This window comes from Schistocerca serialis, chromosome 2 (genome assembly GCF_023864345.2).
Source record: "Schistocerca serialis cubense isolate TAMUIC-IGC-003099 chromosome 2, iqSchSeri2.2, whole genome shotgun sequence".
Lineage (NCBI taxonomy): Eukaryota > Metazoa > Arthropoda > Insecta > Orthoptera > Acrididae > Schistocerca > Schistocerca serialis.
The window spans coordinates 127,438,376-127,582,554 of NC_064639.1; the positions used below are offsets into that span (position 1 = coordinate 127,438,376).

Consider the following 144,179-nt stretch of genomic DNA (forward strand, 5'->3'; position numbering starts at 1 on the left):
TCTCTGCTGGAAATATCACTTTGCCACGAAGAAAAATGATCCTAATCCTACTACTAATGATCCAACTCCCCAAGACACTATCCAAATTGAACCCTGCCTGGAACAGTTCCGTCATTCGTCACAGCGAGACCCACCTCATCTTCCTCAAAATCACCCTCTCCAAACCTACCAGGAATTTCTGACTTCCAGCCTTGCCTCTCAATCCTTCTTAAAAAATCGTAATCCTACTCCCAACATCACCACTGCTGAAGCCCAGGCTATCCGTGATCTGAAGGCTGACCGATCCATTGTCATTCTTCCGGCGGACAAGGGTTCTACGACCGTGGTACTTGATTGTCGGGAGTATGTGGCTGAGGGACTGCGTCGGCTTTCAGACAACACCACACACAAAGTTTGCCAAGGTAATCCCATTCCTGATGTCCAGGCAGAGCTTCAAGGAATCCTCAGAACCTTAGGCCCCCTACAAAACCTTTCACCTGACCCCACTGACACCCAGCACACCTACCTTCTACCTTCTTCTTAAAATTCACAAACCCAATCATCCCGGCCGCCCCATTGTAGCTGGTTACCAAGCCCCCACAGAATGTATCTCTGCCTACGTAGATCAACACCTTCAACCCATTACATGCAGTCTCCCATCCTTCATCAAAGACACCAACCACTTTCTCGAACGCCTGGAATCCTTACCCAATCTGTTACCCCCAGAAACCATCCTTGTAACCATTGATGCCACTTCCTTATACACAAATATTCCGCACGTCCAGGGCTTCGCTGCGATGGAGCACTTCCTTTCACGCCGATCACCTGCCACCCTACCTAAAACCTCTTTCCTCATTACCTTAGCCAGCTTCATCCTGACCCACAACTTCTTCACTTTTGAAGGCCAGACATACCAACAATTAAAGGGAACAGCCATGGGTACCAGGATGGCACCCTCGTATGCCAACCTATTCATGGGTCGCTTAGAGGAAGCCTTCTTGGTTACACAGGCCTGCCAACCCAAAGTTTGGTACAGATTTATTGATGACATCTTCATGATCTGAACTCACAGTGAAGAAGAACTCCAGAATTTCCTCTCCAACCTCAACTCCTTTGGTTCCATCAGATTCATCTGGTCCTACTCCAAATCCCATGCCACTTTCCTTGACGTTGACCTCCATCTGTCCAATGGCCAGCTTCACATGTCCATCCACATCAAACCCACCAACAAGCAACAGTACCTCCATTATGACAGCTGCCACCCATTCCACCCACATCAAACGGCCCCTCCCTACAGCCTAGGTCTTCGTGGCAAACGAATCTGCTCCAGTCCGGAATCCCTGAACCATTACACCAACAACCTGACAACAGCTTTCGCATCCCGCAACTACCCTCCTGACCTGGTACAGAAGCAAATAACCAGAGCCACTTCCTCATCCTCTCAAACCCAGAACCTCCCACAGAAGAACCACAAAAGTGCCCCACTTGTGACAGGATACTTTCCAGGACTGGATCAGACTCTGAATGTGGCTCTCCAGCAGGGATACGACTTCCTCAAATCCTACCCTGAAATGAGATCCATCCTTCATGAAATCCTCCCCACTGCACCAAGAGCGTCTTTCCGCCATCCACCTAACCTTCGTAACCTCTTAGTTCATCCCTATGAAATCCCCAGACCACCTTCCCTACCCTCTGACTCCTACCCCTGTAACTGCCCCCCAGTGTAAAACCTGTCCAATGCACCCTCCCACCACCACCTACTTTTGTACACGATCAAAGGCAGAGCCACGTGTGAAAGCACCCACGTGATTTACCAACTGACGTGCCTACACTGTGACGCATTCTATGTGGGAATAACCAGCAACAAACTGTCCATTCACATGAATGGACACAGGCAGACAGTGTTTGTTGGTAATGAGGATCACCCTGTGGCTAAACATGCCTTGGTGCACGGCCAGCACATCTTGGCACAGTGTTACACTGTCCGGGTTATCTGGATACTTCCCACTAACACCAACCTATCCGAACTCCGGAGATGGGAACTTGCTCTTCAGTATATCCTCTCTTCCCATTATCCACCAGGCCTCAATCTCCGCTAATTTCAAGTTGCCGCCACTCATACCTCACCTGTCATTCAACATCATCTTTGCCTCTGCGCTTCCGCCTCGACTGACATCTCTGCCCAAACCCTTTTTGACTTTGAATATGTCTGCTTGTGTCTGTATATGTGTGGATGGATGTGTGTGTGTGTGCGCGAGTGTATACCCCTTCTTTTTTCCCCCTAAGGTAAGTCTTTCTGCTCCCGGGATTGGAATGACTCCTTACCCTCTCCCTTAAAACCCACATCCTTATTTCTTTCCCTCTCCTTCCCTCTTTCCTGACGAAGCAACCGTTGGTTGCGAAAGCTAGAATTTTGTGTGTATGTGTTTGTTTGAGTGTCTGTCGACGTGCCAGCACTTTCGTTTGGTAAGTCACATCATCTTTGTTTTTAGATATATTTTTCCCATGTGGTATGTTTCCCTCTATTATATTCAAATCTCAATTTAGTTTTATCTACACAAATCCCAATTTAAAGGTAAGAGATGAATTAATATTATAATATCCTTTTGGAGACTCCTCACACTTGTTCATAAGCAAAACAGTCATGCCATCAGCACTCCTCTTCATGAGATGTAAACAGTATAAGTAGTACAAGTGTTGATTGTACAGTTTGCATAAGGTATAGTGTTTTCTTTGTGTTGCTAACAATAGATGTGGGACAAGAAGAGGAGAAAGACCCATCACTGGCTTCTGTTTCTATGGAGAAGTACTAAGAAGGTGATTATGCTTTCCTCTAACCAACAGACAAACCACTATGTACAGTTTAATATGAATTCATTCTATTAGTGCAGATCTGCTTGGAATTTATCTCAAAAGATTGGGGACTATCTAGCTATTAGTAAATCCATGTCCCCATTTCTCTCTTTCGAGGTTCCTGGGACCATCAAAATTATTTCACCTACCAGACTGAAATCACATTAGACCTGAGACTAGTCCAGGATTGGTAGCCAGGACACAAATCTACCCTTTGGTGGGGACTGTCCCTTGATCAGTTGGAATATCTTACTGCTTATTGCAATTATCTGTACCAAGCACCTGATCTGTCTACTACAGTGCCACCTCTTGTTGTGTGGGTAATGAATATATGTCAGTGGCAACAGCATCTCCAGAAGAGGCATCTTGACATTGTGAGGGATGGGTTGGATGCAGAACTGTGTATACAGGCACTTTCAAGGTAACCATGTACCTTAAGGGAGGATGTAATGGAAAATGTAAACATTTATTTAAAAAATCATTACAGCCATATTTATTAATGTACAAATCTAAAATTTTGCACACATAAAGCAAAAGAGTTGTGTTTTAACGGAATAATATAATAAAATATGCAGGATTAATATTTTGCCAGAAATTCGAATTTTTAATTTTTTTATTGTCTTTTTTATAAAAACCCATAACTCTAATTCTAATCATGCAATTAATCTGAAAATATTATTGTAGTGTCCTGAGAAGATTAAGACCACTAAACTACACTTATTAATTTATGGTACAAATTGTATCATTAACAGAGTTTTTAATTCTGCACATTGAAAATTAATTTTTTTCTACAAGATCAGAATGTAATTGCAGGATCTCATATTTTTTACTTCCAGGGAGCCAGTAACCCTTTGCAAACATTTCCTGAAAATTTCATAGCATTAGCACAGATACTTTGAGAAAAGGCTTCTAAAAACGAAAAAAAATGTAGAATAGAGAAAATGAGGTTCAAAGATTTTCTTCTCATACTTCTACAGGTAATAAGCTTAACTCAATTTTAAAATCCTCCATACCGATACTCCTCATCCTAGAGGTTTCTCTCATCCCCTCTTCGAATCTGCCTGGTCTGTATTTGCAGGTAAGACACTGATCTGTTAGCTTTCTTGACCCTGCTCTTGTCGATGGAGTAAAATGCTTTTGTTGTAAACAAACCAGGATCTATACCAACTCTCCTCAGCACTTAGATTCTGCCATTATTTCCATTACTGTATCATAAAACTGTGTCACAGGCACCTATTTTGAATACTTCAAGTCCACAGAATGTCCTTTTTGAGCATCTAGCGCAAATTAAGTTATTGAGGCTTTAATTTTCAGTTTGTGTCTTTCCATGAAGACACTTCCTCAATAAATCAGGATTTCCAAGAAACCTGAATGTGGACTTAATTGCATTCATAACAGGTCCTGGTAATGAGTGTTTATGTGAATACATCTCATTTACGTAGTTGAACTCGCACCAGTCGTCTTTCGGACACAGATTGTGCATTGGCGTTTGATCAGTGTATAGTTTGTGTGTGTGTGTGTGTGTGTGTGTGTGTGTGCGTGTGTGTGTGTGTGTGTGTGCGCGTGTGTGTGTGTGTGGGGGGGGGGGGGGAGGGGGGGGGACACGCCCACAGAGCACAGACAATTTCTTTCAGAGTAAGCATGCCTTTTCCTCCTAGTGGTTTTCCATCCTCAAGTACTTCACCTTTCTTCTCTTTCGGCAAGCAATGAAGTCTTGTATGGATTTTGATCTGTTACAGCTTTGAACAGCCATACAGGTCCTCAGATCTGGAGAACATCCTCGTAACTGCAGCAGCCTCCTTGCTACCACTTCAGCCACAGTAATTTTTAAAGAGCATGCTACTGCGTATTTTTCTTTCCACAGTTTCTCACTGTCTCCATTGTTGGACATTTTCCTTGTTGCACACTGGTGGCAGTATTTAGGCACAATTTCTACATCTAAAACTTTACCTGAGCCAGTACCAATAACGGATGCAAGTCCATACAGAGATGTGTGACCCCTTTTCATCTAGGTCCCATCTACAGGTGCACACAGGTCAGTAACATTTGTAGGAGATTCACTGCCAAGAATATCTACACCAGGATCTATTTCTTTTTGGTTTATTTCCATGAATTCCTCCAGTGCTTTCTTGATAGAAACTTTGGCAGTATCACATACAGCATCAGACATTTCTTTCTCTCTTTTTTCAAACCTTGCACAAGGTGGAGGCATGTTCAGAAAACCACACAATAAATTACCTCCTTCGCTGCCCTGTCCAAGGCATCTCGGAGAGTATGCTAACCTAAAATTGCTACCATAGGCACCAGCATCAGCTTTTCTTTTTTTTTTTTTTTTTTTTTTTTTTTTTTTTTTGAAGAGGAAAGTAAAAATTCATAGCCACACGAATTACAAATTAAGTTAAAATCACAAGCTATTCCCACTCTTCTTTCTTCAACAACAATCATGCATTCTGTATTTTTACAGCTAACACATGAACAACTTTATAGCCTGGCAGAGGAGCTCTAAATCAATAAGTCTGAATCCAGTGGAATCCATATCAACATCATTCACGCATCTGTAGAATTTTCCTGTCTCAAGTTTCAATGCTGAAGCTGCTTCCTCTTTATTCTTGGTAAACCGATTTCCATGAAACCTCCTTTTCCTAAACACAGTTTTTCCACCACCCATTACGCACAAATCTTGACTTCCACATAAAGGTTTGCGAGTTCAACCTTTCACATACTAATATGTGTTAGTACTGTCAAAATGTATGAATAAATAAACCACATACAAGAAAGTTTTCAGGCAAAGATACAAATGTCAGCCAGAGATACAGATGTCAGCCAGAGATACAGATGTCAGCCAGAGCTACAGATGTCAGCCAGAGCTACAGATGTCAGCCAGAGCTACAGATGACAGCCAAAGATATCGAAAGAAAATAGCCTTAACACTGACAAATATTCCGTTGAAGCAAGCAGTTTCACAAATTAATTTTCTAATTGTTGGACTGCTTTCCCCAGTACCAGTGACAGATCAATTTATTTCAATTTATCTCAGACATTTGCTTCTGACCCTCAGTGTGTGTTCTAATCTCCATGCAATTGAAAACAACAGGACTGAAGTGCATACTAGAGGGCGACCACATAGCACCAAATTCATAGATACACTATTTGATCAAAAGAATCTGGACACCTTGCTGAAAATGACTTACAAGTTCATGGTGCCCTCCATCGGCAATGCTGGAATTCAGTATGGTGTTGGCCCACATACTTTCACTGTACGAAGTGTATAAAAATAAATGCAAAGATGGCACAAAGCAGTATGACATGTACTACTATAAAGCTTACCTGAAAAAAAAAAAATTACAAAGCCACACTTAAACTTGTCAAGCAAGGTGCCTACGAAAATTACAGAGAAGAAGTTCCCAACAAATGCAAGGCTGCTTGGGATATTATAACACAAGAACTCACTTCTTCCCAAACTCAAGATGTTCCCCCCAGGCCAGAAGAGCTCAGTAAATACTTAACTATTACTGTAAATGAACTGAGAACAAAAATTAATCAGTCAAACATATCTGCAATGCAACTGATATATTTCATGATCAGCTTCCTACAGGGCATGAATTCCATTGGGATCTTGTCATACTCACAGATATAATAAATGCTGTTTCTAAATTTTCACACTCAAAATGTATGGACTGCTACTGGCTATCTAAATACGGCACACAATAAAAAGGACAATACAGCTTATTTGCAGCTTTGTTTTCATTACGAATAAATGCCTAGAATTTGAAGTCTTTCCTGATAAGCTCAGAGTTTCTGAAGTTATACCTGTATAAAAAAGGGACAAAAGGATCTACCTGGTAACAATAGACCAGTGTCTATTGTTACAATCTTTTCCAAAATATTTGAGACAATTTTTCACAGCTTAGTAACTATTTTGAAAAACATGACCTCTTTGTAGTGGACAGCATGGTTTTTGACAAGGAAAAAAATACCACTTCTGCAATCCATGAAATTGTTAAACATTAACTGCAATTATAAATGTGTTCTCTCGAGCTATGCAATTTGAGTAAGGCATTTGACAGTATACTCTTGTTAATCAAACATTACTGCAATTAAAATATGTTTTCTCTTGAGCTATGCGACTTGAATAAGGCATTTGACAGTACCGCTTTGACATCTTACTTGCTGAACTACCGTATTATGGAGTAAATAGCAATAACTAATTCTTATGTAAATAACAGAAGACAATCTGTGTCAATTCAAATAGGCATTCTTCCTTTAAGAAAGTCATGTCTGGTATGCCTCATAGCTCTGTCTTTCGACCATTCTTCTTCACTGGTGCAACTATCTGCCACATTGCATTGGGTTTTGGTAAGTTATCTGCTATGCAGATGATACAACTTTAATCACCACAAATCAAGATGTGTGAAGGTGACACCAGAAATCACAAGATGCTATCTCCTCAACACTGAAACAGTTCTCATCTAACAAACAAATCCAGAGAAAACTCAGCATCTGCAGCTTGGACTAGCTAAAGTTGTAGAATCAAAATCTGTGTAAATGCTTGGAATACATGTGATTCCAACTAAACTGACATCATATCTGCAAGGGTGACCTATCTCATACGAGAATTAGCTGATCTAGTTAGTAATAAGTATCTTAGAACAGATTACTTTGGACTTTTTCAGTCTCATATTTTACAGGCTATTTAATGGGGTTACACATATCATGTCAGTCACATACTACCGATTCAGAAATAGGTGCTATGAATAATGTGTAAGGTTGGTACAAGGAAACACTGTCATCCTTTACTCACAAAGATCAGAATATTGACAGCGGCAGATCTTTGTATCTATATATCACCAATACATGCCAAAAACAAGATATCTGAGTTTAACACGAGAGACAATATACACTGTCACGATGCCAGAAACAAATAGTACTGACATTCCTAGGCATAGGCTGACAAAAAAAAAAAAAAAAAAAAAAAAAAAAGAAACACTTGCACAGTGAACCGTGTGAAATTATTTAATAAACAGCCACATTCTGCACTCAATGCATCTCTCAACATTTTTAAAAGTCATATAAAATGGCTCTGAGCACTATGGGACTTAACTTCTGAGGTCATCAGTCACCTAGAACTACATCACACACATCCATGCCCAAGGCAGGATTCGAACCTGTGACTGTAGCAGCCGCTCGGCTCCAGACTGTAGCGCCTAGAACCGCACGGCCACTCCAGCCGGCTAAAAGTCATATAAAGGCTGATACAGAATCCATTCTGCAATTTAAGAGAATTCTTGCATACTTACAGTATAGAAATAGAGTTTTAAAATTATTATTGTAATTCTGTGCAACTGGTTAATGTAAGATAAATAATTTATACAAGTAATACAAAAATTAATTAATACAGTGAATGCTGTTGGTCATGTCATCAGAGTCAAGCCTATTACACTACAGGTGGTTGGCGGCAAACAAGAATCTAAATGTGAAATAGTGAAGTATGGAGGAGGAGGGGGTAGTGGTGTTACAATTTGGGTGTGGTTGGCTGGTTGGAGAAAGGACCAAACGAAGCAGTCATCAGTCGCTCCAACCTTAGATTAACTAAAACCGATAAAATCCCACATTAAAATAGGGAACTACAATATCCATAAAATGATAAACTATTGACAGGGAAGGAAGGAAAAGGACAGAAGAGGTGAGGGAAAGAAAGTGACTAATGACAGGGGTGTGAAGGAAGAAACACAGGAGGCAAGAGAGATGCTCAAGACATAACAGACCCCATAAGGAAAGGAGTGGGAAGGCAGAGTGCCGGGGTGAACCACCAAGCCCAGTTGAAGCCAATCCAGTCAGGCCGAAGGGGGGAACAAGAGGGCCTGCCATCCTCTCCACTCATCGATAAGGTGGAAGGTCCCTCCCTTAAATAAAGCGGTAAAAACCTCCAACATGAATAAAACGTAAAACGAGATCCCGCATTGAGGCATTGTCACCCAACACCAGGGGTAGCGAGTCTGGAAAGCTAAAAGTCCGTCGCAGGGTGGCTAAGTAGGGGCAGTCCAGTAAGATGTGAGCTGCAGTCAACATCGATTCACAACGACAGAGAGGTGGGTCCTCATGACGGAGGAGATAACCATGAGTCAACCAAGTACGGCTGATTCGGAGCCGGCATAGGATGACAGAGGCCTTACAAAAGGCCCAGGAGGAGGACTGCCACGGAGTTGTAGAATCCTTAATCGCCTTGAGCTTGTTCGGCGAAGAAAGAATGTGCCATTCTGCATCCGAAAGGCCAAAAACCTGACAACGTAATGCCGAGCGAAGGTCTATTTCTGGAATGCCTATAGCAAGTGATGGTCTGGTAGTAGCTAACTTAGCTAGTCGATCAGCAAGTTCATTGCCAGGAATCCCAACATGACCTGGGGTCCAAATGGAAACCACCGAGCATCCACATTGAGCAAGGAGAGAAAGGGAGTCCTGGATAGCGATGAACAACCGGTGGCAAGGGAAGCACTGGCCGATAGTGTGCAAACCACTCAATGAGTCACTACAGATAGTGAAGAATAGTCCTGAGCAGGAGCGGATATGGTCTAGTGCACGCAAGATGCTACCAATTCTGCAATAAAAACTCTACAGCCATTGGCCAAGGAACGAAGTTCTGTGCATCGCGCAGAGGTGTAAGCGGAACCAGTGCGGCCAGCAACCATGGAGTCATCAGTATAAATCACTTCTGAACCCTGGAATGAACTGAGGAGACAGTAGAATTGGTGGCGAAGAGCCAGAATCAATTGAGAGATCAAGACAGAGCTGTGGCCGAGAGACGCACCAAGGAGGGGTACATCCGTGAGCAGAGAAGGGAGGCGGTAAAGGAAATTGCTGGAGCTCAGAAAAGAGCAACTGAATGCGGACAGCCATGGTAAGCCCACATCGTGACCGCCGCTGCGAGAGGGTGATCTCCGTGTCTGGATGAAGGAGACCATAATTAGGGTGCTTTTGGGTTCAGCAAATGCAGAGTGCATAAGATATCAGCTGTTGTTGGCGCAAAACTTGCAGTAGTGGAATCCCTGCCTCTGCAAGAAGGCTAAGTACGGGGCTAGTTCGGAAGGCACCAGTCGCAAGTGAAACCCTACAGTGGTGGATGGGGTCTAGGATCTGCAGCATTGAAGGCAACGCAGAACAATAGACAGGACTTCCATAGTCTAAACGAGACTGGACCAACGCTTGATACAGTCTCAGGAGAACAGAGCGGCCTGTACCCCAGGCAGTATTGCACAGACACCTACGAACATTGAGATGGGACCAACACGACCTCTTCAGCTGGCAAGGATGAGGGAGCCATGTCAACCGGGCATCGAAGACCAGACCCAAGAAGCGATGGGTGTCCACTACCTCAAGGGGCTGGCCATCGAGAAACAGGTCCGGATGGGGATGGACTGTATGGCGACAGCAGAAATGCATGACACACGTCTCAGCCGCCAAAAACTGAAAGCAATGGGAGAGAGCCCATGAGTGGGCCCGACAGATTTCCCCCTGTAGACAGCGTTCTGCAGCACCCATTACGGAGGAGGTGAGGTAGATACAAAAATCGTCAGCATACAAAGAAGGGGGCACTGTCGGCCCAACAGCTGTCACCAGACCATTGATGGCTATGAGGGGATGCTCAGCACGGGACCCAGTGGAACCCCATTTTCTTGCCGATGGGGAGTGCTATAGGAGCAGCCAACTTGGACTCGGAAAGAGCGACAAGAAAGGAAGTTATGGATAAAAATGGGCACAGCCCCACGAAAGCCCCATTCGTGAAGTATGGTGAGAATGTGGTGGCACAAGGTGGTGTCATAGGCATTATGAAAATCAAAGAAGACTGCAAAGAGACGTTGCCAATGGGCGAAAGCCAAACGGATAGCAGACTCCAGGCGCACCAAGTTATCCACCATAGAGCGGCCACAGCGAAAACCACTTTGAGTCGAAGACAAAAAGGTCACGGGATTCAAGGATCCAAAGTAGCCGCTGTCTCACCATGCGTTCAAGGAGCTTGGAGAGGATGTTACTAAGGCTAATTGGATAGTAGCTATCCAACTGAAGAGGCGGCTTCCCTGGCTTCAACACCAGAACAACAATGCTTTCCTGCCACTGGGTAGGAATGACTCTGAGTGCTCTTTCAGGAGAAGGAATGTGGGAGGATACCGAGTCGATGCCGAAGCTTAAGCAAAGTGTAGAGCAAAATTTTCTGCTAAAAAGTCTGGATTGGTAAGGACAACACAATGCACAGAAATTCCTGCAACCCTGGTGGGAGGACAGTGGCCAAAAATTCACATGAGTTTTGCCCAGACTTGTGAAGAGGGGGTGTGTGGTCCTATGGCAGCTACATATCATTCCCAGCAAATCCGTTTCTGAAATTTGATTAGGTAGCGGGCCCGGGTGCGGAATCATTTAAACACCAAAAGAAGAGCAGTAGAAGGGTGCCGCTTAAAGTGTTGAATAGCACAGCAGCGGTCTTTTATGGTTGCAGCAATTTCCGGAGTCCACCAAGGGACCATCTTCCAGCTTGGGGAACCTGCAGAAGAAGGGATTGCTGAAATAGCTGCTGAAAGGATGGCAGCAGTCACAGTCTGAGTAGATTCATCAACAGTGCCGATGGCAATACAGGAGGGATGGGAGCAGAGGAGAAAGCACCCCAATCCGCCTTAGATATGGCCCACCTGGGAGGGTGATGGAGCGAGAGACACTGAAGGAAGGTCACTGTTACGTAAGTCATCGTGGACTCCCCACTGAATGTAGAGAAGGAGGCCGGGACTGCAGATGGAGAGGTCAATGGTACAGAAAGTGCTGCGCACCACACTTAAGTGTGTGGGAGCACCTATGTTTAGTAAACAGAAGTCAAGCCCTGCCAGATCAGCTTCAACTGTCCTGCCCAGGGCAGTAGTCGTATGAATACCCCAAAGAGTGCTGTGGGCATTTAAGTCCTCTAATAGCAGGAAGGGAGAAGGGAGTTGTTGAAGAAGGGTGGCGAGGGCATGGAATGTGGGCGGCCTGTCAGGTGGGAGGTAGAGATTACAGATTGTGTTTGGAGTGGCCAGATGGACCCTGACAGCAATGACTTCCAGAGTGGTATGGAGCGGAACCCATTTACTAAAAATGTCATTGCGGACCAATGGGCAAACACCACCAGAAGCCCACAAAGGGCCAATTTGGTTCCAACAGAAAGCATGGAACCCACAAAGGGCGGGTGAGTAAGAATTGACAAAATGGGTCTCCTGGAGAGCAATACAAGTGGCAGAGTAGAAGGAAAGAAGGGGCTCCAACTCTGGAAGGTGACACAAATACCCATTACAATTCCACTGGAGGATTCTCAAGCTGGAGTCCATAGGGGAAGCGAAGGGACCGGAGTCAGTCACACTGCCGAGTCGCAATCCATCACCGATAAGGATGGGGTAATATCCATATAGGTGGGGTCAGACACTGTTGGTTCATTGACTGGAGGAGGGGAAGGCTGCACCTCAGGGGGTACTGGAGGGGCCTTGCCCTTGTTCTTGCGTTTCTGCTTCTTCTCTTGGGAAGGAAGAGAAGGGCAGACATCAGCAAGGGCGGGCGTGGAATTACACCGGGCAATCTTGGTGCCCACTGGCCGTGGATCGCGCTGCCGATGTGGAGCCTTAGATCGCCTTTCAGGGGGGTGCCGGGAAGAGGAGTCCCAGGAGGGAGCTCCAGCACCAGTGGCCGCCAAAGGAGGGGAGCACTTCTCCAGCGGGGGAGGGGGAGCAGTGCCTGAAGGGTAGGATATGGGTACTGATAGCGAGGGGGAGTGGGAGAGGGAGGAGGAGGCTGAAGGCATCTACATCTACATCCATACTCCGCAAGCCACCTGACGGTGTCTGGCGAAGGGTACCTTGAGTACCTCTAACGGTTCTCCCTTCTGTTCCAGTCTCGTATTGTTCGTGGAAAGAAGGATCGTCTGTATGCCTCTGTGTGGGCTCTAATCTCTCTGATTTTATCCTCATGGTCTCTTCGCGAGATATACGTAGGAGGGAGCAATATATTGCTTGAATCCTCAGCGAAGGTATGTTCTCGAAACTTCAACAAAAGCCCGTACCGAGCTACTGAGCGTCTCTCCTGCAGTCTTCCACTGGAGTTTACCTATCATCTCCATAACGCTTTCACGATTACTAAATGACCCTGTAATGAAGTGCGCTGCTCTCCGTTGGATCTTCTCTATCTCTTCTACCAACCCTATCGGGTATGGATCCCACACTGGTGAGCAGTATTCAAGCAGTGGGCGAACAAGTGTACTGTAACCTACTTCCTTTGTTTTCAGATTGCATTTCCTTAGGATTCTTCCAATGAATCTCAGTCTGGCATCTGCTTTACCGACGATCAACTTTATATGATCATTCCATTTTAAATCACTCCTGATGCGTACTCCCAGATAATTAATGGAATTAACTGCTTCCAGTTGCTGACCTGCTATACTGTAGCTAAATGATAAGGGATCTTTCTTTCTATGTATTCGCAGCACATTACACTTGTCGACATTGAGATTCAATTGCCATTCCCTTCACCATGTGTCAATTCGCTGCACATCCTCCTGAATTTCAGTACAATTTTCCATTGTTGCAAGCTCTTGATATACCACAGCATCATCCGCAGAAAGCCTAAGTGAACTTCCGATGTTATCCACAAGGTCATTTATGTATATTATGAATAGCAACGGTCCTACGACACTCCCCTGCAGCACACCTGAAATTACTCTTACTTCGGAAGACTTCTCTCCATTGAGAATGACATGCTGCGTTCTGTTATCTAGGAACTCTTCAATCCAATCACACAATTGGTCTGATAGTCCATATGCTCTTACGTTGTTCATTAAATGACTGTGGGGAACTGTATTGAACGCCTTGCAAAAGTCAAAGAAACATGGCGTCTACCTGGGAACCTGTGTCTGTGGCCCTCTGAGTCTCGTGGACGAATAGCCCGAACTGAGTTTCACACAATCGTCTTTTTCGAAACACATGCTGATTCCTAAAGAGTAGATTTCTAGTCTCCAGAAAAGTCATTATACTCTAACATAATACCTGTTCCAAAATTCTACAACTGATTGACGTTAGAGATATAGGTCTATAGTTCTGCACATCTGTTCGACATCCCTTCTTGAAAATGGGGATGACCTGTGACCTTTTCCAATCCTTTGGAACGCTACACTCTTCTAGAGAGCTACGGTACACCACTGCAAGAAGTTGGGCAAGTTCCTTCACGTACTCTGTGTAAAATCGAACTGGTATCCCATCAGGTCCAGTGGCCTTTCCTCTTTTGAGCGATTTTAATTGTTTCTCTATCCCTCTGTCGTCTATTTCGATATCTACCATTTTGTCATCTACGCAACAATCTAGAGAAGGAACTACAGTGCAGTCTTGCTCTGTGAAACACCTTTGGAAAAAGACATTTTGTATTTCGGCCTTTACTCTGTCATCCTCTTGTTTCAGTACCATTTTGGTCACAGAATGTCTGGACATTTTGTTTTGATCTACCTACCACTTTGACATAATTGAACGCCTCTCGCATAGCCCTCCTCACACTACATTTCGCTTCGCGTAATTTTTGTTTGTCTGCAAGGCTTTATTTGGCTATATTTATGTTTGCTGTGAAGTTCCCTTTGCTTCTGCAGCAGTTTTCTAACTCAGTTGTTGTACCAAGGTGGCTCCTTTCCATCTCTTACGATCTTGCTTGGCACATACTCATCTAATGCATATTGTATGATGGTTTTGAACTTTGACTACTGATCCTCAACACTATCTGTACTTGAGACAAAACTTGTGTTGAGCCGTCAAGTACTCTGAAATCTGCTTTTTGTCACTTTTGCTAAACAGAAAAATCTTCCGACCTTTTTTAATTTTTCTATTTACGGCTGAAATCATCAATGCAGTAACCGCTTTATGATCACTGATTCCCTCTTCTGCCTTAATTGTTTCAAATAGTTCGGGTCTGTTTGTCACCAGAAGGTCATGAAGGCCATGAGTCGGTTGTCTGTTTAACTGCTGAAGGTAGTTTTCAGATAAAAAACTTAAAAAACTGGATTCTTGGTCCCTGCCACCCATTATAAATGTTTGAGCCTCCCAGTCTATATCCGGCAAATTAAAATCTCCACCCAGAACTATAACATGGTGGGGAAATCTACTCTAAATATTTTCCAAATTTTCCTTCAGGTGGTCTGCCACAACAGCTGCTGAGCAAGGGGCCTATAGAGACATCCAGTTACCATGTTTGAGCCTGCTTTAACCGTGACCTTTACCCAAATTATTTCACATTTCCGATCTCCGTCAATTTCCTTCGATACTATTGCACTTCTTATCGCTACAAACACGCCTCCCCCTTCACTGTCCAGCTTGTCTCTGCGGTATACATTCCAATCTGAGTTTAGAATTTCATTACTGTTTACATCTGGTTTGAGCCAACTTTCTGTCCCTAGTACTATGTGGGCATTGTGACCATTTATTAACGAGAGCAGTTCTGGGACCTTTCTATAGACACTCCTGCAGTTTACTATTGCCACATTAATATTGTTATTCCCTGTTGCGTTTTGCCTATTACTACTTTGCTGCGTCTCAGGAGGTGTCATGTTGGGCCTTGAGAGGGAATTCTCTAACCTAAAAAAACCCACATGTGCACTGCACACATACTCCGCTACCCTTGTAGCCGCTTCCTGCGTGTAATGCACACCTGACCTATTCAGGGGCACCCTACATTTCTCCACCCGATAGCGGAGGTCGAGAAATTTGCACCCCAGATCTCCGCATGGGGCGAATGGGGTGGGGCTGGCAAGAGGAGGGGATAGGAGGGGGAATGGACGTAATGGAAGCGAAAGTAGAAGACATAGACACAGGATGGAGCCGGTCATACTTTTGATGAGCCTCAGTGTAGGTGAGCCAATCTAAGGTTTTGTACTCTTGAGTCCTTCTTTCTTTCACAAACACTGGGCATACAGGCGAGCGTGGAGAATGCTGTCCATGACAATTTACACACAGTGGTGGGGGAGCACAGGCACACCCCTCATGGGGAGGGGGGGGGGGGGGAGCACAGGCACTCCCCCCATGGAGGGGGCACCCACAGTCACCGTAGAAGGGATCAGTGGTGCAGCGGGAAGACATATGTCCAAACCATAAGCATTTAAAGCATCTCATCGGTGGTGGAATATAAGGTTTTATATCACACTGATACACCATTACCTTGACCTCCTCTGAGAGGACATCCCCGTCGAAGGCCAGGATAAAGGCGCCCGTAATGGTGCGATTGTTTGGAGGGCCTCGCTGCACACGGCAGGTAAAACAAACCCCACGCCGCTCGAGGTTAGCATGGAGCTCCTCGTCAGTTTGGAGAAGAAGATCTCAGTGGAAAATAATGCCCTGTACCGAGTTCAAAGACTGGTGGAGTGTGACAGAGGCTGGGACGTAACCGAGACGGTCACAAGCACGCAGGGCGTCAGATTGGGCAGCAGAAGATGTCTTTATTAGCAAAGCACCAGACTGCATTTTACTCATCGATTCCACTTCGCCCTACTTATCTTCAATCATCTCCACAAAAAACAAGGGCTTGGTCGTGGCAAAATTTCCCCCATCCATCCTGATGCAAACCAGATACCGAGGGAAAGGTTTCAACCCAAGCCAGCCAGCTTGACCCTCCTCCCACGGGGTGGCCAGGGAGGGTAGGCCGAAGGATCAGAAGGAGCAGTGTCACATCAGTTACCACTCTTAGAAACGGCCACAGAATGGCCAGGATGGTGAAACGTTTGTTGCTTCATGCGCAAGGCTGCATAACAACCCTGGGTTCAGTATGGGGCAGCGGTGGGGTGGGTAGACTGCTGTGGCCTGTTGTGGGTTTGTGGACTACTGCGCTCTATAGCGAGATGATGGCCTAATTTTCAGCCGTCCTGCGCATTCCCCTCCACTAGCCACTGGCACCCAATAATAATCATTCTCTTAATGAGCGGCTAGCAGCGAGTTACAGCTAGACAGCAAGAATCTCACTCCTAGATGCTGCACTGTTGCCGTACTTCATGACATCCAAATTATTCATTCAACAGTCACTGTGAATGTTTAAGCGCGATTTTAAAAGCCAGATGACGGCAACAAAGTGAAATGCTTCACAACCAGGCCAGGGGTATTATTTACCGCATTTATAACTTTTTCAAACGCAGGCCTCCTACCGTTGACATTTGAAGACACAAGAACAGACTCCAGAACCGTGTGGTGTCAGCAAGAGAACTGTAAAGAGTATTGCAAGGGAAAGTGTCAGAGCTGTAGGAACCGTAGAAAAAGTTGGTTTCATATTGCCTAGAAAGCATCAAAATTGTAAGGAACCTGTAACACAAATGGATGGTTTTAACAACAATGTTTCAAAGTACTCCATGTTAATTATGAATGCCCAACATCACAAGAACATGTTACAGTTAGGCAGGAGAAAACCGGCTTCAATGGTAAGTGCTTCGTCAATGCAAAGAGTTTTAAGACATTTGTTCCAGATGTGTTAAGAAGAGAATTTTTAGACCAAAGAAGTGATAGAGATGCAGCACTACCTACATCCCATACAAAGATTCACGATACACGAGAAGGGGGTAGTCCAACAGTTTATTACCTTGATGAAACAAGGGTCAATAAGAATCATTCCAGGAAATCTGCTGGAAAATGAATGATGGGACTGGTGGTTTAAAAGTTTTCATAGGAATAGGTTCTCAGATAATTATTCAGCATGCTGACTCTTCTTCTGGGTCTGTTTACTCTCAGATACTTGTAATTACGTGTAACAAAAAAAGCAGCGACTACCATTCGGAAATGAACGCTGTCAGTCTCATGACGTTATTCACAATTCTTGGCATTTGCTTCAAAGTCGGTCATTGTCAGTTATATTTCAACTGTTACAGACAAAACATCAAGTACAAACACCAGAAAAATGGATATTTTTCCCTGGCTTAAAAATATTAAGCACAGTATAAATCAGATTTGTGTCAATCTCCTGCAGCTCCTTCATTTATACAAGTCACGTGGCAGAACATACAAACTTGACTTCCTTTAACGTGAATGGGGTCTCTCAGTTATGTGTCACTGTCAGTGTAGCCCTATGGAATTAATTTGAGCAAAGGATATGGCTATATGGGATTAAAAAACCATTCAAGATAACATTCACTGAATCACTTGTGCATGAGGCAATAGATAACATCCCATCTGAAGCATGGGCACAGTCTGTGTGGCAAGCTGAAAAGCTTCAGAAACAATAATTCGACAACAGGGAAGTGATGATGGATATTAGCCTTAAACCTATCATCGTAAATATACAATCAGATTGTTCGGAAACAGACTCAAATAGAAATGACAATGGTATTATTATGTAGACTTTGAAACAAAGTATTAATAATATTTCTTAGTTTTAAAGACCTTCATGGCAGTTTTGATTAGGACTTTGTATCCTTTGAATTATGCAGACTATAATGTTCAACATATTGCCCAAGGAAAAGTTAAGCTTCTCCCACCATGTTGTATGCTCTAGTACGTGAGAATGCAGCTGCATAAATTTGTCAAAAGTCTGATATTTCCACTTGTACATCCCTGTTATTTTCAAGTTACAAACTGGATAAGGCCATAAAATGACTGCAACTGTTACTTGATGAGATATCAGTGGTTTTCGATTTATTTGTCATCATTCCCTGCAGTTATTCACAGATGATGGTTAATTGTTTGCTTGTTCAATGGATTATAAATGCAGTCTCTCACTGTAATGTCGAACGATTTAGTTTACATCATAATGCCCATTAACAGCGAAAAATATGACAATGTCCTAACCATTTTTACAATAGTCTTTTCATTAGTCTTTTCTACCACTAATTCTTTTTTATGCGCAGTGATTGCACTTAATTACAATCAAACACATCAACACATACATATTCTTAAAAATCCTATTGAGTGGAAGCAGTTGTCAAGCAAATATAATGATTTCGGTTTTTGCTTGAAGTTAATTTTCTCATTTATTAAATTTTTACTTTTAATACAGTTCAAATCGCAATAAGTGATAATTACTACAAGCAGTTTCAATGATCTTGTCATTAGACAATTGTCATTTTGAGAAAAATTGTACTTCACGTCTTCGCAAAGCTGTGTCAGCTGTTCCCACAGCCCACAGTAAATCTGTGGACACGTCATCAAGACGTTTTTTAAATTTCTCTCATGACGACTGACCGAAATTGGTTTTAATATTTACTATTCCCCTCATAGATTTGAACGTATAATACAATGTACCTTAGGCAAATGAACCCAGCTGTTGTCCGCAGCAACGCAGTTCGGCAATGTGGACTTCCTTTGCCACACACTGATGCCGCACATGCGCAGTTCTCATCCCTCCACTGCTCCGCCTCTACGTGCGGAAGCGCTGTCTTAAGTGACGTGAGCTATAGATGAGCGTAACTATTAACTCTCTCACAACAAAAGTCTAGAAATAATACAATATTGTTGTGATTTAATATGCAAAGCTTCAAGCTATTATACTCTACAGTATTTTCAAGCTAGTAAGTTAAGACCAAACTGCTGTTGTAATGTGAAACAAAAAAATCTTTCAACTAAAAGCAATGGGAAAGGCACACACACTTCTGGGCTGCACTTTTTTAACATACTAATTTAAAATAAGTTATCAAAGATCCACTTTCATCTGCGTACAAATTTTGCACAGTGTTCAAATGGTTCACATGGCTCTAAGCACTATGGGACTTAACATCTGAGGTCATCAGTCCCCTAGACTTAGAAACTACTTAAACCTAACTAACCTAAGGACATCACACACATCCATGCCCAAGGCAGGATTCAAACCTGCGACCGTAGCAGCAGCGTGGTTCCGGACTGAAGCACCTAGAACTGCTCAGCCACAGTGGCCAGCTTTCACAGTGTGTGTCTATCAGATGAGATAATTAAATAATGCTAAAAAACTTCATAATAGACTGAAACTGCAAAATTTGGATTGGGGAATCGGGAAATCCACTGACATAAGAAACTTTGGCAAAGGATAGATTCTTATGCTCCATACAGCATCTCGAAAACTGAGACCTGGTCAACCGTTGAGTGCTACTGTCATCAACATCTACGGAAAGTTGTTGCAACCATGGGTAGGAAACAAAGTGTTTGTAATCCACATCTCATCGCGGAATGTGGAGGTCTAAGGTTTGCCCACTATGTAAGGCAGGACATACAGAGATCAGTGGCAGATCAGCAGGTGCAGGAGCAAGTGTTTCAAAGCACATCATTCTGTGCAGGTTGCTGAACTTCGCACACCACAGCAGATGACTCCTGTGTGTTATCATGAAAACCCCACAACACTGTTAGTTAAGGCTGAAGTGAGTGTAAGCTCTTCAAGTCTAGACTATGGATTAATGGAAATGTGACACGTGGTTGGATGGCTCACATCTCTTCTTACACCAGATCAGTGATTGTGTCCACACAAGCTATCATCCAGGCAGCAGCTGCTCCAATCCCGTACAGTGCCATGGACACAGGATGCTGGGTACAGTATTACACTGCGCAGAACATTCAACCGAGCTTCCATGGGACCTGTGGTAGCAATTAAGGGCACCATGACAGCTATAGATTACATGAATATTATTTTGGTCGAGCTACATCCCTTCACACTTGTTGTCTTCATCTTTCAGCAGGATAATTGACCATGTCACAAGGCAAGAATAGGCTATATCTCTGTGTTAAAATTATGGTTCGGAAGGTTGTTATTCTGAATGATTATAACATTTGGATTGCATTTCTGATCAATATTCACACAAAACAACTTATTTTTCTGTAATTAAAGCTTAAAAATCGTTTAATAAGTCATTAAATTTTAAGATTTTGTCATGTGACAAAGCACTGCTATTGGCTGCAGCTCTGTTGATGTCACAGTCCAGGGGTAAGATGAAGCTATCATGTGCTAGTTACTAGTTTTTTTACATAGTTTTTCTCAAACGGTTTTGTTATTTGGTGTTGGAAAATGTATTTACAACTGCAACCATGGAAAGGAATTTTGTGAAGGCTGTAGTGGAAACCTTCCAGAGTTTATGCATTTACTGTCCTTTCATTCTTCAAAAAAAAAAAAAAAAAGATTTTTTTATACTCTGAAAATAAGAAATGTGAAAACAGCATTGCATGGTGACTGGGATGGGGGTACTGTGATGCAGTAATAAGCTGCAGAATTGTCTTAAAACTGCATGAATCTGGAACTGAATTATTTGTTCCCGCTATACTGAAAAGATTTTCCCGGGCAAATTGTGCACAATAAAGCACAGTGTAAACTTTTTCATTCAGAAGATAATTCTGATTGCCAGAACAACTACTGTTTTCCAGGTACCTCTTGCCTCAAATTTTAAATTTTGAGACTATGTAATAACAATCATGTGAGATGCTAGAGCATCACTGCATTTGCCTTCAACAGCTTTACATATTGTAGTTTCTCTGTTTCTCCTGGTCATTAATTTAAACTGCCAGAAAATTATGTTTATAAAATATGCAGTTGATGCAGCAGAATTTTAAAGTATATGTTGTTCTAATGCACACTGAACTGCTGCTGAAACTATTATTTAAAAGTGTTTAAGCAGAACTAACTTTCATTTTATCACAATGCCCTGGGATTATAACATTTCATTGTAGGTTCCAAGCGATGTTCAATTTCTCTCTCTCTCTCATAATCATATCATATTCATAGACTTGTTTGGGAAGAATAAGGTGGATGGAAATTGTTAAATGAATTCTCAGATTCTTCAAAATAAGAGATACATCAGGCATGAAAAACACTTTCTCAACACCATCCTTGTGATTCATCTGAATTTGGCCAGGCACAAAATGAAGCTAACAAACGAAAATAGATATAAAAATGGAATATGATATAGAATTTAAAAATGTAATATGATATAGAATTTAAAGCTCTGACATAACTGCACTATGAATAAAGTACACATAAGACAATAGTAATACTAAGTGAAGGAAAACAGGATCGCTCCTCACAAGGATAGATCTTGCAAACATTGAATTACACTACAAGGGACAACGTGTTCCTATGGAGTTTTTATCTACATCAAAATGATCCCCACAGACACACACTTTGTGACTGTCACCTGTTTTGGATCTCTACTGGCAAGTTGTAACCTCTTTTTATGCATCTTCTCGTTCTTTGGAACACCCAAAAACAATTTTTCAGGATTTTTTATAGGCGTATTTGTACAATATGGCACTACATGTTACTTGTAACCGATTTTTCGAAACATAAATACCAAAACAAGATACCACTGTGAATGAGCAGCATGCTAGCCAGTGATGTCACAGGCATCATGACTCAAATTGAGCATTTTAGTAGAATTTCAAATTGTTTGAACTAAAAATTCAGATTTCTTTCGTTTTTCTAAATAAAAATACTGAAATTCATGAGGAGGAAAAAGTCATGTTATGTGCATAAAATGACATAATTAACCATTTATGACGATTTCCAGAAAACAGTCAAATACCTTATTATGTTACAGTGGTTTGAGGAGCATGATAGTGAACTCGCATTGATAGCTTGGCTAGTCAGTTCACCCAATTTCAGCAAATGGGACACATCTGGGATGCTATCAAGTGCGAGCTTCACAACAACAAACCATCAGCTTGTAATTTATGGGAACTGCATGATCTGTCGGTAGATATCTGATACTGAATACTTACAGAAACCTTCTACTGACTCATGCAATCCACGCCACACAAAACTGCTACCTTATGTTCTGAAGGTAGAGCAACACACTGTTAAGCACATGGTCATAATGTGTGGCTCATCAGTGTATCTCTTATTTGGATAAAAAATTATAAACTAAAATTGGTATATTCATAAAATTAGTCATGATCATGAATTATTGTTAATTAACAATTTGGTGGGAACATTATCCATTCCCAGAGATGCAAAAGTTTATAGTGGAATACAAAGGGTGTTTCAAAATGGATATAGATGCTTTAACACTTTGTAGCGTTTATTACATTCAATTTATAATTATCAATAATACAGCAAATGAAGGAGCTTCTCAAACAGATGTTCTTGCAAGTTTTCAATGCAAGCACCATTCGTCACAGGGTAGACATCAAGTTGATTGACAAGTTCTTCCCAAACCTTGATCAGTGTGTCTGGAGCAGTTCTTGCAAAAACTGCTTCAATCCTTTTGAGTAGATCCTTTACAAATCCAAAGATAAAAATCACATGGCATCAGATCGGGTGAACATGAATGCAAAACAAGCTCTGTCATGCAGCTCCTTGCAGTCAATCCAGTGGTCAGAAGCAACATTGTCTAATCAGTCATGTAGCCATCAAGGTGGCACATAATCTTACTGCCAAATAAAGTTCTGTGGTTAAGCTTCTTCCAAATGTAGAAAGAGCCATAGTTCTAGAGCATCCAGATAACACCAGTTACAGTTGCTTGACCAAAAAAGAAAGGCCCATAAACTTTCTGCCAGCATATGGCACAAAGCACATTCAATTTAGAGGAGTCCCACTGCAACTGCATGTGAACTGTAGTCTGTAGTAACAACTGCAAATGGTAAGGATATAGCTGTAAGTGTCCCATACTGTTTCCTTTCCAAAGACAGGCAGCACCTTCAAACTGATAACATATTCAGATGCTGTTATCGCTGGGAGGATGCCAACAGAACTTAATACAGAATGCATATTGCACTGTAACAACAGACTCAGTCCTTGCAAACTGTAAAACACAAAAAGCTTTCTGTTCACTAGTCACCATATTTGCGACAAGTGCTTTCTAATAGTACACACAGCACACAGTACATGTACATGTACATATCAAAACTGTTTAAATTATTGTATCATTTCATGTATTATTTATAATAGTAAGTTGAATGTGATAAATGCTAAATGCCTTCAAACCCCAATATTCATTTTGGAACACTTGATATAATTATTAAATATCATTAGCATCTGTGTGTCATAGAGCAATGAGACAATGTATTGCGAGAAAAAGGAGAATATGATATTATGCACTATACAGTTGGGAGGGAGGGAGAGGACAGTGTTTTAGGTGTATTAATAATAATATTAGTAAATGATCTGAATGATTGTATGGTCTTTCAACATTTTTTTCCGACAGGGTTGGGGGAGAGGGGGGATAACTTTCTTCTAAAGTAAGTTTGAACCTTCCATACGATAATATTCTGCACATCCCACAAAAAGAATAAACTCTTCAGGTTCATGATATCTCCAAAACAGCAATAATTATTTAGTCTTGCACAGTTTTCACCAACCCCATAACCAAAAGTTGCTCTCTGCTACTTACATTCCCATGATAAAAACTATGTCCTCAACAGGAACTGATAATGCAATACAAATGTCATTTATCAAAAGATGTAATGTATTCATTAAATTTAATTTCTACACATCTTGACAGACAATACAGACAATACACTTTACATCACCTTATTTACAAAAACACAAAAATAAACTCTCATCCTCCATATCTTACAAAACGTGAATCCAAATTTCAATTCCCAACACTAGCCACACACAACTACAATGCTGGAAACAGATAAATATTTTATGAAAAAATGTTGCATGATTGAACATTATGAACTTTGCTGTTTAATTGCAGACCATACTTATGAGAAGCAATAATCTCAATAATTGTAGTGTACCTAGTGGAAATCATTCAAAACAGGTCTAAACTATAGAGATGTTATGAATGTGTGATAAATATATGTACATAAATAATTTATCACTAAGAAATAATTTAATGTTTTCAATCAGACTACACTGAAGCAAGAAAGTTGCACAATTAATATTTAGACTGTTTTTGTTTGAGGACAGCCTGGACACATTTCGCCATAGTTGGTGATGCTCTGCTTATGGTATCAGTCATGAAGAAATCTTCAAGTTCTTTCTGCTTCACATCAAGAGGTAAGCTATCTAGCTGGGTCTTCACATTCTGAAAACAAAATACAAAGAATTTACATAAATTAGACAAGACTGACATAAATGTTATTTGAGAAACACGAAGAGTAACTTCATCAGATGCTGAAATAGGGAACTACAGGAACAGAGTAAAGAAATACAAATTAAATAAAGGTACTGCATGGTTTTCAAGCATTTCCTTTTCAAGGAAAATGTAAAAAGGTAAAAGAAATATCTGAACTGGGTAGAAAGAAGAATGATTCCAAAGACCCAAGTAGGATGGACAGAGCACATGAAAGAGATGTAGTAAAATGATATACCTTATTTACCGAAGTATATGGCGACAGTGAAAATAAGATGATGACCCCCCCCTCCCCTCCCCTCCCTCTTCTTCAGAGGATCCTTGAGAAAATTTTATTTTTGATGTCCTCTGATTAATAAACATTACAAATTTTTTTTTAATTGGGATTAAATACCTGCCTGAATGCACAAGTATTTTGTAAACAGTTCCCTTTTGAGATCTCTCTTTAACTTTTTTTTTTTTCCAGCATGCCATTTTACAAAGCTGAAAAACTTTTCTTTTCAGTTTGAGTTTACCATTTTTAAGGCTGCACTATCTGATCTCAAAATTTAAGTCTCCGTAGTAATCCCATACTAGTGGCACTGTTGTATGGAGTGTTCCTCAACTCTAATTTCCATCTGCAAACTTAGCACATTAATAATTTCAAAGACTTTCTCTTTATCATGCACTGAAAAAGACATGTCACTTCAAATACAATGCATCTGTTTGAAAACTTGCAAAATTCTTTCAACAATTACCTACCAAATACATTTTGAGTATTACCAAAGTAAACTGCAAATACTGCAGAGACATCTTATTGGCTTGTACTAAACAACCAAGCTGCCTTTCTTATGGCATCAATAATCCTGGTCAATCAGAAGACCTGATACCTGGCTGCCAGGAGAGGCAGGTCTTGTCACTCATATTCCTCCTAGTGTTTGACAAAGCTGGTGCCACTGATCCCCTCCAACCCCTCCAAATTAAATCTGCTCATAAACTCAACTTCCAAAGTAAATGTAAGACTATTCTTACATTAATCTATCAGACGACATAAGAATGTTGACCTAAGAACCATCAGTTTAATCTGCATATTTAAGGCAACTCTGTATTTTTCAAATTACGAATTTGGGACAAAACCTCATCTGATAATCAAGTAAATATGTTAACTAGGAACTAGATAATCATCCTCTTCTATCGCAAATAATGATAGTATCAAACACTATTCATTGTTGTAATTTGTTTGCAAAATGCAAAATAATGTTTTTGAGAAATTGCAACATACTCATTACATATTAATAATTTAAAAAATCAAGCTCCAAAACACACATCCATTCTTCACAAAGTATGCAACAAAGAAAAACTAAGGACTTTGTGCATTGAATGCACAAGTGAAAGTATACTGAAATGCTTTTAGGAATGTCACACAACATGTACCATGTACTTGTCAGTTGCTAAAAACATAGATGCTGTAATGCATCATTCAACTTTTATTTCTCTTTCAATCATACTTGGACCCTACGATAGCCTAGTAAATATTAATGTAATCACAACAATAAAGGCCACTTATATAAGCGTGCATTGGTTTGATGAAACCAAATGATTGTCAAGGGCTATGCTCTCAATGAGCTCCCAGAAAACCTGTGTTTCCCTTCACAGGAGCAAATTCTGGTGGCACTACCTAGCACATTGAATCTTTACTGTTCAGAGAGACTAAAGACTGGAGGTATACCCAGATAGTTGCAGTCCAGTTCTATGTAAGCCAGTCTAACCCTGTCCACCTCAATTTTTTCATTTTTGGGAATTTCCATGAATTCCAGCAACAAGTGTCACACATTCAGTTATCAGTTTACAAGGGAATTTCAGCTCCAATTACTGAACCATTTAAATGTCCATTACCATAGCTGTGTATTTCAGTCTTAACACTCACTAATACTCTGGATCTGGATTCCATTTCTCCTGCTGGAGACACGCCATACACTGATGAGCCGAACATTATGACCACCTGCTTAATAGTGTGTTGGTCCACCTTCGGAACACAATTCAGTAGTGTTTCTGCATGGTATCGACAATTATGGAGGTGAGTAGCACCACATTTCTATGCAAAGGTCGTGCAATTCCAGTAAATTATGGGCCAACAATTGTGGAAGTGGAGCTGGCACCCGGTAGGGTCCCAGATGTGTTCCTTCAAGAGCAGATCAGCCGAACTGGATGGCCAATTCTGCATATAATGCTGGTGGACTTTACCTTGTCCAATCCACAAAACTTTCTGTAACGTTGTCTGTGCAGGATAGAGCTAATTCCCTCAACCTCCTGCACCCTTTATGAGAGTGGCAAGAAAAAAATGCACAGGCATACAGGTTTCGGGACAAAGTCAAATTTGATGCCATTCAAAACAGGCTGTTGACAGTCTTCTCTTTATAGAAATAGTAACTTAACTCTATGAATGTAGAACTTAGCTGCATCAATAAGTCATTTTATATGAATAAACCTCATCTTCAAGGTGCTTAGGAGTTTGTGATTAGAATGCATATCATCTCTCTGAATTTTCTAAAGAAATATTTGCAAGATATAAGGAAAAAGAGTACCGCAAAATAAACACTATACTGTACACTTGTTGTAGTATGCACATTTGAGTCTCAATAAAGTATACTTATTGTGAATGCCCCATAGATAATACAAGCTACTTAATCAACATAACCACAACAACAACAATAATAGTAGACTACTACTACTACTACTACTACTTCTTCTTCTTCTTCCCTTGGATCTAAAGTAGTGTGAAATTTAAGAAGATAATCTGGGACACAAAATCAAATTGTGAAAGTGCATTCTTCTTGTGGATGTGGGACAGCAACTGACAATATAAGTAATGGAAATTGAATACCATATTTTCAGAGTATTTGTTATCCAGACAGCTAGTTCCAATGCTCATCTGCATCATCTTCAGGTCCCCTTTATCAAAAACCAACATATATAATTACAATCCTGGTGGCTAGCAACTTAATTAATGGAAGAAAGTAAGATACCACAACTCTTTTAACATCATTTCAGGAACAAAACACAACCACAGCACCCTCTAAGAGTTCACATCTTGGAAAAGCTTTGTAGATATATAATCCCCCCCACCCCCCCAACCGATTTTGGGCCTACCATTCTACATACACTGTTTGTCGTGGATTGTCACAATGTATCATATTATGGGTTCCAATATTTACATAGGTAATTCCTTAGAAACATTGATTAACTAAATGCTATGACTTTTTTTTTTTTTTTTTTTTTTTTTTTTTGGGTGGAGGGGGGGGGGGGGGGGGGGGGGGGAAGGTTCTAGTTAAGCATTAGCTTCTCTCTTCTTCCAGAACAGGCTCATACAATTCCTAAGTTGATGGAATTCAGTAATGTTCTAGTTGCACCAATTTCTCAATTATACCAAAGTATTCTTTTATGTGGAACTTCCAAAATTCTTTTCATTTTATTGTCCTGTACACCTTTCTTGGAGAATATGCTGTTTTACCTATGACTTATCATTTTGGTGTCTGCTATGAATGGTAAGAATTTAATGGGGTATCAGATAGTGTTCCATACTTGCTCCCAACTTTGATGTGACATTAGCTATAGGCAGCCAGACATAATGGTATCACACTGTCCTAGTACTGCTGCAGGTACACTGACCATGACAGTGTTCAACTAATTTACATAGGATGATTCTTTTTAAATGAGTATTAGATACCAAAGGATGGTTTTTGGCCGTTTATTTTTATTTTAGTTTTGTTACTATTAATAAGTTTTTTTTGTTTTTTACATACAGATAAGATTGTGCACAACACCTAAGGTTTCAGCATTCACAAATATTTCCACGTCCTTTACATCAACCAAGCCCTTCAGATCACACTGTTACTTCTGTTCCTTGGAGGTCATCTATCCTAAATATTGTATTTACATATGTTGTTATGCTTGTACACTTTGCTTGCAGCTGAACTGCAATATGTGGGTTCCTTGCTGCCGTTTCATACCTTACACCACTTCTACAACCTTCTGCATATCATGTTTTTTGTACATCACTGTATATTTATCAGTTGTATCATGTTTAATATTTTGCCCTTTTCCAAAATTTACAATAGTTGGAGACTATCCATGTACTCATGTGCAAACTCCAAGTGTACTTTGGTTGTATTTTGTTCCTTTTATGATGTTAAAGCAGTTGTGGTATTTTATTTTTCACATTAATTAAGTTATTAGACACAGGCATTGTAACTATATAAGTTGTTTTTCCATAGACAGTATCTGAAGATTATGCAAATGTAGCACTGAAACTAGTTGTCTGAATCATAAATATTTTGAACATATGGCTGTGTATTCCATTTCTTTTTCTTTTTACAAAATCAGAGGTCTGAAATAGCAGAATGCACGGTCAAAAATGGAATTTAACAATACTGATATACCTAATGATATGGCTGTGACAAATACAGCTATATCCTCTTCCCAAAAAAATCTTCAAAGCAGAAATCTGATCTGTAACTAAATACAATTTCTGATCTGTGTCTACTCAATGTGTGTGTGTGTGTGTGTGTGTGTGTGTGTGTGTGTGTGTGTGTGTGTGTGTGTGTGAGAGAGAGAGAGAGAGAGAGAGAGAGAGAGAGAGAGAGAGAGAGAGAGACCATACCTTTGCCAGTTCTGTAGCTTGGACAAAGAAGTTTGCTTCTTCCACGTTGCCATACCGAACCAGATTTGGTGAAACCTCCTCCAGTCGATGCCTGATTTCATTCAGATTATCATACGGTAGAGTTTTGCCAATTATCTGAAAAGTACACAAAAGCCATTTACATTATAGCTGTCAAAATCCATTACTTATGTCCAAAAAGCCACACAGGTATTGCCATTATTTCTTCATATATATGAACAAACAAATAACTGAAGTCTACACAGTCAGGACCAGCACAGTTTTAATTTGATTACTACCTTCAGAGCAAATCCTAGAAGAATATTATGTCAAACACTGCGTACAATGAGTAATGGAAAATCTTGACGGAATATATATAATTTAAGGAGCAAAGACAACAACTAACTGAACAGTACAGACATTGATTTGCCGAAAGGCCCATAAACAATACAGAGAACTTTGCTAACTTTCAGGTGAATCCTTTTTCTGAGCTGTAGAGTTAGAAAGTAAAATGAGGTAAACAGAATTACTCAGATAGTAATGGAAGTTTCAAGTTTAATTGTCGTGGGAACTGAAGCTGGATAGCAGGGAAAGGAAGAGAGGGGAAAATTTTAGGTGAACATGTACTATGGGGACAGAGTGAAAGGCAAAGCCACCTGGAAGAATTTTGCTCAGAGCACAATTTAATCACTGAAGAGACTTCGTTTAAGAAACGAATAAGAATTATATTGACAAAAGCAGAAAAAAAGTGCAACAAACTAGTGTGTGTGTGTGTGTGTGTGTGTGTGTGTGTGTGTGTGTGTGTGTGTGTGTGGAGATCCAATGGGCGCCCAATGGCGAGGCCGTCATCGCCGTTACGGTTATACAAACAAACAAATGTGGAGATGAACTAAAAGTGTTGTACATGCATGGACTTGAAATTACTGAACGGTCACTGTGTATCACATGCACTCTCATGTGCACTAAAACCAAATAGGAGGGAAGAGAGTTAAGCAAGAATTTAAAACACAGAGAAAACAAAAGACAGAAGAAATAAATTGCAGGGAAATTTGACTGGCTGACCCCTTCCAAAAATCTACGGTAAGCAGGCCACCCTTTTACACATTAAGAACATCTCCCTAAAATCTTGTTAAAAATGTTGGACAATTCACAAAACTTTAAAACCCTAACCACATTCATTTGAGCATTACATAAAATAGATAGCAGATCCGCCGCAGTCCGGTGGTCAGCAAATAAAATGCAGTCTAATAAAATGTGGCGCACCGTGATCTGCACGCCACAAGCACTACAGATTGGAGGGTCCTCTCGCGAGAATAAGAATCCATGTGTCATAGGGCTGTGGCCTATGCAACGACGAGTAAGAAGGACCTCGTCCTGCAGACGTGACTTGAAGGAAGTACTCCATGGGTGAGCTGTGGGCTTGTTGATACAGAGCTTGTTATCGGTCACTGCCAGCCGCTCGTCTTCCCACTGAAACAGGACTCTGTACCTCAACAGCAAGGTGACAGCATGCAGGGAGATAGCACACCAAAATACCAGAGGATCATGACATGTCTGCTTGCTTGGCTGCTCAATCCGCCCTTTCATTCCCCGCAATTCCAATGTGCCCAGGTACCCAGCAGAAAGACACCTCCTTTCCAATCATCGTGGTTGTAGGAGGGCATCCTGGATATTCTGCGTTACTGTATCTGCTGGGTACAAACATTGGAGAGAGTAATGGGTGCTCAGAGAGTCTGAGCAGACAAGAAATCTAACACCGGGAGAATGTCTCATCTGCTTCAGTGCTCGGAAGATCGCATATAATTCTGCATTGAAGATGGTAAATTCTGGAGGCAGTCTGACCTCGAGGACATGATCCGGGAAAACGACAGAGCATATAACAGAGTCCCCCAGCTTAGACCCACCTGTAAAAACAGCTACTTGGTCATGGTATTCAGATAAAATATCAGAGAACATTGCATTAAAAACTGAAGCAGGAGTGCTATCTCTTCTGTACCGCACCAAATCTAAAATCACTCTGGGTCTCTCCACTAACCAGGGCAGCACGCGTTTAAAACCCTGGATTTGGGGTCTTATAGGTTCCACACTGAGTGACTCCAGCACACAATGCACGCGGATCCTAAATAGCATCATGGCTCGTGGATCATTGGAAAATCAGCACAGATGCTAGGTATGGGACTGGTCCGATAAGCATCCGTGGCCAGCCGAATCCTCATGATGGACGGTATCAATGATATGCAAGTAAGAGGGCCTCACTGATCCGTACGCTGTGCAACCACAGTCCAACCCTGAATGCACGAAAGACCGATACAACTGAAGGAGACGCGCCCTGTCCACTCCCCAAGACCTGTGGCTAATGCACTTCCTAATGTTCAGTGCCTTCCGGTTTCTGGCTTACAGGTCTCACAGGTGTGGTAACCAAGACAATGGGGAGTCAAAAATAAGGGCCCAGAAACCACACTGTGTCTGTAAAATGTGGGGTGGTGTTCCCCATAATCAAGGCAGGCAAATTAAAAAGAAGATGAGAAATATTAAAATGCGTGCGCAAACACACACACACACACACACACACACACACACACACACACACACACACTTATCTGCAGAAAACTGAAAACCTGTCTTTGTAGCCCACTCCTCTAACTGCTGCACTGCAAGATGTAACTGATGGCTCGCCATTGCAACACTGGAGGACCAGAAAACAGCAAAATCGTCTACATATAAGGAGCACTGTGCAGGACTCCTTACCATAGATGTGATACTGTTGATGGCTATGGCAAAGGGGGTAACATTTAAAACACTGCCCTGAGAAACACACTTCTTCTGCTCAAATCATACAGACATCACCAACTCAGGTCCTAAAAAACCGCTGAGACAAGAAAGACCGAATGAAGATATAGATGCAGTTGTGAGAGAATACTGTGTGTCCACATAGTATCATACGCCTTACTTATATCAAAGAATATGCTGATACAGTGATGCTTATGGAGGAAAGCCTGCTAAATAGCCACCTCTAGGAGGATCAGGCTGTCGAAAGTGGACCGAAATCTTCAGAATCCACACTGAGAGCAGCTAAGGAGTTGCCTGGTCTCTAACAACCAGACCAGATGATGGTTAACCATTCGCTCCAGACTCTTCCTACACAGCTCATTAAGGCAATACTCCGATAAAACTACTTGGGCATATGCAGTCTTTTCCTGGTTTGATGAGAAGGATCAGAATTGCCTCCCTTCACGAGCTGGGGAAGAGCCTGTCTGCCATATTAGATTAAAACATTCGAGGAGGATTTCCTTTGACACCACTGACAAATGTTGAAGCATGCAGTACCGGATTTGGTCATGATCGGTTGCAGTGTCATGAATCTCAGTCAGTGCCGATTCAAGCTCCCACATGAAGAAAGGGCAATTGTTGGCCTCAGAACTGCTGGACCTGAAGTCCAACTTTTCCCTCTCTACAGTCGCATGATAGTGACAAAATGCCAGATCCCGGCTTGCATTGGAAGCAGTTTGTGCAAAATGTTGTTTGGAGGCCCCCTGGTTCAGCACTGCTGCTATCAGTAAATGGCTGCACTTACCGGAAATCCTCCGGATGGCTTCCCATACTTTTATAGAAGAAGTGGAACGATTGATGGAGTCCAAGAATGTTTGCCATGAACTTTTCTTACTATCCCTAATGACGTGTAGAGCCTTGGCTCTCATGACTCAAAAGGCCCTAAGGTTGTCTGCTGTTGGTCAGCATTTAAAATGTCGAAGAGTCGCACACCTTTCCCAGATTGCGGAATGGCACTCATCTGTCTACCAAAGTACTGGTTACCTCCTAAGATGACCTGAGGGCTACGGGTTGGAAAAGTCAGCACACCACTAGTGATGTGGTCAACCCATCCTTGCACACTGCTACAGTGTTTGAACACAGCCAGCTGGCTGAAACGTGTCCAGTTAGCCCTGCTGACTACCCTTTTGGGGGCTTAACTTCAGCTGGTGAGCCATTTAGTAGGTGAAGGCAGATTGGGAAGTGGTCACCAGAATGAAGGTCGTCAATGACCTTCCACTGAACAGAGTTTGCAAGGGCGGGAGAACAGAAAGAGAAGTCGATGGCTGAGAATGACCCCGTAGCAGTAGAGAAATGTGTGTGAGTACCCGTGTTGAGGATGCACAGCTCGTGAGATGTTAAGAGGCTCTCCAAAACCCAACCATGAAGGCAAGTACTGGTCGAGCCCCACAGGACATGATGGGCATTGAAGGCTCCCAGGAGGAGGAACGGTCACGGGAGTTGTGCGATAAGATCTGTGAGAGCCTCAGAGTCTAGTGCATCTTGGGGTAAATACAGTGAGCAAAGAATGATCCTTCAAAATACATTAATTTGAACTGCAACTGCTTGCAGGTCAGTAGCCAGAGGAGAACAGAGGAGTGATGCGTATTAATGTCAAACACTGAGACACCTCCCTTGGCCCTTTCCCCCAATAAGTCATCCTCGTGATACAGCATATATCCCTGTAGCCCAGGGACATCTGTATCTTTAAAATACGATCTTGTAAACAAAAGTGCAAGGGATGTGCCTGGGCTAGGAGTTTCAATTCCTCCACATGAGTCCTGCACCCATTTATGTTACACTATAGTATGGGAGCCATGTCACTGGTGCAGTTTTAATTTTCCACTATCTTTGCACCAGGATGGTGAAGCACTTGAAGAGCGAGGGGGTGGAGGGGCTGTCTGGATCCAAGGTATCTAACTCCATGATATCCTCCTCATCAGTCAGACAAGAAAGAATGATGTCTGACGGTGCTTGGGAACGTCATGAACCTTCCACTGCATCCTGTCCCTTCGAGGATAACGGGGAAAGGGGTGTTGAGAGGCACACTACTTTTCTTTTACCTTCTGGATCCTCGGTGCAGAATTGTTGTTGGTCTTTGATGGTGCATGCAACGGCTTTGCCACAGTGGATACACCGGTTCCCGTGAGATCACCGTTAAGCGCTGTCGGGCGTGGCCGGCACTTGGATGGGTGACCATCCAGCCGCCATGTGCTGTTGCCATTTTTCGAGGTGCACCCAGCCTCATGATGCCAATTGAGGAGCTACTCGACCGAATAGTGGCAGCTCCGGTCACAGAAAACCATCATGACGACCGGGAGAGCGGTGTGCTGACCACACGCCCCTCCTATCCGCATCCTCAGTGAGGATGATACGGCGGTCGGATGGTCCCGATGGGCCACTTGTGGCCTGACGACGGAGTGCTTTTTGCTTTTTTGATGGTGCAGCTGCCTGGATTACTTTGTCCTTACTCTTTTTCCCTTGACATGTACATGTGCAAGTACAGGTGCTTGTGGTGGATACAGGCGCACTAGGCATCGTCTGTGTCTCACCGTCCACCTTGGGAATAGGTTTCTGCAACATGGAAGAATATGACGTGGCAAAGACAAGGGGTTTTGTCGCCTTATATTCTTTTTTTGCTTCAGCACAGTGGATCTGCTTGGTCACTTATCTCCTGTATTTTGCGTTCTTTGGGGTGGGAGTGAGGGGGGGGGAGGGGGGGGGGGGGGGGGGGAAGCAACAACCCAGGGCAGTCTCCGCTCCAGTCTGTGTGGTTCCCACCAGAGCAGTTGATGCACATTGCCCAAGACAGGCTGTCAGTCCCAGCGTCATGAGCGGCTTTTCCGCAGTTCCCACAGATCGCTTCACCTCCACAATTCATGGTTGTATGGCCGAAATGCTGGCATTTATAGCACCACATAGGGTTTTGAACATAAGACCGAACATTAAGTCGAAGGAACCCCGCCATAAGATGATCAGGCGGTGTCGGAGAATTAAATGTGACAAAGAAAGTAGCAGTCTTTTCAGTTGCTCCATTGCTCCTGCGTGTTCGTTGTTCCACGTCTACTACTCCCTGGGATGCCCATTCCTGCTTCAGTTCTGCTACGTCCATGTCCATGATATCTCGGCACGTGACAACATCCTTACTGAAGTTGAGAGGGGGTGTGCATCTCAACAATATCATAGTCACACAGTTTCTGCAATTTCTTATGAAGGTCTACCTGCTTTGACCTGTTAGTTTCAACCAACAATGAGCCATTACGCAATCATCTTATAGATTCTAATGTTCCGGCAATGTCTCCCAAACCCTTACGGATATAAAATGGGGACACTTTCTCAATGTCCCCTCCTCCCTCTTTATCACCCGAAAGACATTGTTATTCCTGACTCCATGAGCCCTGTTACTGCAGTCCAAACTATTCTTATTATCAGGAGGACTACCCTCCCCCATTCTTTTGGATGAATGAGTGTGAATACTCCCAGGTGGTACACCCTTCCCACTGGTAGGTGAAGATGATAATTTCAAGGGTTTCATCTTGGTCCCATGAGCAGCTAGGGAAATAATTGTCCACTCAGAGCCCTGCCTGCCTGAGTAAGCCTTATACAATTGAGGTGGGGAAGGTTCCCCAGAGGTTGCCTGCTAACGACTGTTCCACCTAAACAACCATGCATCCCATTAGCGCGGGAGGTTTATCCCGTCCTCACGATCTGGGAGGTCAAGCCAAGATCCCCATTCCCTGAGACATACAAAATTCCACTGCCACGCCGTGCGGTGGTCACTGAAGCATGCACAGAGCTTACGGTGATGGGACTGATGGTGCTTACCAGTCCCCAGCTCAGGAACCCGGGGTCGCCAAGCATGTACCCAGCAAATCAATGCTGAGCCCCAAAAGGCTGCAGCAAATGAAGCAGGCAAAATGGATTATGTATTTCTAAAAAGTGGGACTGGCAAGGTGTGGAAAATGGCTAAGCAGGAATGGCTAGACAAGAAATGCAAGACTGTAGACCACGGATGTCTAGCAGAAAGATTTTCTGAGAAAGGAGAAGCAGCTGTACGAATATAGACAGCTCAAATGAAAAACAACCGAAACTTGGAAGGAATATATAGAAGGGCTATATAAGAGTAATGAACTTCAAAGACAATATTACAGAAAAAAGAGAATGCACTTCAAAATAAGACTGGAGAACTGAAAGGTCTAAATTGAAACAAAGTCACCATTGTAGGTGAGTCTCCTTCAAAATTATCAAGATTTCTTCAGAGAGCCAACCATGACAAAACTGTTCCACCTGGTGTGCAAGACATACGAGACTGAAAAATATCCTCAAATTTCAAGAAAAACGTAATTCTTTCAATTCCAAAGAAGGCAGGTGCTGAGAGATGTGAATATTACCAAACCATCAGTTCAATAAGTTCATGGACTGTAAACTACTGACATCAGTTACTGACGGAAGAATGTAAAAGCTTAGGAGCTGAACTCAGGGAAGGTCAGTTCATGTTCTGAAATGTAGTAACAAGCATGGGAATAATTACTCTGTGACCCATCTTAGAAGTTAGGGTGAAGAAACATAAATCTACATTTATGAAAAGTATAGTTGCTCTTCAGCATATAGCGGAGATGCTGAGTTGCAGATAGGCACAACAAAAAGACTGTCAGAAAATGAGCTTTCAGCCAAAAATACCTACACACACACACACACACACACACACACACACACACCAAACTGCAGCCTCTCTACTTATCTGCAACTCGGAATCTCCACTATATGACGAGTAGCAACTATACTTTTTATAATATTTTCCATTGTCGGAATCTACACTTAGAGAATTTGTAGATTCTGCAAAAGCTTTTGACAATGGTGACTGGACTACATTTTTTGAAATTCTGAAGGCATCAACAGGGAGCAAAAGGTTATACGTAACTTGTACAGAAACCAGACTGCAGGTATAAGAGTCCAAGGACATGAAAGGTATCAGTGGTTGAGAAGGAAGTGAGAAAGGGTTGAACACGCAGTAAAGGATACCAAGAAGAAATTTAGGAAGGGAATTAAAGTTCTGGATAAAGAAATAACTTTGTGGTTTACCAATGACATTGTAATTTTAATAGATATGGCAAAGGACTTGGAAGAGCAGCTGGACAGGAACAGTAATGTCTTGAAAGGAGTTCACAAGATTAACATGAACAAAAGTAAAACAGCGGTAGTGAAATGTAGCCAAATTAAATCAGGTGATGCTAAGGATATTAGATTAGGAAACTAGACACTAAAAGCAGTGACGAGTTTTGCTACTTATGCCACAAAATAACTGATGATGCTCAAAGTAGGGAGGATATAAAATGCAGACTGTCAATACCATGGAAAACCACTTGTGAAACAGAGAAATTTTTTATCATTACATAAATTTAAATGTTTGGAAGTATTTGCTGAAGGTATTTGACTGGAGTTTAGCATCGTACAGAAGTGATGTGGACAAAAACAAGTTCAGACATGAGAATAGAACCTTTCAACATGTGGCACTACAAAAGAATGTTGAGGAATATATATTATATTATATATAAATCTATACGTAAACAGAACAACATTCATTGTTAACCCATCAGTCATTGTACTTGTGTGTAACAATCATTTACAATGTATGCGAATCTACCAGCAATACCATGGGTCTGCAGTTATACTTGTGTACTCGCTCTCCTTTCTATGTAGGTAGCGTCCATTTTTACCCAACATCAGACTCAAGTGACAAAATTTTAGTTAATTGGATAGCAGTGGAGATTGATGAGCCTAGGCTCCAATCTTACAGAGATGGCGAGTTCTGAGATGATGTCTTAGGACCTGCTAGCGAGTTTGAAGTAAGTATCTATATTACCAGGTAACTATCCCACAACCAGTGACCAGTTGCAGGTTGCCCATATAATGGCTTCCATGGGTTACAAAAATTTGATTTTCAACATTTCACATGATTACTGATCGAATTTAAGCATTTAAAATGCTGTCGTAATCTACTGATTAAGAGGTACAATCTTATATTTAACTTTTAACACAAAAAAGACAAGTACTACAGATAGAAACTGTGTGTTCATCTTGAGATAGTGCAACTGGACTTCATTCATCTAGTACTTGAGAATAAGGGGACTTAGCGACTTCCAACAAACTTCACACACAATTTCAGCCTTTAAGTAACTTTATGTCACTGACACCCCCATAAAATGGTAAAAGGCAAACAGTTTATTGCTTACTACTGTACATTTTCACTGTTCATGCAGTAAAACTTCAGCTTTAGACATGACATGTTCATTTATTACTTCTTTACTTAGCAACTCTATTTGCCACACAGTTTGCTGACAACGTACACATATAGCCAGGATATATTTATCCAGTGTTTCACAATACAAGCACTTGGTGACCCCCAATGACCTTTAAGCATAATTTCAAACCATTTCTAAGCTTTTTCCCACTTACATACTTCATGTCAAATATTTAAAACATTAAATATATCTAAAAACAAAGATGATGTGACCTACCAAACGAAAGCGCTGGCACGTCGATAGACACACAAACAAACACAAACATAAAATTCTAGCTTTCGCAACCAACGGTTGCTTCATCAGGAAAGAGGGAAGGAGAGGGAAAGACGAAAGGATGTGGGTTTTAAGGGAGAGGGTAAGGAGTCATTCCAATCCCGGGAGCGGAAAGACTTACCTTAGGGGGAAAAAAGGACGGGTATACACTCGCACACACACACATATCCATCCACACATATACAGACAAAGGCAGACATGTTTGTTTGTGTGTCTATCGACGTGCCAGCACTTTCGTTTGGTAAGTCACATCATCTTTGTTTTTAGATATATTTTTCCCACGTGGAGTGTTTCCCTCTATTATATTTAAAACATTAACTCATTTATAGATCACCAGATGTTTGAAAATGTTTTATAAATGGATGTTTGATTCTTTAAAAAATCAAGGGTTTACAGTACAAAACTGATTCTAATCTCTGGTGTAGACCTGAATATATGATGATCATATCTAACTTCTTACAAAGATGATTTAAAACTATAGCAGGTACACAGTCACTTTGACTAGTTCTGATTATTTCAGGTCAACTATCATATGGTGTGATTTCTCCCACATTATTTGAAAACTTTTTAATGCTTATTATTCAGGGAAAATGTTATACTTGACTGTAGAACATCTTACCTCAGACAGAGCTCGTATAATTTTCCAGTCTTCTCTTGCAAGACCAGGTGGAGTAACAGCAACCAGTGTCTGCTGAGCTCGGCCTTCTGTGTTCACATAAGATGCCTGCTTTTCAGTGTAAGCAGCACCAGGGAAAATAGCATCAGCCATTGACGCCCCAACATCGCCGTGGTGGCCTGGAAAGAAAGAAAACTAGCTCTTTTCCTTGTGTGAAATTAAGACTACCTATCTGCTTGTCATGGGTCATATCAGCATGCTAATCCACAATGTACAAACATCAAAATGACAAGAACAACAGTGTCAAATTATTCAGAACATTAAGCGTATGAGACTGAAAAACAGTGAAAATTCAAGTTAACAATGGGAAAACCAGTATAATTGTAGACATGCCAGCCCGCCATTGGCCCTAAAGACAAAGTAGTGAATGAAGGGACATGTTTAACCCAATTCTTTTGTAATTCACATTCTTCTCTAAAAACAAATATATAAAAATATATTTGAGGACACGCTATCAATACACAAAAGCCACTCTAGCTCCATTACATAGCATCAACATTTAAATTTACATTATTTATAAGAAAGTATTCTTCAATGTAGCTGCCTACAGCAAAATGAATAAACAAAGTGCTAGGTAATTATACTTGCCTTGATAAATTACAAATGCGTCAGCAGGTAAATCTGATCGAGATATAGTGCCTTCATCTGCACCTAACAAGAACAGGACTTTCGGTGGATTGTTTCGAATTTCTTCAACACCAGCCTTGTATCCAATGTCAAGAGCAGCTACCTGAGATGCTACACGGTGCAGTACATTCAGAATCTTCCAATCAGCTGGTGCCTGTTAATTCGACATGAACCACATGTTAATCACTATAGCTACAAAAACTTTTCCTCTATTCATAAAATATTATGGTGTCATATAACGTTTAAAGTTTCTAGCAAATCACCTTTTATTCGTGATATTTATTACACATGCTTAGTGACAGTGGACACACTGTATTACAATCAGTCTGTCAATGTGTAAAATGAAGAGGGAGAGGGAGAGAGACGGGGAGAGGGGGGGAGAGGGGGGGGGGAGAGAGAGAGAGAGAGAGAGAGAGAGAACTGATGAAACATTACACAGCTGGAGAACATTTTAAAATTCAGCTTTTACGCTCAGTAAAAACAAAACATGGTGTGTTAACAGACATCAGAAAAGCGAAGACCTGAAAGTAGAAGCAGCTGTTATCAAAAAAATTTCTTCTGTTATTATGAGGTCTTTGAGAAAAGAGAAGATTATACAGAAAAATACACAATCTCCAACATGAAAGAACTGAATGGAAGTTTTGCAAATGTTAAAGTACTATTTAAACATATCCACTAAGGGTAAAAATCTATATAATTGTCTTTAGGTTGGCAACAATCAAGATCATACCATCGAAGAATGATGTACAGGACATATTAGTGACAGATATTAGGATGGATGAATGGATGAATTAAATTAAGAATGAATAAGTGACTGAGGATGGGATACATAACTGAATGTATGAATGAGGTTGATTGGACATAAAAATATAAACAACAGCACAAAAAGAAAGAAAGAAGGGGGGCGAGAGGTAACCTAATATTGCCATTATTGACGTGTGTATATCTTGCAGTGTACTCATCCCGTCAGTAGACACACTCATAAAAGTCAGCACTGGGATAACATGGATGTCAATGAAGGCACCATTGTGCAGTCACTGTTCCTATGACTACATGTGGTAGGTAACAGTGACGTGAAATAGAAAGAAGACAAGGACTTCTGGTCAGATGAGTATAGGGTAATATTAACAGCAGTGGAAAATGGTGTAATGGGAGTACGATTCGTTATGAATATAAAGGTTGGGCCAAGAGTGTGTTACAGTGACAGTTGTTGATAGGGTTATTTTTGTCAGACTCGACAGCAAACCAACATTGAAAGCAATAGTTCAGGTATACATGACAATGTCACAAGTTGAAGATGAAAAGACAGAGAAGGAGTACAAGTATATTGAAAGTGTAATACAGTACATGAAGGGAGATGAAAATCTAATAGTCATGGGGGACTGGGATGCAGTTGTAGGGGAAGGAGTAGAAGAAGAGGTTACAGGGGAATATGGACCTGGGACAAGGAATGAGAGAGGAGAAAGACTTATTGAGTTCTGTAATAAATTTCAGCTGGTGATAGTGAATACTCTCTTCAAGAGTCACAAGAGGAGGAGATATACTTGGAAAAGATCAGCTGGTACAGGAAGAGTTCAGTTAGATTACATCATGGCCAGACAGAGATTCCGAAATCAGCTACTGGATTATAAGACACAGATATAGACTCAGATCACAATGTAGTAATGATGAAGAGTAAGCTGAAGTTCAAGAGATTATCCAGGAAAAATCCTGGAAGAATCAATATGTAAAGAAGTGGGATACAGATGTACCAAGGGATGAAGAGATATGCTTGGGTTTCTCTAAGGCTATAGATACAGCAATAAGGAATAGCTCAGTAGGCAGTCCAGTTGAAGAGGAAAGGATATCTCTAAAAAGGGCAACACAGAAGTTGGAAAGAAAAACATTGGAACAAAGAGGGTAACTGCGAAGAAACCCTGGGTAACAGAAGAAATACTTCAGTTGATTGATGAAAGAAAGAAGTACAAAAAAGTTCTGGGAAATTCAGGAACACAGAAATACAAGTCACTGAGGAACGAAATGAACAGGATGTGTAGGGAAGCTAAGAAGAAATTGTTGCATGAAAAATGTGAAGAAGAAGAAGAAAAAAGAAGAAGAAGAAGAAGAAGATTGTCGGACGGACTGATTCAGCATACCGGAAACTCAAAACAACCTTCGGTGATATTAAAAGCAAAAGTGGGAACATTAAGAGTGCAATAGGAATTCCATTGTTATATGCAGAGGAGAGAGCAGATAGGTGGAAAGAGTACATTGAAGGCTTCTATGAGAGGGAATATTTGCCTGATGTGGTAGGAGAAGAAACAGGAGTCGATTTAGAAGATGCAGGGGATCCAGTATTAGAATCAGTATTTAAGAGAGCTTTGGAGGACTTGAGATCAAATAGGGCAGGAGGGATAGATAACATTCCAGCACAATTTCTGAAATTGTTAGGGAAGTGACAAAAAAAATGAGTATTCAAGTTGATGTGTAGAATGGCGACATACCATCTGACTTTTGAAAAAATATCACCCACACAATTCTGAAGACTGCAAGAGCTGATGTGCAAGAATTATCGCACAATCAGCTTAACAGCTCATGCATCCAAGTTGCTAACAAGAATGATATACAGAAGAATGGAAAAGAAAACTGAGAATGTGATATATGATCATCATTTTGACTTTAGAATAGTTACAGAAAACAGAGAGGCAATTCTGACATTGCAGTTGATAACGGAAGCAAGACTACAGAAAAATAAACACACATTCATAAGATTTGTCGACCTGGAAAAAGCGTTCAACAATGTAAAATGGCGCAAGATGTTCAAAATTCTGAAAAAACTATGGGTAAGCTATAGGGAGAGACGGGTCATATAAAATATGTACAACAGCCAAGAGGGAATAATAAGAGTGGATGACCAACAACGAAGTGCTCATATTAAAAAGGGTGTAAGAGAAGGAAGTAGGTTTTAGGCCCTACTGCTCAATCTGTACATCGAGGAAGCAATGATGGAAATAAAAGTAAGGTTCGGGAGTGGAATTAAAATTCAAGGTGAAAGGTTATCGATGATACGATTCGCTGATGACATTGCTATCCTGAGTCAAAGTGAAGAAGAAAACACGATCTGCTGAACAGAATGAACAGTCTAATGAGTACAGAGTATGGGTTGAGAGTAAATCGAAGAAAGATGAAGGTAATGAGAAGTAGTAGAAATGAGAACAGCGAGAAACTTAACATCAGGATTGATGGTCATGGAGTAGTACTACCTAGGCAGTAAGATAACGAACAATGGATGAAGCAAAAGGGACATCAAAAGCAGACTAGCACTGGCAAAAAGGGCATTCCTGGCCAAGAAAAGTCAACTAGTATCAAACATTAGGCCTTAATTTGAGGAAGAAATTTCTGAGAATGTATGTTTGGAGCACAGCATTGTGTGGTAGTGAAACATGGACTGTGGGAAAACCAGAACAGAAGAGAATCGAAGCATCTGAAATGTGGTGCTACCGGCAAATGACAAAATTAAGTGGACTGAAAAGTTAAGGAATTAGGAGGTTCTCGCAGAGGAAAGTAATATGTGGAAAACACTGACAAGGAGAAGGAACAGGATGATAGGACATCTGGTAAGACATCAGGGAATTACTTCCACAGTACTAGAGGAAGCTGTAGAGGGCAAAAATTGTACAGGAAAACAGAGATTGGAATACATCCAGCAAATAATTGAGGACGTAGGTTGCAAGTGCTACTCTGAGATGAAGAGGTTGGCACAGGACAGGAATTTGTGGCAGGTCACATCAAACCAGTCAGAAGAGTGATGACCCAAAAAAAATGGATTAAATGTTAATCAGTAAGTCACTGGAAGCAGCTGCACTATTACTGCACAGTTTAAAATTGAACCACTCATTACTACAGATAAACAAAGCAATGCCTGGTACTATATGAGGTCACAAACTGTTGTAACCTGTTGTGACCATTACCGGAATGGTCGCGGGGTGGCCGAGAAAGCGCAGCGGGACCAAACGGAAAGTGGCCTGTGCACAAACAAACGAACGGAAAGGACAGACACGAAACAACGATGGTCGATGGTGAAAGACCTTACGACGACAACACACAAAATGCAATGGTGTGACAGAGACAACCAAACAAATCCAAGACGTCCACAATTAACGAGATCAAAGTACGATAAGCACGCTGTCTTGTCGAGGCAATGTGTTGAGACACACACAATGATTAGACTCGCTAGCAGAGTGAGATGCCGGCGCTTAAATACTCTATCGAGGGCGCCACTATTGGCTGCTGGAACCACGTGTTCCACTGTGGCACCCTCACACTACATGCAGGCCAGTACGCGCACGCCACCACAGCTTACGGCGCGATGATGCAGAGACCTCTAGGGGTCTTCAACATCCACGACGTCTGGCAGGGATTGAAATTCCACCGCGCATGGTACCAGACAAACTATAAAAAGTTTTGAGACGAGCTAATGGGTGATTATGTAATGACAGTGCCCAGCATGTTCCACTAGAAACTCAAAATTCCATTGTAATTACTGTGTTTACCCAACTATAATAAGTTTTTTCACAAATTCATCATTGAAAAATACAGGGTCATCTTGCACTCGCAGATTAAACTACTGCTACCGAGGTCAATATTTTTATATTGTATAATAAATTAACATAGCAGTCATCTTACATTTACAGACACGGCTTTGGCAATTGAGGTCATGCGCAGATTTAATTTGAAGAATTAGGAAGGGATGGAGGGGCAGTAGTAACACCAGTTTGGATGCGCACTAGGATGAATGTGGAGGGGATTGGTGTGCAGACAGCAAATTTCATCACACTGCCATCCATGGGGAAATATGACACATACCTTGAACTTTTTATGAACATGTCCCATGTTTAAACTGCAATTTACCTGAACCAAATTCTAGTAGTAAGTGACTTAACTATAAACTGGACAGATATGGACAATGTATAAATTTCTAGAGGAGACAAATTAATGTTAATAAAAATATGTTTGCAAGGAACACTCGAAACACAGCACAAAACATTAAATATGAGCTTCAACAATGGCACTCATGCTGCTACTACTCTACAGCACAGTTGATTTTCAAGTTCTGTTGCAGTGTTAATCCGAAGTGGTATGATTTGTGTAAAACAATCAGCTGTAGAGAGCCGCCACGACAACATAGTGTTGTCATTCAGTTTGCAGATACTGGCAGGGCTGTAAGAATTGTAAATTGTAGCAATAGATAAAAGGTGTAAATTAAAGCTATTACTCTGTTGAGAAGCCCAGATGTACGAGTTGACAGTTTGTAAGTGGTTCACACAGACAATATGACACTAATTTTAAGTTAATGGTGAGTGGTGAAATGAAGGCCACAAAAAACTTTGCAGGAGGCAGAAGAAAACTGGTGTCACAGGAGTGGATGTTAGTAGATCAGATAAAGAAAAAAATTAAAGAAATTCTGTTCAACATGTCAAACTTTCATTGAATCGATGCAGGGAAGATTTCATGAATTGGAGCAACAAATTGTTCAGTAGGTGCAAGAGAAATCGAAATGTAGATGCTGCGAATAGGGAATTTTCCAACTGCATGCATCACGGAATTCAAAACAAGTACTGGCTGATGTATGAGGATGATGAAGAGCATGGGCTTACACTATGGTACAATGCTAGCAGAGTGACTTCCCATAGCATTTTACAAAAACTACTTGCATATCAGTGTCATAAAATCAATATAAGGAAATAGTACAACTGTTTGCTAGGCTATATGGGCAACACAAATGAGATGCTGGTTTATTTTGATATGCTATCAAATATTACTTTCATCATGAGGGGGCATTAAAAGTGGTTCTGTAAGAAGTTTTGGCTAGTAAAAGTAACTGGGTGCACTAGCAGATGGAAGGAAGTTCCACCCCTACATGATTCCTCATAGGAAAATGGTACCAAAAGAAAAACTGCCTGCAGAACATATTGTAAAACAGGGGGGAGGGGAGGAGAGAGATGGATGACAAATGAGCTGATGCTGGATTGGTTGAAGGTACTTTGATATCTAATAATAGGATGTTAGTTTAACACAAGCAAAATTTTGGATTCTCTATTCACTCAGGGGACAGCTCACACAGGGAGTTAAGAAACTGATAGTAACGAACAACACAGACCTGGTATGTAGTAATTCCTAAGGGTATGACATCACAGCTAGGAAGTAATGGCTGTTGTTGTGAATAAACCTTTTAAGGTACACTTGTGACAGCTTTACAGTTAGTGGCTCCTTCAGGGAGACCATGCCTTCACTCCAGGGGGAAGTTAAAGAAACCCTAATATCCCTTCTGGGCCAGTGGATCCTTACTGTCTGGGGCAGAATTTCAAGTGAACCTATTATGAAAGGATTCAAAAACTCCTACATATACAATGCCATGGATGACTCAGAAGGAAACATACTATGGAAGGAATGTCAAGAAGGAAGGAATTCCAATTGGCTTACAGATAAAGGAAATGATACAACTGATTATTAGTAAGCAAAAATGATTAGGGAAGATAAAAATTGATGTAACCCATTCCTTTTTGTTTCTTTATTTCTCTTGGTATTATCAATAAATGACCTAATTTAAGAATATGTATAGTGTTATCATTTTTAGGCACTTACTTTATATCAATAAAACAGTTGGTAATTTTGATTAGTCAGAATATGTTAAAAATAAGAATTTATGAGGCAACCTCTGAAAAAAAAGAAAGAAAGAAAGAAAAGGGAGGGGGGGGGGAGGTGTCATCTTATAGTCCCTTAAATATGGTAGTTACCTGCCTTTTCCACATAAGTTTGTCTACGTCTGTAGCCAGTCTATTCCCATTAGTGTGATGTGCGATGTTTTTGTAAGTTGCATTGATGCATGCCTGTATTCGTTGTGGCATACTATCCACAAGTTCATCAAGGCACTGTTGGTCCAGATTGACCCACTCCTCAATGGCAATTCGGCGTAGAACCCTCAGAGTGGTTGGTGGGTCATGTCAACCATAAACGGCCCCTTTCAACCTATCTCAAGCATGTTCAATAGGGTTCACGTCTGGAGAACATGCTGGCCACTCTAGTCAAGCGATGTCGTTATCCTGAAAGAAGTCATTCACAAGATATGCACAATGGGGACGCGAATTGTCGTCCATGAAGGTGAATGACTCGCCAATATGCTGCCGATATGGTTGCACTATCGGCCGGAGGATGGCATTCACGTATTGTACAGCCATTAAGGCACCTATCATAATCACCAGCGGTGTACATCAGCTCCATATAATGCCACCCCAGAACAGCAGGAAACCTCCACCTTGCTGCACTCACTGGAAAATGTGTCTAAGGCGTTCAGACTGACTGGGTTGCCTCCTAACACGTCTCTGACGATTGTCTGGTTGAAGGCATATGCGACATTCATTGGTGAAGAGAACGTGATGCCAATCCTGAGCGGTCCATTTGGCATGTTGTTGGGCCCATCTATACCGCGCTGCATGTTGTCATTGCTGCAAAGATGGACCTCGCCATGGATGTCGGGAGTGAAGTTGCGCATCATGCAGCCTATTGCACATCCGTATGCAGCAGTCATCCACTGCAATAATAGCCCTTGGGCGGCCTGAGCGAGGCATGTCATCGACAGTTCCTGTCTGTGTCTCCTCCATGTCCGAACATCACTACTTTGGTTCACTCCGAGATGTCTGGACACTTCCCTTGTTGAGTGAGAGCCCTTCCTGGCACAGAGTAACAATGGGGACGCGATCAAACCACAGTATTGACCGTCTACTCATGGTTGAACTACAGACAACATGAGCTGTGTTACTCCTCCCTGGTGGAATGACTGGAACTCATTGGCTGTGAGACCCCCTCTGGCTAATAGGTGCTGCTCATGCATGGTTGTTTACATCTTTGAGCAGGTTTAGTGACATCTCTGAACAGTGAAAGGGACTGTATCTGTGATACAATATCCACAGTCAACATCTATCTTCAGGCATTCTGGGAACAGAAGTGATGCAAAATTTTTTTTTGATGTATCTTAATTTCATTTCAAATGTGAACATTTCAGACTGTATCTGAGAGTAAGATATGGATATGAATGAAATACATGAATATTTTTATCCTATCACTTTTATCCACAATACCGGAACATATTCTGGAATATTTTATCTTTATCATCTAGCAATTCTAACTGATGTTAGTAAATCATAAACAATGACTTTCTGTGAGCAAGTTGTGAAACTCCTTTCAGCAATCACAGGCTAGTTTTCAATATTGTATATACTTTATAGGCTTCATCATACCTTACATTTAATTTCAGTTGATTCAGGGTGGTTTTCAAGATATTGATATCACTTAACTTTCACAAAAATTTATTGGCCAAAGGTATTTGAGGATATGAAACTTTTCAGTCAAAAGTAGTCAAAAGTTTTTTGGAAAAAAAATTCATTTCACTGATAAAGGGAAAAATATAGTACTAATTTTGAATACAAATGAGCAATCTTTACTGGCACAAGATCTGATTATTTGTTGTCCATGAAAATAATTAAGAACTTAAAAATGTAAATTATTATAAAAGAGAATTTATTAATAAATATACATTCCATTATTTTTCTGAGGTATTCCGCGTGGGCTCCTTGCTGTCCCAACAGTATTAAAGCTGCATTTGATGTCATAACATGCAAAGTAATTGAAAGCAGCAAAAAGTCTTCTGCGAAAACCATGGGGTCACAAAGAATACCAACAACCAGAAGATTATCACAATAATATACATACTTGTATAAAAACTCTTGTTTCTTTTTCAGAAATTTGGAGTTTGTTCAACTGTGTTGTTACTAGATCATTAACCTCTGATCATATTTTGTAATTAAATATAGAATAAAAGCTTTCCTGTAAAACAGAGTAAATGAGTCCTAGTTTTGGTAGAAGTTGAGTTTTTCTACAGACAAAAGAAGAATTACCCACAAGTGCGGGGTTCGCAGACTTCTTGGAGCTGAAGACCAGTGACGACATAATTTATAAATTAATTGAACCCTCACAGTATCCAGAAATTAGAAAATAAAAATACACAAAAAAAGAAAATAAATGCAGTACATACATACCACAAGATTCAAAATCATGTCCGCTTGTCCACAGAATGTGATATTACTAAGTTCACAAACTAACGCAGTAAACAATGCCCATTACATTAGTATAGTGTCCAGAAAAACTGCTGTACCTTTACGGTAGTAGCTGTATTCCGTGCGAGCTGTTGTGCTAGTGCCAGTATGGTCGCACCATCTGGCCTCTGCAACTGATCTGCACCAAGTATAATTATTGGCCTCTTGGAGCACGACAAAACTTTGCTGTAAGGATGCTGTCCTGACACCAACTGTTTCAACACATCAGCACTGTCACCTAAATGCTGTAGCAGAAGTAATTGTCATTTACCTCTTCTAGAGAAAGCTGTTAATGAAATAAATACAATAAAATAAATACAGCTGAATTATTCCTGGAATATGGTAGTACTTCTGGATGAGATTTACTTTACGAAACTGCAAGGGTAAAAAGAAAAAAAAAAAAATTCTTAACAACTTTCTACTGAAAACTAGCTTTACCTAGCGTCATTTCAGCTGCATCTAGCACATCCAAAAACTATCAAAAAGCCTAACTATTTTTCTAATTGTGTTGAAGTCACTCAAATTTTTAGTATTTGGGAAGAGAGAAGAAAACAGAGAGAGGAATGGTTTTGTGTGTGTGTGTGTGTGTGTGGGGGGGGGGGGGGGGGGGGGGGGGGGGTAACACAGAAAATGTATTGCTAAGTGAAATTTTCTTAAGTACCTCATGCAACATCATAATCATTCAAAGGATACTCCATCATAAAAGTGCAAAAATTTGTTGGCAATAGATATTACTGAATGTCAACTACAAATAAGTAAATAAAACATTTGTGTAGCACCTTTGCTTTATGGTCAGAATAATACACTTTTCTGCGCATGCCAGCATAAAAAAAAGCAAGTTTAATATTGAACAATATGGAACTATGCAGTCAGTAACAGAAAGGTCTAGAACACAAAAATGTGGTTATTCAAAAGAGAGCAAGCCAATGGCAATGGCAATTAATGTAAAGTAAGAAACATGAAAATGTTTAACCAAATATAAACTGAGCACCTATCATTTCACAAAAATCTGATTTGGAAAATTCACCACATTTAACTTGCTTTTCACTTTTTGCCAACAAATCTCTAACCCTTTTACATGTACACTCCATACATACCCTTAAATATACAGCTTGCAACAAGTGCATTTTCTGTGGAGAATTGCTGAAATGATCACACTTCCGCAACATATTATATCTGTGAATTGTGTGACATGTTACGTAATGTCTCTGTGATATAGACACACACTATGGAAATAAAATTACTTTTGTTTGATATTCAAAATTCACATTTTAATTGTTCCACAACATTTTTGGTGCCAAAACCCAGGAGGCAGTAATACAGATGGGAACTCTCAGAATCACAGGGATGCCAATGACACATCGAGTCTGCACACACTAATTCCGAGCACCTATGTGATAGCTACAGGGCAGGATCTCTCTGTGTGTAATGCAAAATGCACACCTCCATCTGTCACTCAAACATTGGGGCTTTCTGTTTATCTGTATTCATCACTGAAACATATTATGTTACTGACCACATACTAGTAACTGAAGTAACAGCTGAGAAGAACATAAGAGGACAACTGAATGTGTAACAAACCTAGTTGATCCCTAGTGAGAATGTCAATATGGAATCTTGCAGAGAACTGTCACGGATCATGGCCTCTTTTACTTCTACTAAAACGTAGACGAATAACATGGCACACCAATGTTACTCACTTTGTCAGCCAAATAAATTTGCTTAACAACTCCAAGCCCAAAAATGGGGTGGAGCATGTTTGTAGTCATCTGCAGGAAACTTTAGTTAATTTGATAACCTCGGATAACACTATTCAAGACTTACTCGACAACAGTGTATGAAGCCGATGTCTCAGCAAGTGAAGAATACACAGACGTGGTGAAACGAGTGATCCTGAAGGCAAAACATAGTATGAGGGAAGAATTTCACTTGTCACAGCGGTCGGAACACAGTCATGTAGCAATATTCAACAACCACAGATTACGCTAGAGTTATTCTCCAGTAACAATTAACACTTGTCTCACTTCTGTGAACAGTAGGAGTCTGCTTCAAAAGAAGATTCATAATTGTCAATAAACACGTGTTTCTTAGATGCTATCTTGAGGGGGAAAAGGAATTGCTGTAACTGCAACTTCCGATGAGCACACTAAAGAGATTTTGTGTATGCATTATGATGAAAAGGTAGTATTATTCAGGCACATCTTTATTACCTGGAAGCCATCATGCATGTATCAGCTGACTCCCCAGAACCTTTCAACTTGAGATTTATTGAATGCAACAAGTGCATCCAAGCTCTACAGGCACTGAGAGAGAACATACAGTCTTATGTTGAAGTGTTAATTCCTAAAATACTTCATGCTTTTCCAGGGGACACATGTCAGTGCTGGACAATCCACACCAAAAGGGTACTATTGTCAGAAGGGAACATTCTGAAACTAAAGGAATTCTTGTCAGAAGAAGTAGACTCACAGCATCAAGCATATGGGGGGAGGGAGGATCTCATAGGTTAACTAGCATTGTACAATCTACGACAGCCCTCAATGTTCATCCTAAGCCGAGATATACAGTACGTAGGTCAGTATGGAAGGTACAAGCCTACTGTGTGCTTTGACAGCAGCATGGTCACTGGGTACAAGATTGCGAGACAGTAAAGAATGTTCATGACTGCCTCAAGATTTTGAGTTCTAATAACAGGTGCTTCCTCTGCCTTAATCAGTGCCACACAGCAAAAGACTAACCGGTAGAAAGGGAAAGTGTTTTGTCTCACCACAAGTCAGTCAGTAAAATCTGGCACATTCTACTTCATCAGCATCTCTTGTTGATTACAGTTCTGTCAACAATGTGAACACTGGGTATCTACGATACACATGCTTTCAGACAGCCTATGTGTACGTAATAGGACCCACCACAGTAAGCAGACTCACACGTTGCATTGGGGTGGCAGCCAGTCTAGTTTTGTCAGTAGATTGCTGATCGATGACTTAAATCTAGAAGTCATTAAAAAATCTATGCATTCGAGTTTTCATTCGCTACAACACCATCTTGATGTCTGGTCAGACTGACACTGATAAGCACGTAGAGCCATGCTCACATTAAGGTTACTGTATTTGAAAGTTTTCATTCCTTTTCAAGACATCTACTGGTACCACAAGCACTCAAAATGAAACACAGTACTGATACTGATACTGAACTGGCCGATCCAGCAGAAGGATACAATGATTTTCCCATAAAGTTACAAATCGGAGCAGAGCATTATTGGAGCCTGCAGCACCAAAACATGTCTCTCAATCACTGGCCTTATTGCCTTCAAAATTCAGATGGATCCTTAGTGGAAGCTGCGTAAGTTTTTCTGCAGACCGAACTGTCATCAACATCATCAACCTGCCATGCAATCACACATCTGACAGTACAGTCAGAAGTTTTGGAGATTTAGAGGCAGTTGGGATATGCACCGATCAAGAGTGTGCAATGAGTGCAAAAGATTCAAAACTTCAAGGAATTTCACACTTCTGATTCTGTCAAGGATCAACAAAGAGTAGTCCATCTTCCATGGAAATCTGAAGTCATATTCCGTATAACCTCAGTATTGCTGAAAAATATTTCCTTACATTACAGAGATGTCTGGAGAAGAGTGACGCCCTTTGTGCTGTATATGAGACTCAGAAACGAACAAGTCGAACTGGCCCCACACCAGAATTCAACCCATGCCTTTTATTTGTCCCACCAAATAGTAAGGAGGGAGAAACATGGAAGCACAAAATGGTGAATTGTATTCGACGCATCTTCACAGAAAAGGACTCTCCTTCGCTTTACGTTGTCTTAGAAGTCCTGAAGTAACTGCTATGCACTATCAAACGTGATGTTTTGCCATTGTTTCAAGTATTACCCAAGAACTCTTACAGTTCGTCCTCCATCCGGACAACAGAGACCTGGTTAGACTCTTGTGGTACAGTAACAATAATAACAGCCTAAATGAAGCAAATTTAAAAGACTTCCCATTCAGTCTTAAATGTAGTTTGTTCTTACTTTCAGCAGGTCTGAGAGAATTGTCAAGCAAGTACTCATTGCAATTTCTTACTGCAAGTTCCTTGTTGGACCACAACACCCATATGGACACCTTTACAGGAGGCGCTGCAGACAAGAATGGCTGCATTCATGAGTCAAATTAAACTGCGTATGCTAAAGTGGGCAACAAACTCTCAGCAGCTAGTTACAATATGGAAATCAGAAGGACAAGAGCTCAGAAAAACTTTGCACATGTTGCAAGTTCACTGAAACACAATAGATGACACATTTTGTATCAACCAACAGCAAGTTATCGACAACATATCTTAGTCTGCGGCCACCAAAAGGAACTTACCACAAGCAACCATTAACTTATATGACCCTTTAGGTTTGGTAACTCCAGTATCGACAACAGGAAAGATTTTATTTCAAGATATTTGGATACTTGGGCCAGGATGGGATGAACCTTTGCCTGAACATCTTGCTGTTCGATGGCATACTTGGATCTCAACTCTTCCAAAAACTATCACACTCTTATGTAAGAAAGTGGATACAAGACTTCGGGACCACATCACCCATGTCTTTCGTGATGCTTCAGAGACAGCATAAGGCACAACCTTGTATATTAGGTCAACCACTACTAACAAGTTCCATTTGGTATCCCATGGAACCACTGTCGAGGAAAAGGCAACCCTGTGGATCACCTTTCTACAGAACCCTTGCCTCAGATGCCACATACAATGCACATATGGTGGCATAGCCCACCTCAGATATCACAACAACGCAGCCTCAGGGCAAATGAATATCTTGCACCAGGCACTTTTCCAGAAACTACTGACATTCACCTGGATCCACAGGTCTTCCCTGCAGTAATGCCCCAACCACTAATAGATGTTTAACAATTTAATTCTTACTGGAAACTGCAATATATCACAGCCCATGGTTTTAGATTTAAAAGAAGACTGATTGGCAAAGTGAACTTGCAGAGGGAATTTATCGTGGAAGAAACCACATTCACTCAACATTACACAACACCACTGTTGTTTTCTTTTATTTTCTCTTTTTCTTTTTTTTTTTTTTTTTTCTCTACAAGAAATTCAAGCTCATAAGGAAACTGCACCACTACCCACAGGATCAAAAATAAAAGGTCTCAACTCATGTTACATCTAAGTGATCGTTTACAACACCCCAAGTTAACCACAGAAAAATGACACTCATTTATTGTAGATGGAAATCATCATTTCTCAAAGCTTTCAATCTTGCATACACACACATGCTTGCACCATCTTTGAATCATAATTGTACTTTCGGAGCTTCGCAGTTCCTCACGTGAATCAGCACGCAGTGTCACTGGTTGAGAAACAGAAGCTCCAATGCCAGTCGACCATGAAACAATGCACAGACTCTTCGAAGTAACCTCTGTTTATTTTGCAGAACCACTATATGCCAAAGTAGGAAATACGAGCACTAAATTCTATGTTGCACTATTTACCTGCACTGTGTTAAGAGATTTTTCACCTAGAGCTAGACTGTATGCAGAGCATCAACTGACCGATTATTATTGGCACTACAAAGATTTATTGGTCAACGCAGCATTCCACATGCCACCTATAGTGACATGCAGTTAACAAAGAAACAATGGAATTGTGGTCAAGAATATCTGTTGATAAGACTCACCAATACTTCACTCAACAAGGCTTAACTTTGAAATTTATAGCTCTGTGTATGGCTTAGTGGGGTAGATTCTGGGAAATAATTGTCAACTCAACAAAAAGATGTCTCAGGAAAATACTCACACACTCGACTACAGATAAGGAGGGCTACACACTGTGCTCGTAAATACTCAAGCCGCCCTGAACTGAACTGAACTGAAGACCCATTTCCCAAATTGAGGACAAAGTACTCACTCCAACCCACTTCATCATGGGAAAGAAACTTACAGCATTGCCAACTGGACCTGAACCACTGACCACAGTGGACTCAACGAAAGAGTTCAAATTCCATCAGAAAACAGTAGCAGATTACTTAACTTCCAACAAGTTAAATGCCCAAACAGAGTAATGATGAGAATCCGAGTAGGTGACACTGTACTTCTACAAGCAGTTCTTCCACAGCACCTGTGGAAGAGGGCAAGAGCACAGGAGCTGAAAGAAGGCAGTGATGGAATGTGACACACAGCCATCCTTGTGACTGCTGAAGGCTGGTACATCACTAGACCTGTCCAGCTGGCCATACCTCTGGAGATAGATCAAGGAGGGGAGGATACGAAGAATCACTGAAACAACATTTCCTCCGTGCAGTATAAATGAACTGTCAATGATGTGTTACGTAATCTCTCTCTGATATAGACGCACTGTAAAATAAACTGAATTGTGTTTGACATTCAAAATTCACATTGTAACTGCCCCCAACATTTACAATTTAAATTAAGAGTTCCTTCTTAGCCTACTATTAGGTCAGTATTAACACCAGTATTAAGATGCCAGGATATAAGCATAATGGGAAATGATAAACATTTTCTGCAAAGTTAAGAAAGCAACTGATTAGAACAGTGGAAATATACACCCTGAAAATGACACCTGCGAAATAAATGATAAAACAGAATGCTATATAAGAGTCAGCCTAATCAGAATCGAGGAGTGTGACAACCAGATGTGTGTGGAAACAGAAAAACAAAAAACTGGAATTTTAGGTTACGTAAGAAAGTGATCACTCTTATCTCACTTATGGGCTAAACTTCATAGGTGACAAATGGTCTAACAAACTGCATATAGGAAATAAACTGACAGATGTGTTGCCAGATATATGCTGTCTGACAACAAAAGAGAAGTGCGGAAAAAGTGGGGAGGAAACAAAACGGAAATTCACGGGTTGAGAGGGTCTGTGATGATATTTCAGTGCTTATAAAATAAAGTCAAATTTACAAACAAATTGGAAATATGAGCCCATTTATCGGTATGACATAGCGCCCCCTCTGGCTGACATGCCTGCAGGTCCAGTCACTGATATCCTGGACACCGAAATGGAGTTGACTACCGAGCTTGTTCCACAAATGTTCTATCAGAGACAGATCTGAGGATCTTGCTGGTCATAGGTACATCTCAACACATACAGTCCGTAGAGACATGTGCCATATGTGAACGAGCATTGTTCTGTCGAAAAATGACACCACAATATTGTTCTTTGAGAAGTTAAACATGAGGGCGCGGGATGTCAGCGATGAACTATTGTGCCATCAGGGTTCCTTCAATCACTACCAGTCATGCCACAGTTATGCTACTGTGCCCCTCTAATCATTGGAAGAATGGAAACTTGCCCCAGGTCGCCATCATATGCACAAACAAAAGTCAGTAAAAATGTGTAGAACTACAATTTATTGTGTCCCACAATGTGACGCCATTCATCAGCAGTCCGGCTTCCCAGTCATTGAGAACACTGAAATTACCGTCTCGTGTGTAGACTGCCGTTAATACTACACCACAAATGACTGCCTTGTGAAACTCCAGCTGTTGTTAGTCCCTGAACAATAGTGCAGGATGTCACAAAATGTTGCTGGGAGTCCAATACTTTTTCTCGGATCACAGTCACAGATACGAAGAGGTCATGACGTGCTTCATGCACAATATGGCGATCCTCCCTTGTGGTGGTCAGATGTGGTTGTCCAGAAGACTAATGATGATTATGAATGCCCTAAGGTTCCCCCGCTGTCCAACGTCAGGCTACTGTCACATCCTGATGCCCAACAACTCTGGATATTGCACATTTCGACCAACTGGAAAAACTAAGACTCGTAATGAGGTCCCTTCAAACTCTGTCAGTTGCTAATAATGCCTCCCACCTGAGCATGAAGCATCTCTGTGTCCTTCACAGTGATAACATCTGATGCTGTTCACACCCCTTATACAAGGTATGTTCAAAAACTTCAGGAACATTCATAATTTTGCACCAATGGTGAGTTGCAGAGAAATTTGGTTGGCATCCCTACACACACCACTGTTTAATGAGTAACTGTTGAAAGTTTCATTGTTGTATGTCTGTTAGTTATTGTTCAGTGCTGTATCGAGTAGAACACTGTGTCATACAGTTTGTGAATTTCAATATGGCAGAGTTAGAGGAACAATGCATCTGCATTAAATTTTGTGTGAAACTCAAGAAAATCTTTACAGACACATACCAAATGATGCAGAAAGCTTATGGTGATGAATACTTAAGCCCTACTCGGTGTTACGAATGGTTCACAAGGTTTAAAAACAGCCAAACAGAAGTTAAAGATGAACCTTGTTCAGGATGTCCTTCGATGTCTACCAAAGACCCTCGTCTCATGAACGTCAACTAAATTGTGCAAGTCAATCGAAGACTGATTATAAGAGAGATTGCAGATGAATGTAACATTTCAGTTGGATCATGTCATGACATCCTTACACAGAATCTTCAAATGGATCATGCTGCCGCTAAGTTCGTCCCACCCACAGCTCTTGAGTCATGACCAGAAAGGCCTTCGCCTCACTATTTGTGAAGAGCTATTGGATGGTGCAAATGAGAACAAGATGTTCCTTAAGAGAATCTAACTGGTTATAATATGCGGGTCTACAATTATGATGTTGAGACCAAGGTTCAACCTTCACAATGGGTCGGGAAATGTACTAAATGGTTCAAATGGCTCTGAGCACTATGAGACTTAACTTCTGAGGTCATCAGTCCCCTAGAACTTAGAACTACTTAAACCTAACTAACCTAAGGACATCACACACATCCACGCCCGAGGCAGGATTCGAGCCTGCGACCATACCGGTCGCGCGGCTCCAGACTGTAGTGCCACAGGGACAAACTGTTAATCGATGGTACTATTGGGGCATATTATGACACCTGTGAGAAAATGTGAGAAGGAAACGGCCTGAAATGTGGCGAGATAGTTCATGCCTCTTACCTCATGATAACACACCTGTACAATCATCCCATTAGTGTGTGACTATTACACAAAAAATTAAATCACTTGCTGCCTCATCTTCCACACTCCAGACCTGGCCCCTGCAGACTTTTATTTCCAATGTTGAAAATTCCGCGAAAAGGATGAAGATTTGCAATGATTGATGAAACAAAAGAAAATTTGCAGATGGTGTTTCATGCGATCCAGCAAGAGTTGTATCAAGACTGCTTCCGGGATTGGAAATGGAGTTGGGAGCAGTGTTCCAATTGTGGAGGAGAGTATTCCGGAGGAGACCATGCACAATAAGTAAAAGGTAAGCGCAGAAATATTTTGTAGACAAAGTTCTGAAATGTTTTGAACAGACCTCGTAATGCAAACAATGCTAATACACTCTGGTGGCTGTTCTTCCTGTCACAGATAATTTCAACTCTTACATAACTGCTGATAATGTGTATATGTATGAAGATGCATTGACATCCGTCTATGTCTTCTGAGTGTTTCATTTATTTGTCAGGCAGTGTACTCTAGTGTATCACTAAAATCAAAAATTTGATGGTGAAAGGAAAATGAAATCATTCATGAACAGGAAAAATAGGAGTAGGGGTAAATAAGAGCATGACCAAAAGATGATGAAATATCAACACTGAGGAATAAATCCAGCATTACTAACCCAATCAACCAAAGATTACTGATGCCAGATAATGTTACAGCTTCACAACAGACAGTTACCATCTTGAGTAAGCCGGTTCCATAATATAGAATGACAATCAATTTTTAACCTAAGATTTTTTTTTTTTTATCTTGTCCAACACTGTTTTTAAGAACAAGCTGCTTACCTCATACTCATATGTTAAATTCACTTTAGGCCCAATAAGAGCTATTTCACTCTCCTTGTGTAGATATGCCTTTCGTATCCTAGCATTCAAGATAGGTGCTTCAAACCTAGGATTGGTACCAATCAACAGGATACGATCTGCTTCCTCAACCCCTGAAACAGTTCCAGATAAAATTAGTGCTGAAAGGGGGGTGGTGTAGGACAGGAGAAAAAAATGAAACATGTAACTACCTCAATATAAAAGATGGTAGTAATTTTTGTTTACAGTGACCATTTGTTGGGGTGTACAATATGTAACAAAAATTGAGCATCAGCAACTGAACAACTGAATTCCGAAGATAATCTATTCATTTCAAGTTTTGATACTGTTACGCATAAGTTACAAAATGCCACACTGACAGCAAAAATCCACATAGCATCAACAAAAAATATGAATACCACACATCCACAAATCTGAATTTCGGTTCATTAACTCAAATTTACTATAAAATCAGCTACTCTCAGACATAACTGTGTGTGTGTGTGTGTGTGTGTGTGTGAGACAAATGTATATGCTATGAGTGGCAGACATAAAAAACTATAGACATCATCATTAACCTGAAACTAAGTATGAACAACAAATAGTCATCAAACCACAATTTCAAGTTTAATCTGATGCAATATTTCATTTGCTCACTAAGCATTTGTATTTTACTTTTTAATCTGACTAAGATTCATGAGAAACTTGCAGTTATCCCTCTGAAACACCTGAATCTGAAGGACAGTCACTAAATTTCTTTCTGAATGGAAATATTTACCTGCTATCCTGCTGTTCAGAATATAATTCGATCTCAGATCTGTTCCAGAACCATCTTGAGGGAAAGTGTATTCTGTGCACAAAGCTTCTGATCCCAATCTGTTCAGCAAATCTTTCAGCGCAACAAGGGCCTGAAAATGGCATTAGAACAATCAGTGTTTACAAATAAGCTCTGTGAAGATTGTGAAACATAAGATTTCAAATAATAAAATAATCAATGAGTCAATTACAAAACTAATCAAATTTTACTTATAAATATGATAAGGGAAGTTCTGGAAGAATGCAAATAATTTATGAGTAAAGGAGATACTGAAAAGTAAAAACGTTGAGTCACTGAAAAAAATAGAGAATTGAGCTAGCTTTTGGACTATTTCTTTAACAATTGTAAGTACCCTAGAGAGAGAGAGAGAGAGAGAGAGAGAGAGAGAGAGAGACTTGACATGTCACAAATCAGGCAGTGAAAATTTTGCATAATTTATAACATGACAAATAAGGCCAAACTGGCAGTTTTAGCCAATATAATGCAAAACTTGCATCTTTTTTAGAAAAGAGTCACAAAATTCTGCATTTCCCTCCCCCTGTGAAAAAAATGTAAATCTGAAGGCAGTATTTTACTAACGTCAGTAACTCACTGTCATTTAATGCTGAAAATGGATCTTGACTTTTTTCGAAGACTTAAGTACATATATAATCTTAAAAAGAACTGATGTCCTCGATGTCACTTCAGCCGAAAACAGCTTTATCCACCACTCTCACACATTCTCAGTGTTCTGTTCTGTTGCATAAACAGCTACACGTTCTCTCTCTCTCTCTCTCTCTCTCTCTCTCTCTCTCTCTCTCTTCAGCTCATTAAAAGATTCACCCAAAAACTAGAGAAGTCTACCTTCTTTTTTTTTTTTTTTTTTTTTTTGTCAACTCAATGCTTCTACTACTTGGTCAGTTGTCTCCCATACTGCTAAATTACATTCTGCTAGAGCTTCCGTTACAATATTTAAAGTGCCATATTTGGTAGTTTTCATGTTTATATTTGCATACTAAAAAAATACACAGTTTAACTGATGCACAACATTAAAGCTCTCTCCAAACTATCTCTCTTCGGTGTGATTTGTTCTATGTTAGTGTCAGGAAACGTGATATATGATGAAACTGTTATCCCTATTCCATGCTAAAATTGTTCGAAGAACGATTTTTTAATTGTGGAAAGTGGAATTTTTTGTGATGAAGCTAGTAAGATTTCGAAAAACAGGAAGAGACAAATACATCAGACAACGGTAAAGAAAACAAACACAGCGGATTGCAGTTTCAAGTTAGGTTGCTAATTCTTATAGCCATAGAGCCATGCAAATCTGTGATGTCAATGAACATAATGCAACTGACAGGAAAACAAAAAATAACACAAAATTAACAAAGATGCTCAAAAAACAAGCCATTACAAAATAACACTGAAATTGGGAAAAGTAACAGCGAAATTATCCATCAAATAAAAACTTTTTCCTGTCACTAGTCAAGGACTTCACAGATATCTAACAAGAACAGTGTACGGAGTTCAAATTTCACTATACTCATAGTTACTTTATTTGAAGCAAGGTTCCTGTTTCAATTCAAGCATATTTGTATCTGATGACTTAAAACTACTCTGAGAGTCTACACATGGAGTGCTCTGGAGAATTCAAATGTGTCATTATGCTAATTTTAATAACAACCAAAGAATTAACACTAGTGATATAAAATGAAGGTTTGTTTGAACACCACATGTTCAATTTGGCAGGGAGCATTTCCTTGTCTTCCTCTGTCCATAAAAACAAACTCAGGAAACCAGTTGAGGAAAAACAAGCACGCTCAGTAATTACCTCTGCATCTACCAGCCCACCAGCAATGGCAGCCACAGAGCTGCCTGCTGCTTTAATTGCCTTGCTTGCTGATATGAGAGCATCTTCCCATTCAACTGCTATCAGCTCACCAGATGCATTTTTCAGCATGGGGGTCACTAACCTCTGTCGTTTAAGTCCATCGCAGGCAAAGCGTGATTTATCTGATAGCCATTCTTCATTTATTTCCTAGTAACAGAAATTTGGTTGTAAATTATTTTACAAAAAAGTCATTTTGATTATGTTGCATTTACTCTAACCCAATATCAAATCATGCTGGTATGTAAATAGTGAAGCAGTAATTAAATTAATAATGAACATTGAAGCTAAGAAGAAACTCAAATGACAGGAGACTACCACACTAACAATAAGAATGTGTCAAAATTTTATTACAATAATGACAGATATAAGCCACTACTATTTACTTTATGGTGAAATGTGTGAACCACAGAGTTTTCTTTTGCCTTTCACCTGTTGTACTTCTATGCACACAATTATACAGTGCTAATAACATAAGTTTAATGTATTTGCTTTTGCTTTATTTACTGTTGTATTTTCAAGGAGCCCCTATTGGAAATTTGTGGCAGAAGTCATCTTCAGCTGTCACTATGTTGATATAGGGGTTTCTTCTGACAAATGTGAGGAAGAAATGCATTTACATGTAGGTGCAATATCAGAAATGATGATGAACTTTGTATTTATTTGTTGATCATTTTTGGCTTCAAGTACAGTGTGATACAGACACTGGATAAATCAGGATCATCTGATTATGTACACACTCAACATATGTACAATCACACTTTCTACAAGGTTACATATGAAATATAGCACTTAAAAGAATTATACTTCAAATATAAACTGCAGCTTATATATTTGAATAACTTAATATTCAACTAACAGCCACAGAATACAGAAATGTTGAAAAAGGGCACAAGAGTAGAATTATTGGGTTTTATTGGTAGCCTACGTGCTTATGCTGCTAACACACTACTTTGCCGCCTACATTCTACCTCGGTCCCACACGCACTGCAGCCAAGGAGCAGTCCATTTGCAAATTTGTATTACAAAAAGTGTAGTGATGATTTCAGCACAAATGAGTCATCATCAACAAAAGTTCACCCTTTACAGCCCACTTATCTCCAGCACAGTAATTACAATTTCTGAAATCTGTTTTTGGATGTTGTAATAAAACAATGAGAAAAAGGAAGAAATCCAGCAGGAAATAGATATTAATAGATAATAATCAATAACAGTAATGATAGATAATAATAGATGATGATAATAATAATAAATAACAACACACAATAAATAATATACCATACACAAGAGTATTTACAAAAATACAGTTGAGATTTCCCAAAAATTTGCTTGGACAAGCACATTTCCTCAAAATATTTCTGTGTATGGCACATCTTATGAAACCAAAATATAAAATGGAGGAACACAGTTCTAAAATTTCAACAAGTTGTGACAGGCTCATGTTCATGATATGATGGAGCAAGAAGAGGAGTTTGAAGCTTCGATTCAGTTATTGTGAAATGGATAATAGCAGCTAGAACTTGGGCAATGAATAAAAAGTGTTTTGCGACTGTTAGCAGACTATTCATTTCTGTTCTCTTTCCATAAAACAATATGCAAGAAAACAATTGTTACATCATTAGGGCATTAATAGAGAAAGTAATATAGGCAAAAACCGTAAGACAAGAATAAAACTGTTGAGACTTGTGGATACTTCACTGGATAGTGACACTAAAACTTGATCGTTGGTGGAAGGCCCCAACTGGCACAGAACGGCCAATTTTTCCTTTGCCTGCTGTTCTGCTTAGATACAGTTGTAATATTTTATTTGCATAATTGTTTTGGCTTCTGTAACCAGAGTAAGTTAACATAAAAGTTTTCTGGGTATGGTACCATGTCATATTGTAAAAAACGCATTACTATTTACATTCATTACTCAACGTTAAGGTTTTCTTTAGCACAGAAACAGGTGCACAACACTGCAACAAAATTTTTTGACCATTTACCCAGTGATATAAAATGTCTAAAAGACAGCAAGATAAAACTTGAAGATAAATTGGAAAAGTTTCTCCTTGACAACTCCTCCTACTCCGTAGAAGAATTGCTATGTTTGTAATGTGCAAAACGTCGTGGGTAGGAATTGCTAACTCAATCTGTATATCTTTTTTTCATTTTGGGGAAAAAATTATATGGTGATGTTAAGAGTACAAATAGATGTACAAATTAATTTGCAATATGAATGTAAAATGACTCCTTCCACATCATGACAATTTATCGTGCAAAATGATCCATGGAACATGAAACTAACTAACTAACTAACTAACTAACTAGACTAACTGGTGAAACAGCATTCTGGCCATGGTCACAGTGGTTCTCTTCTGTGTCCACTGATGTATTTTTGCACTCTAGAGTCACTTATATTTTGTCATGACTGCATCCTTGATTAAGGACTGCAACTTTTGAATACGTTGGCTGTAGGGTCCGCCTGTAGTTCACTGTAAATAGGGTCATTTCATAACTCTTTCATCTTTTCTTCGTGCTGCACTGTGTCCTAGATGACAGTAGCATTGCCTTTACGTGCTTGTAGTAATACCACAGTACTGTTGTTGTTCTTTAGTTCTGGGATAGCTGCCCTTTCCTCATAGCTATGATTGTGCTTTGTTGGCTTGGCACATAGCAGAATGATTTTCTCAGCTTCTGTTGGAGTGTCAGAAAGCTGCTTCCGTGCACTTGATGAATTTTTCTGTAGGGATTCACTCAAGTGTGAAATCAATGTTTAGTTCCTTAGCCAGTGCTTCTATGGCCTTACGGGAGATAGAATGAGATGAGAGATGAGATATATATCACTCTATGAAATGCACCCAGCTATGGCTTAGTGTTGTGTGTTGTCTTTGCTAGTTGCTCTCATTCTTCTTCTGGTGACTGGCGACAGTTTCATTAGTTGCACACAACTGCAGGTGAGTGATTCTGTTGACATTATCCCAGTAAGTTGACGACACTATCTGATATCAGAAGACATATTTGTAACAGTCTTCTTTTGTGGAAATAAAGTTCTCTTCACACAGGCTGAATGTACCCCTTCAGAAGATATTTATTGGCTCGCCTGTAGATGGTTCTTGCTTTGTAGGTGTTGATGTTCAGTTTAAAATGCAGGAATTTAGGTGTGATATGATCCCACCAAACCAAGTAGAGTAGATCATTGAGAACTTTCCCTATCTTCTTCCTAAATATTTACAACTTGTGAACTTTGCTGCAGGATTCCTGCTCATACAGGTTGCTAATACAGTAATGTAGGCTTCTGCGGCCAGAGGCTTTATTGTAATAGTTACAATAGTTACAGAAGAAGTGAGGATTTGCTGTTTGCCTCTTGCAGTTGTGTCCTCATTGGTGACTGGTAGTCACCAGTGAAGGAGATGTGATTTCCTCCTGCTGAATGTAGCTGTGCAGTGGCAGTTATTAGCCAGTAACACTCAGTGTCTTGTTGTTAGTGCATCCCTTTGTACTCTGACAGCTGACAGCCACAGTACAAGTAGCAACATGCATATGGGAACACAAGCGCTGCATTCAACTTATCTGCAGTGGTCAAACACCATTAAGACTGTGGAAAGGAAACAAAAAAATTAACGAAACCTGCGCACATGCCAAGCATCCAGAAATCGTGGAATTCAGGATCACAGAGGCCATCAAATTGTTAAAATACCCGAATGACATGAATAGAGAGGAAGGACTCAGGCTTGCCCCATCCTGGCTGTCAGTCATCAGACCCCAACAGGCTGCACTAACAACATGAGACATTAGCATTATTGTCTAGTCACTGCTGCCATGCAGCATGTGTCCAGGAGGAAGAAAGCAAGAGTCCACACTTCATCTACTGATGACTGCCAATCATGGCACACATTGCAAGAAGCGATAGACAACTGCAGATCCCAACTCCCTCCACCACAGTAACATATTACAATAAAGTTTCCCACTTCTTCCACCTCAGGTAACCAATTACATCAACTTTTTTTAATTATGACATAATGCAATGCTATTTACAATGAACTACAGGTGGACCCTACAGCCAACGTATTCAAAAGTTGCACTCCTTAAAGATGCAAGAATTAATGCTGACACAGCCAAGGGACTCATTCCAGGAATCCCACTACCACCTAGAAGTGCCAAAAATACACAAGAAAGACCATCTTTTAAGGCCGACTGTGATTGGGATCACCCCACCTACGAACATTTTGGCAAAGTAATTAGTCCGCAAATTAAGACCTCTAGTTCACAAAACAGACTCTTATGTGAAGAATTTTAAGCATTTTACAGAATACATAGAGGGATGAACTATTTTACCCACGGATATCATTGTCAGCTTGGATGTAAAGTCACTACTAACAAACATGCCAGTAGACAAAACTGTTCATATCTTACATGAGCATGTCACTCCGGGCATGTGTGTCCTGGTTGACCTATGTTTTCCATTAACATACTTCAAATGCCAAGGAGAATACTACAAGCAAATTGACAGTATGGAAATGAGTTCTCCCCTATCCCCATTAGCAGCCAGCACGTTCATGAAGGCCTTTGAAGCCACCACACTTCGTTCTGCTCCGTACGCCCACGCTGCTGGTTCAGATACATAGACAACACATTCAGCATAAGGTCCCACAGTGAGACAAAGCTACATGTTTCACAAATATTTGAAAAAAATGTATGGAAAGATCTAGTTCATGCTTGAAGCAGAGAAGAATGGTGCAATTCCATTCCTAGGTGTGGACAATGGCTGGTACACTGGGGCACAGCATATACCTGAAACTGGCACAAAACGACATGCACACTGCCAGAAGAAAAAATTCGTACAGGCTTTTAGAGGTTTCCAGTTCACTCAAGATTTATTGTTGCAACAGTGCATATGGAGTACATAAAATGATTACATTTACAAATCAATGGCACAGGCAGTTCTGAGCTGCCAGGCATCGACCCATGCTAAAACACCTATATTAGTATGTAGTGTAGCCTCCACGGACGGCAATGCAGGTGCTGGTGCTGGCACTGGCTCTGACATTCAGTTGATCATACAGATGGCAAATATTGTCCAGGGTTATGTTATGCCACACCTGCTCAACATGTTCACATAGTTCTGTAGGAGTCTTTCGCTGATTGAGTCGCACAACTCACTTCCCGTCCCATCGTTTCCCCCATGTACTTGATTGGAGACAAGTCCGGAGATCATGCTGGCCAGGTAAGTTCCTACACATCTTGCACAGCACATTGAGTTTTACCGGCAGTTTGTGGATGAGCATTATCCTGTTGGAACAACACATCACCTTCCTGTTGCAAGCACAGCAAAAGAATGTGTCCAACAACATTCTGCACATCCCGAGTGCTACTTAGCATCCCCTTCACAAACACGAAAGGTGAAAGAGTTTTAGCTTATCCCACCCTAGACCATAAGGCCTGATGAGGGTCCAGAGCATCTCTGACAAATGCACTCAATGATACAGCACTCACCGGTCTGTGTCGTATGCGCAAATGGCCATCACTTGTATGCAGGCAGAATCTGCTTTCATCGCTGAAAACCACAGTGCATCAGTCCATCTTCCAAGTGATCATCTTACAGCACCAGTCACCCCTGTGCTCATCAGTGTTGTGGCTCGAGTGGAAGATGGGCTAGAGGTGCAAGTGCCCTTGGTCCCACTACTAATAACTAGTCCACAACAGTTAATGTTAACACATCTGGGCTCACAAGGCCTCTTATCTGTGCTGTATTAGCCATACGATCTGCCACTACTGCCCGTACAGTACAATGATCCTAGCAGGCATCTGTGCTGCGTGGACGTCCGGAATGTCTTCTATTTGTGTGGAAATGTTCACCTGACCACTGATATCAGCACTGTTGCACAACTAATGCAGCACATCTAACTTGTGTGACAATTCTCCGAAAGGACTATCCCACCACTTTGAAGGCCATAATTTGACCCCTTTCAAACTCATTCAGTTGACTGTAGGAAGCTTAAGTGTGCTGTGACATGGTTGCGTGATTGCTTCACACATTTGCACCACAGTGAGCTTTCTGGCTGTGAGCATTCCCTAATAAAGGCCTTGTTGCCCAAAAGCTCACTTTCTGACCATCTTTTTATTGTGCCTATCTGTGACTCAGCATCTCTGCTATATGGTAAGTACTAACTATCCTTTTCATAACACTGTTACATTCCATCCTGGGTTTTCATTATTTGAGTTATCCTATTAAAGGGTAGACACAGACAGTGCACTGGTAGCTATCCTGAGTCCAGCCTGTCTTCTACAACAACCACAAGATCGAGGATGTGCTATGCACAAGATAGATGCTCTGTACACTAAGTCTGCATAAGGTGGAAACTGAGTGTGGAGAAACACACACTGGTGAGACCAGCCAGAAAGTAGCAATGTGCATAAGGGAGCACGAGTGTTACAGTCAATTTGGGCTGTACAACAAATCTGCAGGAAGACTGTGGCAAGGAAATAAAATTTAATGAGTGGACCGTTAAACACAAGAGGCCATCAAAATATCGAAACACCTCAGCAACACGAATAGAGGGGATGGACTCGGGCCTGCCCCACTATAGCTGTCAGCCATCACAGCACAACAGGCCACACTAACAATATGAGACACAAGTGTTAGCAGCAAGCAACTTCTGCCACACAACCTGCGTCCAGCAGGATGAAATCAGAAGTTCAAACCTGATGACTACCATTCATGGTACATATTGCAAGAAACAACAGACAACAATAGATCTTCACTCCCTCAAGCACAATAGCCTACTGTAGTAAAGTTCCCACTACTTCTGCCTCATGTGACCAATTACATCATTTTTATTTAATTATGACATAATGTCACGCTCAGTGAGTAGTCATAAGAAAATCTAATTGACTCTTGACAGCAAAAGTACACTAGTGGACCCAGAAGAAGGCCACTGTAACAGTGATATCACCAGTAATACTTTTTTATAATATAACGTGGTACCATACACAGAAAACTTTTGTCGTTTTATTTGTAATCCTTAATCAGTACCTAAAGATTTGTTACATTTTTTTTATATTTATACTCAGAAAACAAACCTATTTCAAAGTATCTCAGATAAAATAGTAGCCTGGATTTTGGTTTGAAACGGCATTTATCAGGTAATTTCACATTTTAGCATTATGTGGGAGAATTTACACCTATTGCCGGATTTATCCAAAGTGTGAATTTTTCACATTCCTAATCATAGCAGACAATAATTTTTTTGTGAACACATGTTAATAAATTGAGATTTAAGATCTTGTTTATGTTGAAATGGCAGTTCGTTATCTTCAATACTCACTCTCCATGAAGGCCCAGTGGTCCTGATCGGCCACCGTGTCATTCTCAGCTCATAGGCATCACCTGGATGCAGATATGGAGGGGCATGTGGTCAGCACACCGCTCTCCCAGCCATATGCCAGTTTCCGAGACTGGAGCCGCTACTTCTCAATCTAGTAGCTCCTCAGTTTGCCTCACAAGGGCTGAGTACACCCCGCTTGGCAGACTGAATGGTCACCCATCCAAGTGCTAGCCCAACCCGACAGCGCATAACTTCGGTGATCTGACAGGAACTGGTGTTACCACTGTGGCAAGATCACTCACACATTATAGAAATTAGCAAAATACTACTCCTGGGAAGCAATAATAAACAGAAGTAAAGGTGGTCTGTTTCATTATCTTCAGGTACAAGATGTTGACTGCTGTAAGAGTTTGAGACAATTTTTCTGCTTACGAGACATTTATTTATTGTCTTATTTTTGCTGCCTATCCAAAATTTTTGGGACTAGTGCTGCCATCTGTTGACAGCCTTACCTTTAGACTAATGGTCACCATCACCCTCGAAGTAGTTCCCATCCTCACGTACACATCGAACCCAGCACTTGCTTCTGCCACTGGTCAAATGTTTTCTGGAAGTCCTGTTCTTTGAGGGTGTTTATCACCACCAGCAATGCTTCTTGAATCCCTTCCGGAGTGTCGAACCGATGGCCCTTCAACTTGAGTTTCAGTTTTGGGAATAGCATGATGTCGCAAGGTGCCAAATCTGGGAAGTACGTTGGGTGGGGTACGACTGCGATGTAGCTTTTTGCCAGAAAGGTCCTGGTAAGCAAGGATGTGTGACAGGGTGCGTTGTCGTGATGCAGCAGCCAGTTCCCTTGACAATTCACTGTTTGGTTGGGTGGGACAAATTCTTTGTGCACAATTCCCTTGGTACCAGAGGAACTGATAATCATGCTCTTCACCTGTCTCGCTTTTTTGGGTCTTTGAGAGCCCGGACTCTTCCACTGGGATGATTGTTGCTTTGTCTCTGGGTCATAACCATAAATCCAGCTCTCATCGCCGGTGATAACCCGTGATAAGAAGGTTGGATCATCAGATGTGTTCTGATGAAGATCCGTGCACACTTCAACCACACACCAAACGCAGAGTATTACGGAAATCACTGTGGACATGCAACACGTCCTCCCAGCTGAATGCCACTCCGCACACTGACTCGTCAGATACGCAGCTCTCGCCACCTAGTGGTGCAAATATCTACTACTCCTCCTTTCCAGATGGCAGCACCAGTCCTGAAAATTTTGGATTCCACCTCATATAAAAATGTAGCCAGTTTTGTTTACTGGTACTACAGAGCCCGTGGCAAAGCCCAATTGGGGAAGCTAATGTACACAACAATGTGTTTGCAAAATAAAAAGGGCATCTATGTGTCAACACAATGACATACCCGTGTCATTGTGCCTGTAAGCTCTGCTCCCATGCCACTGGTCAATTGTAGGCAGTTGAATACCTGTATAATATATATGCCACATGCAGCAATGTAGGATGCAGCTGTAGGACCTAGCATCTTGTTACAACAAGGAAACACGTACGTTTGTGTGCCAGCTGAAGTCAAATGTTGGTAAATGTAGACACTTTAACATGACAGGTTTAAGTGGTGCATATTTTAAACTATGGTTGTGTAAGATATCACTAGAGGCTGTGCTTGATGTACCTTGTTTACAACACTCCCAACATCAGCAGGTAGTTGTGGGATACCGAGTGCTTTGTGCACTCGGCTTTGCTGTGTGTTGCTCGTTTTCTTAGTTTGGAGTGAGTGAAGAAACTAATCCTGGTCCATCACAGAGTTCTATTATGACACACACACACACACACACACACACACACACACACACAAACATCAGCACAGATCCCTATAGCCATGATCATTGCACAGAAACATAGAATGCTAGTCCTACAAGAAGGCGAGGGCTTATTTTCTTGCACCAGTCCTCTTCCCACAGACGGTCTAAGTTGTCATCTGTCTATGCTCATGACCAACTGCCATTGTATAGTGCTTGCAATCCGTACTAGAGCAACCGTAAAACAAAACCAGTCAATGTATTTTGACCAAGCTGAGAGACTTCCCACAATGTGCAAACAGAATTTTTTTTCAGATCTACTTCCACTCAATTTACCTTGTCTGTTCTATCTGCAGTGTGGCGAAGTATGGATTGCATGGCTACAAATGCCCATGAAAGGGCTTTGCTGTATGCTAATCAGGGCTTATGTGCTACCAGTTCGGAATCAATATTCGGCAGATTTTGTAATTAACAAGTTGGGTGGTGGAAAGAACTATAATGATGTGAAACACCATAAATCGCAGAAGCACTAATCACTGATGGAATAATGCTACTGCTTGTCAACAGAAACCATCTTTTGTTGAAAACTAAAACAGAGCCATGAGAAGGAAAGAAGCAAAAATTATTCAGAAAAGAACTGTTGAAGCTTTTGCAAACGCAAACGTTCCAGTCAAAAAGCTCTAATAGTGGAGAAGGTAAACTATTAATCGGTTATATTATTATTTTTTCCTCCAATCTTGAATTTTTTGTAACAACAATTTAAAAGCACTAAGGTTCTGTCTTCAGGCCTGAAGTGTGGCAATGTTTTAATTTTTACATTTAACCATCTTTAACAAAAAATAAATAAAAGGTAAGCCAATTTCGACAAAAAATAGGTGCTAATTACTCTAAGAATAGAAGCTGCATTTTCAGGTCCCTCGTTATGATGAAACTGTGATATTCTTACTAAATAATTCTATGCGTTCCCTCAACCTACCTCATTTTCTCGTGGAAGTATCCTGAGGACCTCGCCTGTTCGTGTTGTAACCACAATGTTGCTTCCCACAGCATCCAGAACATCAACACTTTCAGTTTTCCTTGTTTCCCAAGGTCGAGCAGTGAAGGAGTATGGCTTTGATGTTAAAGCACCCACTGGGCATAGATCAATCACATTTCCAGAAAGTTCAGATAGGAAAAACTTCTGCACATATGTTCCAACCTGGAAAACAATTTACATTAAATGTTGTACAAACTAGCTAAGGTAGAGGAGCACTTGCAGTTAGGCCTACCAATGACAAAAGAGGTACACAATACTAAATACACAGGTTTTCATACACGAAAAAGGAACATCTTTGTACACTAAACATTTACAACCAAACAAACTCCAACCCTTTGAATTTTCATTTCTTTTTGTTTGTTTGTCAAAGTAACATGTATTACTAACAGTTTCATACTACACAATAATCCTCAGAATAATGGGTGACCAATGAAACGCATCATCAGCTTCTGAAAAGCAATTCTTAAAACAGTTAAGTTACCTTAATCTAACAATATAATTAAAAAAAAGTTCTTCAAAATGCAGTAAAATTAAAAGATTCTAACAACTTGTGTAATACTACCCAACTCTCATCAATGAAAAATGGATTACCTTCTATTGGATTTTCATTTCAGATGGAGGAAAGAGACCGCAATAACAGCATGAGGAGAAGGGGTGGGGGTGGGGGGGGGGGGGTGGGGGGGGGGGGGATAGCAGTACACAGTAACTTTACATTTAGCAGAAACTTCCTTTGTGGTGAATGATATTCCCCACCTCATTTTTCCCTTCATTTTTCAAAAAATCTCAGAAAAAAGGCAAGTTTGATAAATCTTAACAACTCACTGACATAAAGATAACAACAGATCAAGAAGAATAGATGGAAAACAGGGTGCTGGAGGGGGAAGGTGGGGGGGGGGGGGGGGTAGCAATCGCTTTGTTAGATGAGCTATGTTATTATTCTCTTTGAGAGATTTCTGGTAAATTGATGGGCTTGTGACGAAGCAAGCTGGGCTAATTTTACTTCCCCTCTTGTTTTGCTATCAGCCTACTTCAATTTGCCTTTTTTTTTTTTAATTTTAACTAATTACCCTTAACATATGTGAAAATAATATATTGTGGGGCGGCGGGTGGAATAATTGAATAAATGTTTTGTATTTATGCTGTTTGCCGTTCTCAACACTGGCTCTCTAACTACAATATTGGCAACCAGAAAGTGATTAGCAAAATGCGAAGCCTGTAATTAGAATTCCTAGTGCCCACTTCATCTGAGAAATACATTTATAGCTACAGCTTACAGCTCTGAGGAATTAGGAGATTGTCTGGGATTCATAATCAAAAACCATTCTCTCTAAAATGTTCACTATATTCTGAAAGTCACAGACCAAAAAGAATCCACACAATCCAACTACCAGAGCAGTTCAGAGTCTAATGTGCTGATGCCACTATAACTGTTCAAATTAAATGTTTAAGTGAATGCTCGCCATAATTTGATGATATAAGTGAATGCTCGCCATAATTTGATGATAATGTTCATCAAACGCCGCGCTAATAATGGTAGACTGTCTGCCCTGCGGCGGCACGTGAAAATATGACATACGCAAACTAAAGATAGATCATTAACGTCATCCCAAAATTAACACTTCACTTGAAAACGATTTCATGGTTACGCATATCCCGAGTAACTTATTACTGCATCCGAGGCTGTTTATATCAACAATACCGACGCGACGCAACTCCCGGCACAGGTGATGCGCTAATCAGCGTCTGGAGAGAACTGGGGCCTTCTTCTCTCGCGCAGCGTTCTTACATATAAAGCCGCGGTGCGGACGGCTAAGGGAAAGCCTGATCAAATCTGCTCTCCCGGCTAGCCGCTGGGCTAGTAATGCACCATTTTAAGTTATCGAATAAATCATTGCTTCCTTTGCTGATGGCCGATGAAGCTCTCAATTTAAATGTGCAATCAGCACACAGGTAAGTAATCATTATGAAAGTCTGACGTGGCTAAGTCAAATATTTTGGGCGAGATAATTAATTTAATTACACTACACGCAGTAGACGAGCTCTGAACTTGCCCTTTGGAGATACGCTATCACTATAGTTTTATAGTTATTCAGTTGAAACTTCTCACATCTTTATTATTATAGCGGATCTCCCTTCTACTTAAATTTAAACATCCTAGCTTTATTGATTCGCCTACTTAACCTATCTTGTTTCCTTAATTTTTAAGATAAAAACCAGAAAATCATGAATTTCAACTAAAATTTTAATTTGTGAGATCCAGAATACTATTTCTACTAAATTATTATGCAAAAGGAATGTAAATATAAATTTTTAAGTTTCTAGCTCTGTTCTGTTGCGCCAATGATTTTTACAGAAAAACGTCCAAATTTCGAAAATGGTTAGAGTTACTGAACTGATCTTCAACACATATTGATTTAGTATTACTCCTAACATGCTAGAAATGTTTCAGGTTATTTACTTGATTTTTAAAGTATTGGGCAACATTTATGACATCAAAACTAGTTACAGCGGACTGGCTGGCGCACAATGGAAAGACTGATGTGAATTTTATAAGGCGTGAGTAGGCTGCTTCCCTACAATGTATTCTCATAATAGAGAAAGAATGACCCTCAGTTTTAAAGAATATAACACCAGATCTAATTTTGTGCTTAGTTTTATGTATGTAATTGATTTTTCTAATTTATTTTGACTATTCCTAGTTAGTATCTTTCATTATAGGGTGAAATCAGAAATTGCTTCGTAACTTAAATTCTATTGTTGACATATAAACAAATATAAATTCTGTACTAATTATAAACATTTGGAGGAACAAATACTAGTAATCTTAAAGTATCTATTTGGCTCTATTCAAAAACATGTTAGCAAAGCCAGCCCTTCATTAATTCCAAAGTAATTAACAGTTTTGTCAAATGTATTGTTTACGTAACGGTGTATGTTAATTTCATCATTTAAGCAAATAATTCAGGCTAACCCTTGTAGTAGAAGAAACTGTTAAAAAGACAGAATTTTTCCAATGCATTCAGTTAATTCATTATATTAAGTTTTAATTGCAATTTCTGTAAATTTAACTTCAATGTGTAGTTTCACGGCCTATTATTGTGATGATATATAGGGCCCAATATTTGGTTACGAGACGGTCAGTCCACGGCCGAGTTTCAGACGAGGAACCTGTGTTGGTTAGAACAACAATGCTTCAAGTTAATTGTGAACTAAGTGTTACACAATTAGGCCATGTGTTAAAACAATGACAGTGTCTGCTCCATACATACCTTTCTATTCTTCAAGAACTGTGAACTTTGTGGTTAGGTTTTTACTGCTGGCAGATGTTCAATAGTGAACTACTGCAGCAGTATATGGAGGTTCACTTGTACACTATTGATGAGGCTTATCGTAAGTTAAACAATAGTGCACTGCCCATATAACTGTTTATTATTAGGGGGCTGTGAACACTGAAATTAAATTACTGTGAAACACAACTGTGCACCTGTCTGCTACATTATTTGCAGTAGTCAGTGTCAGAATTCACAACCCATTTTTCAGCCAGTGCAGCGATGCAGTACGTTGACACCAAGGACAATCAAAACAAAATGAATAATTTATGCAGGCAGAACCGCTACAGGCTGATGAGGATTCAAGTCCTACTCTTCCCAAATACAGGTCCAATACTTTGGCTTGACTATGTTTCCTTAAAAGCTACGAGACTTTTTGAAGCCATATGTATGACATACTAACTGTAAGAAACTTTCGGTAATGTGGTTGGTAGCAATGGCTGAAATGACAGTACATAAATGACGCTGATTGGTACTGCACGTTTTCTAAGAATCAGCCCTGTTTTTAATTTGAGTTGGATACCAATAAATAAAACTTCTTCCATCTACAGTCAATAAAATTCTTGAGGGTAAGTGACTGCATTGTCAATGTGTAAAATTCTCAGACGTTTCGGGCACTGTTGCAAATGACCTTTCTCGGGTGTTTATTGCCAACTGTTGAATGAGAAAAACATTAGTTCTTATATACTGGCAAAAGAGGCAGTTATCGTAAGCTGATAGGGTACTGAGGATAAGGAGGAGGGACGTTAGATGTCCTTTATTGGTGTTTGCATTATTTCTTGTCACTGGTGGAAATAAATGTTCCTGACTGTTGTTCACTTAACTGCTTGCCGCTGGTGGAAACAGGGGAATGAGACAGAGGCAGCAGTTTTAATGTAGGCTCCTCCCCTCACCCTCAATACCCTTCTAGATTACGAATACACTCTTTTCCATCAGTAGTTACACTCTCTAATAGCATGTGGGAAAAATGAACACCTAAATCTTTCCATGTGATTTCTAATATCTCTTTACCCAGGTAGCAAATATCTTGTCTAAATCATTTTGTGACTCATTTGATCTTCTACTGGCTTTATTAGATGGTAAACAACAGTGTCACCCACGAAAATTTTAAGACAATTGATCCTCTGCAAGGAAATTCTAGTCACAATTACAGATAGTAAATAATAACAGACAGGAACACTAGCATGTGTCCCATTTATGAATGAAAGTCACTTTGATTTAGATACATGTTCTACAATGTCTACACCGGTATTTTCTCACCTATTTTCAAACCAACACTTAGAACGGTTTTAAGAAAAGTAGAGTAAAGTAAATGCACACTAAAAAGTCTTGTTCATGAGCAGAGGAATGTAAATGTGTGGTCTGATGAGAAAAATCACATTTCTGCCTGTACATGTGAATGATGCACAGTGTCATGTTGATTATAAACCTCAGAAACCATTCTAAGAAGACAGTACTCAAGCTGAGTTTTAGGCTTCATGAATTTGGAGACGCTATTAACACACAGAAGTAGACCTTTTCGAAGTGGCAAGCACTTTTGATCACAAAGGATACATCTATAGGGTTTCCAAGAAGATCCCTCTTGATTTTGTACAGTTCAAAAATAAAGAGTTCTTCTATTGGTATCCACTTGCAAAAGAACAACTGGACTTCAAGTAGTGTGATCAATAATACAAACCAAAACATCATATTAAGGAAGAGGAATTGTGTGTTAGATCTCTTCATGGGAACAGCCGCAAAGAAAGTACTTCAAATACAGCAGACATTCAGCAGAGTATCACAAATCAATGTAACACAGGAAAACTACATAATCTTCAAGAAGTGTATGTGTAAGAGCTCTATTTTTTAATATGGGAGGTACGAAGTTTTAGAAACCATCTCCACGGGGAAGTTAGCTGGTACAGAGGTGAAATACTATATGTAAGAGTAATGAACACACAGGTGCTGAAAAGGTAAGTAAAATTATTTTTCATATTCTCTATATGTTGCTCCCATTGCTAAGTACTGCCCTAACAGCGGAAATTACAAGCTGCCTGGCAAATAATGTATCTGCTTCCACACTAGCTAACCTTTGAAATTATTACGGTACCAAGTAGCACCCTTAGCTTGTTGACACTTTATTTTTCAATTTCTTATTTTTGTGACACAAGTTCATGTATAAGTTACAGTTCATTCATTCACACATCCTGCTCCACCAATCCTATCATTAACAAGAGTCTTCAGGGATCTGGAACGAGTCAAGAACTGCACTAACTGGTAGAAGCAACCACTACTGGCTACTTCGGTAAAGAAAACTAACAACAACTAGCACTAATATATGATAATTATGGGTATTACTTCTAGATTTCACAGTATCATCATCTACATCTATTTTATTTTGATAAGTAACACATTTAATAGTAATTATATCTGAATGTCAGTTTTAATCTTGGTACAGAGCACGAAACATGGATCTAATATCTTTTGATGGAAACATGAGCATGGCACGCCAGCAACATCTGTGTTAAGCAAGTACAGCAAAGCCCTACTTCTCCACTTTTCAACGAATTTTAAGAAAATGATGTAAAATGTAGGAAAACATGAAAGGTGTGAAACTACTTTATAAAGTGGCAAAAGTTATGCACAGAAACACCCTCACCTTGCATTTTCATTGTGTGTGTGTGTGTGTGTGTGTGTGTGTGTGTGTGTGAGTGTGTGAGATATAGGTACACACAATATGTGTCAAAAAACTGACACTTTTTTACTACCCCATAAAGCTTCTTGGAATTTGGCACTATGTTTAGCTGTCAGCATGATATTTCCTGACACTTTAGCACAACAAATCTCACTCAAAATGACAAATTCTCTGTTCCGGCATTAAGTCAAGCACCGGCACGCCAGTCAGGAATGTTAGAGCAGAGCTGGCTGTGAAGAAGACATTAGCCAATTGCACCCTGACTGACCCCTCTCCTGGATGACAACACAACGGCAGCGTCCTCTATGCGAAGAGACCGTAAGCGCCGCGCCATCTGGTCATGGCCAGTTCTGCGAGTTCTACAGCAGAGAATTCAATAATAGTAACACGACTAGTCATTTCGCTTCATCTATGTAGCATTGTCTATACTCCTTGTTTGTCTGTCACCCTCTGCTTGTGACGCACCTGTGTTTTTCAAAGTTAAGAACTGTCATTTATTTTCTGTAAATAAAATTCATTAATACAATTTGCTTGAATTGTTGTCTAGCGATCCGAGAAAGCAAGTTTCCTACGCACTCCAGGTTTGATGAGTAGGCAGGATACAACATTTTGGAGAGGGGCATGACAGTAGCAAACTGAGGAGCTGCTATGTCAGTTTCAGTGTTTGTGAAGCTATTGACTTCCCTGCCTGTGCACAGGTACCACTAAGTGCTTACGGCCAGACAACTTGTTTAGTGTAGCACTCAGAAATTATATATACAAGCCTTCCTCATGAATCAGTCTTCCTTTTAGTGAAAACTATCAACATCACTACACTGGCTCCTGAGAGTAGCCTTGTCCTGTTAAAATGTTCAGAAAAGTGACTAAGCGTAATACCCTGAATTTATCCAACTGCTTTAAGATTGTTATAAATATTGCAAAGTGCGTTAAATAGGGCACATGAACTTAAGAGATCAGGATACACTACAGATCAATCTGTCATCATTGGCCTTTATTTCACATCCACAATTGTTGGCTCCACCAACCTGCAACTGAAGTCACCTTCAAATCTAGCCAAAACCTTGGGTTACATTCCAGATTAGACTGTCACCTCACTCAGGCTTTCAGACAAGAGGATGGAGGGTATATCATATCGCACTTTAGCCTTTTAAGCACACATATTAACATATCATTTTATTTATTATCTGGCCTTTAGTTTGGATGGTCTTAGATAAATGTGACATAATGCACAAATAGGTCCAGTAGTTCCTACTTCTATCAAAAAAACTGAAAACTGTGGGTTGTTTTAAATTGTTTGCCAATTTTTTAATTTTTTCCCAATTGAAGCTTTGATACCTACCTCTGCAGCAGAAATATATACTTTTTATTGTCTTCACTGCAGCATTTATATTGGCAGAAGAATAAAACCCTACTGCCACCGCCTCTATCACCTCCCGCACTTTCATTGTTTCCTGTATATGAAAGATCATATTTTCAACAAATATAATTTCAATACTGACAACATTATCGTAAACGTGTAGGAAATTTTGCACTCGATGCTCAACTGCAGTTTTTCCCGCGATGAACCAATCAGATTTTCATTGTCATCATTATTACTCAGATCTGGTACGTTAGATCCATTTCCTCCATTTGCCTGAACAACAACATTTTTCAAAAGCAGTTTGAGATGGTGGACTCGTTAACCTCTGTCAATGCCTTGGTAATGTAGAGCAAAACACACAAAATCAGCACTATAAAGGAGACTGGGTCTTCTCCAACTTCCATCAAACTTAAAGCTTTATGCACAATGACTTTCCGTAATAAGTTCTGAACACATGGATGATAACTAAATCCAAGGGTTGCACTTTGCTTGTGTTACCTGGTGGCAGGAACTGCAATTGCACATTGTGTAAATTTAATTTTCTGTGTGTGTGTGGGGGGGGGGGGGGGGGGGGGCGGACGCGTGCGCACGTGCAGAACAACAATTCTTTCATCAGACTATGTAACTTCTCAAGTAGTTCAAATGTCTTCCACACCTTGTTATTAGCACAGCAGTTCATGAGAATGGTTTCACATTTTTAAAAGATTGTGGTTTTTATGATCTGTGAGTCACAAACAGTAATTTTTTCGGAGCAATCATTGAGGCGCCTAGCATTACTGTAAGATGAAATTTAATTTGTCTCTCTCCATGACAATGTTCACCTTTAAAGGTAAATGTTCCAATTGGAAGGATGCTGAAAGAGAGAGCAAATGTTTCGTTTGGAAGGATGCTGAAAGAGACAGGCCAGTTTTATCTATGTTGAAGATGTTCTTCAGTTTATGCCACTTTATAAGTTTTTGTAATCTATCGCTCTGTCAGTCACTGACAGTTCTTATGCTTACAATGTTTCCTTTGCGACATACAGTTTTGTATGCCACTTCTTCAACCTATTAATCCATCTGTTAGATGTGAAGTCGTCCTCAATTCCATTTTTAGAGTTACTGGCATAGTGCATCTGTTTTTAATTTAGACCACTGTTACTCGCACTTTTGACAATTCTGCTCCGCAAACACACGAGTACCTCTAAACTCTGCTCTAATGCAAACATTTTCTGCAACTATCTTCAGTTCTTTTGAGAATTGTTACTTTCTGTTCCATCAAAAGATTTTTCTTATCTCTTTTCGTAATGTTTTCCACCTTAAAACTGCAACAGTGAACACTAAAATTCTACCTGAAAGGTACAGTAAATAAAACAACACTTCTATCAAATATATAATGCTAACAACAATGCTACATGGTAGACACAATTTACTCTTGGAAAGATGGTTGACAGTAGTAATTGTGTTGAATAAAACTGACACTCCTCAGTCTGTAGCAATGACTCTGTCGGTGCTAATTTAATCAAATTTATCTACCAGACAACAATCTGTTCAGTGCATACCTGAACTATAAACAAAGCTATATTACTAGTTACAAATACTGGGAAGGTGATGTCGTCTGGGCATGGTCATAATCACAGGGTAAAGTTTCCACTGAAACAAAATGGCTACAACAACATCCGTAAATTACCTTTTGTATAGCACGCAGTACTGAAAGCTAAGGTTGGCAGTGATAAGAAACAGGTGAATGTTAAGTCTCAAGTCCCACCTTCTTCCAATTTCTACCAAAACAGTTACTACAATCAGCCACCAAGCCAAATTGAGCTTTGCACCAGCACCATGAACTGCTCCAATTTTTACTGGTTCATGTCTATTGAGCACAGTACCCAGGGCACAAGAAAGTTAACTGCATAACCTTTGTAAATACCACCTGTAGACCAACACCATGCCAGCATTATTTTATGTCAATTACATCTATTTTTTCTCCATAAACACGGAGCATACATCGTGGGAAAATTACACATACGTTAACAGAGAAACAGGTGCAAATTAACTTTGTGATCATAGGAATTTTAATGTGAATGTTAAAAAATGTTGCAAATAGCAGGAAAATGTTAACTCTGAGAACATAAAATTGAGGTTATCCTGTAATTGTGATATAAATCAGGTCAGTGATAAGAATCTACTTTGTAATTTTTTATTCTACTTGAACAGCAGCAACAATATAAATGATGCTGTAACAATATAATAGCATGCATTTATTAATCATGAGCCACAGAAAAGGCTACTCATTGTCAGTTAAGGAATTAAAATATATCTCTACCTGCATATCACTGCCACGGCCAGTGGTACCCAGGTCATCAACACCTGCTACTTCTGATGCAAATCGAATGCATCTTGTACAGTGAATACATCTTGTCATTATGGTCTTAATTAAAGGACCAACATCCTTGTCTTCAACTGCCCTGCAGAAATCAAACACAGACACTAAGTTATGTGCTACAGAATATTTATTTAAAATGTACAATAATTCAAAACTAGAGTTTCAAACAAATACCTGCAAGGTATTCACATTGGTTAGTAAACTAATTTTTCCAGTACAAATCAGCAACATAAGCAGTTCTTTTGGGGTTCACTGTATTTAAATTTCTGTCTCATTGCTTTGGACAATTTGCTAAAACTTCTTAGAGATGCAAATGTTTATTGTATGTACAGTAGCCACACTGATCATTTTTAGATGCATCAACCACATTACATTTATTCAATAATTCAGCTCTTTTCTTCCACAATAATTTCCACGAGTTGTTTAATCAGCCAACGGCTGAGGTACAGATGTTGCCCTGCAACGTTCACTACGTATGCTACTTAACTGTAACATCGTAGACTGTTACACATATGCAAACTGTACCACTGGAAACACACTAAAAATGAGACACTCCTGCACGTATCCACAACGGTCAGCAGTTGCCTCCGTAGGTTTCTGTTATTTTTTTTTCACCCTGTGTATGTATCTGCAAGTGGTGGTTTGGTAGCAATTCAACATCAAAAAATACTACATGATGTCCAAGATGTAAATAGTTAAATAATGTAAAAATATTATAATGAAAAAAGTGGGACCAGACACTTACATACAGAGGCAAACTGCAACTAAGCATGTGACCCATACTATAGAGAAATTCATGGATTTTGATTATGACAAGGACACAGGTGTGTGTATGTGTGTGTGTGTGCGTGTGTGTGTGTGTGGGCTTCGTCACGCGTCGTAAATGCTTGCACATATCTTTTTTCAGTGCTTCATATGCTATAACACATTTGGTAAATCACAACTGTGAAAGTGTGGACATCAACAGTGGCAGCAGTAGTAAGAAGTAAGATGATACTGCCTAGCATGTTCACGAAACACATCTCTCTGTAAAGATAAAAATCTTTTAATTCTCAGTGTAGCTGCCTTTCTTCTAACATGTGGTTGATCCATGTAATTATTAGAATCTAAAGAAAGAATTAAATGCCGGTTTTCTCATGAATTTTACATTGTAGACTTACACTCACAATCACTCAAGCAAAGTGAACTGATAAGTTTTGTGCAGGCTGCCATAAATGTGTGTGCCTCTTGTAAACCTGGCAGTGCATGCAGTAATTAGCCAGTCCTGCAGTGGAGTCTATGTCACTGACATAAATACTGCAATGAGCAGATCTACCCAAAGTACTGACAGTACCATGGGAGAGAAGTTTTTGCATTCACTACAGACGGATGGATAGAAAAGTAAGTCCATGTGACATCAGATTATCGAGATTATTCATTACACTAATAAACTGAAATTGCAACGTCTGATAATTTTCACTACAAAATTTCCAAGAGATGAAACTCATACTGGTAAGAATATCTGTAGCACGAAAATAATCAATTATTGATAATATAATGTAAATGGACAGGTAAAAAATCTACTGCCACTGCCACTTAGTGAGTAGATGTTTTATCTATCCATTTACATGCTAAGAATATCTGTAACACAATAACTAGTAGAGTTGCACGGCAAATCATTGATACTGATTTATGAAAACTGTCCTGTCATCATACACAAGGTAAAATGGCTCCAGATGATTTCATCAGATCATCATGCTTCATGTGCTACCTATCCACTGTCCTTTATTTTACATCTCACTGTAATTAACAGGAGAAGGATGTCAAAGATCCAACAGTGTGTCATGTTTTGTATGACACTATTACAGGATACAAGAAGGGTGAACTGAATAGGTCTGAACTTCGTATCTGAAAGCAGTACATAAGGGCAAATATTTTCTTTGATCTTTATTCTTATAGTTACTTTCTTAACATATATGAATTTAGTGGGTTACAGGCTTATTTAAAATTAAAATGCTCAATTTCATTTCTTAATTCAATTTTCTCCAATGAACCATTATCTGTTCACTTTTAAGTGACACACTACTTACAAAAACACAGCTTATTGCTGTTGTAAGTTGTGTCAATGTAACAAAACAAATTGCCTTACTTAATAAAGATTGCAGCCAATCATCAACCAAATTGTACATGCTCTTGTCTACTTCACCCTCAAGGTGAAGACCAATTTGACACTTCCTTGCTCGTAACCAAGTGTACTGATGCGAGTAAAAACACTAGTAGAGACACTGCACAAAGAGCCACAAACACTGCATAAGCCAGCACTGTGCACGACCATGCTGCAATGGTTCTTTGCTTTACCCTTGAGGAACAAGAAGTAGACACAGAATACCAGGTCAAGCGATTAGCATAGGTGAAGCAGCATGTGTTCTCTTTTCAAAAGGTAAACAGTTGTTGGTACTATGTCAGCTGGTTAATTGCTATGGTACAAAACAAGATTGTCTTTATTGGGGTAGCGACTTTCAAAATTCATGAGGTAATAACAGGAGACAAGTAGAGTATTACTGTAACTCTTCATGTTTTTGCAGTACAGTGACTAAGCCATTAAATAAAGGGTGTGCAGCCACACGTATGCCTTTTTTTTCCTCCCCTAGTGTTTCAGCCATCTTCAGCGTGAGCTGACAGACTGGAGTTATTGCACTTGTTCCATCCTTTTAAACCTGTAAACGATGCCACTGCACATGCAGCCACAGATACACCAGCACTAGAGACAACCAGTAGCAAAGAAGTGCACTTAAATTGTATCTGCGGCTACAAAGTTGATCCGCGCTGGGCTACCTATGTATCGTTGTTAGCTACACTTCAGCAACACCTTTGGGAGTTTATTATAGAAACTGCTGAATACCGTGCTTTGTCCACACTGACACCACTATCTCTATTGAATAAAATTCTTTGCCAAAAAAATTTCAACTTTTTCTTTCACTATAGAGTCCCAAAAATATTAAGTCAATGCTAAAATTTTCACATTTTCATACTCCTTAGTGAGACCAATATCAATGCAGTGCTCTGCCATGGCAGACTTATTGGACCGTACGAGCCAACTGTACCTACAGTCTCCTGTGCACTTTTCATGGACTGGACAGGCCGTCTGTCCAATGTACAAAAGGTCACATTCCCAGAGCTTCTGGTGAACACCAAAATAGCTTTGCTGGGCACCAAGTCACCTCTGACAGAATTCAAAAGTGCTGCTGTCTTTGGTGGAGGGTGAAAAATCACTTTAATTTTGTGTTTGATGAGGTTTCAATCTATTTTTGATGACAAGCTTACCACATATGGCAGGAACACCACAGATTTAAATCCCTCTATGTCCCCTTTCTCATTCCTTATGTTGACCTTATGTTTTACCTGCAGCACCTTACGTACCTGTTGTGGAGAATACCATCTGCTTCAAAAACTTCCATTAGGTGTAAAATCTCATCCTGCAGACTACTCTCATCAGCAATGCTAAGTGATCTACGAACCGAAGTTCTGTGCACACTCGTTGTCTAGGAGGGGTGGTGGCAGATATTTGCAAGTAAATATATGTCTGTAAGAGTTGACTTTTAATAAACTGCATGTTCCAAGATGCCCTCAAATCTTTGCGACAAACCGAAACATCCAAAAATGGAATGCATCCATCCTTTTCAATTTCCACTGTAAACCAAATTTGAACTTAGAAGGTCAAAAAATTCCAGCAGTTTATCTGCACCATGGGGCCCCATCACAAATGTGCCATCAACATACATCTGAAATACAGTGCATTTCGAACTAGCAGACTCCAGCACATTTTTCTCAAAGCCCTCCACTAACAGACTGTCCACCATGGGTGACAAAGACTACACATGGCAACACCATCAGTCTGTTCATAAAATTCATTATTAAATAAAAAGCAAATCCAGCCTAGAATGTGTATGAACATAAGTGAAACCCCTTCCTCAAAACTTTTGCCAACAAGTAGTAAAGATTCTGAAATGGTAGCCTTGGTGAGTAAGGAAGCCACGTCAAAGTTGAACTGTTCAGTCTGAGTGATTAAAGATCATCAATGAAGTCCACAGAGTTGCATATGTGATGAGTACGTTTTCCTACAAAAGGACTTAATAACAAGTCTTAGTGTACGGCAAAATCTTAATTTAGAAAGCCAATGTTACTTACTACTGCTTGCAACTTTCTTATGGATATTTTTCTCTTTGTTTCGTTGGATGGGGATTAAGGAACTAAACTGTGGGGTCAGCAGTATCCTGGTCACAAGTTAGTTCACCTAAGGTTATGACGTCTGCCAGAAATGTGATCAGATGATGAAAGAAGATAGGAGTGGTAACATCGAGCTACTGAGGTAATACTGATGCCAGAGCAGAGAAATAATTTCTGGAGGAGTAAAAGTATACAGATGAAATGGTACTAGGTCAAAGCAGACTAGTGGAGCGTAATCTAAAAAAGTGAGGCGGAGGTCCACACAGAATGCCTCGAGGTGCTTTCCAAATGGTAACCCCACCAGAGAGCAGGTGTCACGAGGTCATTGCACCTCTGATAAACTGGATGATTAGAAAATTGTTGAATGGGGTGATTATATAAGTGAGCCAGTGTTAATATCATCAAAACTGAAGAGGGAAAATCTCTGCTTCAGCAAGGAGATTGTTATGAGACTAGTCGGGAACGTACCAGTTGCAAGTCTTATTCTACAATGATGGACTGGGTCCAACAATTGCCAACAAGCCATACACCTGGCAACCACAGTCCAATCGAGATGACAACAGGGCCCAGTAAATATGGAGGAGAGCAGCACAATCTGCACCCAAAGAGGTATGAGCAAGGAAGCAAAGAGCATTAAGCTCCCACATCCAGATAGTATTTATTTGACAAATCTGGGGTAGCCAAGTCAGCTTTTCGTCAAAGAGAATTCCCACAAATTGAGGGTGCCCAAGTAGAGTTCTGGGTCAGGATAGACTGTGGTACAATGACAGACATCCATGACTAACATTTTCCAGGAGAAAACTAGAAATCATGAAAAATGGTCTAAGAGGAAGCCCTTCAGATGGCACATTGGAGCCGGAGTTCAGCCAACACGACAGAGCGGGACCTGGGACCTAGACCAATGCAAAAGTCATCAACATACAGTCCAGGGATGAACAGTGGTCTAACTGAGGACACTAGCCCACTGATGGTGATGAGGAAGAGCTTACCACTAAAACAGAAACCTGCAGGACATCATCATCCTGGATCTTTGGGAAACTGAGTGATGTATGTAATGGCGCCAAACAGTGTCAAAAGCCTTAAGTATGTCAAAAAATGACAAACTATGTGTCGGCATTTCAAAAAAGCCAGTTGGATTACAGATTCCATTCTAACTAGATGGTTGATTACGGATCGTCCCTCCCCGAAAATACACTAATAGGTGGAAAAAGGACCTGAGATTTAAGAAACTATCACAATCAGCAGGTAACCATCCTATCAAGCAGTTTGCAAAGCATGATGGTGAGGCTAATTGGGTGGTAGTGGTCACTGGGCATAGGGTTTTTGCCTAGTTTAAGGATTGGGGCAATGTTACTATCCCACCACTGCAAATAGAAGACATCTCTCAGGAACATGCCAGTCTCTCTTTTGGCAAAATGCATCAGTTACTCTCTAAGTATCATTGGAGACGTTCTCATGTTATTTCTGCTTACGTTGAGTTCTACCGCTGTCAAAAGCGGCCACAAAAGCCATATACAGCTTGGGTGTAGTAGCCATTGTTACCGATTTGTTACAGAGGTCCATCAGGACTCATATGCCGATTTGCTGGTTTGTGATGCTATAATACTCCTGGCCCCCAATAAAGGAGTTCGTGAATGTGCTTTACAATGTGAAATCCCCTCTCACAGATGCTCTGAACATTGCTCAGTCTTTTGAAGTATCTAGGGCAGCAAGAGATCAGATAGAAGCTTGGTGTGAAGTAGGTGCTATTGCTTTTTCTCCTCCCTGGCCGCTGTTGGTTAGTTCATGGGGGTAAAAACGACGACTTAGCCACGAAACCGCCATCTCCACACCACAACGGACAGCGCAGTACTAAGCGCAGCAGCAGCTGCCAACATCACAAAAGCGGCCACATGCTACTCATCCCAAGTGTCCTCACGGGTTTTTTTTTTCCCCCAACATGAATGGCTCACATGCCGAAAGTGGTGGGTGGCATGCAACCTTTAGATAGTGATAGAGAGAGAAATGAAAATAGGAACATAATGCGCCTGTGTGCAACTCCCAACCTCCTTTACCATACATGGATGTGAACAGTGTTTCACTCTACGTCGACTTTGAAAGTGGATCTGGGAGAAGCAGTGACTTTCTTAAATTCTCAAATCTATGTGGATCTTGAATCACCGTCATGGTCTCATCTCTCCTCAGTTGATGAGTTACAACAAATATCAATATTGGGACAGTTTTCCACTTCCGTGTGTACAAAGCACTTTTTCAGCCTTTGACCTTTCTCATAGTGGATTATGCTAACATCGAAAACTTACTTGGGTTACATGCCTTCAAAATTTATTGGTTCTTAATTTCTGACATCTGGTAACGGATCAAGTTCCGTACCAACAACTGGATGCGCTCTGCTCAGAATATTCCTCCCTGTTTTCGGAAGGTTTAGGGTGGGCTAGTGATTTCAAGGCTCAAATCACAATGAAACCGATGGTGCACCTCCGTTTTTTTTTCTGTGTGTGCCCAGTCCCAATGGCTTTACAGGAGCAAGTCAAATTGCAACTGTCTCCTCTAGCGAATGGTTGCTTCACTGGTAATTGTAAAAAACCTAATGGCAATCTCCAGCTCTGTGGTGATTTTAAAGTGTGTGTAAATTTACAGTTTATTATTGATACCTAACCCTTACTCCCTCCGGATAACTCTTGGCTCAGCTTTCTGGGGGCCAATGTGTTTCCCAAAGAGACTTGTCATAAGCCTACTTACAACTGCCTCTAGGTGATGATACCAAATGTGTCCTCATTATGAATACCCCTCCTCTTCTGGTCATATCAAGACCAGTGCCTTGCCATTTTTCAATGATTTTCAGAGCAACTCAAGGCCTTCGTGCCGCAGTGCATTAACTTCCTGGACGATACTATGAACTCAGGTTCTGCAACAGATGAATATTTGCACAACCTTCATGCTTTGTTCACGGTGCTGCAGGCCGCCAGTTTGAAATGCAACTTTGACAAGCCACAACTTTTTGGTCGTCTATCATCTCAGTTTTTAAGTCCTGCATGCCGACTCCAAGCCAGCTAGCATGTCGAGGCCATTACAGTCTTGCCACGTCCTGCCAATGTCAAAGAGTTGCAAACCTTCATCAGAAAGACTGTGTGTTACCATAAATTTCCTCCTGGTGCAGTCACATTGGCCCGGCCACTTCATGTTCTCGTATGTGCAGATGTTACTTTTCACTAGTCATTCACCTGTGGCTGTGTTTGCACCCTATTATGGTCAAAATTACACTTTGCACCATGCTTGGTTACCTTCCATCTAGGCCAACACCCTGTTTTGCCTCCCAGTATGACACCGAGTCATTCTCACACACAAATATGTGGATGGTTCTGAATGCCCCATTGTGTACATTGCCAAAACTTTGAATCAAGTGCAGTAGTGCTACTCTCAGCTAGAAAAAGAAGCCCTTGCTATTGTGTACACACTTCAAAAATTTCATAATATCCTATACAGTTCTAAGATTCATTTGATTACTGATTATAAACCCCTGGCTTCTCTTTACAATCCTTCGCCATCTTTACCAGACAAAGCAACCCATCACCTGCAATGTTGGGCTCTGTTTTTGTCATGCTGTAACTACAAAATTAATTTACAACCCACGGTACAACATACTGATGTGAATGCTCTTTGTCGATTGCCTATTTGCTCTGATCCAGTATCTGATAAGGATGACTATTGTGTTTCCATTTAGAAGTCCAAGCCCAAATCACAGTGGACGGTTTCCCATTAACCGCTCTCTGACTTTGGCAGCTGTTACAGCAGGTACTGTCTTATGTCAGGTTGTTCCATTTGCCCACCACTGCTGGCCAGACAAACCACCAGGCTGTGCATTGGATCTTTTGCATAGTTATTATGTTCTCCACCACCACCTCTTAGTTAGCTACTGAAGAGCCGGCACGTAGGGTTGTGATCCTATTCGCATTGCAGTGGGAGATCATGCACCTTCGCCACCTGGACCTTTTGGGTGTTTTGGCCAGATACTGACAATGAGATCATGCACACTGTGACAGCCTGTCCACAATGCACCACCCACCAAGCACCATCACAGGCCTCTCTCTTGCCGTGCCCGCCCCCCCCCCCCCCCCCCAATGAACCTGGGAGCATATACATGCCGATTTTCTGGGTCCATTCCATAACTCCTTTAGGCTTGTAGTAGCTGATCCTTTCTCAAAATTTCCTTCTGTGGTTCGTTGCCCATCCATGTCCATAGCAGCTATGCTCTCAAAGATTTTTTCCTTACAAGGATTGCCATATATGCTTGTGATGGGCAATGACCTACAGTTTGTGTCTCAAGATTTTGAAGATTTTTATAGGAACAGTGGCATCCAGTATGTTACGGCTCCTTCATTTCACCTGCAGTCCTATGGAGAAGCTTTCAACCCACATGAGAAAAATAGATCATTCAATGTACTCCAGAGGATATCCTCGATAGGTTCTTGAGTTCATATAGGTTCACTCCAGTTGGCAACTGTAGCCCGGCAGAGCTGCTTCAGGGGAACCAGCCTCTTACACTGTGTCATGTGCTCCGACTGACACCTGGCCACTGCCAGCATTCAGCTCGCAGCAATTCCATTCGGCTCCACTGTCTGGGCCTGCGGATTTGGTCAGAATCATAACTGCATACCAACAGTCATCCATCACCACCAAGGTTGCTGTCTCTCTGTCGTGGACAGCATCGTAAGTGCATGCAAACAGTCGACCATCACTGCCAAGGTCACTGTCCCTATGGGAGGCACCACCTTGGACACGGAAAGTACATAGCAATAGGAAATTTTTGATAAAAATCGGGAGTGGGCCTAAGAAATGCCACTCACTCATATAATGTGGCAAGGATATGATGTCGCCAGGTCGTGTTGTAAGGCTCTTCATAAATCAATAAAGACAGCAACAAGGTGTTGGCGTCTGGAAAAGGCTGTTCGGATGGCAGACTCAAGGGAAATTATATTATCAATGGTAGTGCGGCGCCGGCGGAAACCACCCTCGCATGGAGCCAGTAGGCCAACTGACTCCATGACCCAACACAACCGTCCACTTACCATATGTTCTAACAGCTTAGAAAGAATGTTGCTGAGGCTGATAGCTATCCACATCAAGCAGGTTTTCACCAGGTTTGAGCACTGCAATGATGGTGCTCTCCCGCCACAGAGATGGAAAGATGCCATCACACTACATCCAGTGGAAGATGAGGAGATGTCACTTGTAGTTGGACGAGAGACATTTTATCATCTGACTGTGGATCCGATCTGGCCCAGGAGTTGTGTCGGGGAAATGTGCAAGGACACTGAGAAGCTCCCACTCTGTAAATTGAGCATTATAGGGTTCACTGTGACGTTCGGTGAACGAGAGGGCTTTCCTTTCCATCTGCTGTTTGAGGGTATGAAGTACTGGGGGATAATTTTCTGACACGGAGGCTTGAGCATAGTGCTCAGTAAAGTGCTCGGCAATTGCGTTTGCGTCGGTAGATAGCACACCATTGATGTTAATGCCAGTAACACCTGTCGGGGTCTGGCACCCAAAGACTCGTCTGATCTTCATTCAGCCTTGGGAATATGATGTATGGCACGCAATGGTCGAGACGTACCTCTCCCAACATGCCTGTTTCAGTCTTTTTATATGCTGACGAACGCGGTCATGAAGCCATTTAAAGGCTATCAGGTGCTCTAGGGAAAGGTGATGCTTATGGCGCTGTAGAGCTCACCGACACTCTTTAATGGCCTCAGCGATTTTGCCAGGGGCACCCTAAAGAACAAGGGATTGTGTTTTCTGCTGCAGAAACAATCATTTTAGTGACCTGCTCAACTACCACATTGATGGTACCATGTGGGGGAGATTCAACGGTGACAGCAGAGGTGAAAGCTTCCCAGTCTGCCTTGTTTAAAGCCCATCTTGGAGTATGTCGAGGAGAATGGTGCTGGGGGAGTGACCGAAGACAGGAAAGTGGTCACTACCACACAAGTCATCATGGGCTCTCCAGTGGACAGATGGGAGAAGTCCTGGGCTGCAGAGGGATAAATCAATGGCCAAGTAAGTGCCATAAGCCACACTGAAATGTGTGGGGGCCCCAGTATTTAAGAGGCAAAGGTCGAGTTGAGACAGGAAAGTTTCGACATCTCTACCTTGGCCAGTAAGCACACTGCCACCCCACAAGGGTTTATGGGCATTAAAGTCTCCCAAAAGTAGGAAAGGTTTAGGGAGTTGATGAATCACTGCAGCCAATACGTTCAGGGGTACTGCACCATCTGGAGGAAGATATACGGCGCAGACAGTTATTTCCTGCGTCGTCCTTATCCTGACAGCTACAGCTTCAAGAGTGGTTTGAAAGGGCACAGGTTCACTTCATACTGAGTTCAGGACATAGACACAAACTCCACCTGACACACTATTATAACCGCTATGGTTCTTGTAATACCGCCTATAGCCGCGATGGGCAGGGGTCCGCATTGCTGAGAACCAGGTTTCCTGGAGGGCAATGCAGAAAGCAGGTGTAAAGCTTAACAGTTGCTGTAGCTCAGCCACATGGTGGAAAAAACCGCACCAATTCCACTGAAGGATGATGTTATCGTAACGCTGGGAAGGCATGAAGCATGCAAGGAGGCAGGTTACACCTCAGGGTCACCCGCTGCCACTGATTGAGTATTTGTATCCATTCCTATTGTGGATGAGGCATCAGTGAGATCCAGGACCTCAGGGGACGCCGATATCTCCACCTCATCCGCAGGTGCAGAATTGTTAGGGCGGGCCTTTTTCTTGGCAGACTTCTTTGTTTGCTTGCCTTCTCACTTCTCTTTAGGGGCTTGCTGGGATGACTTCTCCGAAGTAGCTTCAGGCATTGAGAAAGACCATGAAGCTCTTCGTCCAGCAGCTTTTGGTTCCTTTAGCCACTGGCTAGTGGCTGCTATGGCATTGGTGGTGACCTTGGAAGAGAGAGGAGCTGGAGGAGGCTGTTGCTTCTCTGGCTGGGGGGAGCGGACCAATGTCCCCTGCGTTTGGGGGGAGGGGGCTTGCTCCTGAAGTAGGTACTTTGGGAGCAATGGAAGAAGATTTTCTCCCTACCACCAAGGGGACAGATGTATTCCGGAGGGCCCTCTGCTCTTGGCACAAAGTATGGTACGACAGCTGCTTGTGATGGCAATGGTAATGTAGCTACAGCATATGTGGACATCAACCGAATGGGGTGTAATCGTTCAAATTTACGTTTAGCCTCTTGATAAGTAAACTGGTCCAGGGTCTTGTACTCCATGATCTTCCACTCCGTTTGGAGTACTGTGCAATCTGGCGAGCAGGAGGAGTGCTGCTCTCCGCAGTTGATACAAGTGGGAGGAGGCACACGGAGTATCTGGATGCAGTGGACATCTGCAGTCTTGACATGTGGCATTGAAAGTGCAGTGGGAAGACATGTACCCGAATTTCCAGCACTTAAGGCACCGCATACGAGGAGGGACGTATGGTTTAATGTCACAGCAGTAAACCAACACCTTGACCTTTTCGGCAATGAATCGCCCTCAAAGGCCAAGATGAAGGCACCCATACCAACCCTGTTGTCTCTGGGTCCCCTGTAAATGCGCCAGATGAAATGAAAACCCCGCCGCTCCAGATTGGCGTGGAGCTAGTAGTCAGACTGTAACAGGAGGTCGCATACCGAGGCGAATATGGCTCTCTTCTTTCTGTAGCCCTACGTTCCTCCCATGGTGCAGTGAGGGAGAGAAACAATTTAGGGTCGTATCTGTCATCATTGTACTCGATCTTGCCCTTCTTAGAAACTGCTGGCACCGTACGGTCACCAGCAAGAGATGACTTAATCCGCTTCATTGTGGGTCATCTGCCTTGATGCCACCCATTCCAATCAGGTGCTCCGCACACGGGCGCCACCCAGCCTCAGCAAAGGCCACCTGGCATGATGGCCATTGCCGGGAGTCCTGATGCCCCAGGAAGACAGGCCTCTACTCCTTGGCATATGTAGGGAGTTTACAGCTTGGGCACCAGCAGTGCGAACCCTGTGTGGCCCGGGGACGAGCACCAAATGAGTACATGACGGCCCCACCACAACAGACTGGCTACCATGCTGGATATTGCGTGCAGAGAAATCAATTCTGTCATGGGAGCAATAGAGGACAGGAGACAATGGAAGAAGATGGCATACCCCGGAAAGTGTCCTCACCCAAATAGTTGAATTGCAGCTGGAGATGTAAAACCATGACAAGAGGTTCAGGAGATCGAATCTAAGGGCACTATGGAGAAGGTGTCTATCCCCATATAGCCTGCACCTCTGTAAAATTTGGATAGTGGCAGGTCAAATCATAAAATGGGACCTGAATTTATAGGGCCGAAAAGCGAGAGACTCTTTTTAGTCACCTCTTACAACAAGCATGGATACCTCGGGCCTATTCTAACCCACAGACCCGCAGAGAGGGGGGTGGGGGGCTGGCTTTGACACTGTCTTCACTCTGGGTTCACCGCCACCAGGTGGAGTAGTCAGTGTCAGGCTGCCTCCATCTCCACAGCCCCTGTCACTGCACAGCCATCTTCTCTGCTGCCTCCACTGCTGAGTGCCTGCCCGGATGTGCGTACGGATACACCACCACCACCACCACCACCACCGCCGCCGCCGCCGCCGCCGCCGCCGCCGCCAGTGTTCCCTTATGGCCTCTCACCTCTCATGGCCTGCCCGCCCTTGCAGCATTTCAGACCGGATTTTCCTGTGACAGCACAATAACTGCTCCAGCAGTTGTCAACTACCGATGAAGACATGGACATCTCCGCAGTGGACACTTTTCCCCATGAGAGAAGGAGAGTTGTGACTTTATAGCATGGCAAGCACACGGAACCAAACAGCGAGTGATGCAAGTGCCTCCATGGCTAGCCTACAGAGTTCACCTCTCAACAAAGCCAGACAAGCAACAAGCACTGCGCCATGTGCACAACAACCCAATATAAGGCCGGCGTGCCGGGCCCTCAGCCTCTTTTACGTTTATTAATTATTGTTTGCTCACCTACAAAACTGTATATTGATGTGTTCTATAGTTTTGAGACTTTCTATTGCTCAGTGTTGTTGTGGATCTCTTCATGTGGAAGTAGAATAAAATTAGGAATGTTACATCTGATACTGTATCCGTACAACATTACAACAGTAGGAAAACCATATATGGGTGTCACATAACATCTGTGTACTGGCTATAGGTTGAATGATCAATCATTTATCAAAAAATGGCCCTTGTTCTCCTTCCCTCTACATTGCAAATCTCCTTCCTCAAAATAATGTCTTACCAGTTTTAAACATGCCATTCCCAATCATAAGGAATAAATCAGAAGGAGACAACAGTATATCGACCTCTACATTTCATAATACAGATTCAATGGAGTTGTTGGGCTGCCAGCAAAGAGAACAACTTAAATTAACAATATGTTAACACACACAGTTGGCGCAGAACAATACATAATTTGCTTACAAGTCACAGAACTGGAAATCGGTGAAGAGCAGCACTCAACTCAAATGTTAGTTTGATCACAACAGTAGTTTCATAGGCCTCTGCCTTCCTCTGGTCTATGAGAACAGTCACCCCCTCAACGTTAAGGGATACTTACATTTTGATGTTGAATATGAACTGTGGTACGACCTCAAAGTTTTAAAGACACCACTGACAATCGTAAAACTCTTATTAAATGTGTAGAAAAATTTCCAAGAGCACCAGAAGCCTAAATCCCAAACTTTTGGAATTATAACTTGATATACAGGGTGTCCCATTTATCTTGACCACCCTAAATAACTGTTTGTCCAAATGCAAATTACGAAAGTTCTTTAGCCGTCAGGGGGATATCAATCAGCATGATTGCGTTCATTGTAGCTTTTTTTTTTTTTTTTTTACAAAGATATGAACAGCGGTATGACTTTTTAAAAAGGCACCCTATATTTTTTATTCGGTAATTCATTTCCTCTCCTAAAGACCTATTCAAAAATGTATCACAGTGTACCATTCACTGAAACACAATGTTATTAATTACATAACACAACATTGATGTTGACGCACCCAGCGTTTAGTGCAGGTAGTCGGGTAATGAAACAATCCCACATGCTGATGTTGACAGAGGACAAATGTAAACATAAGTAGAATGTAAACCCATCATTCTGACAACCATCGTCAGCTGAACAGTTGTCTGAGCAGAAAGTACACCAACGAAGAGAAAGTAGAAATGCTACTCATCTATGGGGAATGTAAGTTAGCAGAACAGTAATTCCAATACTGTTTACTTCTGTACAGGTACATTTAGTACAGTAGTTTAGTCCTTTTAAATACTGTTGTGTATAGTAGGTGTACAGTAAAGGCTGTCCTTCCTACAAACTGCATTGACATTACCTTTCGTTTATTATTGTTGTTGAAGGTACACGAAATGCTACGCAGGCAGCAAAACTGTACAGAGAGCGACATCCTGACAAGAACCCACCTTTCCGACAGACATTTTCTCGTCTTCTTGTGACGTTTCAGGAAACGGGAGGGTTCAATCCACGACAACGCAATTGTTGTAGCACTCGCACAGATGAAGCTATCTAAGTTACTGTTCTTGCTACCGTTGCTATGAATGCACATGTGAGCACACGACAGCTTGAACACGAGACTGGTATTCCTAAAACCAGTATAAATCGTATTCTTACATGCCACTGGTTCCATCCTTACCATGTACACCTACATCAAGAATTGCATGGGAATGATTTCCAGAGTTGTGTACAGTTCGGTCAGTGGGCACAGCCAACCAGAACTATTTCTCCAACGTTCTATTTACCGACACATGTTCCTTCCCAAACAAAGGAAAGGTAAATACAAGGAATATGCATTATTGGTCCAGCGACAACCCACGATGGCTTAGACAGGTGGAACATCAGCATCAATGGAGAGTTAACGTCTAGTATGGGATGCTTGGTACTACAATTATCGGCCCTTATTTCATCAATGGTAATCTAAACAGCAGAGCATATGCCAACTTCCTCAGACGAATTCTTCCTCCTCTTCTGGATGAAGTGCCACTAAGAACCAGAAGGCTTACGTGGTATCAACACAATGGATGTTCAGCACATAATGCCTTGCGTGCAAGTCATGTTCTGTACTGAAGGTATCCTGCCAGATGGATTGGTCAAGGAGGAACAGTTACTTGGACTGCTAGGTCTCCTGATTTAAATCCTCTGGACTTTTTTCTTTGGGTGTGCATTAAAGATGCTGTCTATCACGGTGGTGGTGGTTAGTGTTTAACGTCCCGTCGACAACGAGGTCATTAGAGACGGAGCGCAAGCTCGGGTTAGGGAAGGATTGGGAAGGAAATCGGCCGTGCCCTTTCAAAGGAACCATCCCGGTATTTGCCTGAAACTATTTAGGGAAATCACGGAAAACCTAAAGCAGGATGGCCGGAGACGGGAGTGAACCGTCGTCCTCCCGAATGCGAGTCCAGTTGTCTATCACGATATTACAACAACTCCAGAGGACATGCAGGAACATATCATATTTGCTTGTAATTCTCTTCAGCAGGCAAAATATCAACTAGTGCACCAGTGTATCAGTGTCCAGGGCACATCTGAATGTTCTACTCCTGGGCAATGGTACAGGAGAGTCAAAGTCAATTTTGTGTTATGTTTTTACTTGATTTTCATTTGTTTTCTGACAACTTCAGCAAGTGGAAGAGTTTGTGATCCCGGGCTCAAAGTCAATGTTGTGTTATGTAATTAATAATGTTGTGTTTCAGTCAATGGTACACTGTGATACATTTTTGAATATGTCTTTCGGAGAGGAAATGAATTACCGGATAAAAAATACAGTGTGCCATTTAAAATAAGTCATATCGCTGTTCATCTCTCTGTAAAAGACAAAGCTACAACGAAGGCAATCATGCTGATTGATGGCCCCCTGACAGCTAAAGAACATTTGCTTGAAACATTTTGTAATTTGCATCTGGACAGTTATTTTGGGTGGTCAAGATAAATGGATATCTTGTATATTCAGATACTTACAAAGCTCTATTGAAATAAATGCAACAAGCACAAACGTCCTGAAAAATTTGTGCAACGGGCAGGGGACAGAGACAGAGGGGGGGGGGGGGAGGACAGAGACAGAGAGATGGGGGCGAGAGGGGGGCGAGAGGGGGGCGAGAGGGGGGCGAGAGGGGGGCGAGAGGGGGGCGAGAGGGGGGCGAGAGGGGGGCGAGAGGGAGGATGGGGGGCGAGAGGGAGGAGGGGGCGAGAGGGAGGAGGGGGGCGAGAGGGTGGAGGGGGGGCGAGAGGGAGGAGGGGGGCGAGAGGGAGGAGGGGGGGCGAGAGGGGGGCGAGAGGGGGGCGAGAGGGGGGCGAGAGGGGGGCGAGAGGGGGGCGAGAGGGGGGAGAGAGGGGGATGGGGGGCGAGAGGGGGGAGAGAGGGGGCGAGAGGGAGGATGGGGGCGAGAGGGAGGAGGGGGGGCGAGAGGGGGGAGAGAGGGGGGAGAGAGGGGGGAGAGAGGGGGGAGAGAGGGGGGAGAGAGGGGGGAGAGAGGGGGGAGAGAGGGGGAGAGGGGGGGAGAGGGGGGGGAGAGAGGGGGAGAGAAGGGGGAGAGGGGGGAGAGGGGGGAGAGGGGGGGAGAGGGGGGGCGAGGGGGGAGAGAGGGGGGGAGAGAGGGGGGGCGAGGGGGGAGGGAGGGGGGCGAGAGGGGGGAGAGGGGGGGCGAGAGGGGGGAGAGGGGGGCGAGAGGGGGGAGAGGGGGGCGAGAGGGGGGAGAGGGGGGCGAGGGGGAGAGGGGGGCGAGAGGGAGGAGGGGGGCGAGAGGGAGGAGGGGGGCGAGAGGGAGGAGGGGGGCGAGAGGGAGGAGGGGGAGCGGGAGGGAGGAGGGGGAGCGGGAGGGAGGAGGGGGAGCGGGAGGGAGGAGGGGGAGCGGGAGGGAGGAGGGGGAGCGGGAGGGAGGAGGGGGAGCGGGAGGGAGGAGGGGGAGCGGGAGGGAGGAGGGGGAGCGGGAGGGAGGAGGGGGAGCGGGAGGGAGGAGGGGGAGCGGGAGGGAGGAGGGGGAGCGGGAGGGAGGAGGGGGAGCGGGAGGGAGGAGGGGAGCGGGAGGGAGGAGGGGAGCGGGAGGGAGGGGGAGAGAGGGGGATGGGGAGGGAGGGGGAGAGAGGGGGAGGGGAGAGGGGGAAGGGGGAGAGAGGGGGAGGGGGAGAGGGGAGAGAGGGGGAGGGGGAGAGGGGAGAGAGGGGGAGGGGGAGAGGGGTAGAGGGGGAGGGGGAGAGAGGGGTGGAAGGGGGAGGGGGTGAGGGAGTAGGGGGAGGGGGAGAGATAGGGGAGGGGGCGAGAGGGGGGAGGGGAGGGAGAGAATTGGGGGGGGGGCGAGAGGGGGGAGGGGAGGGAGAGAATTGGGGGGGGGCATCTAACTGAATGGGGAGGGGGGAGGTGGGGTGGGAAGGCTGTAGTGTGAATGCCAGCAAATTTTTCTGAACTGTTGTGTGTTTACGCAAGATCCATCAATTAACTGTATATGAGTAGCGACCTTTCCTCACTCTGATTTGTTGTTTCCATTGTCACACATTATTACAATATATATATGACAATTATATAAAATTAATGCAATACTTACCTCTTTCCTGAGAAGTTTATGTCGACAAATCGACTCCTATCACTTCCAAACGCCATGCTCTGATCTTGCAAATCACATTCACCACCCTGGTCGCAGATGGGGCAGTCCAGAGGGTGATTCACCAGCAGGAATTCCATGACACCCTCTCGAGCCTTGCGGGTCATTTCAGAGTTTGTCTTGATTCGCCAGCCTTTCATCACTGGCATAGCACAGGCCGCCACTGGCTGATAATATTGAACACAATAATATATCATATCCTCTAAAATTCTATATATACTATTACAAAGTGGTACCTATAAAGGAACCAGTAAGTGCCCATCAGTACATGAACATTACTAAAATAAAAAGAACGAGTCAACTACCCCCTTCATACTTTTGATTTTGCTCCACTTTCTTGTTTAATAGTCTTCTTAGCATTACAATTAGGTCTTCATTCACACTTTTATTCAGGGTGTAGCTATACTGAATGTTACTTCCAATATTCCTCCTTTCTTACCCGTATTAGCATTTGTGCTTTTAGGGGAAATGGACTGCCTGTAAACTTCATCCTGAGCACTAATATTATTGTTGGTCTTGCATTGTGTGTGTGTGTGTGTGTGTGTGTGTGTGTGTGTGTGTAATAAACAACTTCAGTTATGTACTGACAGCATTTAGTCAGAGTAACAGTAACATAATACTTCCCTGAAGCACATCTCAGATGATGAGTATATGTGAGCCACCTGAAGGGCCTATTTCAGCTTCCACTTTGAAGGTCCCTGGCTTTCGCCCAGATCGTGCAAATATTCAACCATCATCACTTGTGCAGGCAAAATTCTTGTTGCCTGCCTTTGTTCTGGGCAGGTCCTCCAGCTATGTTATGCATGTGTTGGCCATCCTCTCCAGGGTCTGACACAGTGTGTGGTTAACGCAGCATTCCCATGTTGTTGGGTCGGTGGCCTTGAGGTGTCGCTGGTGCTGTACCACCACTTCCTCCCCACTGTCTGCCAGTGGCCATGAACCTTATTCTGATCACAGCATCATCTTCACCTGGGGGTGTACCACTTGTGCCCTTTGGGCAATGGCTCATCTGATTACAGATGTCATCTTCAGTAATAAATGAATGGTTTTCCAACAGTGTTTCCCTGACACCTAGCAGGCACACATTCACCATGTCACTACTACCCTCACCTTGAGTGGTGGATTACTGGCATCCTGCCCTCAATCTACCCAGTTCTAACACCCATTGTAGCAGCTGACAACCTCTGTCACTATAATACTCACAGAATTTTTTCACAAATCAGGCCATACTATCCCTGATCAAAGATAGTTTGATTTCATTAACTTATTCTCGTCAGTTAACTGCTTTTGAAATTGTAGTGAAGTTTTATTCTTCCACACCATTGTCATGATATTATTAAACTATCCAGCATCCTCACACATTTCACTAACCCTGACAGTTCATTTACCACACTCAGAAATATAAAAGTAATCTTTTCATCCCACACAACATTCACAAATGTAAAAGCGAGAGACAGACACCAATATCTGTGTTCATTATTCACCATAAACACACTCATCTTTACAGAGTATTAAATTCCTAACAATATTTGTTTAACCTGCAAGTAACACGTTAATGTGGCTACTTAAAGAGTTTTGTCACTCCTGCACGTTCAATAACACATTTGATATTAAGACAAAGGCAAAACAGTTTCTTCTTCACAAATAAATCTGAAATGATTATGCCTTTAACTTACAACTTTACAACTTAATAAACTTAGAAGATTGTCTAAAGAAAATAAAAAGGGGTGTGTTCCCTCTTCAACGTTTAAAATATTAGTAATCATATATGACTTAAAACTTTGGTGCTTCTGATCTCCTAAGTGTCTGCTTATTTCACTGTGATGATTAGACCTGTTGACATTATGACTAAGTGCTACAATCTGCGCTGAGGTGCCAACCCCTACGTTTATTTACCCTCATAATTATAGACTTACATCACTGACTCCACTCTAATGTGGTATTATGGACCTCGTGTTATGTTCAATCATTAAATGTTTTTGAGAATGAAAAATCTCTGTAACAATCAGCATGGATTACACAAACAGTCTTGACATACAATTTGCTGCGCTCACATTAATGCTGTGTTTCTGGACTTTTGGGAGGTATTCCAATATATATGGGATGTTCAAAAAGAAACGAGCTGGAAGCATAATTACAGAAAGCAGTACCTGTATGTTAGAAGCATTCACCCTGGCTGTTGAGACACTTGTCCCGCTGTAACACAAGGTGACGAATAACTGTCTCATAAAATTCCCGGGGCTGCGAAGTTAACCAATTCCACATCTACAGTTGGACATCACCGTTTGAGGTAAATTATTTGCGCCTATGCTGACATTCTTCTTTGACCAAGATGGCCCCATTCTGATTCACTTCCTGCAGCATGGGACAACAGCGAATGCCCAGCATTACTCGCAAACCTTGACCACCCTTCGCCAAGCGATCAAATCAAAACGACCAGGTGATCTCACCCATGGAGTCATTCTGCTCCATGACAATGGAAAGCCTCATATGACCAACACAGTCGCGGCAGTCCTTCAGAAATTTAAATGGGAGGTTCTCGTCCACCCTCCATACAGTCCAGACCTCTCTCCCTGTGATTATGCAATTTTTGGTCCCCTTAAAAAGGCTTTGGGAGGGGCAGACAATGTCCAGCTGTACGTGCGGAACTGGTTAACATCGCAGCCCCGGGAATTTTATGAGACAGCCATTCACCACCTTGTGTCATAGTGGGACAAGTGTTTCAACAGCCAGGGTCAATACTTCTAACACACAGCTACTAGTTTCTATAATTATGCCTCCGCCTCGTTTCTTTTTGAACGCCCCTTATAGTTCCATATTGTCATTTAATAAACAAAAAATACCCTTACCGCAATTCAGAACAGATTCTGAATTACATTCAGGACATTCTTGCAAATAGAATGCCAAAAAGACATACCTAACAGGCTGAAATTGAAAGAAGTAAAGATAATTTCAGGATTACCACAAAGCTGTATTACAGGATCATTACTGCTTACAAACATCAGCAGTTCCAAGAGGATGTTTATTCATTTTCATACTAATCTATTCAGACCTTATTATATCTCTTCCCTTGTAACAATGTCTTAAGCCATTTTTATCTCTATGAACACAACTACAATGTCTTATCAAATTACCCAATTCCTTTCTACTACTTGCCTAGCTACAAATATGACATCTACAGTTGATCTTCCACGTCAAAATCCTTGTTATTGTTCTCATAATTAAGGATCCGTCTTGTTTCTAGTTTTCTGTAAGATTATCTTTTCATAAATCTTCATGAATGGCACAATAATGCAGATCCTTTGTAGTTCTCAAAGATTGCCTTGTTACCCTTCTGAAAGATAAGTAAAATATTTAGGATTGTCCAATCATCAGGAATCTCTCCATATGTCCATACTATCCTCATTATTCTATGCAGCCACTGACTTCCAAAATGTCCTATGAATTTGAACATTCCCACTGCGATATCTGCTCCAGGAGCTTTGTCATTTTTCATTTCTAACACAGCTACCTCGACATCCAACATCTGCAAATCTTCTCTTTCTATTTCTTCCATAATCATGTTATTTCTTTCATCTCCCTCTACTTCATTCAATTTATTTGTTCCATTCTGTCCTTCACACATATTTCGAAAGTATTTTTTTCCATATTTTCAAACCTACTTCTTCCAGAAATACTTTCTTTCTGCTTCCTTCTGTTGTCTAATGTGTAGTATATCATCATCTTGTCATCCTTAAAATTCTCTTCTTCTTTTGTGAATTTTTCCCAAGATATCCTCTCAGTCAATTCTATCAAAACTGCAGCTTAGTGACTGGAATCACACAACTGTTCCAAGCATCATCATCATCATCATCATCATCATCATCATCATCATCATCTGCCAGATGGTGCATTATCTGAAGACGGCTTACTACTAGAGATTTTTAACAAAGGACTGTGCGAATGACATTGTCTTTTACTAATTTTACTTAACTGACAGATTACTGCTTCCCGGTAATGTTATCTAAAATTAAGAAAATCTTCTGTCCACAAATCAGCGTGTGGCTTTAGAAAGCATCACTCATGTGAAATTCTGCTTGCCCTTTGCTCACACAATTCCTGCTGAACTATGGACAAAGGGCAACAAGCAGAGTCCATATTCCTAAATTTCCAAAAAGCACTTAACACAATGCCACTCTGCAACCTGTTAACGAATGTATGAGCATACAGAATAGGTTTCCAGGTATGAGAATGGCTCAAAGATTTCTTAACAGTATGCAGATGTTGTCCTTGACAGTGAGTGCTCGTTGGAGACAACAGTATCATCAAGAGTTCCCCAGAAAAGCGTGATAGGCCCATTGTTATTTTCTTAAATAAGTGATCTGGTGGACAGGTCGAGAAGTAATCTGCAGCTGTTTGCTGAAGATGCTGTGATATATGGGAAGGTGACATCACGGAATGTCTGTAGGACGATACAAGATGACTTAGACGAAATTTCTAGATTCTTTTTATGGCACAAAAACAACCGAAGTCATAAGCATCCATGTCATAAACTTAGAACACCAATAACCAAAAGAAGTTAAAAGCTACTGCATGTTAACCCCAATTGACGGAAGGAAAGAGCTAAAAACAAGGACTTCCCCTTGGAGAAAGGCGCACAAAATATGCCATAGAGACAGCAGCAGAGGTTCCGAACCAAGTATTAAATGTCTGCCATATTGCAATGATGGATAAAAAGTAAAACACTGTTGACAGCCCATGTGTCGTTCATTAGGATGGCTATAACTCAGGAGGCAAACATACACTGGAAGATAAGTGTTTAAAAAGGGGAAGAGGTTGGCCAAGCAGTTGGGAGAGGTTTAATTCCCCGGAGCTTTTTCTCATGAAGAGAAGACCAGTGGCGATGCCAAAGTGACACAATCTGCTGACATATAGCAACATGGAGATCTTCAAAAGGAAGCCTCGCTTCCGGAAGAACCAAAGTGACTAGGAACACACGTGAACATCACAGTGTCTCCCTCAACAGCAAGCAAGTGGGAGCCTTCTGGGACCCGTTGCACTATGTGATGGGCTGTGTGCAGTACACATAGGCTCTAAAGCCCACTGAGAGAATCAGAGCATGTGACAATTAAAAAGCCTGTGTCACCATATGTTCTGGGTGGCCTGATAGAGGGTGAAGAGCTCTGCTGTAAATACTGAGCAGTGCTCAGGAAGCCGATACCAGAAATGGCTGGTGCCAATGACGAAGGCACATCTGACACCGTGGTTGGTCTTAGCGATAGCACCTTTGTGTACACTGATGACTAAGAAACCTACACCATAGTCTAAACCTGATTAGTGTCCTTGAGAAATGAGTGAAGGTCAAGATAAACACGGGCAGTCGCTCGAAGCCAAGGTGGTGAAGGGTTCACCCCCAACAGGAACATGGCAAGAAATGTGAAATTAAGCTGCCGGAGCAGCAGATGAAAGCAAACTCTGGGAGGTAACAGAAGAAGGGTGCACCCCATTATGGCAGTCAATGGAGTCATTGAAAAAGGGGGCACCATACAGATGGCCAGGCATGACAGACAAACAGCATGCACATCTACTGAGGAGGACATCATGCCAGTATCATAGTGGTAATTCAGCAGCTTCTGCACAGAGACTCGTAAACAGGCTAGTGTAAAATCGCCAGCGGCCAAACATATTCCATGATGGCAGATTGTGTTAAGATGGTAAAACATGGATGGATGTGCAGAGGACTAAACAAAACACCGATAGTATAGTTTCAAACAGACACGGGATCAGTATAAATGGAGGAGAGCAGTCCGATCTGCTGCACAGAAGATACCACGTAGGACACTGAGGTACCGGGTACAGCATGCAGCCAGGTGAGACACATGGTAGGACCAAGAAAGTCTCCTATCAAGCATGAGACCCAGGTATTACATAGTTTCAGCGAAAGGAACAGCACCAGGCCCAAGATGTAAAGATGATGGAAGAAACACATTGCGCTGCCAGGAATTAGTACAAGCGGTTTTGTCAGTGGAAAAGCAAAAGCCATTGTTGGTTCTCCAGACAATTCAGATGTAGCTGAAGATGCCACTCGAGGATACAATTCCACAGAGAACTTCAACAGATTGCAAAGTCGTCGATCAAAATGGAGCTGGAGATTCCTGGCAAGAGATAGTCCATAACAGGATAATGGCTATAACAGAGAGGATGACACTGAGGATGGAGCCTAGAGGCACCCTGTTCTCATGGATAAAGATATCTGACAAGGCCAAAACCTTATGTATGCTCTTTTAAAAATTCCTGAAAGAAATGGGGCAGCTGGTCTAAGAAGTCCTACGTGTATAGAGTACGGAGGATACCAGTCCCTCAGCAGGTGTCGTAGGCTTTCTTCAAATCAAAAAACATGGCCACAGTTTGGTATTTCTGCTGGAAACTGTTCATGACATAGGTTGACAAAGTGAAGACCTGGTCAACTGCAGAGTGGCACACGAAATCCACATTATGCAGTGGTTAGTAGATTGCATGACTCGAGCCACCATATTAGCCGGCCATAAATCATGCGTTCCATCACCTCGCAGACACATCTGGAGAGAGAAACAGGGTGGCAGTGAGAAAGAAGCTGTTTGTCCTTACCGGGTTTGGGTACGGGTACAACAGAGGCTTCACACCAGCATCTGGGAAACGTGCCATCTGACTAAATAAGATTGTACATATGAAGGAGAAAATGCTTGCCTGCAAGAGAAAGGTGCTGCAACATTTGAACACAAACATTGTCTGGCCCTGAGTCGGAAGATCAGGATGAGGTGAGAGCATGGTCAAGCTCCCTCACAGTTAAGGCGGCATTGTAGCATTTATGATTCTGAGAGGAGGAGGACATCACCTGCACTTTCTCCGCTCATTTCCGAGGGAGAAGGGCAGGGTGATAGTAGGTGGAGCTCAAAATCTCCACAAAAAAGTGGCCCAAGGTGATGGAGACAGCAATAGTGTCCACAATGACATCATCTGCTACAGTCAGGCTGGAAATTGGGGAATTAACCTCAGTCCCAGAGAGCCGATGCAGATTGCCCCACACAATGAAAGGGGGAGTGGGACTGTTAAAACAACAAGTAAAGGAAATCCAGCTAGCTTTTTTGCTATCCCGAAAAATGGGAAGACACTGCATGCAATTGTTTATATTGAAAAAATTCACCATCCTACGATGGTAGTTAAAAATGCAGAGAGAACATCTCTGCACATTAATTGCATCGCAGCATGCTTCAGTCCACCAGGGGATTGTGACAGGGTGCAGTAAAGATGAGATGTGAGGTATGGAACATTCTGCGTCAGTAAGAATAATGTTTCTAAGATACTCTACCTGGTCATCACAACTGGGGAACTGTTGCTCATCAAAAGTCACCAGGGAGGAGGAAAGCTTCCATTTGTTTTAGAAAGCTACCAATAGGGGTGCCGGTGGGGTACGTGTCAGCAAACAAATATCACAGGGAAATGGTCGCCTAAGTACATGTCAGAGAGAACAGACCACTCAAGACAACTGGCAAGCTGGGCAGCGCAGAACAAGAAGTTCAAATGGGAACAGGTGTGCATGGAGTTTGAAAGGAACATTGATGTTCCAGGGTTAAGACAGATGAGGTTGAGTTGATTCAGAAGGTCAGCCAAGAGGGAACCTCTCAGCCATGTTCTCAAAGAGCTCCAAAGGGGACAACTGGTATTAAAGTTGAAACTTGTTCTGGTATTAAAGTTGTCAAGGAGCAAAAAGGGGTGAGGGAACTGACCGATAAGCTGGAGTAAATCTGTCCTAGTGACTTCGAAAGACAAAGGGATGTAGATGTTACAAAGACAAAAGGTGAAAGGAGGAAGGAAAATACAGACAAACAGCTTGCAGCTGGGTTTTCAAGGAGATGGTTTGGCTACAGATGTCACCCCGAATGAGCAGCACGACTCGCCCATGAGACGGAGTGTTGTTCTCAGCAGGATGATCAAAGTGGACTGGAGGGAAACGAGGTCAAAGCAGTCATGAGGATGCAATTTCGTTTCTTGAAGACAGAAAACAACTGGATGCTGCAATTCCAAGAGCAGCCGCAATCCTTCCTTTTTGGATCTAATGCTACTAATTTTCCATTGGAGAAGTGTCATATCAGGGAATGGGGAGGAGGGAACAAACAAAGGGCAGTCTCCCCAGTGGATGCTGATTGTTAGCCTTCGAAGAATCACTGCTACAGGGTGCAGAGGCTGGAGGATCTTGTTCCACAAAATCTATGGATGTGTCAGCATTCACCCTGGCTTGGCCTACAGATTCTAGGGCAAAGAAACATTAGGTGATGCACACCAACAAAATGTAGGTCAACCATTTGACGGGATCACACAGCAACATTACTGAAGAGGATCTTCGAGCATGGAAGGAGAAGATCGTCTCCTTTTGTTCGATTTTTTAAAGCCTTTACAGTTGTTAGATGAAGACTCAGTTATTTGTTGGCTGGAGGGACATAAAAAGTCTTCGCAAGAGTGTTCCTTTTGTCCTTTCCGGCCTGCTGGTTTGTAGCAAGTGATTTCACTGCTGGGGGCAACGATTTGATGGCTTGTTGTGCAGCTGTAGGAGAAGGAAACGGGGGTGCTACCACGATACTGGGCAATTTAATAACTGCAGAACTGAATTGGAGATCGCAAGCCTGTGTGGCCCTGGCAAGGCACAGCAAGAATGGTACTAAAGGTGCCAGATAGAAAATGCAGGGTTTTTGACTAGCCAAAAATTTGCCAATAATAGAGCAGGGTACTTTTCCTTCACCAAGATTCGCTTCATGGCCCACTCATTGAGATACAGAACGAGGCAGCATGGTCGCCATTACAACTAATAAAGTGGGGAGAAGGATCACCTTCATGAGCATCTCTGCCACAAGTAACATTCGGTGGTTTTTTTGACAGGATACACGAGTGTGGTTATAACATTGACACTGGTAGCAACACATCAGGCTTGGAACGTATTGTCAGATCTTGATGACTTCATAACCTGCCTTAATCTTTGATGAAAGCATTATTCGACCAAATGTGAGAAAAAGAGAGCAATTAGGCACTAAGTTTGCAGCAAATGGCGTGACGTAATTGCCTTACGGGCCAAATACATGCATATTTGATAAACAACGTGCACGGTCCATAGCATACACAGCTAGCCCTTACCACTCAACCACAAGTTTATGTCAACGTCAGTAGGTGATAGAACACTGCAGCAGCTTTCTTCCCCCCATTCGCTTGGCATAAACCCCGCTAGACAGTAGCACATTCCTCAGATTTACCGGTTCACTCTCTATATAGTAAAATTAGATCGATCATAGTTATACTGATAGAATAACCTATTTTGTGGCACTCTGAATGAGATACAGCATATCAAGTTTTGGATTTTATCATACAGTAATCCATTAGAGCTGCTGAGAAACACAAAGCATATCATCATCAACTGTGAGACTGTAGCATTTATTCAGGCTTCTGACATCTGTTGATCTTATGGTGAATCAGGTTTATTTCCACTGTAGGTCCACATTGTACATACACACGAACATTCACGAAAAGCTGTCTCACTGATTTCTCTGATATTCACTTAAATGCGTGGTACAAGACGGTGTGCTTTTGGCCCTTATGGGTATCAGCACCTCATTTGTATTCTAGTCAAGTGACCTTGTTGGTAGATATGTAATCACTTCTGCAAACGGCAGTTTGCGTTTGGAGTTGGCTGTTTACTGTGCACCAGCTGGCTTTCCAGTGCAGTGTCAACTTGAACTCTGTTGAGTCTGTTTTAAGTGCTTGTAGAAAACAAAACTAGAGGCAAAATATAGCCACAAAGAAACAGGGCCACCCAAACCAGATCCATTGTCTGAGAAAGTGACAAAATCAGATAAGCGTGACCACAAGCCAACATTTAACAAATAAGTGTATAATAAGTGTCAGTTGTTGTATGAACGCAATGTAGGAATGTCTAATTTTCTGCCTGGAAGTTAACTTGATAACTAATATTTGTATTAGGGATCTTTTACATTTGCCCGACAAAATAAAAAAAAGCATGAAAAGTCCCACATACACAAAAATGCGAAACAGAGAGTAGTAAAAGCTTAAACATTATTTCGTTCTTGCCATAAACTGTACTTAATTATGTGTAAAACTACAAAATTCCACAAAACTTTTCTTGTTTTTCAGACAGATTTTGCATATTATTATTATTATTGTTGACAGCATTTGAAGTTGTATAAATATGCTGATACGCATAACTGTTCCACAGCAGATTCTACTAATCTCACACTCCCATGTATCTCTGAATTTAAAAATTTGTGAACACCTGGAATGTATACTTACAAGCTGCCACTGGGAACATGCAAGCTCAACTTGTCAACTCGCGGCTGGGAATTACGCATTACCCGATCACCTGTTGCATATCAAAAGCTTGGGCTGGTCTTCCGTAGTGCACAGGGAGGAAGAAGAAACAAAACGAGACCTCAAACACCGAAGTAGAGGAAGGGGAGGAGATGAAGACTAAATAAAGAAGGAAAAAACAGACGAGGGACTGCTCCAATAATGGGCTACCACAACTTTACAAAACAGTCTCAAAAATATCCAAGACATGTTGCACAAGGAAGAGGATAGAGAATAGCAGGATAGATATCCAGCACGGAAACAGAAGAGATGCTACAAAGAGGGGGCCCGTGGTAGCCAAGCACAAACTTGCCAAAAAGTGGTGAATGGCTGTTAGCTTTAAATGTAGAAAAATATATGTTAATGCGGATGGGTACGAAAAACAAATCCATAATGTTTGAATACAGCATTAGTAGTGTGCTGCTTGACACAGCCACATCAATTAAATACCAACGCATAACATAGCAATGTGTTATGAAATATTACGAGTATGTAAGAATTGTAGTTAGGAAGGCGAATGTTTGACTTCTTACTTTACTGGAAGAATCCTATGGACAGTGTGACTCACTGGTAAAGGAGACTGCATATAGGACACTAGTACAACCCATTCTTGGGTACAGCTTGAGTGTTTTGACTTCACTCCAGGTCAAATTAATGGATGAGATCAAAGAAATTCAAAGGCAGGCTACTATATTTGTTACTTGTACATTCAAAAAACACCCAACTATTACAGAGATGCTTCAAGAACTCAAGTGGTAATCCCTGGAGGGAAGGCGACATTCTGTTTGAGGAACACTGTTGAGAGAATTTAGAGCACCAGCATTTGAAGCTGACTGTAGCACGATTCTACTGCTGCCGACATACATTTTATGTAAGTACCACAAAGATATGGAAAGTTAGTGTTCGTACACAGCCATATAGACAGTCATTTTTCACTCGCTGTGTTTGCGAGTGGAACAGGAAACAAAATTACATGTAGTGGTTCAGAGTACCCTCTGCCATACAGCATATGATTGCTTGTGGAGTATGTATGTAGTTGTATATGTAGACACAAACTATTTCTGCTGCTGCGTGACAACTGCTGAGAAATACACTATCTTCATAAATATACTTAGATTAAAGTTTCTCATCTGAGACCACCCTTCACCACAAATGTGATATACTCTTTATCCTTAAAACACAAAGTAAAGCTGTCATCAGCTGGCTTAACCACTACAATGCTTTACTATGTATGCTCCTACTGGAGGTGGTATGCTTTTGCCTTCCTCTCACCTATAAACTGACTGACTTAATCATTTATAGGAAGACCTATAGTTTAAAACGGATCTCAATCACAGTCAATGTGGTACTTTTCATATTAACCAACACCAGAAGGCAGTGGGGAAAAAAGGAGAGTTGATATAGTGCCAAATACACGAGTCCTTTCACAAACAGTATTTCTTACTTTTCTTATGGGCACAATACCGCTTACAAATCATTACTGATCCTCGTAAATAATTGTATTATTACTGATAAAGTTGTAGAATGCAGTATTTAAAAAAGTAGACAGATCAACAGCATTCACAAGGAAAAAAATATCAATAATTAGAAGAATAAACTGCATGTCCATACCTTTGGGGATTTCTCCACTTCTACCAAGCACATTCTGCAGTTTCCCGCAACGGACAATCGCTCATGGTAGCAAAACCTTGGTATTTCTACACCAACCATAGCTGCTGCCTGTTATTAAGAACATAACAATGCAATTATGCACATTATTTGATATTTTCAAATTAACATATCAACATATTACGCATACAATATAGGTCGGCAGATTTTGCAGGGATGTTGGGAGTGCAAGCATGCGAACATCGCCTAGCATACAGGACGGGCTGTGCGGGAGAGAGGGGCACATGCTCTGCCACCTCCTGCATTCCATGATGGTGTCAACATTGCATTCACAATGTTTACTGCACTGATATATTACCATGACATGCTGCATTTTTTCCTAGCTACAGTTGACAACAATCCTTACACGCCAAAGCCATTGAACTTAGAACAATCCTCTGCTCCCACAAAAAAGCCGAGTTGCACTGTGCCTATAGTACTCCAAAGCCTGGGGTAATTAATGTGTTGCAGCGGGACTAAGTACTTTTCCACTGTACAGAATGAATTCATAAAAACTTCTTTGTAAAGTTTGTAGCAGGTTTAGATCGTACAGAAAAAACAGAACAACAGTCAGAATTATCAATCTCCATTTTCAAAGTGTTTTCCACAGTAGCATCCCTATCACAAATGCACTGCAACTGCAAGATATCACTTTACATTGAGTATTTCACATAGTTTCAAGACACATGTGCAGTAGTAATTTTTAGATTACCATATTCTTTGTTTCCAAATCAAATACTTGTGGAAGATATAACGTACCAATGACCACTACTTTTGCTCCCAGAAACATATTTCTAGATTATTTATTTTGAATCTGTGACACTATATTCTTATTTCCATACTACAACTATTATGTCACCCATGTTATTAGCAATACGTCATTTAGTTATTGTGGCTGGTTCATGTGGTATATTACACCTATGTAGTCCTAGATGGAGGTGACAAGCGTGTATGATAATTCCTGTTTTGCTCTGCACTTTATTGGTGGCACCGGTAACAAACTCAAAAAAATTTGTAGTGCCAGACTAACTACGGTCGCAGGTTCAAATCCTGCCTCGGGCATGGATGTGTGTGATGTCCTTAGGTTAGTTAGGTTTAAGTAGTTCCAAGTTCCAGGGGACTGATGACCTCAGAGGTCCCATGGTGCTCAAAGCCATTTGAATCATTTTATGCCAGACTAACATGTAGTGTAGCAGTGCAGCTACACATTGGATATCATGTAGTGTAGCAGTGCGGCAAAGGTTACATTGGATATCATCTGGCACTACTTAATCTTTTTTTTTTTTAAGTTTTGTATTGCCACTGCTACAGATTAGTTTGTTACCAGTGCCACCAATATATTATTTTCAGTTTTTAACAGTTTTAATGGTGTTAATAACAAGAACATTGCCACCCAAAAGCCCTCAATCCCACAGAAGTCTCATTACATTTTTGCTTTTCGTTTTCCTAATGTTATCATGTTGTTAGTGATATCATCCACCTGCCATGTCTCTAGATCTGTACCTCGATCATGGAAATATCAGTCTGTCGGTCCACGGTGCAGTATCACGTTTCTGGCTAAAATCTAAAAATTTACAACACAAATGTCAAACTTATAAGACACAAATCTTGAAATAAATAATCATCCGTCCAAATTCAGCCAACTGAAGAAGGGAAGGAGATTAACATGAGAAAAAACGAATACTTTGACTTAGTAGCAAGTGCACACTGTGTTGCTTACGCATGAAAATTAAAAAACTGAGTTATTACTCAAGACTCAAAACCAAATAAAAGAACTGACTTTCTCACAGAACACAACCTAGCACACTTCACAGATTGACAAACCTTCCAAAACAGTTTTTCTCCATTGTTATTCAGTATAACTATGACTGTGATTCAATATTTTCACCCTTCTGAGACCTAGTAAACACACATTTTCCATGCATAGCCTACAGTTCACAAGTGTTCACAGTCTGGGTAGTACCATAACAATGACGAGAGGGACTACTCACGTTTGGTAGCCAGTATTTTTCTGGGCTGATACACAGCACTCAATACGACTTCAGAAGCCAATGGATGCTGTTTAAACAAAGTAATTGGCTCACTCTTTTAAACAGCTGATTATTTCCACTTTCCATGAATCATCCCTACAATACATAGCTTTAACATGTAACATATCAACTGGTTCACAGTAACAATATATACAGTGTAATGTATGGCTACATGCTGACCCCATATAGACATATGCGTCATATTTATATTTTCATTTACTTTAATCTAGGTTTAACTTCAACATCTGGAAAGGGTCCATGCAAGAACCTCTTTTACAGAATAAGAAACATCCAGAAAAAAATATTTTACACACCTTCTATCACCAACCATTATTTGGTGAAAATGTTATGTTTTTTTTCCTTTTTGTGTATGAGTAAAATTAAGTTATGGTAGGAATGACAAACTTCCAAGAGTGTATAAAATATGTATTATGGCAAGTCAAGTAGTTTATGGACAACTTCGAAAGGATTTGTGGGCACAATTGCTGAATGATTGGCGTACACTGCAACAAAATAAATACGCAGGCATAAACCAAGGGAGACAATTAATTTCACGAGCAACTCTACTGCCATTCATTCAATGGACTTAACTGTCCCATCACTTAAAAACAGACTTTCGAAGTACGAGACTTGCTCTGAGGAAAGTTCTACAAGTAGTCGGAAAAACGAAATGAACATACAGACCTGCAGGACAGTTGTTCCTGGATCCACAAGCACACGTTTATCATCTATAAAAACTTCCAATTTTTCTGGAGCTTTATTAGCAGTGCCTCTAATACAAGAGGCCGTCTGTGGCCTCTGCAGGGCAAGAACCCGTGAAACCGGCAATCGCAACATTTTCAGTTCGGCCTATGAAAATGAGACAAACGCATATCACAAAATGGATCAGATTCGTATGTTTCTAGAACAACATAAACGAGGGCTGCGTTTTATATTGAAGTAATATGAGGCAATGTTATGACACATAATGTTATCTACAAGCAAATGCGAATAACAAACACCATTAACAAATCTGTTTCGTACCCCGACAACCCAACCTACACCTTCCACAGCATAGGTTGCCGATACTGCAACAGAGGTCAGAAATTGACCAGATTCTGTCGCAGTGTTGGCCACAGTGCTACAAGGCGAATATCATGTATCGACCAGCAAACTCAAAAGTGAAACCATAAATTTGATTCCCGTGAGACACATTCCTTTCGCCCCTCCAGCTGTATGCTGAAAAAGTGTAACAAAATAATGGGAATCCATCTACACCCACCCACTCTGTACAATCATTAGAACTGTACGGACAGTCTCCGTGTTCACAGAACGAACATGTATTCGACAATACCGAATGATATGGTGTTCACTACAAGCCAGGCCTTTCTTTTATTTCTAATTATTTGGCCTCTAACTGCCCAGTTATTTAGCCAGCCGCATAATTTATTTAATGTGTTTAGAAAATATATATTCATTTGTTATGTTTATAGTGGTGTTTCGATTCATTTCACTCTTGCTTAATTACATATTATCACTACAAATAAATCAAACACATTTTATCGTTCGTATCATTATTTTCCCTTTAATGTGTGATGTAACAGTCCTATATCGAGGATGTTCTTAATTGAGAATCGTTTTACACTTTGGCAACGAAGCTCGAGCATAACTCGGACCACAGCGCTGTATTCAGAAGACCGCGCCCGAGTATAGCTCGTGCCGCTATTTTCTCGACTCAAAGGTCACCTATTTCTCAAAAACTGAATTCATTTCGTAAGAGAACAATTAACGGATGTATTGCGACCTGTCCATTGACAGCTTTTACGTCCTTCAGAACAATCAATGTGGACACTTAAGAAAATTTCAATCAGCTCTTGCAGCAGATGACTGGAGCCCAATATACAAAAAAGAAATGTTAATATTAAATTCAACCTATTCACAGATGCCCCTCTTTGAAGCAGTATTTCACAAGAAAACTATTAAAATTAACCCCCGGAATTGCAAAATCAAACCCTGGGTTACAAAAGGGATAAAAATTTCATGTAAAACAAAAAATGGTCATATATATCACAAAGATGTTCTGAAGATCCTGCAATAAAAGAACACTACAGATTATATTGTAAAATCCTAAAAAGAATTATAAAGTGCTCCAAAACCTTACACATTAAAAGTGAAATAGATAACTCTAACAACAAAATAAATCCTCTTTGAAGCAGTATTTCACAAGAAAACTATTAAAATTAACCCCCGGAATTGCAAAATCAAACCCTGGGTTACAAAAGGGATAAAAATTTCATGTAAAACAAAAAATGGTCATATATATCACAAAGATGTTCTGAAGATCCTGCAATAAAAGAACACTACAGATTATATTGTAAAATCCTAAAAGGAATTATAAAGTGCTCCAAATCCTTACACATTAAAAGTGAAATAGATAACTCTAACAACAAAATAAAAACCATCTGGGATGTCATCAAAAGGGAGCTGGGGAAAAAAGAGGAGAGTGTATCCAACATAGAAATAAGACAATGCTGTAATTTAATTAAAGAAACGAATGCAGTTGCAACAGTCTTAAATGAGCACCTTCTAACAGCTTCTGAGAAAACTGGCTGTAGAGGTTCAGTCAACGAGGCTATGGACCTTCTGAAAGGATCTGGTCTGTGCAAAATTAATCAAATGCTCATAGCCCCAGTTACAGTCAGTGAAGCGAAAAGAATCGTCACTAAAATGCAAACCAAAATGTCATCTGGCTTTGATAATATCTCCACTAAGGAACTTAAACATTGTCATAATGCCATTGGTATAATACTTTGCCATATATGTAATGAATTCCTTCGACAAGGTATTGTTCCTGATAGAATGAAGTATGCCAATATGAAACCAATGTTGAAAGAGGGGAAAAGACTTCTAGACTACCGCCTTATATCCCTTTTAACATGTTTCCCCAAAGTTCTCGAGAAACTGATGCATAGGAGAATTGTAGAACACCTGAATTTCCACAACGCTCTTAGTCAATGCAAATTTGGTTTGCAATCAGGCCTGTCAACTGATGATGCCATATTCTCCTTCACTAATAATGTTCTAGAAGCACTGAAAAATAAATTGGCTTCAGTTGGTATTTTTTGCGACTTAACCAAAGCCTTTGACTGTGTGAAAGCCTCCTTTCAAAAGCAGCCTATTATGGTTTAACTGACACAGTGGGAATGTGCCTCAGATCGTACCTGACTGACTGAAAGCAGAGGTTATTGCTGAATCATGAAGATGGTTCAATAGCTTCATCTGACTGGGGAAAAGTTAGTCGAGGTGTGCCACAAGGTTTGGTGCTTGGTCCTTTGCTCTTTCTTAATTTTATTAATGACCTTCCTCACTGTTTTAAGGCTACCATCAAATTTACTGTTTTCGCTGATGATACATCCCTTGTAACTGAAAAAACATCTGAAAATGATATTGCATCATCTGCCAACTTGGTGTTCCATGACCTCCATAAGTGGTTCAGGTGCAACGGCCTAACTTTAAATTAAAAAGAAAAAACAGTTCATACATTTCCATGGGTCTCACAAAGTTCAGGATGACATAAGTCCAAGCTGTAATGATCAAGGTATACATCAAGTTTATTCAACAAAATTTTTAGGCCTCCACATTGACAATAAATTAATTTGGTCTTGCCATATTTTGGACTGGAGAAAAAGACTTAGTTCAGCAACTTACACTCTTCATATTATAGTAACAACTGCTAATAGTGAAGCTGTTAAGGCTGCTTATTTTGGCTATTTCCATTCATTTTTATCCTATGGCTTCATATTCTGGGGTAACGAACCAATGGCAAATAAAGTATTTGTAGCTCAGAAAAGAGCAATTCGAATTATAAGTGGAGTTAACAGGTATCATTCACACAGAAATCTTTTTAAAACACACAAAATATTAACAATGACCTCACAATATATCCTATCCCTTATGTGCTTTTCAGCTAAGAACCTACACATGTACAAAACCAATACTTCTTATCATGACTATGAGACAAGAACAAAACATGACTTTCATGTTGACAGAAAAAACTTGAGTCTGATACAAAAGGGAGGATACCACTAAAGCATAAAGGTGTTTAATGCACTCCTGTCTGACATAAAAAATCTTACCAGTGAAATGTCAAAATTTAAGAGTAAATTGAAGGAATATCTTCTGGAAAAAGCGTTTTACTCCCTTAATCAGTTCTTTAATGTAGCATTGTAACTTAGATGTAATTACTTTACTTGTAATATTTGCTATTACCACTTTGGAACTTAATACATCTTACACCAGTATGGGAATTCGTGTTCAGGCAATTGGCACTACCAAATTCCTGCTAATGTATACTTCGTAATATGGAAAATTGTAATTTATTATTTTATCGTTTTATACCTCTGTTTTACCACAGAAAATGCTTAAGCCTGTAACTATTAACATACTTTGTTTCGTATACACCAATTGCAATTTACATTTGTTAGCATATAAAAGTAGGCTACTGTGTTAATTTATATTGTGACTCGTTCTATGTCCATGCAATTCTTTTGTATATGGATCTATGGAACACAAATAAATAAATAAATCAATCAAATAAATAAGACGATGCCTTCTGTTGCCAGTTTCTAAAATTTCTCGTACTTTGAAGGAAACAGTAGTGAAGTAAGAGCTGTTCTTGGTCGCAACTGAGTGAGCCAATGTGTGTTCGTGCTGTCGTGAGTTTCTTGCATGTACTCGTTAGGTTTTGTAGTTTACTGTAATTCTGTTGCAAATATCTCATATTTGTTGAGTGAGCAAGGAATATTGGAAGCTCAAGAGAAAGAATTCAGTGATTCTGGATCACAATGAGAAATATGTCAATGGGAAAAGGGAGAAGAAAATTCATATTGAAGTAAGCTGCAATCTCCTACAAGTTTTCGCAACTAATGTTGTTCCTACAGATACCACTGCTGTAATTACAATTTAGTCCAGTTTTATTTGGCTTAATCTCGTTTTTTGCAAATGAATCTCATAATGAATCAGCATTCAGCATAGGTAACCAAGATATGTTTGGAAAAGATGAGACAATTCAGTTGTAAAATAGGCAGGAAACAAACCAACTAGCATTGCCCTAAATCCAAAATGCTTCTCAGCATGCTAAAACCTTCATACTTTTTTTATACAAAAGCCAATTACGTTTCAAATTACTGAAAAACTCACCTCGCACTTTTTTGGAAGGTTAATTAAACTTTTTGAAATCATTGTTGTATGGTTTGTAATACATCAAAGAACTAAAATAAATATAAAAAATAAACCTTGAAGCTTGTTCTTTTAGTGGGTATTATCCTTTAAGATATATCAAACACAAATGTACCAGTAACGTTTTCAATTATAGCGTTAATGACTGGTTTTCTGTACCTAAATTTTTTCTTGGTGGCTGGGCCTCAAAGTGTCCAATTCACATTTGCAACTAAAGTGACGCCACATCTAGTGGCATATGCCACATGTGTGAACACACAGTTTTCAGTGGCAGTCATTCAAGTGACACAACTTTTGTCAGTTGACAAGAAGTTCAACATTGTGAAGCCACTAGCCTAGTTCTCTGGGGGCTGTATTTCGAAACAACAGCACTCTGTCGTAGTTATTGTGGAATAGTTGCTGCTTTATTACATTCGATTCTAGTGTGCTTTTATTTTTTTCAGTGGAAGAAAAAATCAAAACAGTTGATACACTTTAAAGGCTTCTGGAACTTGAAGAAGAGCAACATATTATTACTGTTAAATTTTCTGTAACAAAAGAGTCTTGAAAGATAGGATGAATAAATAAATAGATATAATATGTAACCAGAAAAAGTCATATAAACCTCATAGTTTGAGATATGAAGCACTGTATAAATTATGGGCTTTGTGTGGGAATTCGCTCACAGTGTGATGTGGCAGATGTGAAACTAAAAATAAGAGGTATTCGAAATGGCTACAGTAAGGAATACAATTAAATTCTAAGATCCTTAAAGAGCGACGCGTCTGCATTCACTATTTAAATGCCAACTGTTGGGTAGTTTGCCATCGAAGACACCATTTTTGTCTTTGATTGTTAGATCATTTATAAATGTGTTTGTTGCTCCTATTTTAATCCATAACAAAATCTATTTCTGGATTCAAAATTTGTGTTTCGTTTTCGTTGTGTTTAATTCATGTCACAGTTCTAATGCCATAACCTCCATTATAACATTAACACCCAACCATATGATATTAGTCCATGTCTACTGAAAACTGTTGAATTACATAGAATTTGTGGCATCCAGAGCAAACTTCAACGATATTTCATAAGACATTTTACAGTATGCAAATGAAATACTCTCTCAGTGTTAACTCATTAAGGATAATTCACACATAATGGAAGAGAACGTCATGTCAAAACATTCCACACACCATTTCAAATGGGAGCATTCATACAGGGCGTCAGTAGCACAGAATGGGACGTCGCCATCAAGGTTTCTCGTGAAGACATTGGTGGGGAGAACTTTGACATTATCTGCTAAGATCTCGGATTCATGGAAAACACAGTCCCTACTGCAAACTTGTGATATCACACTAGCTGCCTTGCCCAATATACACTGCAAATGCTTGGCTGCATCGAGGGCCAGGAGGAAAATCATTATGTCAGTCAACACAAAAAGTCCTCAGTGTGTCACAAGATATCAACAGTATGAGTGTATTTAAGTGTGGGGCTATGAAGTTTTAAACTGGTCTGAAATAGTAACACGCTCCCTGCTGGAGATCATCAGTCCGACTTGTAAGTCCTGTAGTATCACGAGCTGTGAAGCACTCCACAGTGTCCATGTCTCTCGTTGGCTCTGCTAACTTTGTAGGTTAACCTATTCTCTATTCTCGTCATGTCCATTCATGTTATACGCACACACACACACACACACACATACATACACACACACACACACACACATATATATATATATATATATATATATATATATATATATATATATATATATATATATATCTTGCCATTTGTCCTCATCCTACACATCTTTTCCTCGATATTTGAGAAAGTAAAGATACATTCTAAGTAGTGTATCTCTGTATCTTCTGACTCACATTGACCTTTGTCTGTCATTTGTCTGCATGCCAGACAATGTGATGTCATTATCCACACTACCCTTATCTGTGACACCATTCACAATTCAAGAAACCACACCTCATTTTTTGGAATGGTGATGATTGTTAAAATGAAACAGCCAGTCACATGCTAGTAATCTGGAGACCATTAAAATAAAACACACAATCACAATGTAGCCACAGAAACGCCATCTCAGCTGTATGCTAAAGTATACAAACGATTTCAGTTGTTTGCACTATGCTAAAAATGTTATCTCCAGTAGTTTTCTCTCTGCACCATACTTGGTTTAAGGGATAAGGTATCCACAAATAAAATATTTTCACATTTAAATTATTATACAGAACACCTGATGCTTGTCAAGTGTCACAATGTTAAATCAATATTTAAAATGTCAAAAAAATACATCAGTGATACCACATTGTTGAATACACATCTAAAATATCCACCAAAACTGATACATAAGCCCTGAAATTAAGTGCCTCAACGGTACTTTGATGTGTAAATTATTTTAAAAAACATGTGACTAAAAAATAACGTTTACGCCCGAAAAAAGAAAAAGGAGTCTTAACAGTCAGACAGACAGATAGACAACAAAGTGATCCTATAAGGGTTCCATTTTTACCGATTGAAGCACGGCCCCTTAAAAATGAGCTTTCAAGGAAGGCTGCAATATTTACCAACCGCAACCATGGTGCATACTCTCCAAAACGTTTACAGATTTTATCAACATAATGAATTACTAAATATTACCAAAATCTTATCGTCATGCTCCAAAATACGAGATATAACTACACAACACAGCCAAAGACAACGAACTGATCAAGCAAGTTTTAGGGGGAATAAGTTCTTTCAATGAGATCTTCATTATATTGTATTACTTAAACTACATATTCATGTAATACACATATATAAGTTGGTTATGCTCTAAACATAAGATCTATATATCACCAAAGGCAATGTTAGACAAGGTTTCACAGAGAGAGAGAGAGAGAGAGAGAGAGAGAGAGAGAGAGAGAGAGAGAGGAAAATTCGATATCTCGAAAATATGTTCTTTGCACCACGAAAATTTAATCTTTGCTCCAAAATAAAATTCTTTCTCAATACAAGTAAGATTTCGATTGCAAAACTTATGTGCATTACTCTCATAACTTAATTGTTCTCCAACGTTAAAAATACACGTGGCTCACGCAATAGCACTTTTGATAAAACTTACAGGTTTAGTAGCACTTGTTGAAAACTACTGTTTAGTTTCTGTATACCACACATTGCAAGGCACAATGGAACCTCAAGTTAAATATTTCCCAAGACAAATTATCTGTTGTTGGCATCCATCCATCCTCAAAGAATGATGGTTAGCATACTTGGTTCAGAGTCCGTAAAGTCTGCTGTGGCTGAAAAGTTCCACTCGATGATAGCAGTCCCTACTGCAGATTGGGCATGTGAAACTTGAGGCACTTTGGACGAAGCTGTTTTCCCTTTCCGTCTTGTACTCTTCCTGATTGTTCTTCTGTGCATTCGTCCTCTGCAACCTTGAGCCCATTTCACACTGTTAATCGCCACTTGATACAATCATCAACAGTACTTTCCCAGCGACTTGGATCAATACTAGCTTGGTCAGGTTTCTCTTGCAGGCATCCTTGAAGCGAAGATGCAGTCTTCCCACTGGCCTCACACCCTCCTGAAGTTCTCCATGCAGCACCTTTTTCAATATTCGCTCAAAGTTGGTGCCAGTGATGAGAGTGGGGGTGTCTCCAGAATACATTGTGTCGATCCTTAACTTGAAAGTATATACTTGTAATGCTTAGTCCATAAAAGCAACAGACATTCAGCAGTCTCTCCCAATTTTCATTCACGCTTTCCACTCCATAATGACCCAGGCAAGTCGGCCACACGTAATTACTTGACTCAATGTGAGCATTAAAGTCCCCTAGAATATACAATGACTCAGAACCAGATACTTTGGATGTTCTGTCGCTGAGTAAAACATAAAACAGATTCTTGTCTTCCATGCTGGATGATGAAGTGGGAGCTCACACATTCAAGAATTGATAGTGTCACTTGAAGAGCACATTTGTAAAGAAAGAATCCGCTCTGTTCCACCAGGTAGTGGCATAGTACAGTTCAGGAGGCCGTTTTAAACCGTGAGTGCTACATCCTGAAGTCTTGGCTCGTCTTGAAACTTCCTCTGCCAGAAGAATGTGTAGTTAGCCTCTCTGATACAGCCCATGTCTGGAAGTCTTGTCTTCTGCAGTCCCACAACGTCCAAATTCAAGCAATTGAGAACCTTGCCAATTACAGCAGCCTTAAGAATGAAATCAGCCTCTTGGATATCGTCAATGTACTTTGGACACGTGTACCTGACATTCCAGGTGGCAATACGAAATGGTGATTACTTTATTATTTCCTTTTCGCTTTTAATAGGTGCACTATCTCGATCCACTTGTCGGAGATTACTTCTAAGCTCCACACTCTGTATGAGACTGGCTGGTGGCTGCCTTGCTTGAGATGGGCAGTAGCTGCCCAGTGAGCTGCAATGATCTCTCCCACCATCAGAAGTGGCTCCTGGTACTCGAGTACCAGATAGAGCTCATAACTAGTAACTGCCTCTTTCTGCGTTGTCCCAATGTCCTTGAACGTCGCGGAAGTGTTTTCTCCAGGATGCTACACGAATGAGCGATAAATATAAAGACACGCTAGTTGCCCAGTCACACAGTCTCCCTCTCGACCTAAATGATGTGTCCAGAGGAAATGCAAGCCAATATATCCGGCATCACTTCAGTTGCAGGAGCTGCCAGGAGGGGATGTAGTACACCTTCCAGCCACCTTTGGCGTCCCACTCAGGATTTTATTTCAATGTTTTCTCCCTTAGCCTTCATCCCTCCAGAGACTAACCACAATTACTTATCAAAATACACATGGCTCACTTATTGTCACTATTGATATAAATTAAAGGATAGTTGACAATCTTATTCGATCTTTGTATCACAATTAAAGAAAACAAAACATTTAAAAAAATTGTTCTATAAAATTGCAAGAAGTTATAGGAACTACTGCACACCTATCTTATACCTTAACCCTCTGGTGGTTGCACCATCACATACACACCACATTTTTTTGAGCGTCCACAGGCTGGTGTTAGTAGATGGCTTCCATAAAATCTAGTCCTCAATCTTCATCTTAAATAAAGTGTGTGTGACCTCGTTTGAAACCAGATTTGGTCACCGCTTAGTTGCAACATGAATGACAACTTCAGTTCAGCCTCTGTGCTGTGATTTCTGGCAAACACCTATCGATGTAAATATTTCTTCAACTTCAAACGTCTCTATGTGAGCCGTTTCATTGGCTCTGTCGAACTGACTTCGGCTTTTCTACACATCTCGGCATTTCTATTTGTCAGTTCATCTATGCTCTTGATTCTCGGTAGAAGGATGCACAGCAGAGTATTTCATTAGACAGCCACAGCGGCACTTTAATACTCATATGTTGTGTTTTCTCACCTTATATTTTAAGTTTTACACTTCTATAGTTATATTAAGTGTATATGTACTCAGATAACCATTTTTATTATGTATCCATCCCATATTTCTGATCCCATTTTATATTTCTAAAAGCCCTTTCTTATTCCTTAACCTGCATCTACATCTACATCTACATTTATACTCCAGAAGCCACCCAATGGTGTGTGGTGGAGGGCACTTTGCGTGCCACTGTCATTACCTCCCTTTCCTGTCCCAGTCGGGTATGGTTCGCGGGAAAAACGACTGCCGGAAAGCCTCCGTGCGTGCTCGAATCTCTCTAATATTACATTCGTGATCTCCTTGGGAGGTATAAGTAGGGGGAAGCAATATAGTCGATACCTCATCCAGAAACGCACACTCTCGAAACCTGCTAAAGAGAACGTGGTGCTTCCATATATGTGCCTTGGTTCGCAGACACAGATTCTTTGAATGGCAGAGGCAGTTTAGCTAACTTTTGTGTATAGTTTAAATTAAGCTCTGATGGATCTAAGAGTCATTGATAGATACTGGTCAGCAGCTATCTTTTAGTTTGCTGCAGGTAGCTGGGACATATTTTCTCTGATCATTTCCACTGCTACCTGTGGATATTGGTCTGATGGCATGCTATGGTACTGTACTCTGGGGTTTTGGTAAGTAAGGGTGTTTCTTCAGGTCATCACTATTAATGTAAGTAGGAAGTTGGAATGTGTAAGACTTGGTTCAGTTAGAGATGCTAATTCATTTCTTTCATGTTAAAACATATCACAGAATTTACTTCAGTTAGGGAGTGCTATCGCGTGTATTATTATTTCATTTCTTTAACTTGATTCGTCATCCTACCGTAGCTTAGTGATGGGAGAATGCTTTGACCAATCTACATCTCATTTCAGTTAGTGTAAATCTCTTATGCGCAGTTGAGTTGTGTGTTTTCCGTATGTTTGTGATAGATCCCTTTTCGTGGTTCGATTTTATTTCATTTCACAAGTTTCGGTTTTTTTGTGCCATATGGGATGGTGATAGGAATCATGTGTTTCTTGTATGACATATTGAGCCTTCAGATCTGCTAATTCATCTCCCCTTACTGTGACTTCTTTTAATAACTTTCCTTGTGCATGTAATTTTATGTTCTTCGAATATCTTTCGTGAATTCCGTGTTTTACATTTTGCTTGTTCTCTGAATTAGACCAAGAGCATTCACGCTATGAGGTGAGCTCTCAGGTCAACATACGAGGGGGTACATAAAATAAATCAAACTTCTTAAAACTTATTTATTCATATTTTCGGCACAAACCTTCTATCCCCTTCAAACTACTCTCCACTTGCACTAACACTTGTCTAATATTTTATTCCATTTTTCAAAACAGTATTTAAATTCGTCTTTTGTGATTCTTGACAGCGCCTCCATAATTTTCTCTTCACCTCAGCAACATCAGTTAATTGCTTTCCATTCATGTCTCTTTGCATTCCAGGAAACAATAAAAAGTTGCATAGGGCAGGGTCAGGTGAGTACATAAGTTGAGGAAAGGGGTCATAACATTTTTGGTTAAGAACTGTCATACAGACAGAACTGTGTGAGCAGGGGCATTGTTATGATGAAAGATGCAGTCACATGACTGCCACAAATCAGGGTGCTTCCTTCGCGCTCCGTTGCGCAATCTTTTCAAAGCAGAAAACCTGATTAACTGCCTGACCCTGCGGAGCAAATTCTGAGTGGACGCCTCCTCTCTATCGAAAAAACAAATCAGCATTGTTTTAATGATTGACTTCCGCGAACCAGCTTTCTAAGGGCTTGATTATTGCTTTGATTCAGGACCCAGGTCTAAATTTCGTCACCTGTGATAATTTTTGAAAAAAGTGTGGATCAGGACTCTTCTTTCAAAGTACAGCATGCATCCACGGGACCTTGTTTTTGCTCAGCAGTCAGTAGTAGTAGCACGACTTTGGCAGCTATCCTCTTCATTCCCAAATCTTCTGTCACAATTCGCTGCACTGAACTCTAGGTCACTCCCAACAGCCCCACAATTTCTCCAGTGGTCTGTCATCAATCTTCATTGATGACTGCACGAATATGTTTAACATTTTCAAGTGTTTGGTCAGTGGAAGGACGATCAGAATGAGATTTGTCATTAACTGACTTTTCACCATTTTTGAAATGCGAAAAGCACTCAAACACTTGATTTTTCCCCATAGCATCGTCCTTGTAGGTCGTTTTTAACTTTTCGAGAGTTTCTGTTCCACTTTTTCCGAGTAAAAAGATGGATTTAATCCGCACGCTGTTCAAGAAAATCAGCCATTGCAAAAACGACAATGAAACAAAACAGTTGTTGCTATTAACTCTGCAGAATCTAGACCTGCACTTCTTCAGCTATGGCACTCGGCTTATTGACTCTTGAATGTTCATTCTATCCTTACCTAGCGGCAAAATGCAGTACTACAAAAGTTCTGTCCACCAAAAATTTGCTCAGTTTCTTTTGGGTATCCCCTCATAATCGTTTACTCAAGGTAAGTGTTCAACCTGAATTTCAAATTATCTTTCAATTTGTTTTTATTACAGACATTTCCTATTTCTTGTACTTCTGAAGCGGATGTCTTCTATTCGAGTATCTGACCATGCAATTGACTGATAAAGCTGGTTATTCTCTGGACCGTAGAGGTTAAGTTTACTGTATGGAATTATTCTTATGGTTTCTTCTTTCTGTGTGTGGACTGTTGGTGCTGATGTACATGCATGTGTAATTTCACGAATCGTTCCCTTGTGCTTGTCCTATATTCTTCCCAAATGTCAATATATAGCTTATGAAGTGGTTACAATATTAGAATGAGTATCAAACATTCCCTTGCGATTATGAATTTTAATTGATGTTGTGTAACTTAATCTATAAATAAATGTTCAATGGTTTCTCAGTTGTGATCATAACGTTACTTAGTGCAACTCACCCAACTTTTCAGTCTGGCTTCTTGAAAGGCAACTGATTCTCACAGACCATTTGGTTTTTTAATATCTTATTTGAAGTGTTAATATGAGAGGTTTTATTTTAAATTTAATCAAATGCCAATCTGGGAGAAAACTTTCCAGAGATTCAGTCAAATTTTAATTGATTTCATTATTCATCAACTTACAAATTTAATTGATTGTGGCTTACTGAATACAAACGAGCACCAGTCTCCCTTTCAGCCTGACTGCTGAGTAGGACATATTAGTTGAAAATAGACAGAAATCATTCAGACTTTATATGCTTACGATTTGTTACACATACTCATATTTTCGATATTTATTCTTACTTACAGTTTTAATTTGTTGTTTTTTGAGTTATTTATTTCCGGGGAAAATAGTATTGCAAGGGATTCTGAGAAGATCATTCGAATACTAGGAGAAATTTTGGAACATGGGTTCATGTGTGATGAATATGATGACGATTTTCATTTGGACAGGAACTTATTGAAGCTAACGAACACAATAAAGAATATAAACAGTCACACATAGAGGATGACAGTCAGGAAACAGCTGAACATAATGTTATAGCGAATAACTGCACATTTTATATCGGAAAATACAATGAAACTATTTGGATTAGTCAGCCACTAGCTGCAGGAAAAACAAGTGCTAAAACCATTGCAAGAATTTTTACCTGGCCCAGAAGGGACTGCCAAAAATGCACTTACACATTTAGATACATTTTGTCTGTTTACCACTGAAAATATGATAGAAGGCATCATAGCTCACATCAACAGATGAATTGGAAAAAAAATGTTGCGATACTAATTATTCTCGAGCTCAAGATTGTAAAGACACTACAGTAGAAGAAATTCGGCTCTCTTTGGAGCATTATTTTTAATTTGCATAAAGAAGGAAATCATGCAAACTGCAGTGGATGTTGGATATCCGATACCACTGGTATGGCTATCTTATGATAACGAACTTGCACCACACTGCAGGTGAAAAATATGTCCACAAGTCGTTTTATAATTGAAATAACTGGTTGTGGCTCCATCATAAGTGTCATCAACAGTAAATAGACCACAGGGGATGGACATTAGAGTTTTTGTACACAGTCTATCGCTCGTATTGTCACACTTACGATAGAAATGATTTGAAAATGGACACAGGTGTGTGAAACTAGTCACCATCACAAAATAAAAAAGATGCTTCTAAGTGCAACTTATGACGAAGCTACAACGATTCATTTCATTTATCTGGTGATCACTTTTCAGTCACAAATATTCTCAACCTGTTCTTAGAGCAATTAGGTTTGACAATATAGAAATGAGAATTCAAAGAAAAACTACAGGTAAATTGGCACCGTTTCGTAAGTTTCACCAATAATTTGTAAATAACTGTATTGCTCATTATAATTACTGCGAATTTGTTATAACTGATGAAATGCAGTAGCTGTTTAGAGGCTGTTGTGGATTTTCACACTACATTCCAAATAAGCCTGCAAAGTATGGTACCAAAATATACACCCTTAGTGAAGCAGAGACATTTTATACCCCAAATTTCGAGCTATTGTGGCAGATAGTTGGCTGGGGCATACCAAAAAACCTGAAGATGATGTCAAAAGACTAATAATTCCCTTTGAGAACATGAATAGGACTGTTACGACTGATGACTATTGCACCAGCTATAGTCTAGTTCAGAATCTGCTGGATAAAAAGTTGACCAATATTAGCACTTTAAAAAGAAAAGGTCTAGAAACACAAGGGAAATAAAAATGACAGTGGATGGCTTTCAGTTTGATTTCTGCTTGTAGACAATAGAGGACATGTGTTTCACATCTGCAAAAATCAATAAGTGCTTGTAGCATTAGATAAGGTGTGCATTTTACAGTCCATGTTTACTATACTTTTTTTCTAATTTCGGTTAATGCTACCACCTCTGAAAGTTCCCTTCCTTATATCCTTAGCAACAGCAGTACCACAATGTGCATTGAGAGGTATCAGAATTATCTTCACTTGAAACTTCCTACTTGTTCGTTTCCAAACCAGGGACCCTTAAATCAAATTGATACATTTATGCTTCTCCATCATCCTGAAAATTATGTAACACCATCACAGAATCATCTTGTATATTCATACATTTGCAGATTGCAGCAAATATAACTTTGTCACTCTGCAGCGTTGTTGAATGACGCTTCTGGGCATGGGTGCCTATGTAAAATCTGACCTACGAAGTCCCTTCTACAACCTCTAGGAGTGTATAACATGAACTCTGAAACACCCTGTACCTCACCATTGTTACACGAAATTGTAAAAAACTGGCGTTATGATAGCCAGAATAGTTGACATATGGTAACTAGCACTACCCCAAGTGCGTGGTTGATACTATTGTAGGGCAAATACAGTTAGTTCACAAGTGCTGACTGCCATTACCATGCATACAACTGGGACAATGGTGGTCAGCTGACAAGGTGATTGCCGTTTCCCCAAGTGCAATTGCACCATACATCACCACTGCTACACTGTGCAGCATGTGAGGATCAAGCTGTTACTAGGAGGGAGTATCTAAGTCCATGATTGAAGACAAGGCGATGAAACTGAGAAATGATGGGCTTTTTAGTGTTTGTGGGTCCATTTTTCTTGCTTTGTGAAATAGCTGGTTGATTAGGCTTGTCGGTGGGCTGGCATCTAGGAATGTGGTGATTGCCAGAAGAACTATTGACAAGTGGTCAGGTCGACCAGTTATGCTGCATGAGTTGAATGGAGCAGACAATGTAACACTCCATCCTCGATAGCATTAGAAGCTACCTAGGAGGAGGTTCTACTCACATTATGTTTTAGAACACCCAGTAGTTTCCCATGCAATTAAATGTTGCTTATGTAATCTGTAATGAAACTACATGCTATTCTTTTCCAACTGTGTACCCTTGATATCATACCACTATGATCGATCAATATCAATTAATCTCAAGTACTAAAAGGCCATAACCAGTGATTAAGCAGAAGTCCAAGAACGACTGTAATTGCAGGGCTGCTTGCTTTGTGAGGAGAGATCTAGACCTTTTCTCCTAAATCAGTTATTCCCAAAACTCATACATGTATAAAGATGAAGCACTTCACAGGTGGACCTACTGTCACAGTCTCTGTTGTAATCTGTCCACGTCATGACATAAATAAAAGAGCTCTCACACAATGATTTCCTTTAATCGTACATCAAGTCTAAAGAGCGGCCATGCCTGTATTTAGGATTTATTCTTTGTGGCTACCTCACTCGTGGTAGTCTCCCAGAGGCTGGAATTCAGGCATCACTTCTCTTGATGACGGAAGCCGTTTTTTTATACGTAATCCATACAGTTAACCTGATAAACAATAGATTTGTAGGAGCAGAAATGGCACTGGGCAAAGTAACAGTTATTATTGTTTTTTTATGGCGACAGGTGGCAGTGTGTGTAATAGTAGGATCTATAGTAATCTGGCCTTGCTCGTGAGCAATAAGGTGATCAATTGATTGTAATAGATGGATATCTGTATAGTTAGGCAGTCCTTCACAGTCATTTTGGTGATGCAACTTGAAAGGTAACTCAGAAAAGTAAAAGACACACTGATATAATTATAACAAAGACGAGTGGTTGCCATAGGTGCCAGTACTGCATAAAGAAGGCTATTGCCCATGCGCTGAAACAGAGGATCTCACACTGTATCATGCGTGGTTAGGGAGGCATTGATGTTTCCATCACAAACAGTATGATCTCAGAATAAGGTGTGCAAGTTTGAATAGTCTGAACAAAAATTATTGTTTTGCTTCAGTACAACACTGGAGGTCAGCTAACAATCACAAAGTCTCAAGTCTGACTAGCAATGTGTTGCTGTAGAGCATCCCAGAGAACAGGAAAGGTATGTAAACGGCAGTATTCGTATTCACAGCTTGTACAAGGGATGGTCAAACATATCTGTATGCGGATACTCTCAGCACGATGGGTTAACTGTACAGCTTAGTAGAATGGGATGGCCTATTCTTGATCTAGATGAGGCATCTGCACTGAAGATTGAACTTTATATTTTGAACTGGTCAGTGTAGTCACTCCCATAGTGAAGATTAATCAAAAGATGTGAGTTCTCATACATACGATATCCACTACTTTTGAGCCCATGTTGTTTGATCACTTCACTGTGATATAAATGTGAAATTGTTGTTCCAAACTGAAGTTAATCAAAGCAGTAATTTCAATGCATATGTCCCAAAGTTGAATGTTGTATTGTTGTGTCATGTTGTTAGTTTAATGAGTGAGAATTCTCATGTTTCAATCTATGAAAAGATAGCTTATAGTGTCATTTCCCAAATGAGCATGAAACCAACTGGTATATTCAAGGGAAGCATGGATTGTACAATTGTGTATATTCATTTTAGAGCATTAGATATTTTGTAATTCTTAATACTTCAGTAATCGATCGAAAGGCAGAAGGGATACATGTTTCTGTTATTATGAGTTTTAATTGTTCCTAATGTTCCTTGGCAGATGATCCTCTGACCATCACTACTGATTACGGTTCTGACCTACCACAGCTGTTCATTAGATTGAGTCTACTATAAAATGTTTGCATTGATCGACAAAATGATAGATAAATTATTAATTTCAGAGCATAGTCAGGTCATAGGTAACATTAATCTCTAGCAGTAATGAGTTACCTGGTAGCAGGGTGCCTGGAGATCAGCAGACTCAGGTGTGCAGACAAACAGCATGCCAGGTGTTATAGCAATCAGGTGTTCATACTCAACTACTTAAAATGAATATCCCTGAGCCAATGAGGCAGAGAACAGTACCAGTTACATAAGGGCTCGTACTCACTGAGTAATGGCCTCAGATGCGTTGACTTAGATGTATGGTTCGCCAACAACGAGCGAGGTACGGTAGGCAACACTGAAACCGATAGTTATTGTTAATCACATGCTAGCAGTTGTTAGAGGGCGTAATTCTCTGGAGACGGAAGAAATAATAGGTTGTATTATCCCTGTTTCCAGATGCTGTTGTACTGTCCCCTCTACCACAGACTAGAAGTGCTATGGGATTCTGTAACGTTTCTGTGATGTCAGCCGTGCATCTTCAATCGGAATGCCATGGTGAACAAGGTCAGTAGCAGACAAATATGCCACTCCTCGATCAAACATGAAAATTCTTTCAACTCCAGGCCTAATAATTTCCACTCAGAATTACACAAATGCTTCAATTTTTCTTCGAATCTGTTTTTGAGTGAGGGCATGATTACATAAACTTCTTTGATTGCAAACGATTTTCGTTTTATTCTCGGATATTCTGCTTTATAGGAGACAGTTCGTCCTTGGGTACTTCCTGTACACTGGTCAATGCTGTACTGTGCAGTATAACGTCTCCCATACCAAAATTACCTACAAAAACTGGCAAACATCTTTTCTGCTGAATTTGCTCTGCTTTGCAAAGGCCTTGATTCACGTGCAGCTGGTCGAGAACCCCATTCTGGCGAACTGGGTCAATCAGAAAGTCAACTCGACCAGACCTTGGGTTTTTAGCGTCACACAGAGAAGTCTTCCAGAACTGCTTTTTGCGTTTACAGGGCTGCTGGCTTTTAACACCATGGCACACAGAGAATTAGAAACTCGGGAGATAGGTCCTGTTTCTCTGGTTTCTTGCGCCTATGTTGTGCAGTCACTATCGAAATGCTGAACAGTGTCGCTGAATCAAACAGTATGTTACCTATCGTCGATCGGGCACTCCCTGAAACTGGCTCAGAAAGTCGTTCCCTAGCACATCATGGTTACTTCATCGTGTGACCTCCAAATCAAATTTTGTATTGTACGGCATGAGTTGTGAATCTAAGTCTGTCTGTAAAATTTTAGATCCTACTCCAATTATGTGACGGCGTGAAGGCTTTAGATCCTCTCTATTACCACGAACGCCGACATCGATAAGAATACGCACTTTTCTCCCTTGTCTTTCACGATTTACAATGAGGCTGACCAACTCTGGGACCCCACGAAAGTTTATGGGATTCAGTATTCTTAACGGAGGTTGAGTGGAATGGCTGTGCCTGTCCCTGTTGTTCCCTCAATTCTGCCTACCACTCTGGGAGCCATTTCTTCATCTATTTGGTCCATCATCCATCCTAGGGCAACTTCGCAGGTGCCCTACAATTCTGACAGCAATTACGAGCCATGTGTCCCAATCTCTCACAATGTCTACAATGCATATCATTAGTAAACATGCAGCACGATTCGTTATTGCACGCCATGACAGAGACAAAGTGTCCCGCTTCTTCATGGAACAATGCTAATCTTACTGCCTCATGAATGGAAGATTCTAAGGGTACTTTAACCTCGCTGCCAATTTGTGGATTTATTCATGGCTACAGAAATCTATGGCACTGAGCATTGCTTCTTCCATTATCACTTCGTTTTAGGTTGTGTTCCCGCACAACACATACGTGTAGCAATACTCTATTCTTAATCCGCCAGCAAAACCCTCAAAACTTTCTTCCTGTTTCTGTCATACCGATGATAAATGGTCACGATAATAACTAACACCCTGCTTATTGGAGTAGTACTCTGCAGGTCCCTTTGCCAGGAGCCAAGATTTGTTGACAGTTTTCAATGTGTTCAAAGACTTTACATAAATGCTGACGTCACCAGACAATTTTTTTTGGGGGGGGGGGGGGGCTACATTCAGCAGGAAACCGTCTGCCCACGTACATACGCGGCCAACGTCACAAATATTCTGCATCTGCAAGATGGTATTCACATTTTCATGTGGCTTTCCCGCGAAAGAAGGAATAAATGTAATGGCAGGAAAACAACTTACAATAGTAGCAGAGGGGGGGAGGGGGACATGTGTTAATGTCACCGTTCTGGGGACCTTCTAAAGTAATATGAACACTAAAAAGCTTGTTGCAGACCTCTGTGTGACTTGAACGCGGTAAACCGCACCTCTAAGCCGGTATTTCTAACCATAAGTTTACATATTTCATCTTGTCAGGCCCCAATAGTGTCTTCACTGCTACCTTCAGCAGAATTTTCTTGCTGAGAGTGGGTCAAAGGCATGATTTACAAATAAAGGATCTCACAGCCTACTCAATAACAAACATACTTAACGCAGTTGTATTACCTAAAGACAGAACAAAATTCGTGCCCTAGCCACTGCAAAACATTGGAAACAGTAGAGCATTGACTGGTGACACATGTGTCGTCCATCATGGAGAAAGCGGTAACAATGTCTGTGTGATGTTTTTGTGGCGTGGTGTGTCGGTCCAGTGGACCACTGTAGCAAGGCTGAGGCGGCAATAGCGCTGAAGACGCCAAAGACGATGGCCATCTGTTGAAACGCGCTCGTCACTGAACCGGTGGCGTTGGGGTCAGTGACGGCAGCAGCTCCTTATCGTACAGGGGTGCGACTGCAACTGGCTGCTATGTCTTAAGAGACTGAAGCAAAAGACAAGAAGGCCGTTGCGTGGCATGTATGACACATCTAAGGCCGAACACGATAGAAGTGCTCGCTGCAGCATCGGATAACACCAGGTGTGTGAAAGGCAGGAAAGGGTGCAGAAGATTTCGTCTCTCATCCACAGCAGCTGTAATCAAACTGTAGCTGCCAAATGTGCCTGCTAGACCAGAAGTTGGATTCTAACGTCAGTTGTACAGGATACAAGGATCAGACTTTGACGAGGAGTAGGCATGTAAGTCTATGATTGAAGACAAGGAGGCAAATTGAGAAAATCAAGCGCTTTTATTCACGTAGCCAGAGACAGGACGTTTGCATAAGGATGTCGCCGCCAGGCCTGGAGTGCTGCGTGGGCCAAAGTGGAAGTTGAAGTGCTAATTAAGGGAACAGGAGAGGAGCCTTGCTACTGTGATGACAGCTGGCAGCCAACGAGACAGAGATCAAGGGCCGTGGCTCCTTTGTGTCTGTGCCCACGTTCATTCACGTGATTCCTCCTTGTCTTGTTACTAACGGATTGAAACCACTGATGTCTCATCATATGGCATCCCCTCATAAGCGGTATCAGTCTGTGCGAGCTGTGATGTATCAGCTGCACGTGCTTCCACCATGGGAGGAAGTCCCTCAACTAGCATCAGTTTAACGCTGTTAGGTTCGTAACAATCAGAGAGGGGTGGGGGGAGGAATTAATAAAAAACTAATAATAGTGCATTCTTAGTTCCTCCAAGTAGAAGGTCCATTTTACAACACAAAATTGTTTAGATTTCTTCTGGCAAGTTATGATTTTTTACAACAAGCAACAGTGATTAGTCAACAAGTTGAGAGTTATAGCACGCCGGCAGGTCAAGACTTGTTCCAACAGGCAAAACGCTTAGTCAGAGTCACGACGTTATGTATACAGGTCAGTATCCTGTCTGTGATTTCGCAAGCCACAGTATACCCAAGGTGGTTTGGAAACAAACTTTTGGCTGGCCAGGGTGACCGAGCGGCTCTAGGCACTACAGTCTGGAACCGCGCGACCGCTACGGTCGCAGGTTCGAATCCTGCCTCCTGCATGGATGTGTGTTATGTCCTTAGGTTAGTTAGGTTCAAGTATTTCTAAGCTCTACGGGGCTGATGACCTCAGAAGTTAAGTCCCATAGTGCTCAGAGCCATTTGAACCATTTGAAACAAACATTTCCTACCGCAATTACTGTCCAGACTTTGCCTAAAGCCGCGAATGCATCTCACAGGTGTGTTTGGTCTTGTCGTTACAATTATCATGTGTAAACTAAAGATGGAAGTGGATAGCAGATTTCTACTTCCATTAGAGTCGACCACAGACTCAAATATTTGATTAACATCTACAAACACATTAACAAGGAAGCTTACAGATCTAACAGGATGAAAAGACACTGAAATAGGTGGCAAAAGCGCAAGGATACAAATTAAAGACGGAAGTGAATAGCAGAACTCTACTTACATAAAAGTCGACCATAGACTCAAATATTTCATAAACACCTACAAACATATTAGCAAGGAAACTCACAGATATAGCAAGATAAAAAGACACTGAAATAGGTGGCTAAAGCGCTTGGATATTGAAGAGCTATTAATGGACTCGAGATCAATGCTTGGATAATCAAGAAAACCCATACAAATTAGTAATAAGACGACACAAAATTAACAACTCTTCTCTAACTGAGGACAAGCAAGAGAGACACTAATGACGGCAAGTGACAATAGACCTTCAGAGGATCGGATGTGACCACAATTTTGAGCTGTCATTTTAATTCCAGATGATCTGATTGTCGCAACTAGCGAGCAACAAAATCTTTAAATGTTTCTTTGTTTATCGACTCCTTCTGGTACCTGTACCACTTGGTCAAAACGCCTCAACAAGGTACTTGAACTATAAGACTATGTGATTGGGATTGGGAGTCTGACTGTACCAGTCACGGAAAACACATCCTGACTGCCAAACAACTCGGTTGCTAGTGAGACAGGGTCCTTGTTGTGGGGGTTTTGAAAACACCACGTTTTGGTAAAAACGGCACCAGGTGCTCGACTTTTCATAGCCAACCTGTGCTCATATGCACAGTTTCCTGTACACTGCTTGGTTATGTTAGTTTGCTAGCACTGACTTCTTCTATCGACCAAAACTGCTTCTCATAAAGGTCACCCTCACAATGGCCATCGCCATCGAGCAAAAACTGCCAACCCCTAAATAGATTACAAGTAAAACAAAAAAATGGACAATCCCTCTACACCTGGCCATCATTATGTCAATTTGCTATCCGTCATTCGCCCTTGCAGTGCACACAAAATCACTAATGAAATTATAGTCATAATGAATTAGCATCATTGCTAACCTCGGAGGCTTGTTAATCTCTACTATCCTAACTCTGACATCGTGTTAATAATTAATCACCCTATGACAGTGGTGCATCAGAACAAATATTCCAATATTCATACGTTTCACGTCTTGGTAGTGTCTACATTTTTGGAAAATCTAAGTCTGTTGAAAGTAACAGCAATAAATGGAATGTCCATATTAAAGTAAAAGACTTGTTCATACAATAGAAATCTTTATCTTTAAAAAATAGTTTTTCTTCAACAAGAAATCCATATTGAATACTTGTCAGCATAAATAGCCATAAAATACTTTGTTTTTGCCTTGTTGAGAGAAACTCTTAAAGACTTAATATGTGATGATTTTTTAATTTTTTTGTGGAGCATATCTTACTATGTCAATGTTTTATTTGCTACTCATTTGTGTATGGTTGTATGTCTGTATGATTATGTGTGGGGGGTGGGGGTGGGGGGCGAGAGGGAGAACGTGAAATTGCAGTAACAAGTTATTCCCTTTTACATCATTGCATCGAACATTGTTTGCTTTATATCTATATGAATTCTTATCACACCAAGTCATTGTCATCTATCATGACATCTATAAATCATAATGCAGGTCGTTAAGATGTGCATAACTTTATGAGAAATATTTGAGAGAACCAAATGAGAAATAAGAATGCAAGAAAAATGCGTTTTTAAGACTGTTCTAGCAGTCCAAAATTATTCTCGTCCTATGTGCTTTCTGTAGCTATTGTAAGACTTTTATATGGGAGTCATCCTTAAATCTTTAAAAGTAGCTTAATTATACACTGACATCACATTTCCTAACTTTTACAGAATCATGTTGCAACTGAGACAACTGATTTTGATAGCCCTTTTATGTGTCAGTGTATCGAACAGTGACATTGTTATATGTTACCTATGGAAATTGTAATATGTTACCTACGGAATACGGCACTTTAGCGTCAAAATGATGGACCGATGTTAGGCTGCACTTAAATAGTGATGCTGATTGGCTAGCCATTCCAGTCAATCCAGATCACTGCTTGTTTTTGGAACATAGGTATCTCTTGAAGCATTGCATTCATGAATCGCTCAACTTACTCAGAAGTGATGTCAATCGACAACTTTGGAAATTCCTTATTAATTTTATCATATTTCTTGTTTTTGTGTTATAATTCATGTGGTATGGTAGCATGACATTTCAATGCAATAGTAAATTGAAAATTTATCACAAATATGTAACTCCTGGTGGGAAAATTTATCACAAATACGTAACTCCTGGTGTGATTACTTGTAATTAAATACCAGTTAGTGATGTGTCAGTAGCAAAAGTCTTCAGGAGATCTTAATATGACGGTAATATTGTTCTGAGATGCAGGTGTTCAATGTGGTACTGAGATAAGGAACGTTGAGTTACAGAGTCAAGGAAGTTTTTTCGCTTTTTGCTACATGCTATTTCTTCATCTTCCTGCTTGTAACATATTCTGGGTCTTTAATATGAGTTGAATACAGATATGTTCTGCAATAGAACGTCTGTGAAGCTTCGAAAGTAGGGGATACTGTACTGGCAGAAGTGAACTGTGAGGCTGGGTCATGAGTTGTGCCTCAATAACTCAGTTGCTACAGCATTTGCTCGCAAAAGGATAGGGTTCTGAGTTCGAGACTCGATCCAAAACACAGTTTTACTCTGCAGGAAGTTTCATATCAGCGCACATTCTGCTGCACAGTGAAATTTTAATTCTGGCAATATTTTATATTGTTTATGTATAAGAGCCTGGTCTCTCAGGCAAGAATTTCTTCAATTTTGTGCCTTCTGCCTGAATAAAAAGTGAAGGATGAAATTGCTTTGAGTACAATTTGGCTGTATATTAGCAAATATAGTGAAGGTGAATACAATCTTAACTGTGGTGGCATAGTGTAGCGTACCCCAAAGCACAGGTTAGGCTAAAAGGTGATGATTTTTTTGTGAGTTGGTGAAATGATGTTTAAGATTTCAGTTAAATGTATTTTTATTCTAAATGATGGAAAATAATACATATGTTCAAAAATATGGAGACACAATGTAGAATCAAAACATAATATCATAGAGCTAATTTTTATGATTATAGAACTATGAATTGATCATATATCAGTGGCTCTGATTCTAAGGTATGTGCACCTAAATAACTTCATTATTATCATAATTATGCATTTTCCGAAAATAAAACATCCATAAGTAACTGTGAGCTTCAAGGAAATGGAGCTAATGACAGCATACTCGTTAGTTTTCCAACTGTGTTCCAATTCTCAACGGGTATGGACACACACTGTGAATGGTTGAAAGCAATTCTAAGAAAAGAATGGTTACCTTCCAAGAGATCTGTGCTCTGTGCCAAGCATTGTGAAGTAAGGTTTGATACGTTTAAAGATATGCTAGGAAATGAGTGGAAATACCAAAGAGCTTGAACAAAATTAAGAGTTGGTGCAGTATCAAGAATTTGTGCCAATCTACCTCACTATTTAAGCTAACTATCAAAATCAGACTCTAGGAGAGATGCAAATGAATGTAGACTGAGGTGAGAGGAAGATCTTCATAAGAAAAATGAAGAGTGGCTTGCAGAGGATATGATTAAAAGTTGTACAGAATTGTGTGAAAATGTAGGTAGAATTATGCAAAGTGACAAGTGGTACCATACTCTAATTGACGATTTTACATGTTTCTTTAGGTTATCAGTGGAAGGCATTCGAAATATTCAAGTTAGTGTAAAGATTGACAGTTGTATGTGTGTTGCACATATCGTAAGAGTTCATGATCTGCAGTGGATCGTGCTTCTGAACTTGAAAAAAACTCGTTGATCACAGCTAGAGAACATTCTGCAAAGATATGAATCATGTCGGCCACTATTTGAAAAACAACAGTTATTAACAGTTCTCTCTTTATACATCTATGATATTATCGTCTTTCTACATAGTAATTTAGAGTTATTCGAGAAAAACTGTTTCTGTCACGCGTATAACATGAGAAACAAAGACAATTTTATGCTTCCCACTCATCGCTTAAACCTATATGCGCAGTCTCCTCAGTATATGGCAATGAAAATTCATAACAAGCTGAAAGGAAAGAATGTTCTGAGTATGAACCTAGAGACACTGAAAACAAAGCTATATGATATACTTGTCAAACGCTGCTACTACACTGTTGAGGAGTTCATGAAGGGTGAACTGAACATTTGAGCAGGATAAATTTACATATAGTCTTGTGTGTAAATGTAGCTGTCCTTCACAAAAGGGAGGAAAGAAAAATAAAAGTTTATATTAATGTTAAAATTCTTTGTACCAATTAGGCCTAAGTTGTGTTATCCATTTTTTTGACATGTCTCCTGTAAACTAATCATATGATTATAAATTGTATGTTATGAGATGAATAAAACACTATACACTATACTATACCATACACTATTGAAACATCTAGTGAAAGTTGTGAGATGATTGTATAACAAAATTTTTAAAAACTGGGTTTCATATTTGGAGGAAAATTTTGTTTAAGACAATGTAAACAGCACTCATACGAACTTCTTGTAGGAACAAATAATGGTATGAAAAAAGAAAAGGTTTTCTGGTAATATGTTGCTGTTCTCTTTCTTATTATTTGAACAGTCCCGAGCAGCATTAAGTGCTCTTAATTCAAACTGTCATCTATATCTAACACACAAAAAAAAATACAAAAACTTATAGCTTCCGTAAACCTTTCAGCAAAAAAGTCTAGAAACTGTTATTTTCTTAAGACTGTAGTAATCAGACTGCCTGAAGAGGAAATAATATGCATTTCACAGTTGGATGAGATTTATATTAATCCAAAAATTTCCATTTAAGGGAGGTGCTACTAATGGTGTTGCTGATAACTCATTAAAAACTTAAGCTACAACAATTCTGGCTTTTCCAATTGTATCTGCATTTGATAGCATGAAGAAGATTTGCATCCAGTGGAAGCAACAATATGTCTGCGGAGGAGTTATATGAAAAAACTCTAGCAGATTTACAGCTTGTAATTTCTTGCAGACTTTCACATTCTCATCCTTCGATCAGGTTTAAATTGAATTGGTCAACTTATACAGAGAAGAATGGAGAAACACCCTCATTGTAATAGCAGCTCAAAATCTCAATTACAAAAGTGTGTATCTCAATGGCACCGAATGTCAAATTGTAAACTTGTGAAACAATGTTTTTCGTGATTCAACTGTTGGTGCTTTGATGTTCAGAATGAGGGTACAGCTCAGTTTCTTCAAATAATTACAGACTGGTAAAAACAGTGAATGTGGGAACCCCAGTTCATAGTTTGTTTGTAATGACACTATGTCACATTTTTTGGAAAGTTTTAAATTTTGGTTGTGCAGGTGGCAGTCATTAAAATCGAAGGGTTTATCACTTTGCACCATACTAGTGGAGTTCTTCTTTGCATTATACAGTTAGGTTTCAGTAATTTCCAAATGCATCTTATGACTGTGAAGTCTCAGACTGATAACTCAGAAGAAAAATTCGGATTGTACAGACAACTGGAGAAAATTATAATATCTCAACACTCAGATTTTAAAATCTGATAAAAATGTGCCAAGAGTGAACTTGGTTTGTATTCTTCATGTTGTGGAAGAATATCTTTCTACCATCAAGTCTGGGATGATAATTTTGGAATGGTCCAGTCTGATTTGTTGATATGGATATCTCCATTTTTCTAGTCAACCCAGAATTTGAAGATTCATATCCCAAAGTCATGAATGCCAATGATATACAGCCTCTGGCAAAATTATTAGATGCACCACACATTTTTAATGTTATTTGTAATAATTACATGTTGAATATCGTATTTAAAGCGATTAATCGGAAAATTTATGACAGTTATTCAGAAGACTTATCACATTATTGAATTTTGTATCTACTGTTGCTATGTGGCATTGGATTCTTGACTTATTGTAGGTATTAATGCGCATAGTGCAGCGTACAGGAAAGGACCTGTTCAGTAGTGTTCTAGCATGTAACTGGTGTAATACTTTGTTCACTTTGATTATAAATTTCGTAATATCGACATCACAATTGATTGTTTAACAGCTGGATATTACTAATTGTGACCTTTAAAAATGGGTAAAAGAGGGGACATTTCATCATGTAAAAAAGCTGAGGTCAAAGCACTTGTTAATACGAAAATGTATTCCAATTGGGAAATTCCACGAAGGCTGGAAATATCAGAAGCTAGCGTGAAGTGCATGAAGAAGAAAACTGATTCAGGTGAAGAATTGAGCCCTAGAAGGAAGAATAAATGTGGAAGGAAACCAATTTTCACCCCAAGGACAGTAAGATTTCTCAACAGAATTTGCCTAGAAAACAGATTTGCAACAACAAAACAGATAAAGTCTCAACTGGAAGAGACTAATGTCAATGCATCTGAATGCACTATTAAAAGAAAGTTGAAGGATATTGATTTCAAGGCATGATGACTCGCTAGAAAACCAAAGTTAATAGCTTCCATTGAAGATCCTCTGAATTAAGAAACTGTGTAATAATCTTACAAACCACTTATTTCGTTTAATACATAATAGCAAGTTACTCCCATATTTTACATTTACTGGTATGGAAAACATGTTTTATAACCTGTGATGTAAGTGCATACTGATCACACTGTGCTATACTTTACTGTAGCACTATATTTTGTTTTCATATACAATAATTTTTATCAGTTAAAAATCAATTCTTTTTTGTTTATATGGAAAAGGCAATAGTGATTTGTTCTTGTTGACATCTATTAATGATAGTACCACTCTAATTGTATACCACTCTAATGTGGATACCATACATCATACCATGTAACTGAATTCTGCACTGCGTTCTGTTTTCATGTGTTACAGTCTTCAGCACTTGATAAAATTCCAATCATGTCTCTGAATATCGGAAGACTGTTAGTGATTTGTTCTTGGGGTGCATGTATTATCATACACTGAACAGCCAAAGAAACTGGTACACCTGCCTAACATCGTGTACAGACCCTGCAAGCACACAGAAATGCCGCAACAAGATGTGGCACAGACTCAACTAATGTCTGAAGTAGCACTGAAGGGAACTGACACCATGAATCCTGTACGGTTGTACATAAATCCGTAAGAGTACAAGGGTACGGAGATATCTTCTGTACAGGACGTTGCAAGGCATCCAAGATGTGCTCAATAATGTTCATGTCTGGGGAGTTTGGTGGACAGCGCAAGTGTTAAACTTAGAAGCCACCCTGTAGCAATTCTGGATGTGTGGGGTTTCGCATTGTCCTGCTGGAGTTGCTCAAGTCCGTCGAAATGCACAATGAACATGAATGGATGCAGGTGATCTCACAGAATGCTTACGAATGTTTCACCTGTCAGAGTCGTCTCTAGACGTATCAGGTGTCTCATATCACTCCAGCTGCACATGTCACACATAATTACAGAGCCTCCACCAGCTTGAACAGTCTCCTGCTGACATACTGTGCCCATGGATTCATGAGTTTGTCTCCATACCAGTACATGTCCAACCACTCGATACAATTTGAAACGAAACTCGCCTGATCAGGCAACATGTTTCCAGTCATCAACAGTCTAATGTCGGTGTTGATGGGCCCAGACGACGCATAAAGCTTTGTGTCGTGCAGCCATCAAGGATACATGAGTGGGCCTTCGGCTCCAAAAGCCCATATCGATTATGTCTCGTTGAATGGTTCGCACGCTGACACTTGTTGAAGGCCCAGCATTGAAATCTATAGCAATCTGCGATTCTCTCCAGTTCTTGCAGGATGTTTTTCTGGCCGCAGCGATGTCGGAGATTTGATGTTTTGCCGGATTTCTGATATTCAAGGTACACTCGTGAAACGGTCGTACGGGAAAATCTCCACTTCACCACTACCTCGTAGATGCTGTGTCCCATCGCCCGTGCGACGACTATAAAGCCACATTCAAACTCACTTAATTCTTGATAAGCTGCCATTATAGCAGCAGTAACCGATCTAACAACTGCACCAGACACTTGTTGTCTAATATAGGCGTTGCTGACCGAAGCGCTGTATTCTGACTTTTCGCATTTGTACTTGAATACGCATGCCAGTAGCAGTTTCTTTGGCTCTTCAGTGTTTAATTGCACTTATTACAAAGAATAATGCTTTTTAACGTGCAATAAGATGTACATTCTGAAAATCAATTCTTCTGTTTGACATCTGTGCAGCGGCGCCACACTGAAGGCTTGTACTTCTGTAAAGTCGGCTACGACTCTACTAAGTGGCCTTCTAGTTATTTGAAAATGTGGGTCAACAAGTGAGCAATACCATTC

At 40.7% G+C, this 144,179-nt stretch overlaps 1 protein-coding gene across 2 annotated transcripts; it reads right to left on the minus strand.

Moving 5' to 3' along the window:
- Positions 1-24,184: 24,184 nt before the first annotated feature.
- On the minus strand, positions 24,185-114,690 carry LOC126456816 (NADH-ubiquinone oxidoreductase 75 kDa subunit, mitochondrial). 2 transcript variants are annotated; one of them, XM_050092610.1, is made up of 14 exons: positions 114,560-114,690; positions 114,221-114,385; positions 111,471-111,578; positions 99,435-99,658; positions 81,567-81,708; positions 71,843-72,064; positions 61,687-61,893; positions 59,838-59,967; positions 59,042-59,193; positions 49,333-49,518; positions 40,104-40,296; positions 39,459-39,634; positions 29,460-29,594; positions 24,185-24,772 (listed from the first exon to the last, which is right to left on the minus strand). In XM_050092610.1, the coding sequence occupies exons 2-14, from the start codon at positions 114,371-114,373 to the stop codon at positions 24,623-24,625; spliced, it is 2,178 nt and encodes a 725-aa protein (XP_049948567.1). In that variant the 5' UTR covers positions 114,374-114,385; positions 114,560-114,690; the 3' UTR covers positions 24,185-24,622. The 2 variants fall into 2 exon arrangements, with proteins under 2 accessions (XP_049948567.1, XP_049948566.1); XM_050092609.1 differs by having other exon boundaries at positions 114,538-114,560.
- Between the last annotated feature and the right edge of the window lie 29,489 nt (positions 114,691-144,179).

What these genes read in the sequence shown, in the direction of transcription:
- LOC126456816 (XM_050092609.1), bottom strand. An exon ending in ATACAGCTACTACCGTAAAG is followed by an intron (nt 40,297 to 49,332) that starts GTACAGCAGTTT and finishes TCGAATTAACAG; the next exon opens with GCACCAGCTGATTGGAAGAT. An exon ending in TTATACGAGCTCTGTCTGAG is followed by an intron (nt 29,595 to 39,458) that starts GTAAGATGTTCT and finishes TGTACTTTTCAG; the next exon opens with ATAATTGGCAAAACTCTACC.